This window comes from Antennarius striatus, chromosome 6 (genome assembly GCF_040054535.1).
Source record: "Antennarius striatus isolate MH-2024 chromosome 6, ASM4005453v1, whole genome shotgun sequence".
Lineage (NCBI taxonomy): Eukaryota > Metazoa > Chordata > Actinopteri > Lophiiformes > Antennariidae > Antennarius > Antennarius striatus.
This window is the reverse complement of record NC_090781.1, coordinates 20,054,116-20,198,294: the sequence shown is the minus strand read 5'-3', so window position 1 is coordinate 20,198,294 and position 144,179 is coordinate 20,054,116. Positions and strand designations below refer to the sequence as shown.

Below are 144,179 nucleotides of genomic sequence, written 5' to 3'. Positions count from 1 at the left end.
GGAATGTCTTTGTGCATGTCTTGATTTTTACACCCTTTCTGTCGAGGCAAGGAATTTCATCACAGAATCATCTCTTTTCCAGGAAACACCTCCCCTATCAGTCCTCTGTAAGACTTTTTATTCTTTTGGAAAGACAGTTTGTTCTCCTCAATGCCAGTTTCTGGTCGTTCTGGTTTTGCAGATTTGCTATTTTCTGTGCAGCATTTTGAGACAATAAAAACACTTCAACATAATGAAACAGCTGCTCTTAACAGCTCCATAAACCTGGTCCTGCTAATGTAAAAGGCATTCAAACTTTACAGGCCCATATTATTTAGCCTCATTTGCATCAAGATTTGCTCAGAACGAAGCTGTAGTCTGCATTCAGTTTATTTATTGTTAGAGATGTGAAAATGAAATTTACTAAAATGTACTTGAAACATAAAAATGACAAGATATAGATGAATCTCTATCCAGGGTTGAAGTGGACGACACTAAGGTCACAGTTATGCCTGGATGTTAGTTAAATTATGTATTTTCTCTTGACCTGCAGTTGCTTTTCTAGAATTGAGTGTTCCACCCATCCTTGAAAATAGATTTATGAAGCAATTCAATTAATTTAAAGCAAACAAAAATTAGGAGAGGTCATATTAAGGGATTTTTGCTTGTTTTAGCTTCAGAGCATGGTTTTTGCTATTTTAATATGCCTTTACATGCTCTTCATTCCCTCCTGTGGATGTATGACTTTGTGCAAAGCTCCAGGCCATAATTAGATCGACTATATAATCAAAAGAAGATGGAATTATCTTAATTTGCTATTGACGTATATGATGAGAAAAGTCGGTGTCAGATGGATTCATTTACCATCACCGCCTCTCTCCTTGATATGAATAAACAACATTAATGCCAGCACTCCAGGACCGATCCATCCATCAGAAGGTGCTGACAGTGCACGCCGGTTTGGCTCCACTCCACTTGTAACACAGTTGGTATTGATCAGGAGTACAGACAAGGCAAGACAAATTGAATCTGGTGGGGAAGGAGCTCTAAATTCACTCAGGACACCGACTCGGTGGGTTCCACTTCATTGGTTGCCATCTCTCTCAGTCAGTCATTCAGCTGGCACCTGACACGGAGAAAACCCATCATCGCTTTCCTTTGACTGGCAACATTCCCAGTAATTAGGCACAGATAGCTGTGCAGAACTCGGAACTGGAGAGCTGCACAGTTTTTCAAGGGTGAGGAAAGAGTGTGTGTCATGTGCATGTGTGTGGAGTTGCATGTGTGCACATACTATATTGCATATATTTGTTCATCTTTCTCATGTTTACTTTGGTATCTACGTTGCAGGGTTTGACAAGGAATAGACTTCCATTAAAGAAACGCTTCTTCCTCTTCGATGAGTTCTGAAGAAAAATGCTTTAAGCTTTTTGGGGAATGATTCATTATTTTATAGGCTTTCTTAGTTTGAAAATTTCACACAATGCAGTATTACTATTTTAATTCAAGCAGAGGGTTTTCAAGCCCCTTAACCACAATTTACTGGACCTGCTGATTACTGGATGCATAACAGGGAACCACTAAGCCAACAAAACAGCACAGATGAAAACATAATTTCCATTGGGAATGATAAAAAAACAACAGAATTAATTAATTGCACAGAAATTGCACTGTGTAAGAGACCATCAGGGCTTATGAACAGTAACCACATGTCTTTGGCAGATCTGGATCAGCACCAAATATGTCCTATTCTTCTGGATGTGTCCCTGTGATTGTCAGACATGTGTCACTACCACTCAGTCCCATCTGAACACTCATTGCTGGTAGTTACAGGTTTACAGTCATTTGAAAACCTCTTTATATCGAGAGGATTTTTGTTTGGATCCACACCAAACTGCAGATTCAAAGATACCCTCAAAATTCCCAAGATATGCATGATCACTTTTCAAGATCCATACTTTATTCCCAGAGAAGTCTAAATAAAATTATGAAAAATGTTTTGCATATTTAAAAAAAAGGAATTAAAATTGTTTATTCCCTTCTGTCTTCCAGGTACTAAATGTAATAGGCTCTATTCTGCCTTATTCTCCATCCAAAGTCTCATGAAAATCTGTTTAGCAGTTTCTTGTACTCCTGCTAACAAACCCACCAGCCAATGTGGTGCAGCCATGTTTTTTTTTTGTCACCTCACAAACAGCATGAATCTCATTAGCTGTACCCTCTTTGTCTTCAGTGGGCTGTGTGTTAATAGACGCTGATTGGTTTTGAGGCAGCCAGCGCCCAGCCGCCAGTGCTTATTATAAAAATGGTTCTGCACAGCCTGATGGAAATGAGTGCTTCACCAATGAGAGACAGAACCATGGTGAACCAGACTCTTCCAGGCATCATGGGTATGGATAGTTATTAGGCATCTGACGGCATTCAGGAGCCCCACAGAGAAAGGGGACATGAAGAGAAAAGAAATGGTAGAAGAGAGAGACGCCAACAATAGTCGTATGATGAAGTGAAGCATTCAGGCAGGCAGAGCTGCCAGGTTTTCTTTGTGTGAGATTTCATTATGGGCCCGTCTCTGGGCGTCATAGTCATGGCAGCGTTCACAGCATTAGATTAGGCTGCCAGCCTCAGACAGAAAATCAAGGAGGAGCACTTGGGGATCTGGTGACAGTGTTTGTTTGGGGAAGAGCTGCATGTATACACTCAAAAGGTGATCACATGTTAAAGACATTGAATCAATTAAAATGTGTAGAAGTGGAAATAATGGTGAAAAGACTTGGAGGTGTGACATTTGAAGACCCATAAGTGTCTTCCCCCTTTTGTCTGTGGTGAAACCAGTCTAGCCTTTTCACTGATGTACTGTATAGGGGTTCCAACTTGCCCCATATTTAGTTGTTTTCTTTTCATGATTATCAGTCTATTATTTTCTAATTTATCTGAGACATTTTCATCATTCTAATCACTATTATGATTTTATGCTACAACATATACAGTATATGGTTATTCCTGGTTACAGTCATGACTATTTAATTTAGCTGCTCCACATTGTCAGTATTCATTGTTTTACACTGAGCCTTGCCTCCTTTTACACTTAGCCAAACATACTACTATCACCCACTGTCAATTAACCCCTTCACCTTTGGAGTAAATGACACAGCTAATGATAAAACACATTTGTTTTTTCAATTGGACTGAAATGTATGAAGTTGATGTGTTTGAAAAGAATGTTTATTGATCTATAGTATATTATAGTTGCATTTATCCCTCCGTTAGTTAGTATGCACGCCTGTAACAAAGGACGTAGATCAAAGCACAAGCTGTATGACAAACAAAGGACTGTTGAATCTGCAACCAATAGTACAGTTGGTACGATCAAAGGGAGAGTAGATCAAATTTTAGTCTGGCTTTGGCCTGCCCATGTAATTAACACAGGCCCCGCTAATTTTCAGTTAATAAAAAAAAAAGCTCAACCTGAAGCAATTTGAAGAAAAAAAGCATTTCATTGTAAACTGACAGTTTAGCAGCATTTGCATTTTCCCTTTTTCCAAAGTGGTTATTGTGGTCCTGATTGGTATTAGTGGATGTATTGGTTTTATTAACCATAAAAATGTAATCATTACCAACTGATGATAGACTCTCCTTGCAAACAGTAGAATTCCTGTCCTGTTAGTGATGTTTACATAGGAAAAAGAACACGTGGTGTTCGATTGAAGTGACTGATCGAGCTGACGTGTGAGGATATTGTGTACTGCTTCCAGGCAAAGCAAACCGCAATGTGTGTGTGTGTGATTGAAAGCTTGTCTTTGTTGTAGCTTCTTCACGCTCAGCTTCTGCTTTCAACAAACTGCAAGTGTAGCTCAGTTTTCTCCTCTCAAACAGCTTGATGATAAAGATAAATCTCTTCCTTCTGCAGATACAATCACATTGTCTGGAACAAAGCATGGGAGGACATACTTCTCTGTAACGCCTCGGGTGAATGCCTACATGAGGACTGATTTGTGCTGTGTGCTCAACAGACTGCATTGCATGTCTGTCCATGTCCCCGGCAGAACACAGAGACTGTGAGTTATGCTTTACACTTAGCTACTGCTGTTCAAAATATGTGCACTCTTAAAGCCAGGTAGCTGACATTGGGTCTGCAGCAGCGTCTGCAGCAGAAATCTGTTGAATTCAAGGACCGTGAATTCCCTCTACAGGAGGATAAAACAAGTTCTGAAGCTTGAGAACACACGAATCCAAGGCGAAGCTATTGGAAACAATTTGTGAGTCAATATCCAAGATAACAGGATGTAATGAAAAACAACTTCTGCCTGGCTTTAACCTTCTGGAGGGCACATGGAAGGACTTCTTGCAGTCCGGACAAGGTTAGAGGTCAATCTAACTCACCCAGCAATCAGTCTCTTTCTGTGTGAAACCATTTTAAACAAATATAACTCAGCAAGATCGACCAAACTAATTAAAAGGAACTTTATTAATTTCAAGAGGGAAATTATTTTTCCACTCTGGCACACAGTTAGTGTGCTAGAGCGCTATACTGTACTGTATATTACTAGTGCTGTCGCATCACAGCAAGACTGTTCTGGGTTTGAGTCCTGTTCTGAGCAGAGTTTGTCTTCTCGTTTCTATGTGGATTTTCTCCGGGTTGTCTGGCTTTCTCCAAACTCCAAAAACATGCACATTAGGTGAAGTGATCATTTCAAATTGCCTGTAGGTGTGACCGTGTGCCTGAGAGGTTGTTTGTCTTCCATGTGACTCTGCAGTACGCTGGTGTTGTGCTCGGAGTGTCCCCTGCCTCTCATCCACATGTCAGCTGGGATAGCCTCATGCAATACCCGTGACCCGCAAGCGGTAGGAAATGAATGAATGTATGAATGAATAATTCACTATATAAACTATATCATTTTCAGAAGGCAAATTATGGGAAGCAAATAAGGCATTCAAAAAAAGTTTTTTTGTGACCATTTCAAAGATTTACGTGTCCTCATGGAAATGATGCACTGAGGGCTTTGAAGTGAATAATCTGTCAGTACATAAATAACAACAAAGGAAACATTGAAGAAAGTGTGAAATGTGTAACTTCTAAAGATGTGTAACAGTTTTAATGTTTATATACATGTATATATATATATACATGTATATACATGTATATATATATACACACACGTGTATGTATGTATGTATGTATATATTTATATAAACATATATATAAACATATATATATAAAAATATATTTATATGAATATATATATATATTTATATATGTACTGTATGTTTCCTTTGTTTTTTATGTATTGACAGATTATTGTTTTTTTATGTTATGTTATTCGTCCTTTGAAGTGTTTGAAGTTCAAGTGGTTGGTTCATGAAGTCTGAGATGTAATCTGAGATTAAAAGTTTGGAGATACATATATACATATATATTGCTTTTCTGTTCAGTTTCAGTTCCACTCTCTGGCCGAGAAGTCAAGGATAAATAAACAATAAGTAATTTAGAAGCTCCAAGCAGAAAAATGGCCAAAGAGCTGACAGCCAAAGTAGCTTCCCTCCAAAAGGAACTGGAGGCAGTGAGAAAGGAGAAGGAGAACCTCCAGCTGGAGAAAGCCAACATCCGCGCTTACTGGGAAATCACCAAGAGGAATGTAGAGGAGAAAAGATCCAAGTTGAGGGATCGCAAATTTCTAGAAGAAGAGTTAAAGGAAAGGCACCGGCAGGAAATCAATAAGTTTAAACATCAGTTGGAGCATCTTCTATCTGAACAAAACAATAAAAGATGTAGTGTGCTGATGGAAAGCATGGCTGCGTCCTCATTGGCTGAGAACGAGTTCCTTCAGTCAGAGCTCATCCGTCAAGAAGAAATTCAAGGCCTGGAATTTTGCCTCAGAAAAATGAACCTCCAGAGCAAAATATTCAAAGAGCAGTTGGACCAAACAGTAGAGATGAAATCACTTGAATTGGCAAAGACCTATGAAAGTTTCATCAAAGAACACGAGGAAATATATCGCCAAAAAATGCAGTATTTGATCAACGCTAAAAAAGAAAAGACCAACGCTGAACTTCAGAAAATCGAAAAAAATATGAAAGAACACATGACGAACATGAAAGAAGAACAAAAAACGTCTCTCGCAAAGATGGAGGAGGCTCTCGTTCAGCAAACGATAGCAGTGATGTTGGAGCAGAAGAAGCTGTATGATAAACGTGGGAATTTAAGGCTAACACAGTGGGAATTGGACAAAGAGCTTACAGAAGCTCTTAACAACAAAGCTCTACATGACTCAGTGAAGGATTCACTACGGACACTGACAGAGCTCCAAAAAGACAAGGAAGACTATGTTAAAAGCAAAAAAGTGAGAGTGTCGACCAAAACTCGATTGAAGGAAAACATGATTGAACACACGTTGAGAGATTTGACGGTGGAGTATGAGTGTTTGCTGCATGACTGTGAAGAGATTGAGAGAAAGCGTGATGAGATACTGAAGGCACAACAGCAGACCATCCAGAACTTAAAGCAGGAAAAGGACATGAGGAAGTTGTTGCATGAGGTTAAGGTTGCAGACATAAAAGAAGAGACATTGATGGTAGAGGCTCGGCTCCAACAACTCTCACAACCCTAAACATAAGTGAGTTCTCTACGGTTCTCTGGCTTCCTTCCATCTCTGAAAACATGCATAGAGGTGGAATGCAGGTGGGATGTTTTTTATTGCGATGAGCTGGTGTGTATCCCTCCTTTCGCCTGTAGACAGCTGTGATAGGCTCCAATATCTTCCCATATATTGAACAAGCAGCTGAAGACAAGACGATCATAATCATTTCGACTTCAAGAAGGTGAATGAATGAAAGAAATTCAGGCAGTTTGTGGCCATAATCATGCATGTAGGCTTAGATGGACGTAATTGCTGTCTGACTGCTGTGTATTTTTGGTTATATTATTTTTTGGGGTTGAGTGACGACACCAAATCCAAATTAGAACCAAGCCGGTCAGAGACTGCAACACCGCGCGACACCCCTGAATTCAAAATATTACCCTGACCTATTTTCATAGATCAAAGCACTAGCTGTGCTCTATGGCAGGGGTGTCCAAACTCATTTTCACAGAGGGCCGCATCAGCTTAATGGCTGTTCATATGTAACTAATGAATGTAACAAAATCTAAGTCAATATAATGTAAAATAAATGTAACTACTTCTTAATGTTAAATAACTCCATCAATCAAGTATCAAACTATCCAAGTGAATAAAGAAAAATGACCTCAAATACATGTTAGGACATTAACTTTGTTCAAAACTTTTTTCAATGTTAAAACGGGCTTAATTACTGCATTGTGGGAAATGTAGTTTTGCTCAAAGCACACTTTTGACCTATTTATTTTTACACACTGAACTTTTATGCTTTCCCAAAAAATGATGTGACGGGCTACATGTGGCCCCCGGGCCTTGAGCGTGACGCATGTGATCAATGGTCTTACTCATACTGGCCTTCTCCCTCTTCTTTCTTTCTTATCCGGTTCCTGAGTATACAAAAGTTGAAATTTGACCTTGACATAGTAATCTCAAGGTCAAGGTCATCATCTCATTTTCATCCCCTTTGCTGCCTGAGTAATGTGCTTTGTGTTTGGGCCGTCAGGGCTGCAAAGAATCCGAAATCAAGAAACTGCGTCTGCAGCTAGAAAGTTCTTTTTTACTGCTACCAAAAAGAGCGAATGTTGGCCCACAGGTCAATAAATTGTTTCAACACTTTCCCCAGACTTAACCAATGGACCTCAGCAAGCAAGCGCTAATCTAACCAAACAAAGCATCAACATCATTTTAATCATGGAGAAATGTATGTAAATTCTACAAATTTGCCTTATATTTCTGAGCGCGTCCCATTGTGACACCTCTATAAACATGCATAGGATAAAAATAGATTCCATGCAACTCTCTGAGGAAAACGCATCCCCTCACAACAAAGCAGAATTAAGGCCTGTATTCAGAATAATTCATGGGTCAGAACAAATACAACAGAGAAGCTCACAGAGTGGATGGGACTGCAGAGAAAAGAGACTTAATGAGAAGTTTGAATAAAGAGTGAAAGGATTCTGTTTTAACTTTCTGACATTTTGGTGCAGAAGTGGGCAAAAGGGGAGTTGTGTTTTGTATTTTTAAAAAAAAATTAATTATGTACCTGGATATTTCCTTTAATTTCTCAGGGTTAATGCATCACAATAATCACAACATGAGGGTTAGGCAGTTTGGTGTGAAACCAAATAAAAAGAGCCACTACATTTGATTTTTCCAATGTTAATTTATGGTGATGTTGATATGTGTGTGTGATCTGTTGGACCTTGGCAGAAGTACTTGCTCTCTGAGTGCTGTGCCATTTTTAATACCAGTATATCACTTTCTTGAGACTGAATGGAGACTACACAGAATCCAGTTCCCTGGTCTGAAATGGCCTTCATCAAAACGTTAACAGTCACCATCTCCTGTGTTCTGTGGTTGACCTCTGATGCCTTAGACTCCTAGGCAGACAATTACGGAACATTTTGCTTTGGGATGTTTGCTGTTTGATGTCACATACTGTATAAATATATAAAAAATATTCCAATGAATCAGAATCAGAATCAAAAGGTTTTATTGCCAAGTACAGTAAAAATTACTATCGAGGAATTTTACGCGGTGTTGGTGCATTGAAAGGTGGAAGAGAATAATAGTGAATGAGGAATAGGAATAGAAAAACTATTTACAATTCACATTACGGTGAGTTGAGCGAAGAAAAGAAGTCCAAACAGTAAACTGTCTTTGCTGAGTGTTGAGGGACGGATGGTTACCTGGGGGGGGGGGCATTGTTCATGAGGCTGACTGCAGTGGGGAAGAAGCTGTTTTTATGGCGTGAGGTCCTGGTTCGGATGGACTGTAGCCTCTTGCCAGAGGGGAGGGTCTGGAAGAGGTTGTGGCTGGGATGAGAGGGGTCAGCGGCAATCCTGGCTGCACGACTGCTGGTCCTTGTGTCGAACAGTTCCCGGAGATGTGGGAGGCTGCAGCTGATCACCTTCTTCGCAGAACGGATGACACGCTGCAGCTTGGCCTTGTCCATTAACAAAGTTAAGTGAGATGTGAAAGAAACAGGAGAATGTGGCGTCTTTACGTGTGTATTCACTCTGTCTTTTTTTGCTTTTTTGTATACGTGCGTCTTCACTTTAGGTTAGCGACGGTTACAGTTGCGTTCGGTAGTTTGTAGGGCTTTTGCGGAGATTAGAAGGCACTATGGTAGCCCTGACATGGGAGGTGTGTCTAGTGCAAGCTAACGGCAGTCTGCAGTGGGAACCTCGGAGTAACATCCAGCCCCGTATGTCAACATAAAGCAGAGCAATCACCACCTCTGATTTTTGGTTAATTAATCGGCAATTGTGGAAATCCAAATAAAAACATCCACAATAATTGAATTCCTGGTTTTCATGATCCCATAATAAGAAGTTATAAAAGACTGTAGGGCTTTGACGGAGGTACTTACTCTTAAGTGCAGTGTATTTTGAATGGGGTTGAATGGAAAGTGCACAGAATCCAAATGAAATCCTCTGAGCTGAAGTGGCCTTGGAGAGAGGACTTCTGTTGGTTGCAGATTGGGAAAGGCACCTTTGAAGGATGTTAGGGCTGCCACTGTTAGCTTCATGAGCTTACATGAAAACCTTTGTATGTATCTGCTGCTTTGGAAGACTGCAATACCCCACGGCAAAGCATTTTCCAGGAACTACTTCAGAGATACACGGGTCAGGTCACGGCACCAGAGATCTCAGGCTTCATTTATAATCGGTTTTGTCTTCTTCCATCTATCAAGACTCCATTGGGACTTGACTAGAGCTCCAGTGACAGACCATAACCAATCTGACCAGCCGTCATGATATTGAGTCCTGTGAATGTTCCTGTTTCTCTTGGTTCTCAAATGCAGATCCAAGTTGACCTTTGGATTTCTTACAAACAGTGAAGCTGCTTTTTGTTAATTAAATGCTTACTTTGAAGAATGCTGCTTGTATTGAATTCTTTCAATTGGATGTGTATCGGTACATTTAGGACAAATGGAAATCAGCTAACCTCAATATGTGAAATTGATGTTGATGATTGAAACGGAGGGAATGAATAGAGGCTGGATGCAGTTAGATTAATGCAAACAATTGTACAACCATTTTATAGGTGCTGGTTTTTTTTATAACTCACCAGCACTTTGTCCATTAAAAGAAGTTTAATAAAGTTAAAGTCTCTTCTATGCAATAAATTTAATATGCTGCTCTTTGGGAATCCAGCAGAGAAAGTCTAACTGGCTTATTAGGCTACATCACTAAACTTTTACTATATGTGACGGGAATGCACCATAAACATCACTTATAACAAAATAAAAGGATATGTAGAAATAGGATTTATAGATTACGAGGACACCGTGGAGAGAAAAAGACCTTGCAAAGAATTAATCCCTGTTTGTTGAAAAAGATTTAAAAAAGGCACAAAAGTAATTTTAGAGCTTTTGTTGTGAATCTCATCCAACTGGAAGAGACAAGGGTACATGTGCTGTTATAAAATATTCTATGATGACATAATGGCTGCTGGAAAGCTCTGCTTGGCTGATTAAAAAGGCTTTTATACGCGGCGAATGAATATTTGAAGCTGCTGGGTGGTGACTCCGGAGACACACCGGCCCGCGGCATTCCTATTGGTTTGTTGGCGACGTGATGACACCGGAGGAGTTGAGTATCACACTTTATAAAGCTGACCCTGTCCGCGGCGAGTCATTCTTTTGGAAACCGTTGTTGCTGAAACTTCTCATTCTGCATCTCACGTACTGGAAGCCGCAGAGAAACCTCGACACCCTCATCCATCATGAGCGAGGTAGGAATATTTCATCTTTTAAAACACAGGGAACACAATTACGCACGGTTCGTGCGTAAAAAGCGCAGGTGGAAATTGAAGTTGACGGCCAAGCTATGTGGCTCTGTCTTAAGTGATGAGTGTTCTCACCCGATGTGTAGTGTTCCAGCGCTGATTTCATTGTGAGTGTGATGCCGTGCGCTGAGCGGCGTCAGAGTGGGGGACACCGGGCGAGTCGTCGTTGCGCGGAATACCCCCCCCCCCACACACACACACACACCCTCCCCCAGCCGAAGCGTCAAGCACGGCGGGTTTACTACAGATAATCATGATTCACTCCAGTGGATGAAACCTGCTCCACTATCAGGCAAGACTTGAATTAAATGGTGTGGTTTGACGACAGCTATGAGAAACATAAGGCGGCGAGAACCGAGCGTAATTGGGCATTGGTCGATGTGTGTGTGCGTGTGTGTGTGTGTGTATGCGTGTGTGTGTGTGATCAGTTTGGACTTTGCGACTTATGAGTTGCAATGATTAATTTAAAAGACAATAAGCGTGTAGAGAGATCCCCCCCCCCCCCCAGTTGCGCGTGGATTAGTCTGCCTCGGAAGGAGATTGACACTTCACGCTGCTGTTGGTTCATCCTTTGGAGAAATGAACTGCAGGTCTGCAGGTTTGTCACAGCTTGAGATGGCAACGGCTTTATTTTGCCAGCAGTCGCAGATGTTCCAGCTCTGTTCGTTTGAGGAGGAATAGTAATATCTTTACTCTTTACAAACTTTCAAGTTTATTACCGACAGCACTGTTAATGTGTGAAGTGTTTTAAATCTTGGCAGTCAATAAAATATAATCACCATCAAACACAGTTTAGACACAGAGCCTCCACTGTTATTATTTTTTTGCATCACTTGACTGATTTTGTCAGATGCATTTTCATCCACATAACACCTATTATAAACACCTGCATCCGTTAGCACCTGTGTGCAATGTCGTATGTTGAGTAAACAACATCTTACTGAGATGTAAACTCATATCTTAAAGTATAAAGAATGAGACAAATAAAAATCTGTGCTTAAAGGTTTCTTTTAACGGTCACTGTTTGGTGCAAAATTTAAAGAGAATCATATTTGCCTCACAGTTCAGCTCAAACTGTTTTGACACTTAAAGAAATAATTTATGTTACATTCTGCTCCATGTTAGCACAGCAGAAGAGAAAGCAGACCGATAAGCGAGTCAAGTTTTCTAGAACATTTAAATTGCAGTTAGTTACGGGAGCATTCCTGTTTTTACATGATTTGTCTTTTTAAAACTATGTGTGTACATCATCCGCCTGTGAGCACTGTGAGTTTGGTTGCAGGGAGGGAACAACGGCAGCTGTAAACCCCAGAAACTCTGACAGCAGCATTCAGGTTACCGATGCATCCCTATTCGAGTCCGGTCCTGCAGCCCAGTCTCCCCGTTTCCAGTCTGTCATTCCTACAAATAGACCAGTGGCAGATGTGGGCAGTACTTCACATGCCACTTAAGTGTGATTCAGGGTGGAAGCTCACAACAGGAGCATCTTTTGAATAATTAAATTCTTTGCTGGCAGTGAAATAAATCACCTGAGCCTCTTGTTTGGTCATCATGTACAAAGTAAAGACAAGCTGGTGTCTCTTGTTGATTTAAAACAACTGTTTTAGTGAGAATGTGGCCCTGGTGCCTTTGTGAGGATTAGATGTGAAAGGATTTTTTTTTTAGTGCAGTGTGGATTTATTCTCAAAGTATTCAGTCTCTTGCATTCGAAGCAGGGCAGCTCAGCACGTTCTGGATGGATGAGTCTCGCCGTGGTCAGCAATGCAGAGCTCCATCTCCAACACACACTGCTTCTCCCCAACGCCCCTCCACCACACACACACACACACACACACACACACACACACACACACACACACCGCCCACCTACCAGCACAGAACAAGTGCAATACTGTAAGGTAATACAAATACTTTAACACAGTTCTGCTCCTACAAATGCATTTCAGAATACTTTCTCCTCCCGTCTCTTTGTCTTTTGGAAAAATCTACAGCCTAAAAGCTTAAAGAATGCAAAAGAACAGTCGAAATCCCCGAAGCTTTTGACTTCTGTCAGAGTGTTCATGCCAAAGAGAAATGAACAAGCTGACAAAAGGGACTGCGAAACTGCAAGGTGCTCCAGACAGTGGAAAATGGCTGACTGAAACGTTCATATATTGTTTTTTCTAGCATTCAGAGCATAGTTTAAGCTGTTCTCCAGCTATTATTAAACATAACAGTCAGTATTTAACTTTGTCAGGTCTTAAACTAGATTTTACCGTGGTGCTGCGTTCATCTGTCGGACATTCTGATGAAGGAACGAGTCAGGATTTAAATAAAATTCACCCACCATGCAGTAACCTCTTGGGGACCAGAGGATGGCCAGTTGAAGTCCAACATGGACCAAAATCTGGAATCTGAACTGGGAGGTTGTGGGCTCACCTCCTGAATAGTGTGAAACTGCCCTTGAGCAAGGCACCAAACCCCACAAGCTGCTCCTAGGGTGCTGCTTCACGGCTGCCCATGACCATCTCTTCTTTATGTTCATTTTATATATCGAGTGTTAAAAGAATTTCCCCACTGGGATCAATGAAGTCCCATAAGTCATGTCTTAAATTCTAATGATGGTTGCTAGGTTATCAGTTACTCCACATCCTCAGAAACATTCAGAGCCACCCGTAGGTGTTTCTGTAGGCTAAGCAGCTTTGCACTGAAAGAAACCACTAAAGTTATTTCACATTTACATTAAAAAGTTTTTCTGACGGTGCTTGAACTCCTATTGACTCAGGTTTGTGGGATATGAAATGGCGCTCTGTCGTTGCTCATAAATGAGCTGGCTTTAAGCTAGAAAGCTCCTAAATTAGATTTTTTTTCTTTTTGTTTTGTGTGCTACATCTGCTCTATGAAATAAACTTGAAGATGTGTCAAAATCGAGTCAAATATATATTTTTAAATCTTGATCTCACATTAGCAAAGAGCAGAATACAAGTGGGAGGTGCCAATCATCTGCTGCAGCTTAATGTTCCAGCACAGATGTGTTGGGTGTTGGGTGTGTGTATGTACAGTAAACTTGTGTGTGTTTCTGCACTTAAGCAGGCTCACTGATAATTTTAATGACTTACCACATTTTCAAAAGAGTTTTCCCATCTGGGAATGGAAAAAAATACTATTAGCTTCATTAGCAATTAACATAAAGTCGTCTTTGATTGGCTGCTGTATCATATAGCAAATACAAGCTCCTTTTGTGTTCTTCATTGAAGGAAAATTCTGACTGCAGTGAAATACTCAGTGTATTCAGATTACTCAGAAACAGCCCCACCTCTTGGATTCAGCTTTGTTCAACATCAGATGGGCAGAAATATTTGACAGTAAAGCTGTTTAATCCACTTTAAGCAGACATCGGTATTTCTCTAAGTACTTTGACTGAAATTACCCCAGACTGGGGATATAACTGAGGTCATCACATTAGTAGTCAGCACAAGAGAGCTCCAGTTGTACAAGACCTTTGCCTGCTAAGCAAAGTGAGCGTTTTTATATGGTACTTAATGGGGAGGCAAAGGACACCTTTTATTTTTTTACTTCTGTCTTAATATCAAGCATCAACCCTGCATCCAATTCAAGTCAGAAGGTCAAGCTGTGAATATGGAAGGTGGGCGATGCGTTTAAATGCAGGAGAGCTTAGAAATGGGTGAATTTGAGACCCATAGATGTCAATTTGCATCAACAATTTGTTTTTGTAAGTTATTCTTTATGCGAGTTCACATATTAGCCAAAGTCATTTATGTTTGTATTCCTTTCAGCTCATCTCTTTCTGTTATCATGGACTGTCTACACCAGCAAAGACAGATTTCTGATAGAATTTAGTGGACATGGTATACCTGCTGCTGCTGCTGATTTTGCTGAAAGCACAGAGCACTTATTACCTCCAAATCTCATTCCAGCAAAAGTTGAACAATCAAATCCACCCAGAAAACAATGTGAATTTACATAAAAGCATTTAAGTGATTTTTTTCATCATTAACATGCAGCATTAACATGCAACATGATTAAAAAAAACCTTGTTTCTGCAAATTAAAATAAATCAAACTGAATATATCATGTGTAAATCACGTCGTCAATCTCGTATAATTAGTTTTCATTACATTGTCGTTGACTCTCATCGGGTTGAGTCTCCCCTTTGAGTCCAATCAAAAACGGCTCAATCAACGAAAGCAATCTTCATTGGCAGCAGAGAAGATATGAAGGGAAATTTACTCGGTATCACAAATCACTCGGATCAGTGCTAAACTCACAGCGAAGCTATTACACGCTGGGTGGTTAAGTGACTGGGATGCAAACAGTTTTTGTAAAGCACGTGTGGTTGTTGTCTTGATTATGCAGTCATAAATTTCCCAGCTGTGTACACAAGCCTGATGGGCCTCGCCTCTTCGTCCTGATGAATTGCAATGCGATGTGAATGAATAAAATTGACATCTTTATTAAGGATGCTGCACTGGTGAAGAGCTTTGGAATGTGTTTACTGAACCCTCTTCTTCTCGTGGCTGATGGATGAAGTCCCATTAGAATAAACTCCACGCATGAGATGTAAATAAACTTGATAGAAAAATGAAAAACGCCAAACATTTTACATTCAAATCGTAACACAACAGCTTGTGAAGGAACATTTTGACAACCATAAAACCTGTTAATGTATGATAATCAGCGTCATTGTCGTCCGTGTGCGCCGTGGTGCAAGTCGCACATTTCAGCAATTTCAGCACTTGTGCTCCATGTGTGCATTTAAATCATTCACCTTTTCGAGTTGAGTGGGTGGGGAATGGCTGAATTAGCAGCGGCATTACGTTACTGCTGCATGCTGCAAATTTACCTCCCACAAAATCATTACGGCAACACAGTCCGCTAGTTTGAAGCTGAAAATATCACCTGTGGGACTGCAGGGGGTCAGCAGGGCAATCTAATAAGAAAGGAGGTTATAGAAACTGGTTTGTCACTGCAGGGCTCCCTTGTTAAATATCTGGGTAAATGGTAAGTCTTGGCAGAGGTGCAGGAGTGTCAATGAAACGTTAAGTTCTGTATACATTCGTGATGCGGGGGTATCGGATGGTGCTACAGCCGTGTCAACCTGTGAGCGCTTAGAGTAAAATCATACATGGACGTTATCGTTCTGCTGCATTATCGTCTGCACTTGTAGTAGATGTCACCAAAAGCCTGATGAGACCTGATGGAAGCAGATGGGTGTGACTTGGTGCTGCACATAATATTGGATATATCTTACGGTGACTTTCATCAACAAGGGATACCAATCAATTGTTATATCTGATTGTTGGCAGGATTGCTAGAAACTAATGGATGGATTTTGATCCAACAGTTTTTAGGTTGTGTATGTGGCCACAAAGAAGAGAGAAGCAGGAACTGTTTTCTTAATGGAGAATTTCGAAAAGCAATGATGTCAAATTAAACTGAGGTTTCCTTGTGTTGAGATTTAAGCTGAGGAGACAGTTTGGTCTTTGTTTTGGGATGAATTGACGTCCACAACCTGACAGTTTGAGAGGAGAACAGCTGTTGAGTTTTCACAAACCAGCCTGAACTAATGAACCATGAACAAGTTTTTCAGACTGAACTTGTCATTTTAGGACATTAAATAATAGCTGGCCATACAGGAAAGATTTTATTTTTTTAACCCAAGGTGAGCAAAGTCATATCGACATAAGGTGTGGGATTTCTAATCTTACTTGGCTTGTGTGTATTCTTTTCTATAATTTGTGAAATGAAGTCATGCTGATCCTTCGTTAAATTGGTATCATGAGATGGGCGAAAACACTTGACTGAACAAAACTATGAAGTTGATTGTAAGGCATTCCTTTCGGGGGTATGTGACCGTTTCTACAAACACTTTAAGGTCAAGATGGTTGCTTCATCTTTCTGCAGCACTGAGCTGAACTTTTTAGAGTTTTAAAAAGCTGAAATAATTGTGTGCATTTGCCTCTAAGTCAAGCAGACATTAATCAGGACTGGACAGTGACCCTTTATTACAAATCAACAGCTAATTGACTTTGGACTGACTTGCCTGCTGAATTCCCTGTAGATCCTTACGCCTTTTATACTGTGGGATATTACTGCTGAAACACGGAAACAGCTAAGAGTGGAATTTTATTTTATTCATATTATTTATCTGTCTTCGATACTTGCACCAAAAACAAGGACAGAGGCGTTTGGTCTTATGTTCTTTCTGCCTGAATTGTCTGTGGCCTACTTCTGCTTTTTTAAATTCTTAATGACCATTGAGTGTGGCAGGGAACTCTTTGACTCTGTGTACGGCCAAGTCCTGAAATAACCCATGAAGTAAATGAACAGATGAAGTTCTTCACTGCTCACTATTTGTCCACCGCTTGTTTGTTGATTCTAGATGCTATACTTTAAATTATGAAATTCTGGGATGAGAATTCTTTCATACCCAAGCCATGAGATCAGATCAGATCTCCTTCTTAGAAGTTTGCTCTGATGTTTCCACCCAACAATCATGCCTAATCATAGGGGGTTTAATTTGACCACCTAGCTCTTCAGTTCATTTCCAGAGCTACGCTCCTGCTGATTGGTCCACAAAGGCAGACTGGAGAGTTATCTATGTCACGCTCTCACAGCTGATGGGCGCTGATCAACAGAGTCATCTCCGACGAGAGGGCCGGCCTGCAGACAAGTCCTTCTGGGTCTTAGCTTTTCTGTCAAAGGGCCAGAGCTGCTGATCCAGATGACATAGCGGAAGCCAAAAGGTCAATCATCGCATTACGTCAGCCATGCTTATGGCTCTGTTATTACAGATTAACAAAGTAAGAAGGTTTTGGGAATCATAATATTGATTTTATTCTCAGTCGCTGCAAAATAAGCTGATATCTCATGCAACTGGAAACACCGGAAACTACGGCCTGTTAATAGCAGTGCAGGATGACAATAAACCTTAATGGCCGATTGGCCAATGAATTTATTCATGTAGTCTTTTTTAGTTTTCTCCTCAAGCTTTTGACCAAGTCATCAGCAGATTTGCTCAGGCTTTAGAAATTCCTACTTTATTATTCTGAGCACCGACTGCTCCTCTGTGGTCGACGGATCATTCTTTATGTTTAAGACAGCCGTTAACAAACTTGTTAGAAGCTTCCCTGAAGCCCCGTAAGGAAGCAGAACTTTGGGTTTGATTTGCAAACTTTTGTTTCCAAATGGGTTCTCCCTCATTTAGATTTTAGAATTCTCCCACCCCCATATCACTGCTGTTCAATCGTGCTTCTATATTTGCACTAAATGACCATCTAGCGCTAAGAATATATGTCCAATCTATAAATAATTCATGTTTAATGAATTAGCAGTTTTCCCCAGATGTTGGTACCATACCACGAAAAGAACCTGCTGTGGAAGTAAGAGCAGCTCTCTCACATCGTAGATATGATACGATGATATTATTTCAGTTGAAAAATCAAGTCACACTTGCGGTGTGATTAAACCTGGTACTTAAAATGTCTACACGGCTCCTGTAAATCAGCCGGCTGATTGAACCGAAGCCCTTTGCTGATCACAGGGAACTTCCCTCTGCTTACTGGCCTGTTGAGGGTTCTGATGATTCCAAAGCGAGGGAACAACCCTCTGAAGTGGTTGACGCTCGCAAAGAAAGTGAAAGAAACGCTGAAGAATTTAATCTTGCCAATTTCAAGGCTCATTAAGTTTAGCAACAGATGGGAGTTTGAAAGGATAATTTAAAGAGGAGCTGCAATGTGTCTCTTCCTCTTTCCACACTCTTTCTCTCCTAATTTGTTTTCTCCGTGACAATTTCAGTGAATCAGTATTTACAGCACCAGCTGCAGATGGAAACAAATGATTTTTTAATTCTAGTGGTCATTCGTACTTTATTTCAGGCTCCTCTGCAGCATGGAGGCTCATTTACTTCAGTTTAGTGTGATCTTACTGCTGTATTGCAAATATGGCTCAAAACCAGATTGGATTCTAATAAAAGAGAAGTTGTTAGTGTTTTGATCACAGCTTTTCTTGGATTGGAGGCTTGATTGCCTGACAGCTGGCCTCCTTTTTCCGCAGACAGCTCCTCCTTGTTTTCCTTCTCCTCCCCAGCCTCATAAAGAGGAGGAAAAAAAAGAACTGAACACATGTCTCGCGTCGTATGGAGGAAGATTGACAAGGTGGCTGCAGCCATGTGTAATAAGTTAATATGAAAACAGTACGAAACTGAACGACCGTATACATCACAGCACAAGCGTTCACCTCAGGAGAGTCTCCTCGTGAGTCCCTGCGGCTAGGAAAGAAATGAGCATTTCTGTACCTTGTGGGTGGCTTGGCGGAGGTCACGGTATCGCCTGCCGCCAGGAAACACCTGATAAACACGTAAGCAAGCGTATTGTTCAGTCAACGCCAAAACCTGCAGGAGTGTAACCCTGCATGATACGATGTAATCGGTGAGGTCGAGTCCGGAGGTTTCATGTCATTACGTACATCTGTGCTGCTGTGCAACACAAAGAGCCGACCTCCATCCTCCTCACTTTCCAGCAGATGTGAACTGGCGGCCCAACAAAGAACCAAAATCCAAAAAAAGTCTGCAGCTGGGGCTTATTGACCCAGCACTGATTTGGCAGCGCCTCAGTATGCCCTGTAGCCTGTATGACAGTATGGTTTATGTAACTACCAACGAAGCTCGTACAGATGTGTGGCGTGGATCACAAACACACACACAGACTCACTTGTAACAAGTGCGCAGATACTCTTATGCTGCACACTTGCACAGGGAGGATGAGCTGATATCTAAAGAGGAAGGAGGAGAGTGAGGTTAGAGGATCAAAAGCAAACCGGTGTTATTGTGCGCTCTGCAGGTTTTCTGCAGATCAGCTTCCTCTATGTGCTACAAGCTGCTTTGAATGATGCAAATGTGTCACTGGAAGCATCTCTAATCCTGCATTTCTCTCTCCATGTCAATGTTGAATCCAAGTATTGATGTGTCGCTAGTGCAACCAAAACATCCAGTCAACACCTGGGTGGATTACATGAGACAAAAGTACTGTTTTTTTATAATTTTTTTTTGTCTTTTTGGTATCGCCTCCCTTGATGTTTCAAAATAGCTGAGTAGGCACCAAAAGGTGATGTGAAACACTGCAGGGAGAGTCGTCCCCATCCTGACACTGCATTAACAACAAAGCTACTTCAGCTGCCACAACTTTTTTTTTTTTTTTTGGATAGCGTTTTATCTTTGATAGCCGGTGAGAGGATCACGGGGTCGACGAGCGGTGTGCGTCACGCTGAAGAGCACGCCGTGGTGTTGCTATGGTGACCAGTAGTACTAATCCTCAAAGGGGAAAACAAACCCCTGGAAAAGTTTGAGTCTGTTAGCACAGATTGGAACCGCTGCCGTGAAAGCAGTGTTAACATAATTTGTCCTTGTTGAGCTGGCTAATTTGATTAATACTGTTCATGGAGGTGGGGGGCGGGGTGTGGGGGGTGTGGCATAGTGTTATGTGATGGGCTCCAGCCCCACTACGGCCCTACATAAGCAGTTATAGATTACTATACTGAAAAAATTAGATATTTTGACAAAATCTTTTTATGTTGGACTTATTTTTTTTAAACCACAATTCATTATTCATGTTTATATAAAAACACCCGAGGTCTATAAAATGACTATTAGTCATTTTTACATATAAGAGGCTACTTACCTTCATTCTGGAGCTCAATAAATGACTTAGGAGCGATAAAGGCTTTCACTCAGCAGAGTGAATGAGGGATGTTTTCAAGGATTCTCTGAAAAGCTTTCACCCCCCCCACCACCAACAACCCCCAGTTCTTCTGCTGCCATTCTGCTGATGTTGCCCAATCAGTGATAAAAACATATTTACATTTCTTTGATTTGCAAATGTCCTCACAGTACATGCACATCAAATCCGACGTCGTGCTTGACTCACCCTGTGTGCCCATTTTCTTGCCTGTACAGTATTTGTGTGTTTTTTGTGTGTGTGTGTGTGTGTGTGTGTGTGTGTGTGTGTGTGTGTGTGTGTGTGTGTGTATGTTTTCCCCTTGAAGTATCCTAATTGAAATCCTTGAGGCACAAATTCTGATAAAGCCACTGCGGAGTTTGCAGGCGGGAGCTCTGTGTGTGTGTGTTGAATTTGACCTAAAGGCACACAAAAACACACACACATCAAAACAGTGTGTGTGTTGACCTGGAGCTCCTCTGAGACCCTTCATGATTAATGAGAGGCACGATGTGTCTCTACTCATCTTCCTCATCAACCTCATGTAATGAGTGCCTGATTGGTTACTCCTCTCTCGCCTCGTCCACAGGTGCAACAATCCCTTGACCAGCGATGTGTGTTTTCATCTGCATGCTGACTGCAGAGCGGAGAGCCCTTTCCCCTCCAGCAATATCGCTGGCTTGCTGCTATTGCAATTTACACTTGGCTCCAGCCCAGAGCTGCTCAGCCGTAATAGTTCCTACTATTTCCACTGCCCCCGAGGAGCATTAGTTGTTCATCACCCCCCACCCCCCACCCTCCGCTCACGCCGAGCTGAGCGGCCCATAAACAAAATGATTCCGAGGCGCATTTTGTATTTAAGCCACGTTCCAACCTGTTAAACCCTGCAGAATCCATTCGGGGTGTAATACCACGGTCATTATGGCCGAGCAGTGCTACCATCCAGAGTTATCTCAGAGGAGAGATTATAAATGTGTCAGACCACTGATGCCATGTTAAGACCCCATAGCTTTCATTTCCTTCTCATTGTCCACCTGTACTAAAGACTAGAGCATACAAATGATTCTTAAATGCACACTTTGAGCCCCACAACTCATCCTTAATGTTGTTGCTTCCTGAAATATTGGGTGGAAATGTCTTCAGCTGAAATCTGCAAATGATTTTATCCATTTATGATTTAATACCAAACACTGAGAATCTGTGCTTCTTTGTTCAGAATATTAAACTAAATCTATTGAGGTTTTAGAGTGTTATTTGGGCATAAGACGCAACTGTGTGTGGATTACTCGCCTGCAGCTGTACTGCAATATTCAGCACGTTTTTGCCTCAGTGCTGCAACTCTACATCAATGTTAGATCTCCTAAAGCAAAGACGAGTCAAGTTTTACTTGCAGGGGTTATTGTCTGTGGACTGGCGGGTCTCTACCACCTCGTTCATTTGTAGCTGGTTTCTGGGAACCACATTGATTCTGAAGGAGCGCCGCCAGACCTCTGACACTAGTTCATAATTAGACGGATAGACTTTTCCCTTTGAACTTGGAGTAACGGGAAAAATAAAACTGCTTCTACTGTGGTTCTGATACTCATTCGTAGCTGCAGGGTGCTGTAGAAAAATCAGAAGCATAACTCCAGTTTGTTTCATGACATATGAAAAGGGGAAAAAAGGTTGGTTCAGGTTCTGATGAGCCTGATGTAACCCTTAGTGCTCATCTTTTTATGAAGTATTTTCATTTAACAAAATCGAGAATAGTATCAAAGGCGTTTCTTTCCAAGATGTATCTACACGCTGTGGTCTGAGATCCAAACCGGCCGACTCCACCAACACCCGTCCTTCTCCACAGCATCAAAGAAAAGCTCATGCCGTTTGAAATTCATTGAAAGCATTGGATTAATAATGCAGGATGAGAAGCTCAGAAAAGAGGACACACAGCACGATGGTTTCTTGACTCCTCTGCTATTAAAGTACGGAAAGCCTTCTGAGATGACCAAACGGACGACCTGTGCGTGAGTCGGGGCATAGCCGTGAAAAGGTTGCGGTGAAAGTAGCCGAAGCTAAATCCCCCAGGAGGCAGCCGGATAACGCTACCTAAATGAAACTATTTCCTTAGATCTGTTTTGTTGCCATGCCGACTCCCCTGTGCTTTCGCTCAGGATTGTTCAATGTTTTACAAAAGTATGAATCCATAAGAAATCCATATTTTATTTATAGCACTTTTTTTCAGATTTCTTGGACATTGAAAGGTTCTTTTTAAAATCCTTAAGCCCATTGGATCATAGCTGATGTCTGTGCCACACTGGCTTTGATGCAAAGCAAACTGAAAGGAGTGACACAGCCTCCCAAATCATGAGAATGGTGCTGAACAAAACTTTTTTTTCCCATGTAAGAAGTGCGATTACATTTTTGCAGAGTAAATGGATACAGTAGTTTTTCATGTAGCTTTATAGCAAATAGGATATGAGACTAGATTGCTGATTATGTGGTCATATACCAAGTGTCATCACGTGCAGAGGGGCAGTGTAGCCCAATAGCAGTTTGTTACTGTCGCCACCTGGTGGTGAGGGTGAAGTACTGAAGGATAGGAGGCGCATTAGTGTGAATGCTTAATCTGGAAATATTTGGTCGGCGTCCATCAGGAATGAGGACACATCCTGCAGCCAATCAGGATAAACACTGAGAAAACAAGTATTTGTTTTTGTTCACATATTTTTTTGTTGTTGTTGTCCCTAGATATTTATTTGCTTGAAAATACTGGACTATTAATTCCTCCAGTCTCAACTGTTTTGTTTTTCGTCAGACAAGAGGAGGCAGTCATGCGAGCTGAGTCAGGACATTGCCTGTGTTTGTGTAAGTACATCTTCACTGCAGAAGAGGGCATTGATTATGTGTTCTCCTCCTCACTTCAGGAAGAAAAATCCCATCACAGCCAGACAGTGCTTATGACAACACAATAAGACAATCCGTCTGCCAGCCGACATAAACTTCAAATTGATAAGGAGAGCGACCTGTAATGATTTCACTTATTTTTACACAAACATAAAACATGACTGGTTTCAAACTGAGTTATTGATTGCCCCCCCAAAATGAAATTAATCTAAATATGACATAACGTCAGTTTCAATTCATACATCTTTTGCAGATTCATGGATTAAGCATTTCCTCAATAGTGTCGCGCTTTACATTTGTAGGTACGTAATGCTGTCATGAAGTTTGTGGTAATGACGGAGCCGGAGTTGACGTTCCTGGTCTCCAGAAGACTGCTGCCTCTTTTGGTTGCAGCTGTAAAGATAAATGGGCCACCAAGGTAGCTTCAAACACAATCCTGAGGATATCAATTATAACAAGGGTGGATTAGGATGGATTAATTTACATAGGCTGATCAGGAAATATGCATGTTTGATGATAACATTGATAACTGTCACTGAATGTACTGTAAATATGAAGCTATAGCCTGGAGTTAAGCTTAGCTCAAAGTAAATACAATCTGTTTGTGATTGGTTTAAAGAAATGTGATGACGCATCTTTGTGATCTTGAGGCTTTATTTTTCATGATAGCCATCGCAAATGAGGAACCACTGTTTTTTATTTTTTATTTCAAGATAAAGTCACAGTTCCCACAGGAGGGGTAGGTGATTGGGGTCGGTCACATGACCTACCATTGTGAAACCTAGACATGTAAATGGTACTATAACACACACAGCATATAAATGTCTGATAAAATGTTAGTGCAGTGAGATCATCACGCATCTTATTACTAATGAACCAATTAAAATGCATTTTTTCTTTAATGGAGCGTGTCCCTGCTCTGCCACCTCAACAGTGTGATTAATAAGACGCTCATGATTCGTCTTCTCTCTCGGGTCCTTCCTCCTTACTTCCTTTCCTCAATCCATCCTATTTCCATCTATACCTTCTCTGGCTCCTTCATCATTCCTTGTGATCCCCCTGTCTCCTCCTGTCTTGCTCCACTGGGTCTTAAAAGGAGGACTATGATACGTTTCTAAGAATAGCTTTGACTAATCTGCTCATTTTGATGGGGTGTCACTCCCCTTTTCCTTGGATGTGATGTCTATTTTACCTCATTGTGCTTTAAAGCTGAAGCTGTATCCCTCGGTGAAGGGATAGAGGTTTTATTATCTGTTGGATTTTTAAAATTTCCTTCCGTCAGTCTGAAAAGAAAAAAAACTTGAACTTGACAACAAATGAATGTATGTCAACACAGCCACTCTGTGTTTGCATGTGTGTGGAATACAGATGTAGCATGGTGCAAATGGGCTTTAGAATAATGAAAGTTGACATTTAGATAAATGTTCCTGTATTAGTATGCAAGAGTGAAATTATTCTTCTATAATAGTGTGGCTGTATGTGTTGATTTGGAGAGACTCAGGCATAAGGCTAAATGGAGAAAATGTCTGGTTATTCTCATTTCTATCCCATTTTGTGTCAATATGAATTCCCATAGTGGTTCCCTTTGAATGGCTTTTTTTTTTAGATGACAGAGTTCAAATAAGCAGAATTTAAAATTAGATTTTAGTGTCATATTTTAAACCATTGGTTACATTGAAGCCAGAAAGCTTTAAAGAGCTCTTATATTTTGTATTCTGTTAAAAGAAATGCATGATGATGTAACTGATGGTAAACAGTGTTTTTGGAAATCTTCTATGCCCAAAACTCACCAACGTAAGCACAATTAAACATTAATTCAGTAGGAATTAGGTCATCTTGGTTTTTCTTGCTTCTGTGCCAAACTGGACAAAACACCGACACCCCAGGCATTATTCTCCACTGATTGTACTTGATATTGTCTCTTGTTGGGTTCTGAACCTGCAGCATATCCCGATCAGGGCAAAGAGAACCGAATTGAGGCCTTTTGACGGCATGCTTGGCTACCAGTAGATATCAGAATAATCACAAACACGAGACTTAAAATCTTAGACACAAAAATGAAATTTCATTCAATGTGGATTGAGATTCTTATTCTTTTTTGCAGAGACAAGGATCTGGAGCAATGGCTGGCAACAAGAAGACTTCTGGGGCCCAAGGTAAAGAAAAGTTTGTATTTTAAATTTCAGCAACCTTAAACCTGGAAGCATCTTAGACGTTTCAAAACCAGAAGGTTATCCTTAAATAATAGGGAACTTGACAGCAGCAAACGTGTTCTTCCGCTCATTCACCCAGCTGTGGGTGTAGCATTCTGATGCTGAAGGAGCTGCTCTGTCCTGCGTGAGGTGGCATTCTCCAACAGAGATGCCGGGCCTATCGTATCATCATTCTGTCACACATCATCACCGCATGAGTCGGGAAAATAGACAGGAAATGATTGACGGGATGAAAGGGACGAGTATTTTTACAGTAACTGATTTCTTAGACCAAAGATGGGCTTTAAAAAAAGCACACCGTCACTAATGTTGACGCCTGTAGTTTTGTCGGTGTCACGTCATTTAACTAAAATTCTACTTGGCTTGCTTCTCATTTTTATCATTTGATGCTCTGAAGTCATGAAAACTGAGCTATAGAGAACAAACAAACCATTTTTAACATGGGTCGTCTTACCTTATTAATTTGCTGACAGAAGTTATTTTCTGTACAACTTTGCAGATGTATAAATCCCTGACATGAAAGCCGGTAGCCTTTATGTCCTGACTCAGCTGTGTAAAATAATACAGTCACCAGGAGACAAACTGGAGATGACCGTCAGCTTGTGTAAATCCTGCTCTCCGATGACTGCTTCTCTGAACAGAGATGGACGGCCGCTATCCGGTCCGTCCTAGGGGAAATTAACTTGAGCTCCGAGCAGCAAGTGCATTACAAATCATGTTTATTGTAGAGCTTTCTGTCATTAAGCCTATGGCAGCAAAGCAAATACAGGCCTCAGTGAGAACCAATGCACTCCCTGCTTTCACATGCTCTAAATCAGGCTGCTGATTTGATGCGTTGCCCTGATTCTGCACTGGGAAAAAAGTGAGTGGTCCGTTTTTTCGCCCAATGGGAGGGGCAACCTGGTGTGCCACGGTTTTTACTCAACATTTCTAACTATTTCACTTTTGTTTGTTGATGTAGATAATAAACCCGAAAGTTTGAGAAATGCAACGTTTCACTTATATGAAAACATCACAATATTAAGCAACAAGACAGTCACAGACTGCAACATCCCGCAACACCCTGACTGACTGAATATTTTACCCTGACCTACTCACATAGATCAAAGCACTAGCTTTGATCTATGGTCTTACTCACACTGGCCTTCTCCCTTGTCTTTCTATTTTCCTGAGTGTACAAAAGTTGAAATTTGACCTTCATCTAGTTTTTCTCAAGGTCAAAGTCATCATCTCATTTTCATCCCCTTTGCCGCCCGAGTAATGTGCTTTTTGTTTCATTTTTCTATCTGCAACAGTTGCAGATATTTGGTGTACTAACGGACAGACGAATACTGACAATAACAATACATCACCGCTTTGAAGTGGGACGTAATAATGATATGAACACGGCAACTCATATTTCATCACAAAAGCATCAATGAACCTCTATATATAATGCAATAAACACAAGAATTAAATTCAAATATATCATTATAATGAAAATCCATTATAATTTAAGAAATCTCTTTCATGAAATCTAAATATAAATAGTAATTCATCAAGTTAAGCATGTCGTCAACCTCTAACTTTATCAGCCATTAAACTGTTAGAAATGCACCAAAGTCATCACCTCATCTACAATTTGCACACAAGCTAGAAACCGATAAAATCACATTGAAGTAATAGATAGGTGACAACATTCAACATTTAACATAAAGCAGACAAAAACAATGAATTGAAGGACTCACTAATTGGCTGCATACCAGGTTGAAACTGAGTTTGGTGAATCCACTTCCTTATAAAAGGTCACAGTGGTCACATGACTCACAGCACACCTCACCCTTAAAGAGACAGTACTGACCACGTTTAAAATACAGGGGACGTTTTCCTGTAACACGAGTTACACTAAATGTTTTTTATTGTCGTCATGCCTCTAAGGGAGTGGTAACCATGGTTACTCCCATTTGGAATTGCATTTAGTTTGAACTTCCTTTCAGTCTCAACCTGAGAGTCCAAGAAGTCACCACTGATGCTTTTAGGAAGGAATACAAAATGTGTTTAATGCAGCAAATAAAGTTAGAACTTTACATGACAAAAGAATTCAAATAAACCTGTGTGAGACATTTTAATTACTCAGAGGCCACTGACCCTGATTGAAATAAAAATAATCACTTCATTCTTATTCATCAATCATTATACAACAGCAACTAATGGGATCCACTGAAATGCTGCGAGCGGGACTCAAATTTACCCTTTTAAAATTCATTTCTTGAGAGGAAGTTGAGGAAAGCCTGCAAGACGCTTTCGCTCAAAGCGCTCCTTTGTTGTCTGACCTTGACAATTAATTTGATGACTGGAAAAACTGCCTACCCAGCGTGTCTGAAGTGGGCTTCTCAATGTGGAGGGAGTGGGTGAGGAGGAAGTAATGCTGCCATTAACTCTCACCCACTCCTCACACCATCTTCAGACAATCACTTGAAGGCTCATGGACGGCCACACGGAGGTGTTGTTATCGGCCGAATCTCATTTTGAACTTGGTACGAACACGTAAACCAACACCGGAAGGCTGTTTACCTGATAATGTAAAGAAGTAGAATGGAGGAGTTTATGGTAAAACTACACAAAATACAGATTGCAGACGGGTCGGTGTTACGTTTGCCATGGAGGTCGTTTCTCACTTTTACCTCAACAAGATTAAAGATGAAGATTAAATCAATTTTATAATCCCCAAAGGGGAATAATATGTCCACTCTAGTGGACTCCAGTCAAATCTTTATATCACAAGCATTAAGCATTAATTTGTGTATCACAAGCGTTAAGCTCTTCTCATGTTTATACCCAAGGATGAGGTGCAATAAAGACTCAACAGTCCCACACTGCAACAGGCTGTGTGAGAGGAGATGCAAACCAGTAGCTATAGATAGCAGAAGTATAGTTCAGTGCAATATTTACTTCTGACATAAGTCAGAAGCCGGAGCAGGCGTCACCCCAGTCATCATCATTAGTGGCGTCCAGATGTTGTGTATGTAACCCATATGTTCACATGTGTTCTCTAACCTTTGAGTCCAAGTACGTCAGACTGCAGCAGCTGTGGCGGCGTAGGCTTACCCCAGCTTTACCCTCTACTGTATATACAGTCAAGGTTAACACTCCATAATCCTTTGGTGTGATGCTACAACAATCATCTGTTTATTTGTGCAGGAGGATCTGTTTAATTGATTTATGTAAATTCTAGAATGTAATTTAAGAGCAATGTTGAATCTGCTCTGCCGACAGCAACCCCCTCTTGTTTCAGATCACCTTCGAGATCAAAACCAGCCTTCTATAATTAGCTCGCAACAACCCCTCATAGAGAATGTGACCCATTTTCAACATGCTGCTTGATTAGCTTTATTTAGTGAATTATGAGAAGAGTAATTTTGTCTTAGATTTGTAAGTAAATCTATATCAGAGTTGCTGAAAAAGGGACATTTCCTCTGGAGGACTTTTAATATCCTACAAGACCATTCCTCCCTTGAGAAAAATAAAAATTGACAAACACGAAAAAAATAAACATGAGGATGCAATCAATACGGAACCAATTCTTTACGTGCATTCGTGAATTGATATGGCTTTGCTTCCCTGCTGGTATTTCAAGGTTAACCAACAACTTCAAGAATAAACATACAGATAATTGGTAGCAGTAAAATACCAGTAGGGATAGGGGATAGGGGAACACCATGCCCAGGTCAAGACTTCATTACAGCATTCAGCTGCAAAATCTGCAGGACTTATTAAATGCATTTGTTTTTGCAAATAAAGTGGTAACACAATTCTCTAAATGTGGAACAAGTTAGAAATTGCTGTAAATGGACGACTCCCATGATGATGGATCTCTGTAGTAAAATATCTAAATACAAAAGTCTATCAGGTGAGGTCCCCTGAGTAAAACTCCTCAAATTGGGGCTCCATTTGTCTGCTTACGGGCCCTTGATGTAGAAAAGTTTGTGCAACGCCACCTTAGAGGGTAGTTGGAGATGCTTTATGCAGAGGAAGGGCACCCTGGAGGGCACTTCATCACATCTGCCTTATTGGAGAGGCTCCCTGGTGGGCGCTTTATCTTTGCTTTATTCACCATGGAGGCATGAGGGACACTTTATGGGGGGCGGGGGGGGGATGTATATGTCTGACACCTGAAAAAAATCTGTATCTTTAAAATAGCTTAAATTATGGTAACATCAGGTGCATGATTTAAAATAAAGATATACGATTCCACTTCATCCTTTTAAACTGGAAAATCTTCCACACCGTCCTCATTATCAGATGAAATGGAAGGTACTTCCTGCACACATCAAAGGAACCTAAGCACTAGTCAGTTTGTGATGTATAAAATGTGCATTGACTTGGTTTTTTGTATAGATTAATTTTAGTCGCTCTTCCAACATGAATAAGTGAATTAAATATTGAACGTAATGTCCATCACCGGGAACAGGATTGACGTTTTAAACATGCTTTATACAGCACCCAAAGGTACTAAATTCATTACATTGAATATCGAAAAGCAAAAAATCATCCCATTCGAGCAGCAAATGTTTGATAATCATGAATTTTATTAATCGTATCATTTATATTCCAGCTAATCCTTTCAGTTTAGGAAGTCATATTTTTACGGCTGCTGAATATAACCTGTCAATACATCATAATTTCCTAAAATAACCCAGACATTATGAAAAACACTGCCAGCGAATATTTTACATTTATATGCTCTATCGTCTTAAGGTCTAAAAGTCGTTCTTCAGTGCGCCTTGTCGTCACAAATCTTTCTAATGGCTCCATTGGTTTTAAGCAGTGAAATCATTAAAATGACCTAGAGCGGCTTCTCAAACCAAGCTGACAGTTTCGGTGAAGGCCAACAGACGATGGTGTCATCATGTCTCATCGGTTATGAACACATTTAATCCACGCTACGGATGAGGTCGACAAAGACGTGTCTTAAAGTCTAAGAAGATTCATACCCAGTAGCATGTAGACTTCTACCCCAGCTAATGAATAAATGCATTTACTTTCTGCTCGAGGATGAAAGGCAGCGGCGTGATTCAGAACGGCGCTCTGACAGCAGGTTTTATATTCCCATTAGGTGCAGAAAGGGATATGGAACCCGCTGCCAGAGGTAATAGGTTTGATAATCCGTTGTCTGCGTGTGGAGACGGATTGAAGGACCGATGAGAACGATCCTTCATCGTCACATTCAACTGCTGACTTCTGTCCTAGAAGGAAAGCTGCTTCCCACACTCAAATCCTTGCAGCCAGTTTCTCTAAAATATTAAGCTGGACATACTTTTTTTTTTTAAAGAAAAATCCTGCTTAAAACACAAACTAATACAGAACAGGGTAAATGCAGCCGGACAGGGATAATTAATTCATCTCGTTGAAGACGAGACGACCGTAATCCCTCATCAAGTCACGGGTCAAGGATCTGCTGGAGCCTATCCCAGCTGGCTACAGGCAAGAGATGGGGTACACCCCAGATGACATGCCAACCCATTGCAGGACCACTTAGATAAATTAAAAAGGAACAAACCCCTGTCAAGGACAGTGTCATTCAAAACTTGAGCAATCAGGAAATGGTTTGCTAACCAAGCCCCAACAAAAGCTTGAAACTTTCATTGACTTTAAATAGGCCATTCTAGTTTTTTCAGTTTAATGCAGAAAAATGTGGTTTCACCTCAAAAATCCATACTGATATGCATCTGAATACATTCTGAAGGTTGACCAAGACAAGTCCATTTGATTCCATTGAGATCCATTTCAAAGCTTTTGAGACATCCTGACCAGAAAGCAGAATATTCTAAAGACGACATGAATGACTTTGTTAGAAGAAGAGTGTTTTGGCCTTTAATGCAGCAGGAAGCTGGTAATTCACTCCAGATATGTGAGGCATGCAGCAAAAACATTATGGTTGCACAAATCGTTCAGACGTTTACTGGGTGATCTGATGCCGTGGGTCGACGCTTACTGCTTTCTTAACTGTGCCACCATTTGGTTTAAATTACTGAGTCCTTTTCAAATGGTTCATTGATTAAAATTAAGCGAACCCGAGAGAGAATATTAATTCCTTTTCTGCGCCTGAAGGCGGCATCATCTAAACAGCTTAAACCGCCTTGTGGTACAAAGATTACCAACATGTCTGTCGTTGGAATGGCGGACGGCTCGATAACTATTGCTGCAGGCATTGGAGCATTGGAAAATCCAATATCAATTAATGTAGGATTGGGAGTTTGGCTTGACAAGGCAGTTAGCGGTCCTCCCTAGATGGCCAGACAGAGGTACTCAAGCTGTGGCCCAAGGGAATGGATGGATTAGCTGCAGCGCTAACAGTAGTCGCGTCTACTTTACTGCCTGTCCTCTCTCTCCCATCAACCTCTACCTCGCTCTATCGCTGTTTATCTACAGTTACCTCTGATTAAACTTTAACCCCGTCCTGGATTAGTTACTATTGGATTGAAACTGACCCATCGAGTACTTTTTCAGTCTATAAAGGCTTAGAAATCCATTAAAAAATCCATTTACTTTTAAAAATGCTTGGATATATGCTGCAAAAGGTTGGTTGACATTATATCCCAGTATCTCCCAGGCTGAAAAGTAACCACACACCTGCTTCTATCAGTCTGTGGGTAAATGTCTTCATTATATTGGTGCAGTGGACTTTTATAGTCTTTGTTTTATGGGTTTGTTGACTAGGAAATAAACGGTGTAATTCTTTCTAATTCTTTCTGAAACCAGCTCAGTTTTACTGGGATTACAGTTGTGTCCTCTTAGTCAATGTCGGCTGAGCTCCAGAAAGTATTAGGAACTGGGGATCAGTCCATGACCTTTGACCTGAGAATCAACTGAGGCTACCCTGTAAGAATCGTTTAACTGATATAAAGGAGAGGTAGAGGAAAAGGACCTCGACATGACGACGTCAGGCAGTGTTGCCACTAGTGCAGGCAAAGTAACGCACCTTCTGCTTTCTGATTGGACGAAAAAAACAAAAACCAGTGCGTCTGTGTGCATATCATCCTTCATTTCCTGTCCTTCCAGATGCATCCAAGGCAGACGTCCCGGAGGACTTCGACATCGACATGGAAGACCCCGAGACTGAAAAGGCAGCGGTCGCCATCCAGTCCCAGTTCAGGAAGTTCCAGAAGAAGAAGAACCGCGACGAGAAGTCCTAGTTAGCACCGTGCTGCTCTGCCACCGCGTGAAGAGATGGCACAGCAATGATGGTGTGACATTTGCATGTAAACAAATTCATACCTGTTGGGACTCCAGGGGTTGTGATGCAATTGGGGGATGGAATGCAATAGCCTGATTATCACAACATGTCTGTGAATTTCCATGATTCTCTTCTAGTTACTATTTATTTATTTTTGACTGCTGTATCGATAAATAAACCTGTCATATTTCTATCCTCCATATATCACGAAAAGTCTAGCTGGTGTATCTGTTAGAAAATTTTTTGTACTTTTTCCCAGACTCATACTCATACTATACACCCACATTTCCCAATACTTTTATTTTTGCAGGTAAATAAAACAAAAGCTAACATTAGGCGCTTTTTTTTTTTTTGGGAATCTGCACCTCCATCCTAACAGAATACTTCACCGAAAGGCATTTTTTTTCTTACCTGCATGATTATGTCAACCTGTATCAATGTGCATTGAATAAATAAAGACTCATGTGTGAAACTTGTGTAGTGTGCATGTAAATAAATACTGAAGGCAAATTAAGTCGCTGCTTAATGGCTGCAGAAGATCTAATATATTGTACCAGTCCCAGGAGCAGCAGGGGGACTTATATCTTGATGACGGCCTATAAATGGAGATCTCTTAATACTGCAGCTGAATATATTCCCTTCTCAACTTTATATCCTCCATGTAAAGCCAGGCTGACTGACAGATTCTCAGTGAGCTGTGCAGCTGCAGGCAGTTTAAACAACATTCACCTGTATAAATACTTTATATTTCAGTTTCAGGGTCGAGGGTTGCTGTTGCATCGTGGCTCACGCAATGATTTCCAAAGTCATTTTCATCCTTGAGTTCACAAGAAAAGTTTTGGTTAAAAACAAATGCCAGCATCTGATTCTAGTCTTAATCGCCCTGATGCTGCCATTCACTTGCTTTGACTCCTGCTCTGTGTCAGGAAATGAGATGCCAACATTTTGGCTGAGGCAGCTGTCGCAAACAAAGCTTTTAATGTGTCTCACAGAGCTGCTAATCATTATAATACGTAATGATCACACTCATCGTATGGCCTTTCTCATTAAAAATCAGCGCCGCAGCTGAAGAGTCAAGGCTACAAGGAGTAGCACAACAAAACGTACAGTAGCAACATTAGCATTTCATTTTCTACAGTTCACGTTTGATTAGATTTTCAGACCCTGATCCAATGGAAGCTACTAATCAACACATCATCTAGAAAATAAGTTATTTTTGTCCTCAATGACAGTAAGGAGTGTCGAGCTTTTCAGGAGTTTAAATTGTCAAGGGTTAAGAACGAGAGCACAAAGCTGAGCCACTGACCTGCATTATATCAGTGTCAGGGTTGACCTCTACCCCCGAGGGAATTGATCCTCGCATCAGATCAGCTTTGTAATCCTGAGAGAATTACACTGCACCTGATTCCATAAGACGCAGCCAGATGTTTTACAGTTCAGTCAAATGAAATCCATCCATTGTATGTTAATACTGTATACAACCGCACTGTAGGCAACGACGCCGCAACCTTTCCAGTGAAGGTCACCGCCTTGTGGACATAGAATTCCCTCTGCTGCTCCGTGTTTGTTTGCCAGGTTGTTATATTTTCCACCCTGATGACTCTCGAAAAGGATCCTGCCAGTCAACCAAAGGCCCACAGAGAAAAGAAATCATCCCAAGGTTCAGCCAGCGTCTTTCCTGTGTGACTATGAGGTAATAGAATTGAAATCGCATTATTAGCATATGGAAAATTTCTTGTTCCTCTAGCAGCGCTGCACCACTGACAGGTGCAAGTTTCCCACCTAGAAATAGAAGATAGATGTCCTTACTGCAAAGCTACACTGTTAGTATTTGGAGTATATCGAGAATAAAATGTATTATTGTCATTTTAAAACAAACTATGATGTAAAATAATAATGAAAGAACCTTTAACTTTTTCAGTATAATTAGTGATGGAGCCAAAGAGTTACAGAAAGAAATGTAGCATCCCTATGCTACATTTATCCATGTATGTAAACACATCAAAGAGGGCTAGAAGCTGTCTGATAAGAAGCTGTCTGACAAGCACAATCTGCAAAATAGAACAAGTTATGTCCCAAGTTAAAGACCCAATGGCAAACACGGAATGAAATTTAAGTAGACTTAAATGAATAAGGACATGTACATGGGACCTTGTAGGCCCCTGTGTTGGAAAAATCCCAGATCTGCCCCTGGATTCAGTTAAAATAATCACAAAAAGTTCATAAGGAAAAAAATTACAGGTCATTATTTTCATGACAAATTCTACACTGTAGAGTTCAGCTCATTGGATTATTTCTTACTGGAGGTGAAGATGTTTCCTTTGCATTGCTGTACAGTTACTTTAATCTATTTCCCTCTCACTGGTTATTGATAAATCTGCTTCATCAGTCCACAGACTGAGATTTCACCCACGACTGCATGAAACTGTTTATTTTATTATGAAAGACATTTCTTCAGACTGTGATTCTTTTCCACATCATGAAGGACGCCAGACACTTCCTGCGTCCTTCTTGTCTTATTTAATTTACTGGTTCAGTCGAAGGTAATTCTGCAGCGGTGTGGACCGCAGTCCCAGTAGATCGGGAGATGGATGATTCCTCTACGTTTGATTCATTAAAGTTACAGTAGGCATTAGTAGCCTGCCACACTCTCAGCAGCTTGAATCTGATCTAATCGCCGTGGGAGCACCGCTCATGAGGAAATACTGAACCAGCCCACTGTGTGTACAACCGGAGTTGGGTAAAATATCTTCCCTTCATCAAACACCGCGGGGAAAATTATTTCTATTACAGTTCTACAGCATATCCGCTCACAGCTGGTTGTAGTGTTCTCCAAATTTAATTTCTTATACTTTTTCCAATACATCTCCCAACAGATGAACCACTGATGATGGATTGGAGGAATATTTGTGTCTTGAGGCGCAGAACAAAGAAATAATTCTGCCGTCAGTCAAAAAGCTGATTAAAACTTATTTGCTTCCACGTAGACAGAAAGACAGACGGCCACCTGAGGAGTTTAAATGTTTCATCCAGGGCTTTGAACCGGTTCATGGAACGAAAATGAAAACCGGAAACTTTTGGTATTTTGGCTGGAACAAAAACAAAAACAGTCTGATTTTTAAAAATCAGACTGACTATTACGAGGTCAGGAGGTCAGGACCAACATGCAGAACACCAGGGGAGGAGTCCACATTCATAGCTAATCAACCAAAATTCCTACGACAGGTTTCAGATCAACAGGTAAGGAACAGAAAAACAGGGAAAATTCAGGAAACTAACAAAAGTCACAAGCAAAAATCCAGGAAACAATCAAAATCCCAAAAAGACCCCAGAAACCTGAAGAGTTGGTCACAATCTGGCAGCAAACTGAGATCTCAGCCGAGTTTAAGTAGGCGGAGCCTGATTGGAGGATGGGAAGCAGGTGGTTTTAGTGACGCAGGTGACCGCAATGAGTGGATTGAGTGGGGGCGAACTCAGGATACAAAGGACAGGAGGGAAAACTGGACCATCACAACTAACACATGAATAATCACAAAACAAAGTGCTTCTAAAAGCTGCTCTTGTCAGCGACACAGACACGAATCATTCAGGACGACACAATATATTAATACTGTTTCAGAATGAAATCTCATATTAATTATGACATATCTTTACTATCTTTACTATCAATAATTAACAATACGTATTAACATTTTACCATGTGATACATCAACATTTCCGATTACTGCCACAGTTCCAGCTGCAGTATAGACCTGTAATGTCCAGAGACTGAGTGGTATGGGGAATTATTTCAAGCCTATGTGTGCATATACTGTATAAATTGGCAGGAATTACATGATACATATGCAACATTATTTATCATCACAAGCCAAACGATTTTAATTACTAACAATGGAATAATCTAATGCTTTAAATACTGTTTTGGGATTAATAATAATCCTACAAATGACATTTTCATCAGAATGGATTTCTTGAGCTTCAGGGCAAAGGTAACACAGCTGATAACCGCTGACCCGTGGTTTAAACAAATTCAGGGGTGACAGTTGCTGCAGCCGCTCCAGTTCGTAATGAGCGAGCAGTGTAAGGTCTCTAAGCCTGCGGGACTGGCAGATGACATGGAGGGGGAGGAAATGACTGTCGCCGGGTTTGTGGCACAAAGATTTGAAGTTTTATGACATTAGGGTCAGTAGTTTTTGCATATCAAGGAAAATGCAGAATTAAATAGTCCTGATGCATCACTTTAGACAGATCTGCATTGAAATTTCCTTTTGAACCTGAGGAAATAATGGGTTAAAGCACAACTTTAGCTGCAACTGGGCTAAAAATCAACAATAAAGAAATTTTAGGGAATCAAAACCTGGTCTGCGGTTATAAATTAAGTTTCCTCACTTTCAGAAATGAGTAGACACATCTCCACTCCCTTTCAATCTACCCTATTTTTATTTTACCAGGGTAATAATCCATGTCATCTTCTCAAGATGGTTCCAGGACCATGTGACTGCAGATTGCCCCAAAGGCCTGCAGAGATAATAACAAACATAACACCCTTGGATAAAAAAATGCAATATCTGTATGATGCTGCAGTCGCTCTGACCACACAACACACTGCTGATGTTGCAGAAGGTGGTGTAGTTCATGCAAATAATTATTTGTAATAATGTCATGGAATATATTTAAATAATTTTCTGAAGGTACAGTCTATCATAGGAAATCTGTCAGAGACTGTGTGGCTATCCTAAAGGTTTCAGGATATAATTTGGAAATAAAGGCCCATTTTTACTCCATCGTTGGAATATAGACGGTTATGGACAGAACAGTTTCTTCTGTCTCAATACAAAGGTGGGACATGCTGGTTAAAATAAGTTTAGAAACAGTAAAACCTCATACATCAAACTGATCTTTATGTATTTACTTATTAAGATGGAGGGAGGGTAGATTTCTCGCAGTGATGTAGGCTAATACATGACTTGCAGATAGCACAAGTACAGAGTTTAAAATTAATGGTATCAAGAGTGATTCAAGCAGACAGGAAGTGCACACCCAGATCACTGAACAGACAGCAAGCTTCACTTTCAATCCATCACATGAAATGATGAATTATGACCCAGTAATCTGGAAGATTGATTTAGCTTGTCAGTTTAGCTGCTTTACTAAAAAGTAGACTGGATTTTGGTTTTGAGACATCACCCAAAGTTAAAACAGAGACGAACATTAGAAGTGCTAACAAAATGCTAGTCCATGTGATGCAGTTAATTTAACATGGTTGGTATCTCTCTATCCAGTTACAAGAATAACTAAAAAAGTTGAATATCAATCTATTAAACTATTTCAATGTGGTTTTTTTTGACATGACCTCTGACATTTAATAGTCACTTAAGCTCATCAGAAAAGCTTTTTGAACACACATGATGTATTTTGCTTTTATCGTACAATAATTACATTTTGTGTGAAATTATTGAGATTATATCAACAGATGACTTGTTGACGACTTGTTGATTTTTCTGTGTTAAACATAAAGCAGGATGCTTTATGTTTAAAGTGCCATAACCATCACAGCCAGTGTAATGCAAAGGTTTTATTTCAATATATACACATATATAATGAACTTCTATTTGATATGAATTAGCTAAACAACAGGTGAGGCGGTGTAGCAACCAGTTGAACGTCTCACAAAAGAAACTGAAGGGAAACCATTTTCTTGTGAGGAGCAAGCCGTGTCCTTCACTGCGGACCAGAGGGCGAGCGAGCATCTGGATCAATAGCGCAACCTGAGAGAGAGAGAGAGAGAGAGAGAGAGAGAGAGAGAGAGAGAGAGAGAGAGAGAGACAGAGAGAGAGAGAGAGAGAGAGAGAGAGAGAGAGAGAGAGAGAGAGAGAGAGAGAGAGAGAGAGGAGAGAGAGAGAGAGAGAGAGAGAGAGAGAGAGAAGAGAGAGAGAGGAGAGAGAGAGAGAGAGAGAGAGAGAGAGAGAGAGAGAGAGAGAGAGAGAGAGAGAGAGAGAGAGAGAGAGAGAGAGAGAGAGAGAGAGAGAGAGAGAGAGAGAGAGAGAGAGAGAGAGAGAGAGACAGGAGCGAGGTCAAAACCCAGCAGAGAACACTAATAATGGCCGTGGAGGAGAGCCAGTGTGTGTTTTTGTGGGCCTGCAGAGAGAAGCGAGGCAGCGGCTGATTTAGAGTGTGTTGTGTGAACACAGATGAAAGTCCTTCCGTTTCACCCCCTCTAATTTAACCCCCTGTCTCCTGTCAATTCTTCAGGCGCCTCATTATACAACTCAGCTGGGAGGTTGCTGGTGTATTCCTGCCTCTGCTTGCTGACATTGAGTGTTATGCTATGGTGTCCTTGGTGGACAATTAAAAGAGAAATCCTAATAAAAATGTGTAATAGTTATATAGCAGGCGTAATTAGCAGTCATCCTATTCTAATGATTCCTGGAGGAACGTGAGAAAAAGGGGTCTTCAATTAGTAAAATACAGATAAAAAAATAAAAATGAGGATTTCTGTGGTGCAGGAAGCAGGTGTGTCTGTCTTTTTCCAGAATTGCTTCCATACTGTAAAGTTTGAGGTCAGTTTGGTTCTCAGTGTGTCAGATACACACCGGTGAGACAATCTGAACAAGTGTGTTAGATCATAAACACAACTCTTACTCACCGTGATCGGACTTCACCTCCAGCGTGAAACCAACAGCCTGGCTCTGATCTTTCTCTGAACTTCTCCGTGTTTTAGAAAGACTGGTGAAGAAAGAGTAGAAGATGTAAAATTGTGCCAGCCTGCTTTTTCAACCTATTGTAAATCAATTGTGTGATCGTTGCATCACCATTTATTCATGATGATTACAGCTGATGGATGCCGAACTTAAGTGAACAGAGTTGGAAAATAGGAGGGACTGTTACGAGCTACAAGTGTGTATATACATGGTGACAAAGATCACAGGTAAACAGCTGAAATATGAATAAATAAATGAAACAGATGAAATTATGATACTCCATTCAGTGTTAAAGTTTGCTTCTTTGCCAGGAACTAATGTCATCACACATGAAGGATGGATTAAACTTTACAAATGGTTTTGATATTGAAACCTCCTCTTCCCTATATTTCCCCCCTTGGACCAGGGAGTCTGGTGGGAGGCAGTAATAACACCCCGCACCCAGGAGGGGAGTCACCCACTAACAATTAATCCAACCGCCCTGTAATAAATGAGGACGACTACATTATGAAGTATTTCTGTGTCAGCAGGAGCATCATCTATCTTCATTACACCACCTCACACCAGTGAGGAGGCCACAAGTTTAAAGGAATGGAAATACTCCCATTAAATCACACAATGGTGGGTTTTTGTTGGGAATCATTGTTATCTATGAGACCCAGTGGGAGGAGCTGTGTGTGTGTGTGTGTGTGTGTGTGTGTGTGTGTGTGTGTGTGTGTGTGTGTGTGTGTGTGTGTGTGTGTGTGTGTGTGTGTGTGTGTGTTGTATAGGAGTCCTGATCTGATCTTCAGTCTCTAGGATCTCAATACCTTAACGAGAAAAATTGGCACAACATTTTTGCTAATTTTTCTCGCACCTCATGTCATTGAGGTACAAAGATTCTTTCTAATTAGTGAGTAAATTTTTTAGAACTGTGCTGCCAATGCTTGACCAAACCTGGATACACACATTTTTTATGGCAACTTAATCTCTCGCTTGGCTCTGCTGTAGACCGTATGATGATGATATTTCTTCAATGAAGTTCTTCATGAGAAATGACATCATCATGCCCGGCCAATCAGAAGCAGAGCAGGCTCAGGTCATGGTATCGCCAGAGTGGGATTCTTACGTCTGCTTTATGAAGTGTCAAATGTCACTAGTTCATAGCTGTGTCAGGTTTTCCAGATGGATCAGCAGTTTTGAGGAACTATTAATATTTTTAATTTTCTGGTTAGCAGCATAAATCCTGCTCTGTTCCTGTAGATGCCTCTACAGGTTATTACAGAGAATGTGTGCCTATCTAACTGTGCCTCTTCCTGCCTCTGCTGTACGATCCACACTCTTGCACTCCATGGGATCGTCGTGACAGCACAAACCTGATCTCAGCTGTAATGTCAGCTCTGGCATGAATTATTCATCCGTTCAGGGCGACATGCTCTTGAAATGGCAGCGACACGCTGGAGCAGACTGTCAGCTGCCCTCCTTCCCCTCTCCAGGTTGTCACACACAGCTTTTGGTGGTGGACCGTCTCTCTTCACCTGCTCCAGCTCCACAAGCTTCATTCCTTGGAGGCAACAGATGGACTAATATCAGAGGACGGTGACTGGACAGTGCCATCTGTTGATCAAAGCCGAGTCAAAGCACAAAAACACAAATCTGTGTTTTCTTTTTTTGGATCTTGCTGTTTCTCCTCTTTGGTTTTGGATGGATGTTGGAAGCAGCTGAGAAAGATGGAGAAATTGCCTCTAACAAAACTGCTTTTTAATTATTCAATTAAAAAACATAGTGTATTAATAATATTACATTTAGATGCTCTACGTTGTATAAGAATTTACATCTAATTTATATTATAACCAGGTGAAATTAGGACTTTTATTCTGCTGCATTTTCCACAATTAACTTGATGTCATCTTTCACTCAAGGCTTCATTATAATTCTGGTTTGAATTAATGCTGATGACATCATCAGGTCCAGACAGCATGATCCAGTGGTTGTTCAGGCCTGGAAGCACAGGTAGTACTCCTGATCATTTAAACTGACATTGATCAATGAAGCAATACTTCAGCTGAACTTAAAGAAGTCTGTCACAAATTAAAAACACCTGAGATCATTAATCAGACATCAAGATAGACGATCAATAACTGTCTGCCAGGTCATACTAAAGGGAGCTTTGTGACTACTAGCACTAATGGGTGAAACTTTAGTTATTGATTCGATCAATCATGTTTTGTTAAATGTACACGTACAAGCTGGCGGTAAAATAAAATAAGGGGAAACTATTAGTTGATGGAAAACAAAAGAGAAAACATTCTGAGAGGAAAAAGTTTGCAAGTTATTGCAAAATCCCAAAACACTAAAAATTAATCATCACTCTTTCCCAAATAAATCAAATATGAAATCTGAGGGAGCAGGATTTATAATATGTAATATAATATATTCTTTGACACTTTTCCTTTCGAAACGGTTTTACCCTTGAGGTCTCCAAAAAGTATTCCTGAGATTTAATAACCTGAGAGGGGAAACACTCATATACCGTCTGCGCACCCCATTTAAGCCGTGCAGATATTGCTTTTATTTCCAGTGGACGAAGACAAAAAAAGCACTGAAATTTATCTTATATTGCTGAAAAATATGGAAGTTCACCTGAGCACCTGAGCACATTCGATGACATTTGATGTTATCTAAATGCTGCTTTTCACTAAATTATAAGACACTAAATTATAACACAAGAATGACGGCAAAACCACAAAGATAAGAAGAAAGAGAAGAAAACTTCAAAGGATGAATCCAAGTCAGCTGTGTGCAAACATGACTAAGGACTTTATTAACCAAATCATTTTCCCCATAATATCCACAAATAAAAGTGATCTCTTTATATATATTCACATTGTATAATTTCATAGTGTGACAAAAAAATTATCTTTTTTTTTTTTTTTTTTGGATTTCCAGCCATTCCTATAATTGTCATTTGATCAGTCGCCATGCAGTCATCAGAAAGGTTGAAAAACATTATGATTGGTCAGCATTGGCGGTCGTGTCCGGTGTCGCTCTTCTATAACCCCCTATTGGCTCTTCATGGTGCTAAAAGCCCCCCTCACTTACCCAATCACAGATTTCATCACACTACCACAATAAACTGAAATATTTTTTTTTTAAAAAAAGCAACATTCTCCAGCAGAGAGCTCCAATACTCCTTTTACTTTCTTTTTTTGTAGATATTTTATGTTTTTATATAATAATATTAATAATAGCAATAATAATAATAATAATAATAATGAATATAATTGTCCTCGATATAAATTTTATACTATTTTTTTCTCTTTCTCAAATTTTAAATAAATCATTTTGGCAATCCTCATATGTCGTCACTTTAGAATAAAAGAATACTCGAGTAGAAAATAAAGACTGTGAGAAAAATCAGAATGAAAAGTGTGAAAGCAACAGAGAAGAAGAGCGAGGGAGGGGGTAAGGGGGGGGTTAAGAGAGGGAAAAGAGTGAAAGAAAGAAAGACAGACTGAAAGAAAAGCATCCACTGGGGACGCACGTCAGAAACGGCTCTATATACAACAATTTCTGTTGTGGAAATCTGTGTGCCTGTCGTCTGTCTCTTGTCCGTCCTCCTCCAGCGTGTCTGCGGCGGCCCTGCGGTCAGACGCAGGCCGGTGTGTGTCCCAGTGTTATACCAGAGTGTAGGACTTGGCATAGGGGTTGTTGCTCTGTTTCAGGTGTCCTCTGGAGTCCAGCAGTGACTCCTGGGAAGTGCTGAGCTTGGCAGCCTGTGCTTGGGCTAGGTCTCCTGAGGAGGAAGCCTCGGCCCGGACCTCGCCCCGGGCCTCCCCTCTCTCTCGGACATCCCTGTGGGGGAGGGTGGAGGCAGTTCCCGGCTGCCATTGCTGCACCTCCCTAGGTGAAGGTACTTCCATGGGGGTGGGCTCCATCGGAGGTGGCCTCTTCAGGGTACGGCTTCTCTGGGGCTCCAGGCAGGTCTGGCCCATCGCTCCCCCTCCACCTCCTCTTGTTTCCCCCGTAGCACCGGCACCCACTCCGCTCGCTCCCGCTCCTCCTCCACCGCCGCCTCCTCCTCCTCCCCCTCCACTGCTGCTGCTGCCACTACTGCTGCTGACTCCCCCACCTCGAGCTGAAAGCGGCACGCCACGGTTCAACAGGAAGTCCATACGGAGGTAAGGAGGCAGGTGGACCAGCTCTCCTCCTGGGAGGTGAAACGGATGGGAGACAATCCATTAAAGCATTGACTGATGTGAAATTGATACAAATGATTTGCAGGTATTGAACATCCTTTTTCTTGATTTAAAACATGAGAACTTATTCAGTACAGAACCCCAACATGAGTCACTGTCATTACTGATATAAGTCAAGAGAAACGCAGAGCGGCTCGTCTCTGATTCGCTCCTCACCCCCAGGATCCATTCCTACTATTCCATCCTCCGTGTTTAAATGAACTGCACAGAGATTTGAAAATCCATATTTAACTTGCATTCACCCCACATTTACTCACCTTAGGCCCATAACCATCAATTTAATGCCATACCCATTTTCACCAAGTGTGAGTCTATTCGATTTTTACAGCTGCCACGGTTTGAAATGTGCAGAACATAATGTGATGGGGACATTACAGCGTTATCTCCGCTATCACTGTTGGGGACTGATGCAATTATTATTGAGTTATATTTTCTCGCTGTGATGACGTTGAAGGATGGACCGTGTCGAGGCGACGCATAATTTATATACAGCACCGATATAAACCAAAAATCAAACTCCTCCTCTGTCCTTTCGTGGTGAAGAATAGTATTTTTAGGAGAAACAATAACATAGAAATAAAAAAATATTTTTCATATTTTACATTTTTTTCTCAATAAGTGTTTATAGGGAGTATTAGTTAAGTGGAAAACAAAGATAAAGACGACAATGACTTCATTCTGATGAATCTTTATGATGAGCCTTTGCTTTGGGTGGATCTGGAGGTGATCCAAACATTGGTGTTAGGTACTTTCTAATCATTTCTAATCACTGTTTGTACTCTACATGCACCAACACAAGGTCAGAGTACAAGCTGTCATTCCCCTGTAGACAAGGTCATCTCTGCAGGATCTAAATTGCAACTTTTTGAAAGATTTACTGGCAAAATACATAATTTACTGTGTTTTATAATAAGACTTATTAGTGTCAGTAAAGATTATGAATGGGCAGGAGTGGTAATTGAATTAAATATAGATTAAAGTGTTTCTGCGGGAAGCTCATTTGAAATGTAGCTTGAAAATTCATCAGCCCATTAGTTGCAGATCGTATATAATGGGACGGTGACCCAATGAATCCAGCAGTAAGAGCATTAATATCTACAGCAGGAGGCAGGAACATGACGAGACAGCGGTGAAGGAGAGGGCAACCTTCTGCCTTTGACCTTTGTGATGGACAGGTGGGGTCATGTCAGGTTGGGCTGATGTAGAAGAGACGTGGAGTTCAGACGGTTCATCAGCAGTCAATCAATCTGGCTTTTGCTTCAGAGGCAGGTTTGAAAAGTGCTTGATGGATAAAAGTACGTGTCTACGTACATTAATACTGGTGTTTCATGGTCCTGGTGAGACAGCCACAGGGCTCTCACCTCTGCAAGTCTTTCAACTTCTTCTTTCAGTTTTTGCATCCTTTAACTGGTTGAGTCGAACCGCTTCAAAGAGCAAAGAGCTTGACAAGATTCTCATGACTTTAACTTTCCCCTGAAGTAACCCACACCGCAGTCTGGCACTCGGTAATGCCTGAACGGCTAAGAGTCCAGTATTATTCTGAGTGGCCTCTGCTGTAGGGCTAAAGTGCCACTTTGTCAGAGCAACAATAGCCCCAGACGAGGTTGATGGCTCGCCTTCAGTTGCCCTCCCTCCCTGGTGAACTGGTGATATGAGCCGCCCAGCAGTCAATGAAGCCTGAAACTCAAGACGCTGACCTGATACCTCCAGCTATTATCTGGTCCATCTGAGGATCCGGTGGACCGTCCTGCGCGTAACGTAAACACTGGTTCTAATTTTTTGGACTGGCTCCATTCAACACGCTAATTATCACAGCCGTCAACCGCAGATGGGGGGGGGGGGTGATTGATGAGCTGCGTACACGTGTCAGAGGGAGGGGGGGTCTGAACGAATGCCTGTGCTTCTCTGTGTGTGGTCAGGCGAGTCGTAATCGATCTACGGGACTGCTCACAGGAGGACGGGTTCAGGTAAGGTAGGACGGCGAGAAAAGAGAGATCATCAGATACAGTGAAAGGGGTTTAAAAGCCAACTTTGCTCACACAAAGAAGTTCTCTCTTTTCTTAAAATAAAAGTCACGCCTGAGGCGCAGGAGCTCAACATCCTTGTTCGTTAAAAGATCGCTTCATGTGTCCTGTCTTCCAACGTTGGAGCTGCTCCTGCAGGAGGCTTAGATATAAAAATGTCAGTTCCCTCTGGAGTCTAACCTGCTGTTCAATGATTTAATGAAACTAGATTTCATGTTGCAGCAGTCTGAAGGTTAACACTCCGGGATTGAAAGCTGATCAAAGATGGTGCCGTTCAATATCTTCAGGAGAAAACACAAGGTCAAAAGAATTGGTCCTTCCTTACCGGGTCTGTGCGCCTTCGGCACGGCCATGTTCATGACCCGACTGACATCCTGAGGTTTGGGTGGCGAGGCGGTGAAGCGGCAGATGCCCGATTCGGACGGCGTGCTGGAGGTCAGGCTGTCGGTGTAATCGTTGGTCCCTGCCGTCATCTGCTCGGAGGAGGTGTCGGAGATGAAGCACTCGGTGATGGTGAATTTGGCATGGCGGAGCTGCTCCTCCATCTTGGCGTGCTCGTAGGCTCTGGCCAGCTCCTCGTAGGTGGAGGAGGCGCTCTCGGTGGATACCATGCTGCTCCGAGCGCGGTCTGATAAAAAAACATATAAAGATTGTGAATAGAAGCACTAAAGGTTTGGGATGGATGGTCAAACTTCACTCAGACTTCCTCTACCGGTGTCCTGTGAGGGGCTGACGCTGTAGCTGTCGCTCTCCTTGTCCACAGATCCGGTGGCGCGTGGCGTGGGGAGTCTCCAGTCGGTGGTCAGGGTGTGCGAGGAGCTGGTCGGGTGCGGCCGGTTCAGGGTCCACTGGCTGGCGTAGCGGCTCCGAGCCGCGGCAGGACCGGCTTTGGCAGTGCGTCTGGCAGTGGGATCTGGTTAAGACAACATAATAAATCCGGTGAGACTCCACCGCCAATTTTGTGGTGATAAAAGTTCCAGATTGGTGAAATTTGGATGTAAAGTGCGTCCTCGCGCACTCACGCATCAACGCTCGCGACTTCACCTCATCGCGGATTTTTGGTCGGCAGTCACGTGATACCGTACGCGCATTCTATTGGCTGAGGGTATCCGGATGTGCACTCGGTTCTGTGAGTCTCGGACTTACGTGAGACACAAAAGTGCTTTAAACAGTTGATAAGAGTGTGGGAAAAGGTAATACAGATACAAGGTGGTTTAATATCAGCATGGGGAGGGTTCATAAACGTTTAAATTACCGTTAATAATAAGATAAGTAGTTTGTCGCTCTATTGCGGAATTTGTTAATCGTGTGCGGGTCGTTAACCACGAGGAACGACGGCACACTGTATTCGTTGCTTTAAATTGCCGTAAATAATAAGTGATAATAATAGTGTGATCTCATTGGGTACAAATACACAACTGAATAACACAATAAAACTTTGTTCCATTTGTGGGATCAAACACCATGATTCAAGCCCTAATGGACAACTTGTACCCCCAGCACTGGGGTTAAAGGTCAATGAACGCAAACTGTAAGAAAAGGTCCATTTTTGTCCTGCAGCCGACCCCCTCAGTGACGACCAAACGTCCCCGTCCCATGTGACGCCGATAGAATCAATCAGAGCTCTAATTGCCTCCATGCAGGGGTATAAATAGCATCGTGTTCAGCCTGACCCAGACGGACGCTGCTGCCTTTCCGCCGGGCCGAGCCAGAAGGAGACCCTTTAGAAACAGCCTGGATTGGATTTGTGCTGAGAAGAATGGTTTTGGAAATTGTCGTGGGTCAGGCGGTAATTCTATCAGCGATCAGAGATACTTCAGCAAACTGGGTTCATGCCCCACCGGTCTGGTTAAATGGACCAATAATAATATCAGATGAGTGATATCATGTGATATTCATTGTGTGTTTATGTTTTAAAAAATGGTGCATTGATGAAGATTGCAGTTTTTTCCCTGTGAGATTTAAGAGGTAGTCCAGCTGATCATTTCTTTTTACTGGGGAGGGTGACTTCACTTTAAACTCACCAGCAGAATTTGAATCAAAACCAGTTGATCAGCATGGGAGTTTTTTTTCATTGTGTGATTGCACACAAAACATTTGCGGTGCATCATTTATCGAAGTTTGCATGCGTGTCAACACTCAGGTCCATAGATAGTCGGAAAGAGTCGTGATTTATTAATAATGAGCATTTCTGTCCTGTAATCCGGAGGCATTGACATGCAGCTACGATTATTCTAGAGAATATCGTGTAGATTCAGGAGAATTGGCTGCAGAACAAAATGATCCACACAACACCTTAATGAGCAACACAAGACAAACACAGAATTTATATTAGAATAAGGTAATAAATGTTGAGCACTGACGGTGGTGGGACTCACTGGTTCCAGGCCTGGCATCGGACACATCCACCAGTGGGCCAGTGGCCTGGGACAAGGACTGGTAGTGGACCGTGTGGGTCACCGTGGAGGATTTTTGCTTGTTCGTCTCCCCAAAGTCGTTGTCTGTCAGCAACACAGTGGACCTGTCATCTAAAAGACGGAAAGGTGATGCAGAGAGAAGGAAAGAGGGAGGAAAGACACCAAATTAAATAAAGCAGGAAACGGGAGATGGAGGTAAAATTGGCTGTCACTCTCTCACCGATTGTCTCCATGGTGTCCCGCTCCTCGATGAGGAGCTGGGCTCTGGGGATGTCGATGTGCATCCTCAAAGTCTGCTGCTGCTTGTTCACCGTGTCCGGAGTCCGGGTGTTTTTACTGGAGGGGGAGGGGGGGGTTAGCGAGGAGAATCCATGACTCTTTATCTGGTACCACAATATATCCCAGAAAAACTAATTCAATCCCATTTGAGCTGATAAGTAGCTGCAAGGAGGAGGGAGGTAGGGCATTCTAGCGTGCAGAACCTCCGTCAAGTCACTCAGGGTGACATTATGATTTATATTCACTGCTGAGAGGAAAACAGCTGGCGTAAATTAAAACAAAGCACACATACCTCATCAGCATTTCTGCCAGGCTTTTGGCGTCTGTGAAGTCAGCAAAGGGGCCGTTAATACCACGACAGCACAGTCGTTGTTGATTTTCTTAGCTTGTTTCAAATAGATTTTTATAACAGTAAAACCCACCTCTGAGTCTCTTCAACCTCTGCTCCCTCCTCCTCCTTTTCAGGACCATGAGCATAATGAAGACCAGCACCGCCACCACCAGAACAGAGGTGATGGTCACCACCATCTTCAGGCCCCCTCTGCCCGACATGTCTGTAATGGGGTCTCCTGTCTTCAGCAGGGGAGGGATGGTGCCTGGAAAACAAAAACTTTCACTTTCAAAAAGGGGTCAGTGTAGAGATGTGGTTCTGTTTTGGTCACACACATTGGCCCCTGAGGAGCCCGAATGGCGCCTGAAGAGTAAATCGCGGTTCAGTATCTTATTCAAGGACATGGTGACATTCTGACTGCAGGGCTTAGGTATCGAACCATCGAAGACCACCCCCCCCGCCACACTCATGTCTGCAGTCATGTCTCAAGTTGACACTTTTTTAAAAATTGCTTTAATGTCTTGGTTCAATCTGGATTTGCCTTAAAATGATTTTTAATTAATCTCACTGATAAAATGTGTTTTTCTGCTGTAAGTAGAAGCCGGGGCACCAGGTTGGTAGGAGACCAGACGTACGCTGTTGGTCTCCTGGGTTACCACTCCACAGCTGAGCTGTAGGCGACTGTCAGACTGACAATAGCATCCACACACACATACACACACACATACACTGCATCTTGACAGACAGCTTACGGGTCTCAGCAAAACCCTTCAAAGGACATTAATAAGTAGCGCGCCACAGAGCTCACGCCGCCTCCCGTCCGTCTTACAGCTTATACACTCCTTTGTGTGTGATTGACACAATCAGGAGCCTCCGGCCCGTGGAGAATCAGAAGAACATCCCCGTTTTCTTACTCAGCTGAGCTGTCACCGCTCAAAAGCTGACAAAACTGTCTCACTGAGTATTCATAGAGCACAGAATGCACTGCAGGGCAGAGCTGCAGGATGGAGGGTCACTGCTGCCCCTAGTGGTCATGAAAAAACTCTCAAGCTGATGTAATATCTTCAGTTGTGTAAGATTTCATCCACCGTATTGATGTTATATTGATGATTTGATCTTAAGTTCACAAAGTAGTTTTAGCCGGACTCTGCGGTCGTCCACATCAGTGGCGGTGGCGCTGAAACTCACTTCCATCTGCATTGAGAGTAGCGAAAGTCGTCCTCTTCTCCGCCGAGCCGGCGCTGTTGGTGACCTTCATCTGCAGCTCGTACCAGGTGGCCTCCTGCAGGTCGTACAGGATGTAGCTCTTGGTTAGGGATGTGCGCTGGGCGGTGGTCCAGGTGGGCGAGTCTACCGCTCTGTACTCCAGGATGAAGGAGGTGATTGGACAGCCACCGTTGTTCCAGCCGACCAGGTTGAGTCTGGCCCTGGTGGAGTTGATGCTGGTGAAGAGTTCATGTTCTTTGGCAAACTGTGGCTCTGAGGGAGTGAAAACGGTTGATGAAGAGGTGAATACGATTGATTCTGAGAATCAAAACCTCAACAGTAACCAACAAATCCACTCCCCACCTTTCCCATGGGTCTTAGCTTCGATGATCTCGCTGATGCGACCGGGTCCCACTGCATTCTGGGCCGTCAGGGTGAATTTGTACCAGGTGCCGCATTTCAGGTTCTCCAGACGGTACGAACGCTCACTGGGGCTGATGGGAAAACTGCCCCACTGCTCGCTGTTGTCCTCAGAATACTGCAGGATGTAACCTAAGGAGTGTGAGTGAAGGGAGAGGAGGACAAGTTCACAAATCAATTTTTATCTACTTTTCATTCTGTAAAAATGTTGATGAAACACTGTTCAGCTGGTTTTTATACTATTGCACTGAATTAGATTTGGTCATTATTTAGTGGCTGAAGAAGCCTGACAGTACAACAATTAAAAAAGTCCAAAACAAACATCTGTACTTTATCCCAGGGCCATCCATTGGGTTATTCTGTCAAAGCTACGAGACAAAAGCATCTCAGCGACCGTCTGAGACCAGACCAACCAACCAGCAGCAGCTTCCCCACAGCGTGCTGCAAGCTCGGCTAAAAATAGACGACTTCGAGCTGAGGTGTGTGTATTTTGGTGATGGATGATGCTGAGAACAGCGAGTAAAACAAATATCTCACAGAAGTTGTCACGGGTTGTTTTTTTTAATTATTCCAACTTGAAGACTGAAGCCACGTGATTACGAGCGATGATAAATCTCCTGAAATGCTCTGACTGTGATTGGGTTTTCTTTAGAATGGAATGTTTTAATCTCTCACGTAGAGACACCTAATCTTCCCCGCTGCTTTAATAATCTAGCTTTTAGGACTTGAGTATTCAGGTCTGGCCACCAGATAATGAGAAACAGGAGTAAAGGAGCCGGTGACATTGGTTATCATTGGTAGCTGAAGCGAGGTGATCCGTCTTAGTTAAAGGGTAATGGATGTATTTAAGTCGCATTTGTCTGGGTTTATATCACATTAGTTTGCCGTGAAATCATCAGCTGCACTTCTTGGGATTTATTCCTAGTCTCACCTCGTATGGAGCTCCCTCCGTTGTCCCCAGGTATCCAGGACAATGTGATTGATGTGGTGGTAGTCTTGGTAACGGTGAGACGTGGCTGATCAGGAGGGACTGTGGACAAATACATGTTGACAACATGGTTAGTATTCATATTACGATTTATGTCTCTATTGATATACAATTTCCATCCCGTAATGAGTAACATGGTGACGCTTGTCGGGGGAGGATGTTCTCCTGGTCAAGGTAGAGTGAATATTTCTAGAGGAGTTTGTATGAAAAGTAGGGAGCAGAAACTTTTCTACTTTAAGACCTGGTGGGAACTATTACATAAGCGAACAGCTGCCTCAGCTCAGGGCGAGTATGAGCGTTTACGTCTGTCTGACTGCTTGCCTTGGACCTGAAGGTTGAGTGTGATCTCGTCTGACCCCCAATTGTTGCCGGCCACACAGCTGTAGTTCCCAGAATCCTCTGCTTTGACTGTGCGGATGATAAAGCTGCCGTTGCCATGGACGCTGCGGCGACCATCCACCAAGACGGGTGTGGGCGTTCCATTGGTGCTGGATAGAGAACGTTAGGAAAGTCGTTACCATGAAGTGAAGCTGGTTATGTAGTAGTGGTACCAGGTGATCTCTTTTGTGTGACACTTACTTTCCTTTGAGCCACTTGATGGTAGGAGGAGGATCTCCGACAGCTTTACATGGCAGAACGATGTCCTTCATCCAGGGCGTGGTCACGGTCCCATTGAAGGTCAGGATCCTGGCCGGAGCTAAAAACAACAACACAAAATTTATTTGTGGTCAAAATGGACAAAATTTGAACTTTGTTGCAGATTTGCTTAAAAAGGAAAAGGTGTTATCAGGGAGATGGAAGTGTGGAAAATAATCAGACTTAGAGGGGAGCTTCACTTTAGAATCTTCACGAGAAAACTGAGCTGCAGTCTGGTTAATCTTTTGGCACGATAACAAAATTAATCTAAACAAAGGTTTCTAGCCGAGCTAGCTTGATGTCAGCCGTTTACCTTTGGCCAGAGGCTCCACTGTGATCTTCTCACTGTTGTTACCATGACCGGCAGCTGTCACGGCGACCACCCAGATGCTGTACTGTCTGTTTCTAGCCAGATTGGGGATTCTGTAGAAATAAGCATCCGGAGATGCTTCAAACTCACTCATCACCTGTAAAACAGAGAGACAGGAAGGATCATTGTAACACCGGTTGATGGAAGGGGGTACCAGTAAAACATTTAACCGACGTTTATGCCCTCTGGAGTGAAATGGGAGGTTCGGTCTAAAAATGCTATCACCATCGGATGCAGGTTGGAGCAGAAGACGATGTATTTTCTGATGATGCCGTTGAGTTTGATCGGAGGCAGCCAGGAGACGAACACCACGGAGCTGCTGGAGGCTGCAGCCTTCACCCCCGCCGGAGGACCTGGAACTGGAGAGGAAGACAACAGCGTATGACTCACAGAAGCCAAGATAAATATACTAAATATGCATGAGAAAAGATTATGAAGAGCAAATATCCCCAGTTTTAGCCCCGGTTTCAAAAAACGATTATTTTTAGAAGTGGGAAACTACTCGTTCAGCACACAGCATCATAAATCTTTTAGTCTGTGGCTTTTGTGCTTGAAAATGAAAATGCATTAATGTACCAACATGATTCATGAATAAAAACCTGATTAAGTATAACAGTGAAATTATGAAAACGAATGGTAACCACTAGTGGAAAGTGGAATTTCATTTATAGACACGTAAACAAAGTGTTATTCCTGCTACTGATGTTCATGTTTCGCACCATCCTCTTTCGTGCGGACGTAGATCTGTTCACTGCGGACTCCATCCCCGGCGTTGGTGAAGGCTAAAACCTGGATGCTGTAGTTGGTGTACTTCTCCAAACCATCGAGTTCCAGTGACGGTTGATTGGTCGTCACATTCCTGATTTCTCCCAGTTCTGCCACAGAGAGGAGACACATCGATTACAACAGTCCAGCCATTAAAATGTTGGTTAGAACAGTTAAAATCATGTGTAGGAAGCTTTTCAATGTTATTTTCATGATTCCAGCTCACTCCTCTTTCCACTCCTCTTCATCATGCTGTTATTACATGGTGAATTATTGATGGAGGCAGGCGGGACTGCAGGCAGGATCTTTGCTTTACAACAAAGTATACATTCAGGCGGAAAAACATCACAAACACAAACATTCTGTGTTTGCAATGCAGTATTTCTAATTCCACTGTTGATGCACATGAAAAACACAAAAATCTCACACTGTGACATCGTACAAATGATCAGACCACATGTTACACGTCAAGTGAACATGTAATGGCAGGTAGACAAAAACAGTTGGCAGACAATTACACACTAACTTTGAAAAATGTGCAAAAGCAAGAAATGGAGGTTAATTGTTGGTGAGCAGCTGTTGTCTCTTATTCAAAGAACATACAGTAGACATTAACTCAATTGCAAGTTTCTGACAGTACCACAGCTTCCCCTGGTGGGAGATGGCATTCATCACATATTAGGTGACTTTTCCAGTGAAGACAAAAAGCGTAAGTGTTGTTGGTGTTCGGGGTTTGATGCTGTGATACCTCCATCTGGCAGGTTTGCCCAGTAGATGACTCTGTATCCCTGCAGATTTCCATTGAGAGCCTCTCTGGGTAGGGGCATCCAGGAGAGAGAGATGACCTCTGGGGACTTCGCCACAGCCAGGACATTTTCAGGAGGCCGGGACGGGACTACCAAAGGCACAAAGACAAAAAAAAAGTGTCAGACTGGACAATTATTTATCGAGTAAATGTGAGAAACCTTTAAAAAATGTGACTCCCTTTTGGACTGTGCCTAAAAATAATCTTAGATTTATTCTTTTTCTTCTCAAATGAAAAACAAATCTGATAATACAATAAAAGACATTACGGAAAAGTGGCCTAATGTTCATGACCATTAAGAACTGCATCCTAAATACTCCTAGTGATTATATTGCAGTGAAAATATGTTGTGTATAAATTATATTTTCCAAACCCCCCAAAAATTTAATATTTGGTCATTTCATCACGGATATAGTTATTGCAGAAGACGTCTGAAATTAAAATATATTTAGAGTAGGGCTTTCCTGACAGTTTCACTGTTCTGCTGGTGTAATTCATATAATGTCCAGTAGAGGGGGCGTCTTTCCAGAGTCACAGCATTTATAAGGTTTAAATGTTGCAGGACAGATGTGGGATCAAATTCCAATTCATAACCTGACACACATGGAAGGTTTTACATGCACAACACACAAGACCCCTCCCCGCCCCCGCCCTCCCTTACCATCCTCCAAGGTTTTGGTGACCACCTGCTGTGAGGACGGACCGGTTCCTGCCCTGTTAGCAGCCTGCACCACCACGCTGTACTGAGTGAACTTCTTCAGGTTGTCCAGAGTGATGCTCTCCGTGGTGTCTCCTGTGGTGTCCAAGCTGATGATGGTGAACTGGTGGCTCCCCCCGGGGCTGTATTCCCTGTAGCCCACCTGGTAGCCACGGATGACGCCGTTCTGCAGGTGCTTTTGGGGAGGCTGAGACAAAACAGAAGGACTGTAACTTAAGAGGTCTGCTGACTTTTACCCAAAGTATTAATTGAGTATCTCATAATGACCTCACCTCCAGGCCCACACAACCATATCTAACCTCTACAGAGAAATTAATGTCCGATTCGTAGAGACTGAAAACAGAGTAGTGTGGTGCATGCTGGTATATTTTCCTCTGCTGCAGCTCGGTGTCATACATCAAAAATTTGGACTTTACCCTCCAAGAAACCTTGATGCTCTGCGGGGAGGTGGGCTCCAGAGTGACATCCTGTGGCGGGCCGTCGGGAGCTGCAAATGAGGCGCATCATTCAAAATTAATGAATGCTGGTGTTTAAATAAAAACGCCGATTCATAACTTCATGTTTTATCCAGTTTAATTCCACTAGATGGGGCTGTTGAGTCAAAAATAAATTCACCATCAGGCCCCTCCCTCAGCCACAATTTTCAACCTCAAAAAGACTCTTAAAATAAAATCGCAATATCACCCAACCTTTAAACCGAGAGATTAACGTTTTCACTAATTTGAAATTTACAACTTGATTTGAGTAATGAATCCAGTTTTTATTGTGCTTTAATGTGCCGGTTTGCCCATAGGGGGGTAATTACGGGCGATAGAAAATAAGTGAATGCCAACTAAAAGCAACAGTTAGCTGAGCTGTTTCCCAGATATAAAAGATGATGGCCTTCATTTAAAACAGCCATAAAATAATTATGTGAAAAATGACTCAATGGGTTTTAGAGCCAGGTAAAAATGGACATTACAGCTGAAAGATCCTTTCCCAGTAGCAACAGATTGATGGCTATAACAGAGTATTGATTCTGCAGGGAGCACAGTGAAGATTTAAGTTAATAAAAGCTAAATTAACACCTTTATATACTCAGCTGATTTCACACAAAAAAAAAACATGTTGCCAAGTAACAGAACTTCAGTAACCTGCTTCATCCGTGGTGATGGTGAGCTCGTTGCTGGGGTTGCTGTTCCCGATGATGTTCTTGGCTACCATGCGAATGTTGTAAGTGGAGGAGGGGTGGAGGTCGATGATGGTGGCCTGGTTGAGCTGCGGTGACACATCTTTGGTTACCTGAGCTGATAGCCATGACGCTAGAAGAAACAGAGGCAAATAAAATGTTCACAAACTGTTGACGCTTTCTGACACAGATCTACCATGTGAATATGCGTCCACCTGATTTGTTCTTGCACTCAATATCATATCCTGTGATTGGGCTGTTGCCATCGAAGCCCATGGTCCAGCGGAGAGCAATGGTTCGATCTTTAACCTCACGGATCTCGACCTCAGGTGGATCGGGTGGTTCTGGTGACACACAACGCACAACCCCATGAGGTTGTACACCTACCTATCTCTTTATTGTGACAGGAAGTAAACAAGTGTCCTGGATCTGACTGGAGAGGCTCACCTTGTACTGTCAGCTGGATGATACCTCGGTCCTCGCCGAAGGAGTTGATGGCGTGACAGGAGAAGAACCCTGAGTCCTCGCGAACCGTTGGCATGATCTAGACGAAATAAGACACCACATGCAGGTCATTGGCGAGGTCAGAGGTTATCGGGTATCGTACACTCTTCTTGCAACCAAATCCTCACCACCAGCGTTGAGATGACCTCGTCGGCCACCTCCTTCACGGTGACCACGTATCTGCTGGTCTCCGGGTTGATGATACGTTCTTCCTTCTCCCAGCGCACCATGATGGGTTTCTCTCCATGTGCGATGCAGCTCATCCTCTTCTCTTCGCCCTGCGTGGCCAGAGTGGTGTTGGGGTAGGAGGTGATCATGGCTGGGACTGGAAGGAGGAGAAGCGAGAAAAGAATTGATCTGTTAGTCTTTACTGGTGAGGGTGCTGGCAGGGTGAAGTTTAACATCTTTTATCTCCTTCTTCAGTGTATCTACATTTCTCCTTCTCATGTCTTACCACAAGAAAACTCTCTCCAACAATTATGACATCTTTTTAAACACTCCAGGGACCGTGGTGAACTCTCGTGCGAGTCTACCTGTTTCCGGGATTACTTTGAGATTGAAGCGGAGCCCTTCAGGTAAGCCTGCGCCAGCTTTGATAATGACAGCGAATGGTAGCACGTTGCCTTCTGAAAGCGAGGTGGAGGAGTGGAGAAGAAAGCAGTGACTCCTGAGTGAACTCCCATCGGTCTGAGCGTGGAGTCGGTCTGGCTCGGCGCCTTAACCACACACCGCGCTCATTAGCAACACATCTCGCCCCGTGTGTGTGTGTGTGTCTGTTGTGCATGCCTTCCATCCACACTCACACTTTCTTTCATCATGTCTTTTACTCCCGACTTACGTGCAGCCGTCTCCTGATTTTAACAGTCACAGAGTCTTTCAGGTGCCGTTCACAGTTCATTGATCTCTGCAACATGTGAAGCTCCCGAATTGGAATTCTCTGAATTATCTTCTGCATTTTGAACAGACTGAATGCTTATGCTGATCTCTTTCAGCGTGGCTGTCATGGACATTATCTTAATGACGGTATAAAGCAGTTAAAATAATTCAAATTACCTGATTGCTGCCAGTTGAGGGGTGGATTTTTACTTTTGGGGAGAATTCCACGGAGGCCAAAAATTAAACTAGTGAGACAAACTGGTGTGGTCCGATTCAAAGCTCAATAAATTAAACATCTTTCAAAAAATCCAGTACAGAATAAAGCGAAGTTACCATGGCTACGTTATTAATCTGGTTATAGAATATCTCCTTCATCATTTAAATTATTTTAAATGGCAGCAATATTTCTCTATAGATATTACATTCATTCTTTTATCCAACAAACTCAAGAGCTCCTCCATTCACAATGATGCGTTGGCCACTTGGAGGCAGTGGAACCAAGCTGCAGCTCCAATCACATCCTGTTGAAGTCCACCTACCAGGTCTGGTTGAGTTTCCACCAGCTCCATTTTGTTCACCAGTGAGTCACTAACAGAATAAAGTGTGTTTGATAAAACAGAAGATGAAAAAACCAGTGACAGTTATTCAAACGGCAAACTCTGGGCCCGGAAAACCAAAACAAGGTGCTGAAAGACACTTAAATGGCTCACAGCACTGAGTTGAACAGATCTATGTAGGTTTGTGAGTAAGGTGACTCTCTCATGTAGAGATCCGACCCGGTCTTTATGAAAAAAAAGTGCTGATTAGAGAAGATTTAACTTCACTAGAAGGTGATGCAGTGACAAGTCTGCAAAAAGTCTGAAGAAAAGTGAAATCAGTTTTTTGCTTGACCTGAATCTGAATTGATTTGTTTATCCTCACCCATCCTGGAGCACAACTGGAGTGAAAATGGTTTTGGTTGGACTTTTAATAAAATGGTAAGTTATAGTAAATGTACCGAACCTCTGAGATCTGCCAGCTTTTTTGAAGTACCACCCATTCATATGTGAGCCTTCGAATATACAGCACTGAGTAATAAAGAACGGACAGCAGAGGCAGCTACCTGTAGCAGACACTAAGCAGAGGTTGGCCTGAGACGAAACGGAAAATGTGGGTTCTGTATGTCTGTACTCTGCTGAATGAAGTGTGTGTGCATGGGTATGAGTGTTATCTTGCATGTGCATATGTATGAATGTGTATGCATGAGAGCGGCTGTGTCTGGGGGTGCTAAGTGGGCGAGCACAGAGAGCAGAGAAGACTTGCTGCTCATGACACATCTCAGCCACGCTACACGATGGAGGAGAGGGAGAGCATGTACCCCTGCAGCGCTAACTATGATCCCTCTCCCTCCGTCTCCCTCCCCAGGCTCCCACCAGGACAGCGATGATTTAATGATGAGAGAGGCCGCTTTGATTATTCATACGCGGCAGACAGGCCGGCCGGCTGCGCCGTTGTCTCAAACAGACACAGGCGCGTTTGTACGCATACAGATCCACATGAATAACGACAGGTGCATACTCACACACACACACACACACACACACACACACACACACACACACACACACACACACACACACACACACACACACACGCACATTCAGAAATTCACAAAAGCTAATACAGAGATACTGTCTGGCATCATTGTGCAGGATGCAAGTGGAAACATGCTGACTTAGAGATGCACATACAAAAACAGATGCAAACAAAACCAGACAGAAAGACCACACACACACACACACACACACACACACACACACACACACACACACACACACACACACACACACACACACACACACACACACACACACACCTTCCCACATACCATCACGCTAGGTCAAGGATTGATCAGGTTACTGTACTGGCTTCACAGAGACTTCAGTTTGGTGCAGCTCTGTTTATTCTAAATTAAACAAAAAGTGGATGAATTAGGTGATGGATTTCAAAAATGTAATTCTGATTGTCTTGATGTTGTTTGATAACATAGACATGAGCTTAACAATAAAAGCTTTTCTGCAACACCACAGTGCTACAAACGCCTGCATGCTAAAGTTCTTACAATGATATTAACTTAAATAAGTATAGAATAATAATTTATATGGTATTTTGTCCACATAAAAAAAAAAACATCAATAAAAATGTTGAACAACTGTACGATGTTCGGCTGTTTTCACAATGAATTCTGATTATGAATGAACTGAATTTCAGTGTAGTACTTCCAGCAGTTGTCTAAAATGGTGCTTAAAACCACAAATGTAAACCTCAAGGTGGTGCTAGAGGAGACAACAGTTTAACCAGGTTCACATTACCAAGCTGAGGTGACTCAATTCCACTGTTCTTGTCTTCACATGTGAGAAATCTGCATTTTTTCAGGACTGTGTGAACAAATCTGGTGTGTTCATGTTCTGCTCGTGTTTGGTGTCCTCCAGATAAAACATCCTGAGTGCATTCGAGCCTAGCGCCTCCATTTTGGATGTTTTTTTGTTGTTGATGCAGAATAACGTGAACATTGCTTTGGATTCTTTGTGGGTCAACAATGACATTGAGTGGGTGAATATTTCACAAAGTGGATACAAGTTTGATTTCATGGAAAGCAGCAGACTAACCCTAATCCAAAGTGTGTCTATGCATCATTAGGAAATCTCTGATTTATATTTGCATGGAATTCTAAGTAAGTCCTATTAAAACGGTCTTCTCCACCCCTCCTCTAAATGTTATTGCTCCCTAACCGGGGGGGGCTACTTTCTCCAGCTCTGACGCTCAGTCTCTGGCGAAGCTTTAATTTTCTGATGGAGATTAGTTTTTCTAAACTGCATTAGAATATTTCTCATAATGTTTGCATGTATTAGCATGTGCTTGTATGCATTTGGTGCGTTCCTGCAGATAATCATGCAGTTAAGAATAGATCTGTGCACATTTGGAGACGTTTCAGTTGATGTTTGACCTTGTGTGAGAATGAAACATGATGAATGTTCATATATTCAAGATGGCTACCTCAGTCAGTATCTAAAGTGCTCCACAATCTCTACCGATCTTGGCTGTGCTTCAGCGACCCGAGCTGAGGTGAGTCGACTCGCTCGCCTCCTCATCTCATCTCCATGCATCTACCGTGCAGCGCTCGCAGGGCCCTGGGCTAAACCTATTCTTTTTGATAGCCCATAATTGCTCAGTTGATGTATATTTTTTAATATCCAGCGATATTACAGGGGCCGGGTAATAAAACACAGGCGGGTAGAAGAGAAAGTGTGAGTGGGAAGAAGAGAGACAAGGGAGATCGCTGAAGGGGTAGAGAGTGAGAAGAGAGGGTGTGTGTGTGTGTGTGTGGGGGGGGGGGTAATACAGGGAAGAAAGGTGGACGAAGGTGGCTCCTCTCTGGTCTGTGGTGACGGATTCTAAGGTTTCCTTCATCATCTCCAATCTAAAGTCTGAAAGCTTGGATTCTAAAGACTGATCAGTTCCACTTCAAACTTTATACTCGAACACATTTAGACGTGACAATAAAATCAGGCCAATTAGGTTGGGGGGGCAGAGGGTGTTATCAATAGTGTTACATTAAAGGCATTTTGACATATTAAGGCCTACATTAATAAAGCACTGCATGGAGAAACAGTGAAGACTGATTTATGATGTTTAAATGATGAATTAATCTAATATCTATCGGTTTAATCTTTTTTTTAAGCAGTACCATTAAATTGAGCCAAAATTAATCCGCAAATGGTAAATAAATTATTTGTTTTTGGCAACGGCAGATATGGACACTTGGAGGACAAAGCTGCCAGCAAATGAACAAGGTTATGAAATGACATAACGTGTTATTTGTCTTCTTTTTTTAAATTTCTCTTATTGCTTGAAATGTGAGCAATAAAGACGGACACAGAGGGAAAATAAAGATGAGAAACACGGGGACAGCTCTTTCCTTAAGCCCCTCCGCTGGCTTCTAATTGAAGTATTGACAGATTTAAATTAGGCTGAAATGCTCTCAAAGACTTCCAGCATCTCATAAGGTTTGCAGACACGCAGACACACCCACTCACCCACCCACCCACACAAACAGACAAAATTGCACACTCGACATGCAAGCAGATAGAATGCATTGCTAGCTAGAAGAATAAGCCCAATGGATGTAAACACAAGAATACACTCGCAGAATCCATGACGGTGTTGGTGACTACCAGTATGAGTTCGGTTTGTCAGATGAAATGTGATCTGCTGATGAGCAACAAGCATGTGGTTGACCCCGTATCTGATGACGGAGCAGCCAATGGCAGCAGAGAAAGGCCGACGCCAAGCGTCGCTATAAGCCCGGAGAAGTTCGAGCCGTTTCCTGTGATGTGAATTCTTCCAGCTGTGAAGATATCAGTGTCAATGCTAATTGAGTCACGAATGACTTACAGGTTTTAAATGACACTGAGTAATGTGTTTAAGGGCTAAATGGACAGAGTGTAAAAAGAGAACATGTGTTAAATCCATATTGGATGCACTGATGATGAAATACTGTGGTGATGTCATGGAGGCTTTGTTAGCATGACGTTCGCTGCTTTGCTGATTAAAATACAGACATTTGCATTAATCTTGTCAAAATGAACCAAATCATTATGCAAGCAATGACGACTGGAAAATTTGTGATTGTTCAGGAAAAAGTAATAGATTTTCCTGCAGTAGATCAACTGAGATCAACAACAGAAAGTGTGTTCATTGGGTCAACCCTCACACACTCTTTCCACGATCACTGCAGATGATACGACAAAAACAGCACCCATACATAAACCGCTGCTTGCTCTGCTTTGTCCTACATACTGTACATACTCAGTGTTCATCTCCTCCAGTGGACGGGTTTCAGCATGGTGGAGCAGCGTGATTAATTTTAAGAACAGAAAAGAGTTGAGAAAATACACTCGAAAATAAATCATATTTTTATGTGTGTGTGTGTGTGTGTGTGTGTGTGTGTGTATGCAAACACCAGCAGAAAGTAGGCCACAATACCAGTAAACTAATGCATGACGCATGTACTGTACTGCGCTCTGCCACTTTGGTTAATAAGCCGTCTCAGTGTTTCTCGAGGATGTGGATGGCTGTTTGTGGAGGGAAAAGACTCGTATTCTCTTTTTCTGTTCCTTGTATTTTCTCTTATTTTTAATTTTTTGTCAGAGAAAGATTCCCTGGTAAAAAAAAACAAAAACAAAAAAACCCAAGAGTTTCTAGGCTGAGAAAAGGTCAGAACGGGGGGAGAAAATAAGAAAATACTTCCCAAAGTTCAGAGCAGGGATAGTTCTGATTAGATTACTGGAGTGCATCATCTAACTGTAACCCGTTTATGCTTTGACTCTGAAGGACTCACATGGAGTCCAGTAAATATACAATTTGAGCGCATCGTGACTGAATGTGGTTTCTTTAGCAAAAATCATCACCACCTGACGTTTGTGCGAGCGAGTTGTGACTCTGCTGTAGCTGCAGTGTTTGCGCTCCATTTGCTAGAATACAGGAGAAGAAAGGTTAGCACAGTCATAGGTCAATTTGCTGCATAGCAACGGGTGCTACAGTCAGCAAACTGACCTATGAAAGCACAGCGAGCGTGCCGACAGCTTCCTCCCAAACTCTTGGAGGACTCGGAGGCTTAATTACGGCGACACGTGCAGATCCACAGCATGCAAGCAGATATTAATCACAAGGAGCACCGATTTCTCCCGTAAGAGGAGGTTCTACACGGATTATCGTCTGCTGCTAAAAGGTTTTCCCCTTCTTGGAGTCAGTTGCAGCTTCCATTCAGCAAAGTTTGATGAATGTCCATTTTAGCTGCTGACATTTATTTTCTCTTTCCGGATGTTGTGCTGAAGGAAGGAGAAATCTAGACAAGCAGAAGATGAATGAGGGATCAGCTGGAGGCCTTGTGCTCCAGTTTGATAAGATTAGCACAAGTGAAAAAAGCCACACACACCTAAACAATATGAAAATGTATGAAAACACAATCCTACTACGTGCTAGTACTGTTGGACTGTCAGCATGAGCATCAGCCTGTTTTGGTTCCATCGTCTTCCACACTGAAGGTGCTTTGCTGCAAGGCTGTTAATTTTTGTGAAGCGTATAAAGTGTTTATTATTTAGCTGAAGCACCATTTGCACAGCTTGTCAATCAAATCTCTTCTTAAGCATCCCCACTCCTGGCTCTGGCCAATCAGTTTTAAGAGGAGCTACCTATAAAACCCCTGCAGCTGGGATTCCTTTTATAATGGCCGCTCAAAGCTGCACCCGCCCAGACATTAAAATACACAGCAATTACCGCCCATCAGGTGTTATTGATCACGCATCAGACGCAGGCTCTTACTTTTAACGGTGAGGTACATGGACTTGCTGACATCAGCTCCCACGTCGTTGCTGACTTTACACAGGTAGAAGCCGCTGTCGTCCTCCAGCACGTGTTTGATGAGCAGCGAACCGTTGCTCAGCAGCTGGACGCGGGAGCCGCTGTTCAGAGGGATGGGCTGAAACTGCGGGACACCAGCACCTGATAGAGGAAAGGTAGATAGAAGAGGTTACAGGGATCTCACCGAATCTGAGATTGCATACAGATGATTATTAATTTTTCTGCAAGAAGTAGAAAAAAAAAAGAATTCATACGACCTAAAATACTTAATAAGTTGACCTAAGTGTGTGTGTGTGTGTGTGTGTGTGTGTGTGTGTGTGTGTGTGTGTGTGTGTGTGTGTGTGCATCTGTGTGTGTGCCTCCATTTGACCACATCTCTGTGTTTACAGATTTGGTGACAAAGCCCGTCAGATGCGGGAGCAGATTGTCAACATGTTTCTTAACACCGGGCCTAAATCCTTAAACCGGCAGACAGCTGCTGAGCGCGGAGAAGCTGGCCGAGCTGCTGGCGTGATGCAATCGCTACAGACATAATGCTCGTGTTTAACAAGACAGCAGATTGGCGCAGACTAACAACAGGCGGAGCAGAGAGAAGGCAGGGGGAGGCTTTGCTCCGCTGCCGGCCTTCAAACACCAGATGAGGACGACGCCAGACGAGGATCCTTCACTAACTATTCATTCCTCTTTTGCTTTGTACTTATCAGGTGACTTAAAATATATATAAAAAATAAAAGAAACGGCCTTAACATTAACATTCTGATGTAATCTCAGTCAAGGACGGACTAATCCTCAAAGCGTCGACTTTGTCTGCTTCGTGAATATGTAGAATAAATCCTTTTCTCTTTTCTCAACAGTCCAATACGACTGACGTTTGATATCCATTACTGGAACATCTTTTAAATAATTGCTCTTGGCATCTTTGATAAAACTCTGGCTTGCTGCCTGCCTTGTAATAAATACCTATCCTTTTTTTAAATAGAAAATGATGTAATCGGTCTTGTTCTGCTGTCAAACAATATATCATCTCATTCCACAGCAACATGTCTTAAATCTATGGCTCGTCAGTAACGCTATATTATGGAACTCATAGCGGAGAAAGCATCTCATTTCAACTCATCAAGGATTTAACATGTGTAGTGCATTAGCTTGTGTTAGCATGTGGACATTTGGCTATTTATTGAGCTGTGGGTTTTTGCTTTTTAATTAAAATGCAGTCAAGTGGCCGTGGCCAGCGGAGGGTCAAGTAGTGACTTTGTCTTTGGTCCCTTGGCTCCGGGAGAGGAGGAGAGAGGAAAGGGGGATGCGTTCTCCCTTGAATTATGGATTTTGCATATCCAAATGGCGTTAGTCGTTATGCTAATAGCGGTTGACCTTTACTTACTGTTCCAGATCTCCTGGAGGCACTCGTCTGGCTCTTAGCTACTTCTGTCGCAGTTACAGCACGCCAGACAGCCATTCTCTGGACAAACTGCCCTCTGGCCGGCAACAGATTCAGACCACAGCTTCCCAAGTTACCTACCCCGGACGCATCTTTCTCTGAGGGAAGTGATTTGGTCTGTTTGGTGTGATATATTACAGAACAAAAAAAAAACCCTATCTGGACAACGTCCTGCTAGACAGGTAGACCTTACCCGACACACACACAATCCAATCAAAGGGTGAAAAACAGATTTTGATTCTTTTATTCGTTTGATCGTGGACACACACACACACACACACACACACACACACACACACACACACACACACACACACACACACACACACACACACACACACACACACACACACACACACACACACACACAATTCCTCTTTAGTTTTTGTCTTTCATCCCAGGTTATATGAATGATGGAACAAACACCTGGTCCCCTCTTCATTTGCTCAAGAGGCTGAACTCAACTGTTGCCACCATGCCTGTGTGTGTCTGTATGCATTCACACACACACATACACACACGCACGCACGCACACACACACACACACACACACTATGTACCTTTGGAGTGTTCCCATACGATGGTGGGTGGAGGGTAGCCTTCAGCTGAACAGTTCAGAGTCACAGTTTTCCCATAGATCCCGTCTTGATCCTCAGGCTGGACCACGAACTGCGGAGGAACTACACATGGACACAGACAGGACAACGATGAGCAACATGTTTTGGTGTCATTTCTTTTTTTTTTAATGTTTCTGGAGGATGAACTAATGAGTAAAGTGTTGATGCTGCGGGGGAGACTTCAGATATAACCCTGTGCACGTGCTGAAGATCAACTGCTCCCCCCGGTGCCGTTACATCCATCATCTCTCCTCTCAGTTCCTTCACGATTCCTCACCTCTCACGATGAGTTGACTCTGGTGCTCCACGGCGGCCGCCTCGTTGCGGGCGATGCAGGTGTAGTTGCCATTGTGGTCGGGCGTCAGGTTGGATATGCGCAGCGAGCTGGTGAAGTCAATGTTGTCCACTGTCACGCCTAGGCTGGCAGGGATCGGGCGTCCGTCTTTCTGCCAGGTGATGTCCAGCGGTCGGTCGCCCGACATGACCACGCAGGGGATGAAGACGCGCTGGCCGATGGTGAAACGCTGGAACTCGAAAGGCTGAATGTAGGGAGGGACTGCAGAGACATGATGTCAGTCATAAGTCTGAATCTTAACCGTTAATCCTATGACACCTCGACTATCTAAAGAGGTCGCTGAAGATACGAACATAAAAGACCTGAATAGCGATGCCATCATTCTCAGTCTGGAACATTTTGTCCTTTCATGTGTGAAGAAGCTACAGGAGCACAGAGAAGCTGAACAAAACATCAAGATAACTCATTGAGGTTGTTGGAAAAAGAGACGCCAGCAAAGTAGAACTGTTCCTTGCAGAATATCAACAATCGGGAGTTGACTTCCTGACCTTTGCATTAAAAAAAACACTAGTTCAAAGTCAGTCTGGCACAGTTATAATAAGATCTCTTCTGTGTTTCTGTTCTCTGGGAAATCTCCAGCTAACGCGAGTCATCTGTGTTTGAGTGTCCAGTGAGTTCAAATAACAGCGAAATAAGCAGCACTTTAGCATCTTATTTAATTCACAACAAAGTGGAGATAATGGACTCCACGGATCCCCAAAGACACTTTCGCATTTTAAGCGTGAGCAGAGTAAATTAACAAATGCACTCGCTCACTATGGCACCACTGGGAAGTGTTGCTTTATATGATCAGTCTCTCTTCAGTTCCCACCCTCTCTCTCTCTCTGGTTCTCTCGCTCCGTTGGAAAGCGTAATATAGCGGTGGCAGCCTGGCAAACTGTACGGGGGGAAGGAAATAAGGCTTAATGGGGAAACCCTTTTTAGTATTACCTATTACAGCTGTAAGATCTCAGCGGAGATCAGTCACGCAGCTGATAGCTGATAGATAATGAGTTTTCATTAGATACACTGATGTACTGAGGAGTATCAGGTAGATTAATTTAGAAGTCTGCGGAGATCACTGCTATATGATATTACCATCTGCCTTTCTGTGTGAGCGGGGCTTTTTTATTTTCCAGTGAGGTAATTTTAAGAAGCACAATTAGACGGGTGTGAAAAAAAAAAAAGGAAAAAAAAAAAGAATGTGTGCTTCAGAATGTGTTGATGTGAATATGAATGATTTCAAGAGTTAAATTGATTAAATTGATTTTTATTAGATTACAAAATCCAAGACTTTGATGGAAAACATTTGGAGTTGATGAGTCGCAGTTTAAAGCAATAGGTATTGTTCTTCTTTAATTTTTTTGTCCAAAAATACCTTAAACTACATGTTTTGTTATTTTTGCATGAATCTGAATGAATCCAAGAATTCAATTGATTAAATGAGTTTTTATTGAAGGGAAAATCCAAGACTTTGATCGGAACCAAGTTAACTAGAACCCAGGCAGTCAGACTGCAACATCTCGCGACACCCCTGAATTCAAAATTTTACCCTGATCTACTTGCATAGGTAAAGATCAAAGCTAGTGCTCTGACCTACTTTCATAGATCAAAGCAGTAGCTTTGATCTATGGTCTTACTCACACTGGCCTTCTCCCCATTCTTTCTAACTTATCCAGTTCCTGAGTGTACAAACGTTGAAATTTGATCTTCACCTAGTTTTCTCAAGGTCAAAGTCATCATCTCATTTTCACCCCCTTTGCCGCCTGAGTAATGTGCTTTTTGTTTCATCTTTCTATCTGTAACGGTTGTGAAGATATTTGGTGGACTAACGGACGGACTAACGGACGAACGCACGAACACTGACAATTACAATACATCACTGCTTTGAAGCGAGATGTAATAATAGGTCACAGTTTAAAGCAATAGGTATTGTTCTTTAATTTCTTGTCTAAAAATAGCTTAAAAGGACAATATCACAATTCAATTTAGTTAGCTTAGCAAGAGCTAGCTGTTTTGTTAAATTTGCATTCAATTTTTTTTCTTCTGAATTTGAACAACATTTATTATTATCTTAGTATTTATCTTCCCCAAACTTTGCCTGGCTAAACTCAGAGTGTCTCACCTCTCACTCGGAGATGGACGCTCTGGGAGTCCATCTTGTTGGGCTGGACCATCACCTTGCAGTTATACTCGCCGGCGTCTACCTGCTGCACGTTGGTCAACTTCAGCGTGCCATTGTTCTCGAATGCTCGCTGCCGGTGGTTGAACGGCAGGAGCGCCGAGTTTTTGTACCACTTTATGGAGTAGTAGGGGTAGCCAATCACCCGGCAGTGAATGAAAGCGTCCCGTCCGACAATAGCTGTGATGTTTTTCATGGGACGGATGCTGGCCCGACCTGAAGAAGGACAGAGAATCAGAGATTCTATAAAGACATTCAATGGATAGAACTGACATCAAGTGACATATGTTGTGAAGTTTTTCTTTATTTTGCTTCATTAATCTTATTTCATTTCCAGATATGTTTGCTATTTGAACAAAGCGAGGTTAATACTAGTAAAAAAAAAGCTTCTCATGTGGTTCCTACCACCAAAAAACTAAGATATTCAAATAAACTGTTGTTTAAAGATTGTTTTACTTTGTGATTTTTGGCTTAACTTGGCAAAGGGAGCAGAGATTTATGATTGCTAATCATCTCAACTGTGGATCATTTAAATAGCAGCACATTACTGATAGAACTTCGCTATTGCTGCCCACTCACATAACGGTAAAACTTTCTACGTCTCCTAAAATTAAAAACTGGCTACAGACACAGGAACACAGACACACATGAACACTTACACAAACACACATACAAATATAACCACAAGTAAATTTGTTCATGCAAACAGAATAATTTTTTTTCTATTTACAAACCAGCCCGTTTTTGGAACCCAGTATCCAGATTTTTGTACAGCAAACCAGGAAAGTTCATTAGACCTAAAAATACTTGCATGTGGGGAAAAACAGGAATAATTTGGAGATGAGAAAAGGTGACGCTACAGAATAAGAAAATTTAACAAAAAAATACAAAAACTTGTGAAGCAAACAAAAAATTTCCTCAGGGAGAAAAACCTAAAAAGTGCACGTCATGTACGATTAAAGGTTTATTACTAGAACTAAACAAACACACCAAAGAAACAACAAATCAAAGAATTTCAAATCAAAATAGCATTCATCGTTCATGTTCCCTAGATGCCAGACAGCCACTCAGAGAGACAGACACACAGAAAGACAGACAGGTATGTGTATTGTTGTTCTTGGAGGAGCTGATTTGACAAGCACCTCTTACGTTTATTCGAGCCTGGTGGTACACGACCCCGGCCGAGTTGCTGCACGTGCACCGGTACAGCCCGCCGTCCTGCACCTGGGTGTGGGTGACGTTGAGCTGGCTGACCATATGCCCGTCGTGGGTCTCGTAGTGGCCCAGGTGGTGGTGGCTGTCTTTGATGACGGGGTCGTCGTCCAGAGACCAGGTGCACCTGGGAGGGGGCGTGCCCTTCACGTTACATATGAGGAAGACGGGTTCGCTGGGATTCACCACCTTCTCGCTGAAGGAGGACATGATCTTTGGAGTCCCATCTGTAGGAAGGAAATACATTTAATGTGAGGTGTTAATTAACTAGGTGATGTACTGAATGGCAGACTTTCCAAACTGAGAGTGATCATGTTAAAAATAGTCTGAATTTGCAAATTAATTAAGGTTGATGAAGGTTAATGAATTGCTGCAGGTGAGAAAATAGAGAAAAGCTGTAGTTTCTAACCTGTAGATGACAAAGAATGGTGTCATTCTTTGGTGTTTTCACCCAAGAGTTTGATTGAAAAAAAATGGCATTCATTTAATCTCACATCATAAAAGTAGAGGGTTGTTCTATTCTGACCTAAAAACCAGAAGAACTTCTGTTTTCTTCTGAATTTCAATTTGTTGAGGAGTTTCTTTTACATTTTAGTCGACAACAGTTTCTGAGTTTGCCAGCGTTCAAGAGAAGATGTCTTATTGTCTGCCACAGAAAATCTTCAACATGAAAAAACTTCTTTTTTTGGACAATAACAAGAAAATTAAAGAGAAACGAGGCTTCACACCTGGTGTCTTTCATTATGAACGCTGATCCAGGAGATTTCCTCCGAGACTGGATGACTTTTGAAAGAAATGCCTGCTGCCTGCTCTCTGACAATCTAGATCTGTTCCACATGATTATAGATGATCAATATCTTCTTTTTACAGCTCCCTGGCCACAGGAGACGGCTGCCCAAGTAAAGGCTGCCAAGGTAAGCTATTGGATTCAGGAGTGTGTGTGCATGTGGTTTTGTATGTGTTTGTGAAGTCTGGGGTGATCATACTGATGGAGGCGCAGAGCTGAGAGCCTCATGACATTAACGCAGTATTGATCTCCCAGGCCCAAATCTGTTTCTGCTAACTCACTGATTATGCATGAGGCGGGTGCGGAAACAGTGCATCATGGTGTGTGTGTGTGTGTGTGTGTGTGTGTGTGTGTGTGTGTGTGTGTGTGCATGTACCTTCAAGGATGACTTGCACAAAGTCCTGCGCAGACATCTTCCCCTTCCTGGCGAAGCACTGGTAGGCCCCGCCGTCGCTCTTCGACATCCCCTCCATGATGAGGTTCTCCCGGTTGAGTCCGGTGAATCGCACGTTGTTGCCGGGGTAGATGATCTCGCCGTTTCGGTACCACGACAGCTCGTACTCGTCCGAGCCGCTCACGCTACAGGACAGGGACACCTTGCTACCCACGCTGCCTTTCACCTTCCGAGGGCTGACCACCGCCTTCAGGGGCTCTGACCACAAAAAGAGACTTTTAAAAGGAGTATTCAGTTTCTTTTAATTAATGCTAATAAAACTGACAAAACAATGGAGTAAAAATTGCAATAAATATGCTTAAGTAACTAATACAGTGGATTAATCAATGATCACTTCAATGTTAAGACATAAAACTTGTCAATTTTCTTTTTTCTAAATTTATTTATCTTATAGAAAGTCATTTAAAGACACCTAACACTTATCTAGATGATGGTCAACCAATAATTGATTAACTGTTGAATTTTCATTTTACTATTGAACACTTGGGTTCTTGTTTTCTTCCATTTTCCATCCATCCTCTCACATCACCATGTTTTAGAAGTTGGCTGTTTTTTGTTTCTGCAAAACTAAGTTATTGATCATTTTGTATTGATCATACTGTGTGATGTAATAAGACTAACACATATACAGCATATGCATGTATTGAGAGTGAGAAGAGAATTTCCCCTCTGGGGAAAGTGTGAATTATTATTTTGTCTGAGAAATACCCGAAAATATTGACCAAATTTAAATTTGGCAGATCCTGATTAGAGAAGCAGCGAATCAGCAAAACAACTGGCTGATAATCAGGTAGTTTTATCAGTGATCTAATCAATAAATTGAATTATTGTCTTAGGGCTGTTTTACATAGCTACAACTGACTACAGCAATACACGGGTGACAAGAGAAGCTGCAGCTTCCTTTTATCGATGACTTACGTTTGACATACAGGCGACCCATGACCTCGGCGTTACCATAACTGTTCCACACTTCACAAACGTACGTCCCGGAGTCGCTGGGCTGTGCCCCCTCTATCAGCAGCCCCGTGGTCGTCTGGCGGAAGCGACTGTCCGGCTCCAAAGGGCTGTTGTCCTTCAGCCAGCGGTACTTGGGCATGGGGTAGCCCGAGGCCTTACACGGCAGCTCCACCCGGTGATTAATCATCACCTCTCGGTGGTCAAAGCCGTCCAAGATGCCTGGCTCAGCATTGGTGGGGTCTGGACGGAGGAGAGGAGTTAGCATTAATTAGTGGTGAGTGATGCCAGGGGCCTGAAGGAATAATCTAATATTGATTCTTGGGGGCAAAATTCAGTCCAATCCACTGTATATTTTGTTAAGTGAGAGAAAACAGAAGCCTTTCCTAAATTTTCAGGGGCACGTTTACTGCCCCCCACATTCCGTCCACCTATTATCCACATTCACAAGACTAAGATAAAGAACACGGTCATTGCAGTTCCTGTCTGAATGGGCGCCAACCTGACACGATGAGACGTGCGCTGTTGCTCTGCCGGGTTTCGCCGGTATATCGGTGCCGTGTGGTGCAGCGGTAGTTATTCAGCCCATCCTCAGGCAGGACGTCCAGAATGTACAAGGCTCCCGTGGATGTGATGAGATATCTTTGTCCTGAAAAAGATGAAAAGTCTCAGCTAAACTCAGCCAGTAAATACAAAACAAAATACCGAGATGAATTTCAAAAAATGCACAAGTTGGTTTTCGTGACATTAGATCTGTCCGTCACCTCTTTGACCCTCAACACTGACTCCAATCTTTGACTCCTGGCTGTTACGGTAACAGGTAACCTCGTCTGTTTCAATGTCTGGTAGCCAATCCCTCTTTGGTTGTCACTGCCGGTCGAGTGTGTGCAGTAATATTATGCAAATTCTGCAGATCAAACCAAGCTGAGTGAGGCTGTCAACATCCATAAGGAGAGAAGCCTTCCTCTCCGCCATCACATGAACGTTCACGTCCTCATGGGAGCGGATTGATGTCAAAACTGATCGAAAAAGCAATTTACAGGAGATTGTCTTTGCTGCAGTGGTGTGTATGTTCAAATAGAGGCATCTGTGGAAGCCTTTAAGGCCCAAACAGAGACAGCTACAGGTGATGTTGACAGAATCCAGAGGAAAGATATTGATTAGAGATGTTAAAGAGTCCAGGAAAATACTGCAGTCCTGTTCGAACTGTTTAATTGACAGCTATATTTCCTTATTTCATATTGCAGGTTGTGTCCAAAGCCACAAATATGGCACAAATAACTTTGCATGCCACTACAAATAATTTGCCGGCTTTGAATTCCCCCTGCCGAGCTAATAAAAGATATAAAAACCGAGGAAGCTTCAGCGTGACAAGATAGGTTCTAAATCGGCAGGTTTCAGGAGGGATTATTTCCCGTCTATTTCTTCCTGTGTGTCATTTGTTTGACAGTAAGCAGGGCGTAACATAATGTTCACATTAATACCAAATAACGATTAGCGGGGAAACTTAGAGGAAAATAAATTAAGGCTTTGCCTTTCCTGTGAGGGATTTTTCATGCTCGGATAATTCGTGTCTTGAGAAAGTTGTTTTTCATAAATGGACAAAAACGGGCAACAGCAAAAAGTCTTGTTGTGTAACAAAAATACCTGTGCATCCAACCGCTTGGGCTGAGTGAATATTAACATTTCGAGAACTCTGGACTGCTCGGATTTGCAAAAAATTCTCTGCACGTTTGATTTTGATGAATATCTGAAGGCGGTTGTATCAGCGATTCATACGAAAAGTGAGGGAGCCTGCTGAGCCAGATTAGCGGTGGGTAATTCATTTTTAGGAGGAACAAGAACAGCTTTGGGATTCAGTGTGATTTTTCTCTCGAAAAGATAATTGACATGTATGATGAGATTTTTTTTTCTAGATTCGGTATTTAAAAAAAAGGTAAGGGTCCAAATATTAGAAAAACTTCTAAAGCAATGACATTCAGATTATTTATGCTTTCTGGTGCCGTTTTAATATTTATTGCGCTTGCGGTCAAAGCGGGCCTTTCAAATAGACGTTTCAAGACGCTATGAAAAATGCATGGATGAGCAGGTGTGGAGGTTTCTCTTTTCTCTGTGGGCTAGCAAATTAGATGCCACCTCCTTGAGGTCACGTAACATTACCCCCCCCCCCACACACACACACATACACCTAGATAATAGATCAGATGGAGATCGGCCTTTGTCGCAGTTTATCTACGTCGCTTCTGCTGTGACTTGTAAGAAGAGCAGTTTGAAAAATGACGCCATTCAAACCAATCAGCTGATCAAACATTTAGAAATAACCTAAATCTAAGTTTCTTACAACAATAAAATCTACGCTAATGTTAGCATCAAAGCTGCTACATGCTTCAGTATTCGACATTAGACAAATGTGTGTGTGAACGTAAAGCGTGCTTAATATGCTTCTATTTTAGATGCATTTTTGATGTTTACACAGGCAAAGGAAAATCAGCCTTGTGGGGTTAAGGCAAAAGGGGTAGGGGAGGGCTTGTGTGTGTGTGTGTGTGTGTTTGTGGGGGGGGGGTATATAGGGAGGTGGGAGAAGAAAAATATCGCACAGCTATTGTAAGTGTTGACCTAGATAGAACCAACAACAGATTCCACGGATCTGATGTCCTGAAGGGGTTTTACTGGTTTACATGCAGGGCTGTTAAATGGGCGACCAGCAAGTGGAATCTATAGAGAGAAGGAGGGTGTGTGTGTGTGTGTGTATGTGTGTATGTCTGTGAGACGATTGGTGGGAGGAAGGAGGTTGAGTAGGCCAGATGCAGAGAAAAAGCCATTACTGTTTCCAATCATAGATTTTGAACTGTATTTTCATCGTTTCTACAAACAGACCAATCAAACAGATCATTTTAACTTCCTTTAAAGATTCTTCTTGTACCGTAACTGTTTTATTCTTGGAGGTGGTAAGAGACTCTAAGATAGGGATAAAAAGCCCCACAGTAACTAACATTTCCTATTATCAACCACAAACAAGGACACATCTCGACGTCTCCTCCTAAGCTGTCCACTCCACACACACACACACACACACACACACACACACACACACACACACACACACACACACACACACACACACAGCCTCCTTTCCTTTTTTTTGTCTCCACCCTTCAGGCTTCTCCATTTTGATTCTGTGGCTGGTTCTCTGAAATCTCACTGTGGAATCCATCTTGAGTGAGACAAAATGCTATTTCACTGCCGCCTCTGTGAGATGCTGCAATTTTCTCTTCAAGCACCTCTATGCTCCTGCAATGCCTTTTAAGACGTCAGAGCCCAGTTATTGTGTTAAGACAGAATGAAGTGCAGGCGAAAGGGACTGTACAGCTGGGGCTGGCTTGAATTTTCTATGGCTTTGTCTGCAATACTGGTAGAAAAAGGACGCAAAACATCCTTTAAATATTAAAACCTGTAAACCAGTAGTCGACCGCAAACTGCTATGGATTAATTAAGGCAGTAATTGGAGTCTCAGGTCCCAGATGCATTATATATCCCCTGGACAGAGATCTTACTCTTATTGTCGGAGAGTTGAAACCTTCCCTGTGTTCATTCTCAGGCACCACTACTGTAAAGTGAAAAAGTGCTTCACTCCACCAGACGCACTTTATCTAATCATCCCCACTTTGCCAGAGACAGAATCTAATACGAGCGGCGGGCTCTCTCTCTCAGCGGTCTAAATAAGCCTCGACGTACCGATGAGCTAGTGTCACAGCACGCTCGGATTTCAAGCTATAGGCGGACGATTCACTGCTAAGAATCTGAAATGAATTAGATATCAACAGCCGGTGTGTTTGTTCCGATCACTTCGGTAAAATCAACATCTGTTATTGGCCCCCACCGAGTCAGACGGTGAAGAGGGACCCAGGTCCAGTCGGGTCAGCAGAGGCACGGATGACAAATGGGCTTGTGGATGTTCTGCGTCTGTGTGGTGACTCATCTAGCTTAGCTCAGACATTAAATTTAATTTAAAAACAGACAGCTGTCCATCAGAGCTGTGTCCACAGAAAAATAAGAAAAGCCCATCGTTATTTACCCTCGTTAACTTGTGCCCTCAAAGAATAATCATTTATGTGAGGCGATGCTGTAAAAACCTCACAGTGAAAACACTGCTTTGACTCCAAGGAGGTATTATAAGATAATTTCTGCCTTTTCAGAGTCAGAGGTGCAGCCGTCCGATCACGGTTTTAATCCGATCTGATTGAGGTCAGATCGTAGGCCTGAACTCTCTGCCGCAGAGCTCCTTGGGGCTGCAAGGCTACATGCAGAGAAACCGAAATGAGTGCTACGATTTTTCTGCACAGCAAATCAAGAAATATCTATTCTCAAACTATCCATAGACAGATGTGATCAATAGCTGTACATAATCTCTCTTTAGGGCTGCTGAAGACATTTGATGCGGAACAAAATGTGCTGCAAGTGTTGCTGTAACTCTTACACTGAGCTGCTGCAGACAGGAGATGACACGGGTCCATGTGATTAGCATGATGGCTCTGAGATCGATAGAGGACATGCAGAATCAAGCAAGAATCATGTGGACATGCTTGTGTCTTCTGATAGACGTTAAAAGACGCTGATGAGTGAATGTGTTTCCATCCAGTCATATGGAGTCATTCAGTCATATTTCACATCATATTTCATGGACATATTTCATCATATTTCATGGACAAAAATGTTTTAACATCTTATGAATCCTTTTGGAAGTCCGGAGACGAGGCTGGTGTTATCTTTGGATCTAATTTATTATCAGAAAACAAAAGAGTATATTTTTATTTCTGGAACTATAGTTTTAGCACATTTAGGCACAATCAGTCTATTTATATTTCTGTAGTTTGGATTAATAATTAGAAGTGATCCAAGGTGTGAGAAGTGCGAGGTTTGTTTTTTTTCTGTGTCACGAAAGTAACGTTAAATATGTTGTTTATTAAGTCTAAAAACATCAAGGTTATTCTCCTTATTTAAATCAAATTTTCTGAAGTTCATTATGAACAGAGCAAGCAGTGGAATTGTCTCTAATTTTTAAATCCCGCAATTTATGAAACAGGCTTTTTAAAACGTTTTACATTATAGCTACAATCATTGTTTCCAGGGAGGGAAAGAAAACAGGGTGCAGACTGTGGAAAAAAAATCCAGATTGTTTTACGAATCCTTAAACTAATAAAACCAGGTCAAACGAAGAACCCGTCTGCACGTGTAAAAGTCACCTATAAAAATCTCTTTCTCCCGAGGCACCTGCTGTGTGAATGGATTTTAAGAATACAAGTAAATGACAGAGCTGCCATTGAAGCCGCGGTGAAGAAGGCATCCTTGGTTTAGTGAAATTTTTGGCATCAGAGCTGGAATGCTAAAAGATTCTCTGTCTTTTATTCAGCCTCAAAAAAACCTCTGTGTTCCTGTTTGGCTCATTCAACTTCCTCTGCTGCTTCTCCTCCCTCCACTGCTCCTTCTCTCTCCTTCTCCCCCCTTTCTGCCTCTCCCTCTGTGGCCTGAATGCTAAAACAGTGGTTGGCTGTGTCAGAGCACCGCAATGAAATCCTGCGGAATCAAACGCCCACGCCGAGTAAACACCTACCTTTTACTCAAACGCTGACCCCGAACTATATTTCACTTTCGTTACACGTTTAGTCGAATGCATAAAAACCATAATAAATCGCCAAATGTCCCATAATGCATTCATTTTCAAAGGAGGTAGGAGAAAACAACAAATTAATCTTGCAGTGTCAAGTAAAGCGCTTACCACAATAAGATGTTTCATCATATGTGATGTTAAAAGGGCACCTTCTTTATATTAGGTTATGGTGTGACTTGTATTTTAATTCTGAATATTTCAGGCTATTTGTATCAGTAATTGAAAATAAGACACTTCTATTTTTGGAACCTAGTTTTATTCTGAGCTTTTAATTAAAACGTGAGACTCACCTACCTGTTTAATTATCTAATGACAAAGAGACACAAGAGCATCACTCACTATAGCGTCACAACTACGCCATTATTTAAGGCCATAAGTCTGGATTCATCACTCAGACAAGATCTGATCTATAATTTTGGTATTTAATTTTTATTTTTTTTGACAGAAACTGTCAAATGTTGACTGTTTTTTTTCTCTCCACTGTTTTAAATTAAAAATGAGTTTTCATTTGCCATAAATAATTTGTGTATTGTAATCCATGCAAAAAATGTCCAGCTGTCATCGGATGACGTTGATTCATATTTCATAAGAAACCTAACAAGTGAAAGATGATGGTTTCATAAATCATGCAACACCACATAATCTCGGAATATTTGTTCAGTCCTGGACAGATCATTATTCTCTTTTGAAATATCCAAGCAGATCACACAGTGATAATATAAAAATAAAGATCTGTATTTTGATCCATTTTTATATTAATCTATTTGTCACTTTATTTGTAAAATATTATAAATATGTAGATAAAATATAGATAAATAAATCTGGAGCTGTATCAAACTGAATCAATCCTTGTCTGAGATCAGTGCCTCTTTCAAATCAATCAATGGCTTTTTGATTCATCTGGCAAACAACAGACAAACACGGATGATCACACAGTAATTAAGTCAAAGTACGAAACAAATTATTTTAAATAATTTTGATATTCGATCACTCATTATAAAATGTTAAACTTTTAGATTCGTGCTGTCCACAGATTGAGCAACAGCAGCTTAAGCAAATGGAAGCGTTGAACTCCAGCGAAGAGGAGGTTTATGTTGTAACGGAGAACACCCTCGGACAAGGAGAGGGGATTAATTTTAGATTAATGTATACTCGCTCGCTGAGCTCGGCTGCAGACACACACATCACAAAAAAAGTGCTGAAAAGGAAAGTCAGGTCTCCAAGGTTAAAGAGTCTGGGGGTGGTTGATGTCTTTGATGAGGTTAGCAATCCGCTAATCTCTGCTGAAGCCTGGAGTCATTAAACAGCATGTTGCTAAGCAAATTTGTACATTGGAGAATGTCACAACAGCAGCAGCAAACAACAACAACAACACAAACAAGTTCACTGAGAACGCTGGAGTCAGACAGGTGAGACTCAACGCTATCATGAGACGGCAACTGTTACTCCCATCTTATTTATTTGTGTTTCAGTTTCCCATAAAATGAACAGCATGCTATTCATTTTGCAAGTCAACACTGGGGTGGAGGTAGTTGTTATTACATTTTAAATACAACGTGGACATCGGCATCGGGGATTCATTTAATGTTATTGACATTTAAACAGCGGTTATGCAACCACCACCGAGTGAATTTAGTGATAAAGAAACGAGTGAAATAAATAAAGACGAAACTTGTGTAGATCATTTCTTAAGCAGAGCTGAAATCTACTTTGTCTGTGATATACCTTTTCATCTCTAGATAAACCTGTAATGGAGCTTGCCGCTGTAGGAGAACCACAGGAGCTCCTTACTTGTGTCCCTGAGGAACACGTTCAGCAAGAGGAAAACAGTGGATGGTTGAATCATTACCAAAATCTAATGGGCCATACCCTACCACTCCAAAAGACGTAAATCTATTTTGATATATGATGCTAATGCAACCAGACATATCAACAACAGTGATTAGACAAAGACTCAGTCTTCAACGCAATCTTCAAGGTAAAACAGAAGATACAATAAGCTACCATGTTTATCTCCACCAAAATCTCTTCATCCAATTCCATTTTCATCAATGTTTTTTGTGTCTACATGAGCCTGAAGATGCTGAAGGTTGTCACTCCTCCAATGTGTCTATGTGTGGCTCTGCGATGCGCTGGCGGCGAGTCTGGGGTTTACCCCACCTCTCACCCTTAGTAAGCTGGAATAGGCTCCAGTGTAACTTGTGATCCGTAATGGAGATAGACAAGTGGATTACTATTGTCTACAAGAAGATGGTTGGATGTTAGTTTTAATATCTTGTCAGTTGCAGCGACAACACATTTAAATTAGTGCTGTCAGGCGATTAAGAAAATTGATCTAATAACAGGATTTGTAATTAATTAATCTAATTAATCGCATTTTTTCTCATACCTGCTAAAGGCCCCTAAATAAAGAATTTGAACTCTAGGACATTACAAAATTGTAGTGCATGACTAATCAATAGAATGCACCAAGAAGAGAAGATTTTTATTAGTTAAGTGTGATTTATAAATGAAATTCAAAAGAAAAAAGGCCAAGCACATCAGCAAACCAACTAGGCCAGATGCATTTCTCAAAAATGCAATACGAATACAGTTAAATAAAATAAATAAAATTCAGAAATAAAATAAGGCTGAGCCTCAAATAGGCACATGAGCAGTCTCAATCAAAATGAATACTAAAGCTGACTCAATACAGCAATTAAAATGAATAGTATAACATGCCTCTAAATAAGGCAACTAAATAGCAAGATGCCAACAGCCTACGGGTCACTCAGTGGGCCAAATTTAAAATGCTTGCGCATTGACTTGCCACTCACGATTAATTGCGTTAATTTTTATAGCGCATTTGCAGCGTAATTAATTAATCTAACTAAAGCGTTAAACTGACAGCCCTAATTTAAATACTGAAGGTCCTGAAAATCAGCTGGTATGCTCCCATCCTGCTTTGTCGTCTTCCAACAAGGATACTACCTGAGTCAATGACTGCTAAATAATCTAATCGTCAGCCTAACCAAATTACAGTCGACTACTGTAATTTAGAAGAACAACATTCGCTAACCCACAACACGAGAAAATGTTGTCAACTGTTGATCCCTGCGTTCAACTCTATGTAGAGAAAATTACGCTCACAGATGGATAGTAAAATTAGTAATTAAGTCTGGGATTCTATTTCAACCATACTGGAAAGAGGATGCCGGCTTCGGCCCCCTTAGTGTACGTTTGTGTGTTTGCTCGTGCGTATGCGTGCAACATGTTTAACAGTCTGCCATCATAACCTAATTATTGCAGCAGCTTAACAACAGCAATTAGCACATTTCCATCAGTCAACACTAATTTGTGAATTCCATTCCAGCACCATTCAGGACCAACACACTGAGAGACGGAGAGTGAGAGAGACCTAATTCACTGTTTCAGATACTGGCAATGCTAAATCCATATCTATGGAGCTGTGAAAATTGCTTATGGTAATTACAGTTATCGTAAAACTGGGCTAAAGCTTTAATGAAATTTCAAATTTTAATCATTTGTTTTTTTGTATAGTCTACATTTGCGGACTTCTCTCCCAAGGGACTTCATGTTTCTTCATCTCACTTCCCAAATAAAAAAAACTCTCTCGGGCGGATAAATGAAATTGTTTCATCAAACAATGATTTCCTCTTCACTCTGGGGGCAATGAGAATCCCATTTATGCCTCTCTGTGTTTAGCTTTCTAGTAGTAATGGTTGCAACCTTCAAAAACATTGACACATAATCCTTTTAAGTTGGTATAACCAACTGATTTGAAAGTATTGTCATATTTTACATGTCTGGCATTTCTTCCTCTCATTTTAGCTCAGTTTTTGGTCTCCACCACCCAGTAATAGAAATGTTTACCTCTTTAGCTGCTAAATGCTCCAAGTTTCCTCCAGCTGGTTGCTGATATTGTCTTTGTGGTAATAGAAAGTTTGCATTCAATCGAAATTTAGATCCATTTTTACTGGTAAACTTAGTTTTTTTAGATCTGTTTTTGATCACCATCCTGTAAAGGAAATTTTTTTCTCTTCAGAAACTAAATGTTTTCATCTGCCAGTTGTCAATTTCGTCTTTCTTGTATGAGAAACGTAGCATACAGGTCAATATTCAGTGCCTCTTTTTGGAAAAAAATAATTGATGCTTGACCAAAACAATAGAATTTGAGACGTAAAACCAAAACATGAGCTGAAAGACACTAAAATGCTGTTTACCATGGAGGAGGGCTCATTCTCAGTGATTTAATCTAAACTAGAAATGACTTCCTGATGAGGTAGCATTGCTGGTCTACAAAAATATGATGTGGGTACTTAAAAGAACCTCAGCAGAGTCTGTGCGTACAACCGCCTCAGAATGGCATTCTGTCTGCCACCCTCCTCATCCCTCTAATTTTCCCATCTCCCAGCCTTCCTCTAACCTCTAGCTCTGCCCTCCCTCAACAGTCTCCCGCCTCCCTCCCTCCCTACTTCCTACGCAGGGATGCATGTTGAGTGATAGGCCTGTGCATGAGTCTGGACAGTACGTCTGAGGCCCTGGTTTTTAATAGGGTTCTGTTCCCAGTAATTATGCTGACACAATTTGATCAGCGCGGGGCTAAGTATCTTCATCTGAGGGAGATCGGGGGGAATTAACGCTGATGTAATAAGTACAATTTGTCACTATTAAGACGGAGGTGTTGACAGGCACTGGTGTTGTCAGGGCAACTGATGGCACTCCCCTGCTACAGTATGTATTCTCCTGCATTCAGAGAGTGGAGCTGTCAGGCCCCCTCAATAATCGATTCCTCGGGTTGCTCTGTGCTGGCTAAAGCACACACACTATGACATAGTGATGTACAAATACAGTGTAATAAAGACTGCACCTGGATGTGCTGCAGAGACATCGACATGCACAAACACCCAAAACACACAGTATACAAACAAACGTGAACCGCAAGGAAAAATGTGTTTCGTCCGGCAGCAGCTGTATAATAATACCCTGAGATCTGCTGCCAAATGCCTGCAGCTCCAAATCCGAGATGTGGACTAGTGGACGCTACCAAACCTCCATCTTATAAGACACAACTTAAGTGCTCAGCGTCATTATATCATCTGCGAGGGTGGATGGTGGCAGGGGTGAAAAACGCACTAATGAGACAACCAACGCCAAGCTCCTGACCCTCTATCCATCACGGGGGAACATTTTGTTAAAAGGAATCCACATTAGCGATTCGAAGTTGTAGCGGTGTGGAGTAAACTACTCCTCTGCTGTATCCTCCTGCTCAATCGCAGAAAGTTAAATCACGGATGTCAGACCTGGTTGGATTTGCCAAACCTTTTGGATGTCCATTGCTTACATGTAGTTAAAACCACACAGCAATAGTAATGAGCCAGAAACCATAACTAACATCATCCATGGATTCTTTTCTTTTTCCAATAGTATCCTTAAGTATGGACCATTTTATATTGAGGATGTTCTGCTCGTCACAGTGAAAAATATTAAATTTCTCAAATAATTCATATTTAAATCTTACATTTATTCAATGCAATTTTATAATAGATCATGTTATTTTTCAGCATTACTCTTCCCACTTTCTGCTCAACAAGTCTGCTAAGCCCACCTGTCTGCATGCGGATATTGCAGACACACACTCCTAACCAAATCATACCCAGCACCTGGGCCCTGAGCTGCAGTGGTACCATAATAAAATCGATCACTCCTCACACTGCTCAAATATCTCCAGGATCAGGCTGTGAGTCGATCTCCTGAAATACGCAACAAAATGTCAGCCACAATCACCATAAGTAAAGCTATTAACAAAATATAGTCACGTTTTAGGAACTGCTTTTCAGACAGTCTTGCGCAGCTTAAAGAGGTAAACACATTGCGAGTTACTTCTTTCCCTCAGTGCCATAGACAATGATAAAGAGCAGGATATAAATAAATCCATTGATTTTTTTCACTGAAAAAGTCATTCTATCAAGAGTATTTGTCATAAATTAAACTGAGATTGGAGAATAGAGCATTATTAATGGATAACCTTTTAAGAGCTTCTGGTAAAAGGTCAGCATACATGCAATTGCGTTGAGCTCTAGCTGTGATGCAAAGCTGTGCAATTATTTTACACAGCCAATAAACGATTTAAATCAGGTATCGTCCCTGTTAATTAAAATGTGCCAAATGCAATTTAAAAATTCCTCTTTATACTATGACATGCTGCACTCATGGTATTAAGATGTACAGGTAGTCCTCAAGATACGAACATTTGGAGATACGAACAAATGCGTGCCGCCATAACTACTGACATGCTGTTCCCCTCTCTGCCAAAACCCCCGCTGAACATTAAATGGCGATTATAGATTGAAATTTAAATAATACCGACTTGCGAACAATTCAACTTACAAACAACCTCTTGGAACCAATTGTGTTTGCATGTAATAATAATATTAATAATAATAATCCTTTATTGTCCCACAGTGGGGAAATTTGTGAGGGAAATGTTGAGGACTACCTGTATTTGCTTTCCATAGAACTACAGATGAACTGATATCAACAAGTTGTACATAGTGTATAATAAGCTACTAACAGCTAAAGTTCACCAAATACCTGCAACAACTGAGCTAACTTAATGTCAGGGAACCTCCTTTGTGCTTTCAGAATTTTTTTTTTATCTTCCAGACTTTGTCAAAGAGATAATAACCAGAAAAAAATGAAAGAAAACTAAGATCTCTGACATCTTTAAAGTTCATACTAAGTATGTGTGTCTGTCAGCGGCGATGAAATCACACTTGGTATCTTCCCTGTCCTTGGTCACCCATCTCTCTAGCCTGCAGGGTCACACACATGCAAACATGCATAAACACAGTCACTGCTGCTTCTGTACAACTGCCCTTCTTCCATATAGATCTCGCACCAGAATGATTACAGTCGCCACACTGCTTCAAAATATACTTAATGAGATCCTGTTTTCCAGTGTGACGGAGAACACACACACACACACACACACGGGAAAAAGTCACTAAAGATTCCTGTCATGTCACGTTGTCAACTGGGGTGACATAAAAGTCTGTGACGTCTGACATTAACCAAAGGTCGCATGTGGACTCCTTCTGCAGCAGCCATGGCTCCAAGCCTCAAAGGGGATTCATCCAATTGCACGGGTGGAATGCAGGCGGGAGTGTGGATGGGGAGGGGTGGGGGTGCAGGAAGTGATACACAACGTGCAGAGTGGAACTGTTTCTCGACCGGACAGTGTTATGACATGAACACCTCTGGCAGCTCAAATCTGGATTTAGATCCTGAGGAGTCATGATGATGAGAAAATGTGAGCTTGTTTCAGTTGACTGGGGCGCGGGGGGGGGGGGGGTGTAGTGTGTCCTGTATAGCAGTCAGAACCACACTAATCTGGGAGCAATGATAGAGAACAGGAACTATGTGATCTGGTTCTGGGATCTGATTGGGCGACATGATATTTAACCTACTACAACCGTGAACAGACGCATGCATGCATGTGTGTGTGTGTGTGTGTGTGTGTGTGTGTGTGTGTCTGTGTGTGTGTCTGTGTGTGTGTGTGTGTGTGTGTGTGTGTGTGTGTGTGTGTGTGTGTGTGTGTGTGTCTGTCTGTCTGTGTGTGTGTCTGTCTGTGTGTGTCTATCTGTCTGTGTGTGTCTGTCTGTCTGTCTGTCTGTCTGTCTGTCTGTCTGTCTGTCTGTCTGTCTGTCTGTCTGTCTGTCTGTCTCTGTCAGTCTGTCTGTCTCTGTCTGTCTGTCTGTCTGTCTGTCTGTCTGTCTGTCTGTCTGTCAGTCTGTGTGTGTCTGTCTGTCTCTGTCAGTCTGTCTGTCTGTCTCTGTCTGTCTGTCTGTGTCTGTCTGTCTGTCTGTCTGTCTGTCTGTCTGTCTGTCTGTCTGTCTGTCTCTGTCAGTCTGTCTGTCTGTCTCTGTCTGTCTGTCTGTCTGTCTGTCTGTCTGTCTGTCTGTCAGTCTGTGTGTGTCTGTCTGTCTGTGTCTGTCTGTCTGTCTGTCTGTCTGTCTGTCTGTCTGTCTGTCTGTCTGTCTGTCTGTCTGTCTGTCTGTCTGTCTGTCTGTCTCTGTCAGTCTGTCTGTCTGTCTCTGTCTGTCTGTCTGTCTGTCTCTGTCTGTCTGTCTAGGGCTCAGTCAGTGCCTCCACAGTGTGTTGTCAGGAGGGCAGAAGCTACTGTCCCGACCCAATCCACCACCCGGTGCCTCCTCCACGTGCTCCCGTTTCAGCCATCGTCCCCGTTTCTTCTCAGACTCCTCCTCTTTTCCTCATCATCACTTTTTTCTTGAGATACTTGTCATTCTTCTCGGACCCTCGTCTTCAGCCTCTTGTCATTCTCCCCCCACTTCCTCCTCCTTCTTCTCTCTCCCCGTATCTCTCTCCATCTGCCTCCATCCCCAGCTCCTGCCTCCCTGTGCACGCATCCCTTTCACTCTCCTTCCTCTCCTTCTCAAAGCGAACACTGTCCCTCCTTGTCCACCATCAAAGATGGTCCTCTGTCCTCTATCCACCGCTCTGGAGGCCTGCCACTGCAGGCCTGCCTCTCAGTATGCACGGGGTCCACGTGGCCCCACAATAGCTCATTTCAACCTCAATTTCCCCTGAAATGAATGGGAGCCCACCCCAGTGCACGCAGCATGCCTTTTAATTGGCCCAAGTTAGATTCAAACCATTAAACCAGTGATGTCGACACATTTCTGCCGCACCCGTACCCCCACCACCCCCATTTATACACACAGACACAAACACACACATACCCTCTTTTCCTCTCCGGCTGCCAGAACATAAACGTCTTATCTCTGAGCCTCAACCAAGCACAGGCATCATGAATATTCAGCAGCCTCCATCTCCGACCACAGCAGGCACATGCACGTAATTACTTGCATCCACACGCGTGCAGATAAACACACACAAACACGTCAACACACACCTACATGGATTGAAGACGAGGCCTTTCCATCCCGGACTCATTCTTTCAAAACGTTGTTTTTTAACGCTCTTTTGTTTTTTCCCCCTCATTTGCTGCAGCATTAGCCGCGTACATCTGAGAGCTATTGATTAACAGCTAAAGGAAAACCGCCAGAGCTGTTCTCACAATGTGCAGACATTTGTTTCATTCTGTGGACACCAAATCAACATTTTTCACCCTGGGATATCAATAAGACTTACCTGTGTCCCAGAGATAGAAGAGGAGAGCATGAAAGAGAGAGAGAAGAAAAAGGATTATATTAGTGTTGTACATCATCAAATTTATATTTTTTACGGGAGTGTGGATCAAACTCCACATACACCAACCCCAACAGATATAAATCAAAAAGTTGCAACCTTCAGAAAATCACATTCAAATGTTTCCTTATTGCTTCTGCAAACAGGTAATAATGAATGAATATGAAAGGATTAAGTGATTTAAAAAGACACAAAAGGTCTGCCTTTGTCGGCTTCACCAGATACAAACACACCGCGGAATATTATCTGTTGCTATCATTAAATAAAGACCAGATTAATCAGCGAGCGCCCGTGGCATCAGCTACAAAACCCCGTCTAATCAGAGGGAAGGCTGGGAACCAGGTGTTTCATCTCTGTGAAACACGGCCTGAACCCGGCCAAGAAGCCCGGCCCCAGCTCTACTCCAGCAGCCCTTTGAAATATTTCACTCCAAATTCACAATAGTCCAATCCCCCCATGGATGTTGTCAAAGATGAAAGAGGCAGCATGCACTGGTGCTCTGTCCACACTGCTCTCTTTCTCTCTCCCTCTCTTTGCTCATTCTCTCCAGAGAAGAGAGAAAGAGAGAGAAAAAAGAAAGTGAATACTCAAGCAGCTCCTGCACTCTTCAACCATTTTACACTACCTGCTTTGATCTCCTGACAGCACGCCGCCATCATAACAACAGAATTCAGATTTTCTCATTGTCTTTTCATCCCAAGATCTCCTCCGTCTTTTACCTCGGTTTGACTCACATGCATTTATTTGCACGTCTGAATCGTTCCTCTGCTCTCTCCCTCTCTCTCGTCCTTCCCTGTGTCTCTCTCTCCAGTTGCTAGGAGGGTTTTCCTCTTCGTTTAGCTCGTTAGTGTGTGGCCATAGCCCCGAGGATCAATTACGGGGAATGTGAGCTTGCATCTCGGTATCATTACCCAGCAAAAACTATATTAGTTCAGTCTGAGGGGAACACACGGGCAAAAGACTGGGATGGTTATTATACCGGCCTGCCAGCCAGTTAGCTACTGCTCCTGCTCTTTGGCAGCATCTGCCATTGATCTCCAGCAGGTATTGACCTCTCGTACTCCTCCATAATGTTCTGAGCTAGAGAGGATATTATGTTCACTTTGATCAGAATCAAAATCTTAACTGGCAATAAAGATGCGGGATATTTTTCTGGTGACAGGGCAGAGAGTAATATTTAGGATCAGGCTTCACAAAGCAGGCCAGTGTTTCAGTGAGTGGATGACATGTGGCATTAAAATAAACCATAACCTTTGTGTGTTGGACAAGGAGTCAGACACTATTACACATATTTATCTGCAGGAGAAACAAAGGAAGTCTGAGCACACAGTTTTATTAATCTATTTACCTACGTTGACTCTTTGCCATGTGATCAGCTGCGGGTTGGACCCAGTTTTAATTAACCACTGTTCCCAGTCCATCACGGGATGATGGGTTTTCACAGCGCTGGGGGAAAAAAAAGATGGAAATCTGCTCCATCTGCTGAGCGACATTGGGCAATACAATTAAAGCCTCCAGAATAGATTCTAATGGACTTTATAAATGAGGTTCCATTCTGGAATGCATGAGTCAGTGTGTTATACTGAAGTCACCAGAAATATGTGGAGCAAAAAAGAAGCTCATCAAAGCTGTTATGCTGATGTTATCCTGGTTTAACTTAATAGCACTATCCTGCTGTTATCCTGGTGTTATATCAGTGTAAATGCTAAAACACTGATAGCAAGTGGCACAACTTCTAAGACCTCACAAAATTTAAATGCAGAAAGATAAAAGTCAGCCTGGTTTGATTTGATAAGTTTCGATATTGTCTCTGTCTTCTCTTTTATCTCGGATGATCTCTCCCATAATTCTTCATTTCTCAAGTGTCGCTGTCTCTTTTCCTCTATCTGGAGAACTTACATCTGTTTATCTTTTGTTCTGTACTGCTGTCCTCATCTTTGCCTGCCCAAATCTCCTTTGTTTCACAGTCTTCATCCTTCTCCTTCTCTGTCCCCGTTTCAGTCTTTGTCTCTATTTCGCCTCCTCCTCTCCTTTTCCATCTCCCTCTTGCCTCTCCCCTCCGAGGGCAGACTTTAGGGAGTAATCCAGCCTCCTAGACAGCTGCACATCACCAGCTGTCTGAGAAAGCTACACGCTCTCCCTCTCTCCCTCTCCGTCTCTCCTCTTCCTCTGTCTGCCTTCCTTCCTCCTTCCTTGTCCACCCTCCCCGAGCTCATCTGAATACACGGAGTGGGTGCAGCCAGATGCAGCCCATCACCGCTGTCAGATTGTGACGCAAATTACCTCTATTTGATCATTGATGGAGCCATTTAGTGTCAACCAGAACAACGCTACTACAGACGGGAGAAGGGTTTTTTTTTTTCATCAGTATGCGCTAAATTCACATATAGAGATAGAATTAGATTTAATACACAGGCTGCTGGTGATTATTCCATCACCATGTCTTTACTACTGATTATTATCATGTTTGTTGTAATGAAAGTTAAAACAAAAAACCTTGAGAGGATGAGCATGATGGCATGATGCATATATTCATGAAACGCTTACATATTAAGTACACTTTAAGAAATATCCATGTCAATTCTGAATACATCAATTCCAATGAGTGGTTTACTAACCATATTAAAGTTTTTCGTCCAAATGGCAGCTCTAAGCTATTCAATACATATTATTTGTGCGTATGTCTAATAAATGGACAAATGAAACAGAAACTGCAAATAAGTTTATCTTGTATGTTTATATGTTAAAGTTGTTGAAATATAGTTCTCATAAATTCTTTCATAGGCACTGTTTTATCGAGTGAATGTTGGTATTCGTGTCAGGTTTAGTTGATTTGTTTTACATTGTCATTTAGTGTTTATTTTCATGCACACACTGCATTATTATTATCTGGTTGTGTGTCCTGCACAGACAAGCTGCCAACCCCCTGCGGTGTTTTCTACTGCTGGCCTCCTGGTGAATTATTTAATATTTCCGGATCATCCAGGTTACCGGTGAACAACGTCCATTTGTTTCACGGAACGGGATTATAGAGGATAACAACAACACAAAAAAATCCTCTTGTTAATGCAGAGCACGTGTGGTAGATTAATGCTTCATACATGACGACTACATTTACAAATCCTTTGCATGACGTACAATAATTTAATCCTGATGTACAGCAAAGGAAATCTGGAATAATAACTGAACAGAAGCTACAAGAATCAGAATGAGAGTCAGAATCAGTTTAAGACTACCATCTATGATGCCATCTTGATGTACATCTTATATAGACTATGTTTCCTTATAGTGTTTGGATTTATAGTCCACTTCTTTAAACTGTGTGAAAACAATCCTTACATATTTGGCCAAAATCACATGGCATGCAGGAAGTAGGAAGAATCAATCAGAGAAACTCAAAACAGTCATGAGCAACACCGTCATGAAATTTTTTTTAGAGAATTTGAGTTCTGATAAGTTAATAAAATATCTGTTAAAGTTTCATCCTCAGCTCAACCTGTCTGTGTCATTTGTGATGAACAATCCCCATAGCAACAACTCTTCTCCTTCTGAATGCACTTGTATTCTCCCATATCTGTCAAGCAAGACAGTGCGTGTGCATGTGTGTGTGTGCATGTGTGTGTGTGTTTGTGTGTGTGCATGGTTTATGCATGTCCCATGTGTAGGGGGGGGGCAGGACAGAGGAATATGAAGGGTGAGCGAGGGCTGCGGAGAGGAAGCGCCGGGGCTCATGAGGTAGAACGAAGACCCTGGCTGGAATTTTGATGATGGAGTGGGTGGGACTGGCAAGAGAAATCTGCACGCCACAAGGTCACAGTTCCCATTCGCCAAGACGTATTAACTAAGGGATGATTTCTGGGGATGGCGCACATGAAGAAAAGGTCATATTTGACTGGTTGCTGCAGCCGCAATTTCACTCTTATTTCACAGTTCTGTGACAGATTCAGGACACGGCTGGAGCTTTAGTCCATCAGGGAAACTTGTTGAAGGGTGAATTACAGCATTAAAAAGTTCTGCAGGGCACTGGCTCTTTATCTGCAGGTCCGACTGGTGCTTCATGAAACAAGTGTGTATGTACAGATACAGTATGCACAACAGGGATCATAGAATATTTAAAGCTTATACACACTTAGATATACAGTACAGCACTTTTGTATCTCACGTAAGTCCGACACACATGGAACAGAACGCACTTCCGGATGCCGTAAGCCAATAGAAGGTGCGTACGGTATCACGTTACTACCTACCAAAAATCCGAGATGAGGTGAAGTCGTGAGCTTTGATGCGTGAATGCGCGAGGGTGCTTAATGTAGCCGCAAGAGGACACAAGCCAGTGTCTCATGGTCCCAAGCCGGCACAATAAGATGGTTTAATAATAATAAGAAGAAGAAGATTAAATACCATTTATTCCTATTTTTCAACGATGAGCACAATTATTTTACTATGCATGTCTCAAAAAATCAAGTCTCTCCCTCTGTCTGTTTTTTTTAGTTTGATTAATGTTAAATGGTTCGATGTTTCTTTGTTCAGGAAACGTACAGTATTAATTGAAAGTCCTCTTAACCTCTTAACGTGAATCTCTTTTGGACACACACACACACACACACACACACACACACACACACACACACACACACCTGTGTAATAGGGGTGATTTCCAGTGTAACATTTCATTTAGCCGCTGATGACAAGCATCACGTCACTCCTTCAAACAGAAATGCGGGCGATAAAGACATTGTTGCCACAGAGACTGGGAATGAGACACTTCAGGATTTGCATAGGGCTTAATTTGATCTACTTGAGATTGCAACTTCCTTCCTCTTGATGTAATTAAACCGAGAGATGTGACTAATTAAGTTGACGGTGTGAAACGAGAGCACAGCAAAGGCAGCTGATGAAAAGGCAGAGGCTGCCGATAGTAAATATTGACAAGGGAAGTTGACTGGAAGCGAAAAGCACGTGGTTGAGGACTGTACCGGCTGGAGCGATGTCATCATTCACCAGGCAGACGATGAGCATATGTGCGTTGTAAGTGCAGATCACCTCACAAAATCAAAGTAGGGGTTAAGCAAATGTTTTAAACTCCGTACAACCGTGAGTCTGTGGGATGAGCTAGCAATTAGCTTTCTAACAGAACATACAGTAGATGCCAAAAGGGACTTTGTGCATGTGGGTAAGATGTTATAAAGTGAAAACTACCATTGGGTCACCGGCTCCAGAATAAGGCCCCATTGCAGTCCCAGATGCAATGATGCAGAATGAGGCTGATGTTAAACTGGAGACCATCTGAGTGCTTTAGAAACGCCGTTAATGAGCGTCCCACTGAGATTCTGGTTAATGACACAAACAATTAGCACTTCACGTAAATGGGCTTTGATTGAAGCTGTGCTAAACGCCAACAACAACCATTAACACCAATAAAAATGTACAGATACTGCCAAGTCAGCCCTCAAACATCAAACGCATGCGTGCACGCAAGTTTGCATCCTTATTCAGCAGATATTTGCTGCCTGATAACACACACACACACACACACACGCACTGCACACACACTCTGGCGAGAGCCTCTTAACCTGTTGTGCACACTCATGATCAGATCCAAGAGGCCTGCTTATTAACATTTGGCAGATGTGTTTCCCAAATGAAATACTCATGTCTGAACCACTAAAGGTCTCCTGAAATGTTGACATGTATAATTGCCAATCTGTGCCGAGCCCTGGGGTCTTGTTCACTCCGTTTAGGCCTTTTATGATGCCATGGCAGATGGAAAGACTTTAAAAGTGCATTAAGGAACAGATGTTCACATCACACCGCTGATCTGCTCCACATTGTTCTCTCTCTATTCGTTTATCAACCTTAATGTTGAGCTGGGATTACCTACATATAATAGTATCATAATAAAACTGTGTTTCTCTCTAATTTGTCTTCCATCAACTGAATGCACGGTTTCCCCCCTGTGACGTACATCAACATTATGTATAATCACTCAGTCAGACTTACTTGGTTTATGGAGCCACTCAGCAAAGCCGAACGAGCAGCTCTCGCACACAATTTCACCTTTAATTAAATTTTAATCTGTGTTTGCCGTCACAAATCATGCAGTGGGTGTGCGGGGGTAATTATCTATTAACGATAACGTTATTGGATTTATATGGAAATGCCCAGGCAAACTGCACCCGTAACGTAATCATCCGATGTTCCCACCGTGATGGGACGGTGGCTTTTTGTCTCCTGTAGGATTCTGATCGGGCGTCGGAGAGGGTTTCTGCATGTAGAGAGCAGAAACGAGACAATGGCAGGTTTGCTTCCACGCTGCCTATCCTCCCTGTGATATATCTCTGCTTTTCTGTGTGTCTGCTTCTCCCATCCACCCCCTTGCTACTCTGTCCTCCTGTGGTCTCATTAGGGCGGGACTGTGAAGGGAAGGTGAGATGGTTACTGTGACAACAGCAGAGAATGACGGGCAGAGTGGCAAGGAGCCATTTGAACATTATTCATCATGTGTGTTTTGTGCGGGATCTGTCCCTGAATGTGGGCATTTTATTCAGCTTTCCAATACAAAATTAAGTGTAGCTGGCTGCTGCTCAAGAGTGCATATAACTTATTTTATCAGAAGAGAAGAGAAGAGAAGAGAAGAGAAGAGAAGAGAAGAGAAGAGAAGAGAACCAAAAACATGGTACAAGACAATAAAAGCATCTGTGCATAACTGAGGAGGCCGTCCATTAAGGTTCTTATCTATTTCAGGGGAATTAGACACACAGAATCTGCTTGCCTGTCCAAAGTGCCAGGAAATGATGGGCAGCACTGTGGGGCAGAGCTAAGATTAGACCGGAGTGATTGACAGCTTGATAGAGCCAACTGGAAGCCTGCCATTCCTGCGTTAAGATAGTTTCCTTACAGTAATGAAGCAGAGGCAGCCAGCCCTACGTGAGGGCATAAGGAGCCGAGGAGATAATGAGAAGGTTGAGGACATTCTGTGCAATCTTTCTCCTGTGTCTGTCTTAGTCACTGTCTGTCTTGGCTCTTGGAAATAAAAAAAATGTATCACTGCAACCTGGAGACAGTGACAATGACCTCCGACCTGCAGAGAACGCCCTCCTTAAATAGCAAAAGACTCATTACAGTCATTTCCCTGAAGGTTACCACAAACCTCTTTTCAAAAACAATTTTGAAACTGTTTTAGTTTCCTCTGTGGGCCGGTTCCAGTTCGTTTTCCCAGGTGTGCTCCAGAGGCCCATGAGAAACTGAAGAGCTGGCGCAAAAAGCGCTTTGGGGAGTCTGCGGTGTGGACGCTGCCTCCTGTGGCTTGGATGGCCTTTCCAACACCACAGAGCTCTGCAAGACTCTGATAAGACCAGCTGTGAGGAGACAAAATGCCCTCGCAGTGGACAGAATGCCCACACCGGAGGGAAACACAGGGGCAAACAGCTGGCCTAGGGATATAGTGTGACTGACGTCCCTGTTTCAGGTTTGGATTCTGACTGGAGATGTATTCCAGGTCAGGTAACTAGCGTCAGATTCGCAACAACTCTGGGATTGGAAGAGGAAGAAAGATACTGAGATCCTAATAATAAATAAACGCATGCGGCCAGAAGAAAAAGTAATCTTCTGCTGCACATGTAGGTAAGTGATTTCAGCCCTGCGCAAATTCAATTACACGTGGGGGGAGGGGGGTACAGTAAGTCTGGATGTAACTCCATCAAACTCAGCAGTAAAATAAGAAATTATATTTCTGAAAGAAAAAAAACCTACCTTAATGCATTAAAAATGAGAATCTGGATTGATAAGAAGCCCTGAGGAAGAGCCAAAAAACATTCTGAGGACTGTACTAAAAAAAAAAGAAAAAAAAGAAAGTCCTTTTCAGCAATAATTAGCTTCAGAGAATTCCGAGCTGGAAAATGAGAGGAGGAATGTCAAAAATGGAGATAAAAGGGAAAGATGAGAAGACGAGTGCTGCGCATTAAATGGAGCAGAATGTGTAAAAGCGCAGCTTGTGTGACACACTGACACGCTGTGCTTCCTTTTAAGCTCTGCTGCTCTGCTTCAGATACCTCCTGTGAACCAGCCTGCACCTTAAAACATGTAGCGTTTGCATATGTGTGCTGCACACGCACACGCACACACACACACACACACACGCACACGCACACACACACACACACACACACACACACACACACACACACACACACACACACGGACATACACAAATCAAAGTGGTTGTAATCTGATTATGTTGCAGCTGTCACATCGGCTTCCATTGGTTCATGAGTCACCACACATGGTTGTAGTCACACACAGCCATGCAGCATATGTATACAAATGGGTAATATTTACTAACATACAACACTCAGTTTTAAATATAATCAACATCAGAAAGTTGAAATCAAACATATATATTACCTGCCAGCATTTCCTGCCTGTTAATATCTGTGTAAATGTTAACTTGTCATTTCCTATGATAGAGAGGCGCTTTTTAAATGACTAAAACTAGAATATGTAAGCTATATCAGATCCAAACTCCCTCTGGCAAGTTCTGGGTCTCCTTTGGGATCTTCTCCCAGCTGGATGGGCCCAGACAAGCTCCACATGGAGGCACCTGGGAGGCGTCTTAACCTCACCTTTGGACGTGAGAAGCAGCGGCTCTATGCAGAGCTCCTCTGAAGCTTGCAGGTAAAAGATGCAAAATAGTTGCTTGTGGGTGCAAAAATGCCTTTACAGCCACAATATACAGACGTGTAAGTGAGGTGAACTGGAAACTTGAAATGTCTGTTCCCAGTGCCTGCTGGGATTGTTGTATACCCTTTCAAATCTGAGTACAAATTATAGACAAATGTAAAAAGATAGATAAAACTTAGTCGATAAGGATGAAACAGTAGCTGGTTGATGTGTTTAACTGAGAACAGACACACACACACACACACACACACACACACACACACACACACACACGTACATTCTACCACCTGACTGTTCATATCTCTTCGTTCCTTCCCATTTCCATGTCAGGACTAATAGAAAAAAAATGGAAATTCGCCCGTCAGTCAGACAGTCATCGTGTCGGTGTCAGGACTCGCTTTCTGGTCGTGAAACTAAATCCGGCAGCAGATGAGTCAGAGCGGCCGTCAGTTGGTCAGTCTGCAGACACCGAGTCAATCAGTCAGTCAGAGTCGGAAATTTAGTGGGTCAGTCAGTTAATTAGTGAGCCGGTGAAGCGGCCGTGTGGTTGTGTTAGTAAGCCAGTCAGCCAGCCAGTCGGTAAGGCTCCGCTTAAGTCGGTCATTTAGATGGCCAGCCAGACAGTGAATTAGAGTCAATATGTTAATCAGCGACTGCTGTCAGTCAGCCATTCAGAGTGATAATGATGAGCCACCAGCTCATGGAGAATAATGAGTCAGCCAGCCAAATATTATGTAATGATGTCTTTAACCTTAAAAAGGTTTATCCTGATGAACACAGCTCAAAAAGGACTTAAAAGGGTTTTGTTTTTAAATTCAAGATGAAAAATCCCTCCGTTTGATAGCAGAAGGTAAAGTCACCAAAAGCCTCCAAATGAAAGGGAAAACAGATCAAGAATTAGCAAATAGCTAGAAATTGTTTGCTTTTTTCTCGTGTGTTCCCTGACTGCATAATGCTGAGAAAATGAAGCAACACAGAGAAAGACGAGAGTGTGAGGCCTCTCTGATCACAACCACGCCGCACATCAGGAATCAGAAGCCGAAAACGTTTCACTTTCATCATCTGAGAATCGTTTGCTTAAGGGAATTGCGCTGCGTCGTCATTGTTGACTACAATGGGAGAAATAGCGTTTGTAGTGTGTGCTCGTGTGCGCATGGGTGTTGATTGGATTTAGGTGTGTGCGTTGGTGTGTGAATCTTCCTGCGCACACATGTGGGCGTATTTAAGATGACACGGGGGGTGGGGGGGTAGCACTTGGGAAGAGAAAAGCATATGGTGCTTTGCTTTTTGCCAATCACAAGTGAGAAGTGAAGCGGGGGAATCAACAGTGAACACACGGTTTTGAGGGGTTGGGGGTAGCGATGGAAGGGCTTTTGCTTAATGATCTCAACTGGGCGTGCACACAAACACACACACACACGTGTGTCTATTTCCACCCTTAGGCAGTATAGTACTGCTTTATGTAGAAGAATGTGGAACGGGTCTCGCCGTTTAGCGGTGTTACATAAATATATTCCAACAATGCTAAGCAGGAGAGACTGTGAAGGCAACGTCAACTGTTGCCTCAAGGCAAGTTTTCCTTTCTTCCTGCATTCACATTGATAGATTTAAATGTTTCAGTCAATCACTCCATCCCTCACCACCCTCCACCTAGCACACAAACACCCCCCTCCCTACGAAAGATGTTATCCCCAAGAGGAAATGGGACGGGACCAAGAGTTGTCCAATTTGTTGTCTAGTTGACTGACAAGCTCCTCATTGGGTTGTGTTTTAATCCATATCCTCGATGGATGGTATCTCCAAGGATTTGAAGCATTTCCTGTTCATAAAACGTCTTCTTTTCTGTCTAAATGTGATCCTGAATGTGTTTCCTGTTTCATGCGTGTGATCCAACAAGTCTTACAGATGCAAACTACTTGCTTTCTCTATGTCGGGCATTGCTTTGCCTTGAGCCAAGACCAAAGGTAGGAGTCCGGTCCCACAAAGTACCTGGTCCAGGTTTGGCCATGTGTGAAAAAATATGCTAATGATCATGTCGAGCCACTCTCAGGCAGACCAGACATCCTCAATGGAGATTCATCAATTTGCTTGGCAGGTTGTCAGGTGCCTGCAACCGATAATTCTTCCCAGCAACTGATATATTATTCGAATTGGACTTCATTGATCCAAAATTTCATCATTCAAACTTTTTAGTGTTGCTGAGCATCTGCTAACCTCAGGAGAAAGATAACTTTGATACTCATTCAGTTTTCACTTTGCTCCATTCCAGGAAGATGTGCCGTTGCCCATAAACCTCTGCCTAAGTAAGTTCCCAAGGATATCTGTAGGTCAGAAGGATTAAGTGGTGCTCCCCAGCTAATCCTTACCACATACAGTATACACTGCATCTAAACCCCCAAACATGTGGAGCCTTACTGTAGGAGGAACTGCAGAACGCTGCACAGGCCTCTGGATAGGAAGTGTAGCGAGCGATGGCACATCTGCATTTAAAGAGACAGGTACTGAAAGCGTCTTTTACGTAGGAGAGACAAAAGGACTAGACAGGGACTAAAAATGGTGCATTTGAGAGCTATTCTCTGCCTAACACTTCAAGAGACTCTTTCAGACCTCAGGGAATTGTACTAGTTGAAAAAAAGGGACGTTTGATTCAGATTATCCCAGAATATAACCCTGCTCTGAGTCCAGCAGGGCTCTAAGTAATGTAGACAGAATTATATTACCTCGCAGAATGACATCTATTGTGAGTCTCCCTGTGCATGGCCGCCATGCTGATTGCTGCCTCACTGTACATGGCCCTGGCCTCATGGATAATAGGAGTCTATTTTTAGAACCGCAGAGAAAGGGGGGTGAGATTGAGAGAAATGGCTGAGAAGAATAGGGATGAAGCGGAGAGGGGGGAGGCAAGGGTGAGAGAGAAAAGGAGATTGCATTGACGATCGTGCAACACCGGCGTAGCAGAGGGAAGACAGGAAATGTTATGGGCAACCAAGCAACTAATAAGCTTGAACCTCAGCACTCTGCATAATGCGACAGCTCATTACCGCCCAATTAGGCATTACAATGCCTTGCTTACTGAGGTTTATTGATGCAAATCAACTAGGAAAAGATACCCCAGTGCCAAAAAACAGGAGGTGAAATTGGATGAGAGTTTGTTGAAAGTACTGCCTCTGTGGCAGTTCAATCAATTTACAGAGTATCTGTAGAGGAGGTGATCCAAATTATGTGATTCTGACGGTATGGAGCAGATTTTTTTTTCCAATCCTATCTTTATCAAGCAATTGATGATATTATGATGAGCTTTTTTACAGCTTAAAGACTTATGGTCTATGTTCACTGCTGCCATTAATTGCACCATCTGTCTAATGCTTATTTATTTGTATGTGGCACCTCTTCCTATTGTGATCTTTGCATGCATACAGAAAAGGCACCAAATGATTCTTCAATCCACACATGTTTGTCCAACCCTAATAAGCATGCATAAGCCGAACACCCTCAGGCGTGTCGTAGAGAAGCCTGTTGTTGCGTCCTGCAGACATGCAGACGGCCACCAGGACACTTTAATTTCTTTATTTTCTTCTGGACATCTAATTCAATCCCTCCCATATGTTGCCTGTGTGGATTATCACATGCTACTAAACTCTGTCTGGATCAGGCCTGAGGTAATTACTTTAAATACATAATACCATGTGCATGTGGGCGTGCGTGCGTAAGTGCGTGCGCATGTGTGTGTGTGTGTGTGTGTGATCTATTGCATTGATGTTTAAGTGAGAGGATGTCTTGATGCAGGCCTTATGTGAATTGCTTTGCAAGCAGAGGTCACAATTATATATTATATATAATATATTATATGTTATGTCAGTAAAATGATAAATATTTACAGCACACAAAAAGTATTTGAATCGACTTTGTGCATCCTGTTATTTAGCAATTATTCCATAATGCGAAAAGTAAACCAAAAAACAGACCCACACAGCATCTTTCTGGTCTGAAGAAGACAAAGTTTTACACTTAATCTCATTTAATTACAACCATGCTTGATAAAATAAATGGAAACAACCCGATCATCGATTGTAAATTGCTGAAAATGATTATTACTCCATTCATAACTGATGCTGTTAGCATTTGGTGGCTTAAATGGTGCATAATTTTTTTAAAAACTAGCCGGAGCTATGCTGTAAACATTACATTTCTCCATAGAGTACTGTGAAACAGTAATGCACACTGAGGACATAAATGTCAACCTTAGAAAAATCTTTTGCATTAAATGGGACTGCGCCTTTTACATTATAATAGTTAGGAGATGCTTTATAATATATGATAAATAAAAGCAATAATATGTTATCACCGCATCGTGCCGTCATTGATTCTTATTCCCACTGAAGGTCAGCGATGAATTTCTGCATTTCCTGACAGGGTGGTAACACCAGTGGAGAGCAAGCTTATAATTTCAGTTTTCATTCTCATTTTTGTTGTTTTTCCAGTATTTATTCTCATTATAGCTTTACAAGCTGAACAGCTTGTAAAAGTGAGAAAACACTGTTTTCTGTGAACGATGCAACATTCACAATCAGAGCTACAACATAGTTTTATGCACATCAGTGGGGAAAACACTACAAGATCATTTATTTTAATTACATTTTGATGGTCGCACACCACGACTTCCTTCTCACTTCAACAGCGTGTGAACCTGCGTAGTAACACTGCGGCTGAATAAAGCTATCGGTCAACATGTGTTTTGGTCTTGATAGCTTTAATATTGCTGACAATAATTGCCACATCCAACAATGAGGTGTCTGTAACAGCTCCTACTTAAATTAAAAAACTGTGCATCAGGTAAGGACTGTAAAAGTTATTCCTTTCTGATGTGTGGCCTCAATACCAACGGCAGCTGTTTGAATTTAAATAATTCAGCAGACAATTACTATAGTACATATATCTGGAATGTAATACAGTTGTTTAAAATGATGGATCAAATAGCTCTCATAATAGCGGCTGTGTGTGTGTGTGTGGGGGGGCGGTCTCCATTTTGTTTCTTTTTTCCAAGGACACAGAGAAAGGCACAGAAAATCTCCCTAAATAAACCAAAGTCAGTGAAAAATGCATCCGATCAATCACACATCCACATTCACACATTGGCAGTAAAAAACACTCAATACACCCTGAAAATACACACACACACATACACACACACACACACATCATCAACCTGGGTCGAACTAAAATCCACGTGTGTGAAGTGGAACAGTCCACCCGAGGTGAGGACAGAGGGGTGCTCACGGGTCCAGTGTGGTCGCTTTTGATGGAGCAGTGGTGTAGTCCAATAAAGGGCAGCCATCTATCTGCACCCACCCAGTCAACTCTGACACTGTTTCCAAGGAAACGCCACTTGCGGGAGCCAGAAAGGGAGGGTGGGACCTTGAGGGAACATATTCTCCTGTGCTGTCAAAGTGCCAGGAGGAAGGAGAACACGGATGGAGTGATAGAAGGGTGGAGGGGTGGAGGGAGAGGGGAAGGCGAGGCGCACGGGGGGGGGGGTCCTACGTTGGAGGGGTGTACCAGACGCCTCACAGGGGTTAACTTTAATCAGACATGACACGCACACACCCGAGGAAAGGGGAGTGACAAATGCAACTAGACTCACACACTCGCATAGATATATTGTACTTTCACACACAGACTGTACATACACACCACATGCAACAGAGACACACATGCAGGCGTCATTTTCCTGCAGATGGGCATCACGGGACCCAAAATGTGCAGCAAATACAAAAAAATGACACGTCATATTTCATTTTCAGATCGTTCTCTTTCTCGTCTCTGCAGATTGAGGGAGATGGAGAAAAGCCACTGAAACAAACGTGCGGGATAGAGATGCCTCCCTATCGCCGGGCCCACTGCATCATCATCCGCAGACCGGATCACACTGTCGCCTCCAATAATGTCACACATTAACAACTTCATCAGTCATCATATGGGTTGAGTCAGCTATTTGTTCAGCTTGATTCATTCACATGCATATATGAGTACGCTAATCCTGAAGCTACAATTTAGCAGGAATATTTCCATTTGTAAAACGCTGAATCAAACTTCAAGATCTTCAAAAAAAATCAAAGTAGGTTGATGGATTCAGAAAGCTGTTTAAATACAGTAATTCCACACGCATTCGCGCATCAACATGCGCGACTTTACCTCATCGCAGATTTTTTGTAGGTAGTCACGTGATACCGTACGTCCATTCTATAGGCTGACGGCATCCGGAAATGCGCTAAAGATCTGGAAGTTCCGTGAGTCTTGGAGCGCAACGCACTTCCATGAAACACAAATGTGCCTTAAACAGCCAACAACAAAAGGTAATACAGATAGGAGGTGGTTTTAATAACAGAATGGAGAGGGTCATAAACGTTGAAATTACTGTAAATGTTAAGATAAGTAGTTCGTCGCTTTATCGCGGAATTCATTTTTCGCGTGTGGTTCCTGGAACGCATTAACCGTGAGGAACGAGGGTGCACTGTATTGTATTTACAAGTGTTTGTGATGAGTCAGCATTTCAGATTGAGGAACATGCTAATTAAAAGATATCTTTAAAACCTATACGTTCAAAAGCAGAAGTTCTGTGCATAGCATTAATCAACCAAAAACCCATTGATCAACCAAAAACCCTTGAAAACCCTTGAAAATTGACATACTGGAAGATTTGTTATGTTAAGATTGTTTTGTAAATTGGTATCAGGTCATAAATCCTAATCTTAAATCTTAATCTGTATTATATTCTGTTTAATGCATATAAGAACAGTATCATAACAGTGTAATAAAAATGTAGCTATTCAGGAGCTGTAGGAGAATAACTTTTAAATGATAATTTAATGATAATTAAACTTCATGATAATTATTTGTCAAATAATTCTAAATATTAATGCTGTGTGTGCTTCTGTTCAGTAGTCTCAGGTACACGCATTTTTTCCCCAACCTTCTACAGATAATGTAAAAAAAAAGAAACAAGGTTAGTCCAATAACAATCAGTCCGGATTCATAGATAAGTAATGACTACAGAAAATGATGGTTCATTTCTGACGTGCTTCAAACCATGACACAAACAGGTCCATCTACACAGCACTAAATGACATGGAGCTACGCCGAGCCACCAACACCAGGAACAATTAGAAGGTGCCATTTCCGTGCATCTATCAGCCAGGAGGCCTGAGCACAAACAAGGAGCAGAGGGAGAGGGAGGAGGAGAAAATAACCATTATTACTTGCAGACAGCGATGTCTGCACTGGAGGCCTGATCACTTTCTTTACGCAAACACGCTCAGAGTTTTTTGGGCTTTGTGCAATCAGATGACACACACCTCCTACTCTGCCTTGTAATTTTGACTTTACATGTAGAGCCAGGAACATTGCAGCTTTTATTGTGCAGTCTGTCGTCATATTGTGATTGGGGGAAGTTGTAAAACGCAGGATTTCTTGTCCATCGATGTCTTAATGCTGTCATCCTCCTCCTGACTGGATGCTGATTACAGGCTGTGTACTGTCTAGCTGTAGAACACTGACTTACACTAATGTTATTTTGCTCGAGCAGAGTCGTTGCAGCCACCCAGATGTCCATATATTATAATTCAATCTAAAAGGATTCCCGGTTTTGGATTGGCTAATCCAACCCTACTTGTCTTAATCTGACGTCTAATAGATGACATCTGGACAAAATGACACACAAAAAAGCCCAGAGACAATCTGATTGACTTGTTTGGGAACGTTAATCTTCTCTCTACAGTAACTTTATTCATGTACATAAAAATTAAATAACAAGTTTACCAGTAAATAACACGGACAAACGTTATCCTACAACATAATAGAGGACTCAGCGATGTTTAGTGACAAAATCAACTGAATCACAATCTGGTTGTTTTAGAAGATACAGATTTACCAAGTTGCTTTAATTTGAAATTTCAGGAAAATTATTAAATAGTAAATAAAAAAATAGTTCAAACAAATGCATCTCTTTTTTATTCTCACTGCATCCACACTCTTTCGCTTGAAGAGAAAAGAATACTCTATTTCTGCAGGTGTCAACATGTTCCTTTTAGAGTATAATGGATTGACTCATCAATAATCAATTGAATGTGTCACCTAGCGGAGGTGGCTCTTGCTCCTTCCACTGCTCCTTTTTCACGTGTCCATTCCTGAGGTGTGACGCGACCCCTGAGTGGATGCGCCCCGTCTTTTTAGAGCGGCAGGAAACCTTCTGAAAGAGCATAGCAACAGACCTGTCTTCCCAGTAAAAATAGGATTGGTTTCTCTAAAGCCGACTCGACGCCACAGATACAACACACACTTCACTTCATTGATTATGCGCCCAGGCCCCTCAGAGCCCAGCTTTACAAGCAACGTCTTCTCTTTTTTGCCATGCTCGCTAGCCTCATAGCTCTCATTTTCAACCCTCTTGCACAGATTTAGAACCATTTGCCTCACAATCACATCAATATTTTAGCTCTTCTGGATGTAGAGGCTTCAGCCCCTTTTTTTGTCCATTTCTATTGTTTCCCAGGGTTAATGAAATGTTAATGTTATCTGAGCATAACAGCAAAATGTAGACACAAACCAAAGACTGGCATCTTCCAAAAATCGAGACATCTAAGGTCATTTGAACGATGGGCAAAAGAACAAAATGTTACTTTAATGCTAAGAATTAGAAAAAAATCTCTGAAACAAGTGTAGAATAAATCATACTTGTTTATTTTTAAGGCCTTTTCCAGTTTAGATGAGTCGAATTATGCCGATCTGCTGTAGATTGGTTTAATCTTAGGCACAATACATCAAATTATTTCCACAAACAATCAAATAAAGGCAGGTGTGGACGCGGGAGCACTTTGTATTGTGCGGCATAGCGCTTGATGGTATTTCATGCTAGCTTTCAGCAGCTGTCTATTACTGTCTGATAACACATGGAGAGAGGTGGAAGAAGAAGGCGCCGGGGCAGAGGAGCCTGAGAAAATAGATGCTGAGAGGTGGAGAGAGAAAGGACAGATGGATTGAAAGCTGTTGAGTGATGTGTTTTTTCTTTATTGCTGTGTACGGTGTTGACTGAGAGAGAGGAGAAGGATATGCAGCACAGAGAGAGAGAGAGGTGGGCTTCAATAAGAATAAAATCCTTTCATATGGGTGTTAAACAATACAAGGCCAGACTGCACCACACATATGGAAATGTGGCACACAAAGAATGGCCATGAGAATACCTATAACACATTTATCTTTTCTGGGAAATTAAATTCTCCATCAGTCATCCAGCAGCATATCAAACTGTCAACATATATATATGTACATATACATATATATATGTGTGTGTGTGTGTGTGTGTGTGTGTGTGTGTGTGTGTGTGTGTGTGTGTGTGTGTTTGTGCGTGTGTGTATATGATATATATAAAGATATATCATATATACTGTATATATACAGTATATACACACACACGCACATAAAAAAAAGCTGATTTCAGAGTAGCTTTAATATTCAGGTTATTTCTGGACGCACCAAATTTCCCAAACAGTATACGCTCTCATTAATGTCTTCACACCATGTCTATTTAGGCCTGATTTTAAGAACTCAGATTATGGGTTATCCTGGATTATGCAAAGGACCCTGTGCACAAACACTTATCAGTTTCATTTCTTTGTCCTCCCAATGATATTCAAACCAAATCCCACAGCGCCATATCTTTGCTCACAGCTGGCAAGTGTAACTAAAGGATTATGCAAGCAGCTTCTACGAGCAAATAGATTTCTCCCTACTTCAGAGGAAACCGCTAGTTATGCGGTGCCTATCTGTCCGCCAGGCATGCACAAAACATGCCTCCCATTTTCTTTCTTTTTTTGACTTATGTTAACATTTCGGAGTGAGGTGGAGCGGAGAGACGAGGGCGCGAAACTGTGGGGTAAACAAAACAAGCACGAAACCAATGTGTGTGTGTGTGTGTGTGTGTGTGTGTGTGTGTGTGTGTGTGTGTGTGTGTGTGTGTGTGTGTGTGTGTGTGTGTGTGTGTGTGATGAGGGTGTGTCTTACACACCTTTGCCATAGTCAGTGTAGGGCACCAGCTAATCATGAGGTGGCATTTCCATCATTCCTTGCATGCGATAAATTTTCTTAATTTAGGACACAGGACTACATTTCCATTTTACATTTTAGATGGATAACGGAAAGCTGCATCCAGAAAAATGCTCTCGGAGGGGGATTTTAGAATATAGAAAGGCTCTTTTAGCTAATTTTTCCAAATATGCCTGTGAAAATTTCAACAGGTACATTTTAAGGGCATTGAATAAGTTCTGTCTTCTCCTCAGTTCTTTGCTCTAACGTTGGGTCATACTGCTGATCCAGACTCCTTCACCTGGACCCATCTGACCACTTTTCTTCTGTAATGACCTGAAAGCCATAAGGTAAATTTTTCCAGATCAGCAATCCTAATCACAGACCCAAGATGCATCCCGTCTCTTCTTGCTGAGCAGGCAAGGCCTCTATCAGCCATTAGTCTCCAAACAGCTGTGTTATGTGCACAGCGGTGTATCATTGGATGGTAATATCATATCCAGGCTTTAAAGCCGAGGTCCCACCGAAGTCTTTGCAAGGGCTGCAAACTCAATTTAGGACACTCCCTCCTCTCTCTCTCTCTCTCTCTCTCTCTCTCTGCATCACAGCCAGGAGGGCCTTAATTAAAATCTCCACACACATTCTGTGCTTACCTTCAAATTCCTCCAAAAGTTGTGACACAGCAGTTTTGATTGATTATCTCCAAACTTTTGCAGTGGAGTTTCACAATGAAACAAGGCTGATTTCGGACGACACTGTTATCATCGATCCAGTATCAACCGTCTGGTCAGCTGGTCGAGAAAATTTGAACTTAATCATTTACAGTCAGGATGCGGACGTCACTGTGTGAGGGCGTGGCAGGGGAGACAGCAGTATTTTAGCACTTAGCATGTAGCAACACATGACCAATCCTGTGATGTAGCGATTAGCAAGGCAGGTACAAATTATAACAATCTTAAATTACAAAACCATGCAGTCAGAGACTGTAACATACCACGACACTCCTGAATTCAAAATGTTATCCCGACATACACATTTTTGTGCCTCTGGCTTCCTGACAATGTTGCTTTTTGTTTTGTGATGATATCTCATCAGGTGTCTGAAATGCGTACCTAAAAAGGTATTAAAGTGAAAATTTGACCTTGACCTAGGTTTTTCAAGGTCAAGGTTGTGATCTAATTTTCATCCCCTTGCCTCCCTGCATATAAAGTCTTTTGTTTCGTCTTATCCGGTTCCTGAGATATGTGAATAAAACTGTACAAAATTTGAAATTGACCTTGACCTAGTTTTCTCAAGGTCAAGGTCATCATCTAATTTTCATCCCCTTTGCTGCCAGAGTAATGTGCTTTTTCTTTCATCTTTGTATCTGCAACGGTTGTGAAGATATTTGGTGGACGGACTGACTGATGGTTGAACACACAAACACTGATAATTACAATACATCACCGCTTCGCGGGATGTAATGAATTGATATTTCAAAAGGTCATTCTCTTAATCCAGCTCACATATGAGGATTTGTCACTTCAATTTCTAGTAAAATAAATCGACTACAGTTCTTTTTTTGGTTTTGTGGGTCAATATTAAATATAGAGTTATAACAGATATTTGAAAATGGGGTACATTTATTTATTATAGTATTAATTAACATGACATTGGAAATGAGATTAAGTTTGATTTGACTAGCCTAATTAAAATATTAAGGTAAATTATATTTTAGACACGTGAATACATACTGTATGAATATTAACAATAAATTTGTAATACTTTACTTATAACTCTTCCCACACGGGAATAAATACAGGAAAACACTTAGTTAAGGTGAGCGGGTTATAAAATGAAAATGCTCGTCACCGTGTGACACAAGTGTCACACCACCGCTTGTGGTTAATAAGCATAAAGGCCATCTGCAGAAAAGTCCTAGAAGAATCTCATATGTGCACAATTTCCATTGTTGAGAAAAAATCGACGGGAAGAAAATGAAAGACGAGAAAGAGAGAAATTTAGAGTTTGGCTAGGAGAAACAGACAATTACACTTGCCCTAGGAGGCCGAGGGAACCTGACCACGTTGCTATGGAAACTCAAGTACAGCAGAAAGTAACAGGAAAATCAATTCAGATTGAGCTTATCTCTCCTCTCTCTCACACACCTTCTCATTACACAGGGGCTACAAAGCACGTTTCCTCTCTGAATCACATTTTAACTGTTACCATGCTGATGCAGCACGAATCATAAAAAATCCCAATCGTATATTTTTTTTCCCCTTTATTCCCCCTTAAACAACAAATGTGAATCACAGCAACCAAGAAACAATGCCTTCAGAAACAGCGCCTCTGATACAAAATAAAGATGCAGGCGTGGACGTGCGTCGTCTCAGACACGCTTTCTCGCTCTCTCTCCCCCTCTTCCCTCGCTCCCTCCGAGGGGCGACGGCAGCTGCATGCAGGTGATAAGCATGTGCAGCGATGGGCGCACAGCTCTGATTGGCTGGCTCAATTCCTACGCTGATGTGAAGATTACTGCATCTGTCAAAAGGGCCGCTCTGCTCGCGCTTGTTTCCTTGTGACATCACAATTGACAGCTCAGCCGGCACAAGCCTTTAAATCATCCCCTCTTTAATGTTTCTGCAGAATGCATCCTCTTAAGACTGTGATAGAATTAAATATAATAATATATAATAATGTTAAATCCAACAGATTAGATAATTTGCTAGATAGTCAGGGATTGGTCGGCCATCCAGCCGCCTCCGTTTTCACCACAGCCACTTAGCAGCAGCCTACAGGGGGTTTAGAGTTTGTTTCGATCTTAGTCATTGAGTCTAAAATGGCAAGGTGAGGTCAAAGACAGGCCGCAAGTATAGCCATTGTGTATGTGTGTGAGTGTGTGTGTGAGTGAATGAGTTTGTGTGTGTCAGTTCTCAAGGTTCATGCCAAAGAAGAGGCAAGATGGGAGAAAACAAGCCTTGAAGAAAAAATAATGATGCTTGATGCCTCATACATCAAGAAAAAGATGGAGGGTCACCTTGCAGTGAAGTCAGCTGGTCGTTAGCTACAGAGGACGTCAGAGCGGAGAGCCAATTTATCGAAATCACAGGAGTCATCCGACACCTATATGATGCAGCATGACTGCGTAGCGTTATTTGGAGTGTAATTTATCAGTATTTGATCGATTTGTATAGTAAGTTATCGTTTTGTTGCACTGAAAAAGGTTCCCAGTTCTTGAAAGACATCCATACTTTTTCAACTGTCCATTAAGAACACAGGCAGGTAATGGTTATACAAAAAGTCAATGTGATTAGTTATAATAATAATAATAAAATACCTTTATTGTCCCACAGTGGGGAAATTTCTGTATGATATAAAGCAATGTTGTCACAACAGTGGATTGTTATGTTGGTGTGGATTCCCATTCATCCGGGTCTTGATGGCTCTTGAAAATTAGATCTGAAGGACCTGGACTTTTATTCAGGGTGTGACGACATTTTCACTTCTAATCCAAAAGTTCTCTTCAGTTTCAGCAATTTGAAATTCTAAATAAAAGTCCAGCTGCTTCAGATTATATTATATATATATATATATATATATATATATATATATATATATATATATATATATATATATACACACACACACACACATACTGTATATATATATGTATGTATAATTTTAATTACAAAGGAAACTTTTTTTTTCTTTTTAGATTGCCCAATTTAAAGGGGGGCTTTAAAAATAAACACAATGAATGAGTCATTACAACAGATGAACTGAAAACATTAATAGATTCCCCATTTTGAAATAACAAGCTAAGTAATGTATAATCCATTGATCCATGGTGTGTTTTGAGATGAAAGAACTGAATCACATTTCCTGATTGGAGTCCAGCAGGCGCTCAAAAACCGTGATCATGTCTAATCAGTGTTAGAGATGCCCACTAGGAGGGCGGAGGCACCAGGATCAGGGCTCGTGTGAAAGTTTAAAGAGGCTCAACGTGATTTAGTGTATTTCTCCAGATCCACCACCCTCGGAGCAGAATAAGACCACGTTTTAATCCTTGATTGGATGGAAAATGGGATAAAAAAATGGAAGGAAAATCCCCATTAAGTCCACAGAGTGATTTAAGTGCCTTTTTTTTCTTAAATCAGTCACTTTTAAGATGGGATCAGACAGTTTTTTGGATGCATTATAGGAAGTGATTGAGCACACCAGTTTGTCTCCGTTTCCCCCTGCCCAGTGCTTCTGCTGGGAGCATATGGGGAAATTCCCCCCGGGTCGCCCACCTGTCACCGACACACGCCTGAACAGAGGGAGCTCGCACCTCCGAAAGCTGCAGTCATCCGACAGCCCGCATCCAGGAGACTTTATAACCAGAAATTAATTGCTTGTTCCGGCTGTAATTAACTCACGCCATGCTTATTACTAATCTGTGTCTTGGCCCGACTCCAGGCCAGTTCTGGAACGGCTCCAGTCCATTTCCAGCAGCGTTGCTCTAATGTAATCCATAAGCCCTGGCAGGATGGACCTGCTCCACGGACTGGCCTATACTCCACTGTCAACAGAAGCTGCCCCGAGAATGAGTCACCATCGCATCTGACCACCATTACTGGATTTAAGCCCAGTGATTTGATGATTTCCAGAATACATCTGGATTTCAACACATCAGGACCCTTCAAATTTTAAGACAAATGTACAATACCTGCAGCACACTCATAAGAACGCTTCTTTATCAAGAAAACGTGCAACTTTACTCCCAATGGCAAACGGCGCTGTCAGCTTGCTTCTTCAGATTTCTTCCTGTTTTCCTCAAAATGGCAATTCGGACAAAAAAAGCATAATTTAATTCCTTCATTTAATCAATAATGAAGACAAGAAGACAGATGGAGACTCTGCCCGCCTGCCAGCCAAACTCCATTGCCAGGCACCCTTCATTTCCCCGAGAGACTTCATGCCCAGTGGTGGAGAAAAATTACATAACGAAAGAAAGGGTTTATAGGGAACAAATCTCAACAAGCATGTTGTTATTTTTCCATAAGCCATTACATTACACAATTAACATTTACTTCATAATGAAATGTTAAAGCAGCAAAAAAAAAAAAAAACTGCCATTTTAAGCTCCTGTCTTCAATCCAAGCTGAAAACAAAGGGGCTTTCCCATCACAGAAAACTAAATTGCCTATTAAGGATGAGAGCATGTTCGGTCTCCCAGCGCGCCCAGCCATCACCACCCTAATCATTCGCTGCCTAAACAGCCTAATGGCTGCCATATTGCTACTGTTTATTAGTAAACACTGATGGAGGAGTGCCCGCTTCAACAGTTGTTGATTTTGTCTATCCGTATGGAGTATCAGCTGGGAATCGCAGCCACCGTGCCAGAATGCCGTCTGCTGTTCAGTCTCCCATCACTAAACAGATTGCTTTATTGTTTTATGTGCATAGTGATTAGGGCGTCAGTAGATGGCATAATAAACAACATAAACCTTAGATAGAACATTAAGCAAATTTGAGAGCGTAGAGCCATCCTTCCTCGACTGTTTAAACTCGACTAGATCGCTCTGCTGATGCACAGCTGCTGAATAAATGGGAATATGAAAACAAGGAAGAATTAAAATGTGAATTTTGGCACGTAATTACACGTCCGAGCCAGAAAAATGCTCCGAATATTACCTCAGGTTTAAGATACTTTTGTGGGAGCCCAGGCTGAGATCGATTTCCCTCCATCTCTGTCTCAGTAACGCTTCTATCGATCCTTATCAAATATGTATCACGTCCTCCAGCCCTCAAACACGTAAGACGGAGACTTCAAACAGTTCAAAGAGAAAGCTAGAGTAGATTTACTTCTCTTTATTTGCAAATGGCAAAAAAAAAAAGGCAAAGCAGGAAGAGGCTGCAGGAAGACTGTAATGAAACGCTAAAAATATGAACAATTCCATCAAAAAAAAAAAAAGAACACAAAATGTCACGAATCCGTGTGTAAATAAAAATGCAATTTAGGGTATTTCAAAAGCAGTGGCATCAAAGCTTTTGAAACAACAGCGAACAAATGTGATCCCGGAGCAAAGACAGCGGTTTGTTCTTTTACAAAAGGCACACAATGCATGAAAAACAAACACCCCCAACAATCTCTGTTCCAACCTCACTTCTTACTAAAAGGGTCTCGTCTCGTCCTCTTCCAATTCCCCAAACTCCCCTCTATGCTTGCACTCACATGTTGCAAATGCGCAAAATGCATCCTTCAGCTCATGTTCCCATAATTCTCAGTGGCAGCAGCATGATTAATGCACACAACTATTGATTTTTTTTTCTTAGCCCTGTTTTTTATTATTATTTCTGGCCCCTTCCCCATGCCCACCAACTCCAAACACCTTCCACTTGACGGTATCAGACTTAACCTGCAGTCGCTGAAGCAGACAGACAATGAATGCATTTTGAGTGAGAATAAATGTGCAATTACAGCACCTTTACGAACACACAAGGCGTAAAAACAGCGCGAGCCCCCGTCTCGCATAGCTTTCAGGCAGCTGAGTGCTAGTGGACTGGGAAAAGGGGTGCAGTGAAAGACAAGGGTCAGCATTTCACTAACTGCTGATCTGTGTGGGAGGAGAACAGAGAGGAGGAGGTGGTGGTGGTGGGGTGGGGGTGGGGGTCAAAATGATAGGCTGTTTTGTTTTCCTAGGGTTCCGCTGCAGGATGGGTGGAGTAGTGTGCAAAAATAACACACATCTATACATCCACGTAGGCACAATTGCACACATATGCATGTATTGTAGGTCTGCACGCGTGCACAGATACATATTAATACCTACATCTTCACTCTGGATTGCTTTGTGGCTTCAACATCCCCTGAACAACAGGATCAACAAACCATTTATGTGCAAGGAGAGAATAGAAACCTGGTGAGGGATGGAGGGAGAGGAGACGGAAGCGGAGACGGAGCAAAAGAGGAAGGAAAGAGGGAAGGGGAAGACGGAGGGAAAGGATCATGTGGCTGATGTGACGCAGTCTGTTGTTTACCAAACACAAAAGCCTCACCCATTCTCCTCCTCTCTACCTTTTCCCATCCCCTCCTTCTCCTCCTGGGTTCTCCTGCTCCCTCCTCACTTCCTTTCCTCTAATCTGCCCTCTCTTCCTCTACATTACCTTGCGGAGCTCACTTCTACCATCGTGCCCTCCTTTCAAGGTTGACCTGACTTTGGGCGTGTTGAATTTACAGCCCTGTCTCCGCCTGCCTCTTGGTGCCCTCGCTGTCAATCTCGATGAAAAATGGAGGCGGTAGCACATCACTGGCATGATAAATTCCTGCTGAGTAGTGATCATGTGAACCGAACACCTACAGAAGCCCCTTTGAAGATGTCCTTAAGATTCCAGCGACCGAGCTAGTGGCTGGTTAAGACTGTGATTCTATTAGCAAGCAAACTGTTTAATTAGCCTCTATAAGCACTCACAAAAACCCATGAGACCGGAGTGAGCAGAATGCAGGAGTGCAGAAGTACTTTCGACGCTAAACGCACAGCTGGGAAGCAACCGATGTGGCTGGAAACTAGCCGGAGATTTTTTTTTAATCTTTTTTTTTTACACAAGCGCCAAGCATCCAAGGGCCTCATTTGCATAAAGCAAATAAAAAAGCTGATTTTTCCATGGCATGGGAAATTGACTGTGGCGCTGTGCCAAGCAGGTTATGCAATGAGCTGCGAGGAGAGGAGAGGAGGTCGATAGTCAAGGCCGGCGGAGGAGGATGGAAAATGAACGGAGGATGGAGAAGCGAGGAGAGGGGAAGAGTAAATAAAAGCAAACGAAGGATGAAAAAGCAAAAGGTGAGAGGAGGGAAAAAGATGCGCTGGGTGATCTCTCTGTATTGTTTTCAATGTGAATGCAGTAAAAACAACGTCAGAGAGTAAAACATACATTATAAAGCAGAAATCCTATGTGCATAGTACGCAAACTATTACACACATAGGGGGAGTTTATGGTAAGGTAGTTTCACATCAAAATATATACAACTCTATGTAAAAAAGCATTATACTTCCCAACAAACAAAAAGAGAGGAGGAATTAGACGGATCCAATTTAAACGTTAGCTGAAGATCCACCTTGCCTTAAGAATGGATTAAAAAATACTGAAACTTTTTTGAAGTTGTGTGTGATGGCTAACAAATATTTGTTGCCTCATAGTAAAGAGCGATAAATAAACAGCGACTTTTAGGTGGTGGAAGGAATAGCAGGATGGAAACATGCAGGAATGGAGGTAGCGTATGGAGACTGGTCTAAGCATCTCCTCCGTGTCCGATCTCACCTCCAACTTTAAAACGTGAAAAGCTTCCTTGTTTGCTCTAAGGAGGGAACCCTTTCTTCCTGTCTCACCCCTCCTGTCTGACCTGCACCTCATCGATGACAGTCCAATATTCTCCATTCCATTCATTTTAAGCATTTATTTGTTCAAATTTGGGAAAATCTAGATTTTGATCCGCAGTTTTAATCTTTATTCACATTCTATTGCCTGTCACACAGTCACACTTGTGTTGTTGCTCCATTCATTTAAATTGGATTGTTACTGCTGTCCAATGTTTGATGATCCTACAGTCACAGGACCAGATTTTAATGAATGAAAATGTTGACATAAATAAAATTCGGTCTGGCACAGCAAGAATTATTCGCTTCAGTATCTGAGTCGACAGGAAACTGTTTCAGGTTAAATTTGACCTGTGTGTTTTCTGACCTGAGATTAAAAGTAATACTCCAGAAAGGGACGACTCAAACCGATCAAACGCTCCTGCAATTAGATGCAGAATTCAAACTGAGCAGGTCTGCTTGACATGTTTCCAACTCATTCAGTTCACTCTAAGCTCTGGTTTTTGTTGAATCCCGTCTTTGCCACTAAGGCCACCCGGCTCATCACGCCACCTCGAATCATAAAAGACAAGAGACAAAAGTAAGGAGATGGAAAACAACAAAAACTCACAGCAACCCGGCTCCATCCCCTTTTTTTTTCAAAAGCAGGGCCACTTGGCAAGCAGACACACAGGTGTATGAAATTAAAATAACCCCAACACAAACACAAGCAGCGATACACACACGCATTAAAATGAAGGTCTGCCATTAAAATCATCCCCTCCCATCTCTGGTCCACTTTCTTTGTCTTTTCCGTCGCCTTTCATCTCACTATTAGCTGTGTCAATTGTTTATCAAAAGCTGTTGGGAGGCGATTGGAGCCGGGCGATTGAAAAGCTCCCGCTGCTGGATCCATTTTAAAATTCATGACAGGTTAATGGTATGTTAGTGGCAACATTAGGGCCCGGCGAGCTTGCGTCACGCTCATTCACATTGAAAACAGACCGCTTCAAATGACTACTAAGCAGTCCTCATTCTGAGAGGTAATTCATATTGTAATTAACTTTTCAATCACAGCTGATTAATTAAGACAGGCTCCTGGTCTGTAATTATGCATCTATTTTTGACCAAAATGCGAATCGCTGGATTGTAAAGATTTTTGCAGCTGTGATTTTGAGTCGGTCTCCTCTCCACATTTGTGATACTAAAAAGCGAGCTGAACTTGATGACATTAAACAAACTGCGGATGGATGTTTTCAGTTATGGAAATTGTGGCTTTACTGTCATCATTTCTTGGAAGGTATCGTCCTTATTATTCTTCTCAGCGAATAGAAAGTATCGACGGATTTTCCCCACATCGTGATGCGCACAGCGAGGGAAGGAAAGTGTGCTTGATGTTACCATTCCCAACAAAAAAAACCCTGAGATTAATAATTCAGCGTGGCTGTGGTATATAGCTTTATTTTGTGTCCACTGAGACCAAGTCTTCTTATATGAAAAATTAAAAAAGAGAAGAAAGAGAAGAAGAACAAGAAGAATGAGAAGAAGAAGGAGAACAAGAAGAACAAGAACAAGACGAAGAGGTAGAAGCAAGGAGGGTCAGTAAATTGGGTTCGATCAAATGGCCACTGATATCCTTATGGTTTTCCTGACGTACTCACCATTGCGTATAACACACACACACACACACACACACACACACACACACGCACACACACACACACACACACACACACACACACACACACACACACACACACACACACACACACACACACACACACTCCTGGAGTAAACATACCCTCTCCATAACAGTGAGAGGTGAATCCGCTCATGCATCAGAATTGACCATCAAATATTTATCAGTGAGCAGCAGTGATTTTGACGGTGCGCTCATGCTTTTGACAGCACCCGCCTGCTGCAATACTTATCGGAGTAAACATGGACAACCCGGTATCGTTGCCTTGTTGAATGCTTGGATAAAAAACTTAAAAAAACACAGACCATACATTAAGGAAAGAACGCTGGATATCCCATAGACAGAAGAAGTCAATCTACTTAAATTTGCTTAAAAGAGGCAATGCTTTGAAAATGTTTTACAGGAATGGAAACTTTGTCAATACACCTCAAATACTCACAATGGGTTTCGTTGAGGAAGTTAATTTTTACACCATTGACAGAAAAAACAGTCTAAAACATTAGATGATTGGGTTTTTCAAATTAAAAGCATGACACACTTGCAAAATTTGCAGTTTACACATGAAAAACTGTTTTTTTACAGCTGAACTTTGCTTTTAAACAAGAAGTATTAGAGACACATGAAAGCTTTTCTCCTCAATTCTTCACCTCAGTCAGGTCAAACATCTCTGAACCTCTACACATTATCATCTCCTGCTCCACCCGACATCAGGCGACATCTTCAACCGGCGACTTGCAGCGAGTGACTGGAGCAACCTCGAGTAAATAAGTCGCCCGCATGGATCAAAAGACACATCTTCATGCTTGAGCGGACGCATTTAAAATGCCACCAAAACACCGTCCCAGTTTCTGCCCTCAGTCAAATGACTTCAAGTGCTCACTTACAGGTCCCTGAACGCCACAGTTTGAAGCAAAATCAGCCAGCGGGCCGTACACGGAGCAATCAAGAGATAAGCATCCCATTTTACTTGAGTAAAAATCCAGCTCGCAGAATGTTCTGGTGTTTTGCGTTATCACGCTGTGCCAGCGGATTCAAGCAAAGAGGGTAACTAGGTCAATGATGCTATGTAAACGGCTCCACTCTACCCCTTGCTGGACTCAAAATGGAGTTGGCTGAGGCAGAGTGTGTGCAGGAGAGAGGAAGTCGGTGATTCGGTGTGACAGTTATCAACATCCTCTGGCTAAAGAGTCGACAGGGCTGTGCAGAGTTGCAGAGACCTGATAATGTCAGACTATGACGGTAAACAGGTAAGAGGATTGCTCACATTAACACAGAACACAGTTTCTAAAGGGAGAAGAGCAGAGTGGGAGGAAAGCTGCAGCTATAACTCCAAATTTCTTTCTTCAAGAGAAAAAACAATTCTATTTTACCTTCAGATCAACTTGATTTTTTAATTGATTGCATCGCTGGGTTTAGCTAAAAACTGCCAGCTTGTCACCGAAGTCCAGTTTCGCACTATGTGCAGGACTGAAGTTTGGAAGTGGTCTTACCTGAGCTGAGTGAAACTGTGTCTTTCTCCCATGATACAACAGAGACGTAGGCCTCAACAGAAGCGGGTATAATGCACTTGAAGACGGCAACGCTGCCTCTCATTGCCTTCTGGTCAGCCACTCTGACTGTGTAGGGTTCCCGTGAGACTGCACAACAAGAAAGTACCGTGTAAATACATGACAAGCCTCAATAAGAGATCATACTGGCTCATTGTAGAGTAATTCAAATAGGATGGTTAGGATGGGATAGGATAGCTAACCAGATATGGACCCAGCAGTAGCCTTCTACTCTAGTACAACAATACTACTCTTGTATTTTTGGTGCCGTACTACTACCTCATTGTCCAATACTCTTTCTCCTCTTCCTTGGTGGACTCACCAGCTTTGATGTGGACATCCTGACTCCTTATCTTGCCAGAGGGGTTCTCGGCAGTGCAGTAGTAGGTGTTGTCATGGATCAGCTTGCTGAAGCTGGATGGCAGGAAGTTAAAAATCTGGAGGGTTCCATTGGGGTGGACGTGGCGGATGCCCGGGACATCGTAGATCTCCTCGCCGGTCGCCAGATACCAGCGCAGCGAGGCAGGCGGCGCTCCCCCGGCAGGACAGGGCACCGAGGTCCCTGTGGTGCTGGCAAATACTACCTCTTGCAAAGATGCATTGACAAAGTATAAACTGGAATGTAGGTCCTCACTGAAAACTGAAAGAGAAGGAACAAAGGAAGTTTTCCGTTAAGGTGTTGTATTTTATTTCATTCAGTACTTTGCTTTTAGAGGTCGGATCAATTTTCATGCAAATAAATAGTTGTCAGAAAGTCAGTTGTGATTGTTTGGTGTAAAATTAAAACCAAATATCGTGAATTCTCCAAAGCCATTTGCCAGAAGTTCTATTTATTAAAATTGATAGGTAATTTAGAATTCATCCATCTATTCCCATTCCTGGGACTGGAGAACTCCCCATTAGCATAAACTACCATCAATTATGAAAGAAGGTCAGTTGCCTCAGTCATGTTCGAGCTTAAATTCAAACCAAAATCACAGGAAGAAGGACTTTAAATGGAGCATTCTCTAGAAGAGTTTAACAAATGTCACCTTCGGTCCAAAATGTGTCTACATCAGGTTTAAAAGCGTTGAAACCACTCTGTGTTTGCAATCTGAGATCAGTTTTGGGATTCTTGTGTTTTCATATTCCACACAGATATTTGTATGGATGGTATTCGTGTGTGCGCATCTGACTTGGCATCTCAGGCCGGTGACGAGCCCAGAGGCTTTGCACTAAGTGGCTTACAGTGGCACTGGCAGCTGGCTCGGACCCTCTCTGGGGAATAAACATTTTAGCACTTCATAAATTCCTAACAAGGTTTCAAATTGCAGACATTTCTATCCTTTTCTCTGCTCCAGCAGTTCACCACCGGCAACAAGACACTGCGATGACCCAGTTGCATACACACAAACGTCCACACAACATTCATTGTTGGTACAAATTAGGAATACTAATTCAGAATAATTCAGCACACTAAAAGATCAATACTGTGGCATTTGCACAGCAATTATTTGTTGACATATTGGAGATTGCATTGGTTCTAAAATGCATACAACCCTGCAAACACTGAAATATTCATATTAATGTTGACTATGTGGAAAACAGAAAAGACTGTGGAAACATGTCCACTAATTGTCGTCTGACCACATGCATTAAATCTCAATTAAATTATTTATTTACACTGATCCCTTCATAATCACAGAGTTCTGTGTGTCTAAATATTAACTGTTACATATTACTAGTTTGATCCAAGTCCATATGAAATTCTGCTTAATGATAATAACAATAAATTTATATAGCAACAAACATAGTATATAAAGGGTTTATGAAAAAAACATCACTTTTCCTAAATACTCAGGTATATACTAGATATAATAATTTATTGATAATACTGTATATTAAGTACTTTTATTTATTCCAGTAATTTTTTAATGAACTTAATTTAGTTATACCTATATTTACATGAGTTACACTTAAGTAAGACGGTATCACCTTTGTGGTTAGCTAGCTGTAGTTTAATGTATAACATGCAAATTGCATTATTTTCAGGTATGGATAAATTAACTAGCTAACATAAAACATTTAGATTGACACACATTGTGGACTTCATCATTTCATGCCATGTTAGTTTGATAAGTCTCAGCAGAGTCATGAGCCACCGTCACCAGTGTGCGGAACCCATCAGGGGATTCATTCTGCTGCTCAGGACAGACTTCAGAGTTTACGCACCAAAACTTTGTGCAGTCGACGATTACCTTTACCTCATTCTGAACTACAATTGAATTTAGAGCTTAGTTATGAGGTAAAAATAAAATGCTAAGAATTTCCAAATGGAAGATAAAATGATTAGATTGTTCTCATGTTTTCCTGTTGTCCGTCTGCATCTGAATGTGTGCTAACCTCGTTTAAAGTGCTTACGATACTTAAAACTTCTCCCTTTACACAAATATTCATTCCTTCTATGTTTGTAACCTGTCTATTGTGAATACCAGCAATGTGCCTATTGTCATGAACAGCTTAAAGTGTTCGTCAGAAAGTCATTATTACGCCACTATAACCAGGACATGCAATATGAGTCAGTCAGTCTAAATAGAGGCATACTTCAGAAGTACAGCATCCATACTTATATATACTTAAAATACAGTGGAACAAGGCTGCAGGGTTGCATGCAGCCATGATGAAAATAATACATCGAAGTCACATTAAAATGTGATTCATTCCCTTTCTTCCATCTGGCTTGAGGATCTCGATCTTCCCTGTACTGTGTTGATAATTCAGACTGAAGCCATGAGAGACCTGTTCATGGATGGAGCTCAAGGTTAGCGAGAAAAATAAAACGCTTTGAAATTACACGTGTCAATATATTCCGACACACACCCTACAGAGATTTTCTTTGTGAAATATGCTGGTAATAATACAGAAGACTCTGTAAAAGCGGTGTTGCAGTATCTCTGATCATACCCATTTTTAACGATACGATGGCATGGAGCAGATTTTAGGAGGTGAGTGGATTGTAAGACAGTTTTGGGAGACTAATTTGCAAATATGTAAAGGTCACATTATCTGCAGTTGAAACAAACAAGACAGATGTCTCTGGCAGCCATCAAAGTTTTCAGCAAATACAATTCAGGCACTTCTTAATTTGACACTTTGAACATTACGGCTCCACAATAGCAAATGGCTAGGGAGACGCAGATCAAAGAGTGCTGTTTCTCGGCAAGTTTCTATTCTGTACAAGCATCGGAGAAATTGGATTAGGATTTATGTCATGGCTGTTTTGATATGCGTCTATTTCGCATATTAAAAGTACATGAGAGCAACTCAATTTGGACTGGCTGAGTGATACCAGGACTGATTTGATTAAAAAAAAAAAAAAAAAAGACGAAAGAAATGGACTGTGGAAGTGTGCACATAATTGACTGTGTTCAGGATCCAGACCACAAATGGTCTGGTGACGCAGATACCCCACCCCACCGCCCTCCAGACCTCACAAAAAGCCCCATGTCATCGCCCAACAAACGGCCTCGGGGCCTGAACACTTACCACATTGCCCGAGAGGAAAACAGTAATTGGCATAATTTTTCATGAGTTCAACCGTAAAGGCGAAATAAATGACACTGTTCAATAATGTATTATATACATCTATAATTGACTATGATTTCTTTCTCAGATGAGGGTCTTACAGGAGAGGGAAAAGAGGAAAATGCTGTTTCATGAACGTCTTCCTGGATCAAAGGTTGAGACGGCGTGATCAAAATAAAATAAATCACCAAACATGACAAAACTAGAGGGCATGTCACATGATTCAGGGTCAACAAGTGACTCATGAATGCTTAATTGCTTCAGCAGCTTAATCTGTTCCTTATTATATCTGTCATAGATGTTATACTGTATTTTTATCCGTGTCCCTTTGTTAGCTCCTAATGGAAAGGTGTGCTAGCTGCTAACAGAGAATTCCTTGCATACTGCAGGTTTCTGGGTGACGAAAACTACCTGAATCTAAAGGGTTCAGAAAGGTTGTAGAAAGATTTTTTTATTGCTTGGATTTTAACCCACAGAAAGGTTTTTTATTGCTTTGATTTTAACCCACAGAAAGGTTTTTTATTGCTTTGATTTTAACCCACAAAAAGTTTATTTGGAATGCAACACGTAAAAAAAAGAGAAAAACAACAATGTACCAATAATTTTACTTCCACATACAAGGGAAAAAAAGGTTGTTGTTTTTTCCTCATAAACAGGGCATATTAAGCCATTTACATTCAGTTTCTAATCCTGGCCTCCCCTAACCACAAACGTAAGATAATGAAAGTTCGGAGACCAGAAAACTAAAAAAAAAAAAAAACTTACTAAAAACAAATCAGGTAATAACTCTCTGAATGAATTGAATGAATTCTTTCACTTTTCATATTTATGTCAAATACAAATATTGATAAATGCAGGTCTTTTAACATGTTTTAATAGTGATGTATAATCTGCCTTCCTATGTACATTACAAGTTAATACAAGCTGTTTGAACCAAGTGTCTTCCACCAAAAAAAAACGTTTTACCAGCAATGCATTCACAAATTTATAATTTTTTTTAAACACAAAACCTGAAAAACTTCGTTTACCAGAATGATCGAATTTCCTGCATCCTGTGTCTATTTTAGATATTTTCCTCCAGCAATTGCTGGACTATTGTTACCACACACTTAGACTACAAACTGCCAAACGACACCTTTGGCTCAGCACCATCACAGGACTGTGATCATCGCCATATCAGAGCTGATTGGTTGACAGGGAGTAACCAACCATGACAGTGAGCTTTCAGAGCCACTGGGGCGATTTCACTTAAGCAAACGTGCAATTAGTGCAGATGAGAACAAAGAAGAGGTGAAAATAAATTCACCAACTGGTTGTTTGCCGAATCTCAAGTTACCAAGAGATCTCATTTTCAATCTCAAATGACGCAAAGATCAAACCAATGAAAAGCCACATACGGTTAGTCTCATCTCCTCTGCCTTGCAGTGGTAAGCGAATGGTCTGGCACCACAAGGGAAACTGGTGACAACCTATTAACTCTCACTCTGTTGCTGCATATACTTTCTTTCACGCTTCTGTTCTTCTCTGACTTGGGACAAAGATAGACCAGCAGAACGCAAACAAAAAGATGCAAAGAGGGAATCAGGGGAAGCGTGGGATTGATTTAGCTTCTCACAGGGCATTCGGTTCTTTTTGCATCTGTGCAGCAAGCAGAGCCATTGTCTGAGTTGTCATCGTTGCCCTGGTAGGGGGACTCGGCGTCTTGCGGCAGCGTGGCACCGGGTGCTTCGCAGTGACATTGTGACAGCAGGAACCCTGGGTAATTAAAGTGACTCTCTGCTCCGTGTCCTCCGGGCAGGTCTGCCTGAGACGTAGAGATCATACCTGGATACATACCTGGATACAGTCAGGACTCACAATAAACAGAGCAAACTCCCATTTTAACATGTCCCCATTCCCATTCTTGGGATTTACATGTGGCAGCAGTGGTATGACGTATGCAGCGCTAAAAGCATGTGATCAAGCTGTGTTCACAGCCGCTAGAAAATAAAACGGATCATAAACATAGGATCCAATTATTCCCATTTATATTAACTTGATGAAAAGACTTAAAGCACATTCAGCCATTAATCTATTAAGAACACACAGCAGCCCTCAGAGAGGCAGACAACAACCATTCAGGGGCAGGCGGTCCGGCATGAGTAAGCATTCCCACTGATCTGATCTGCCCAGAGGCGATACACCGTGCACGGAAGTTAAATGACTGTCTTCCAATTTGCTCTCATGAATATTAAGCAGTGCAGTGACAGTAGAAAGGGTTGGCTCTTTGCATGCTGCTGATCCACACCGACAGATCTGTCCTCTGATGTCTAGTAGGGGCGGGAATCAGTAAAACGAGGCCCCCACAGCAAATGAGCCTCCTGCTCCCCCGATCTATTTTCATATTCTAAACGGGCCGAAGAGGCTGCCTGTCTCATCAAGGGGAAAGCGGCAGCCGCGGACTGTTTCTCACTTTAGTAAACCTGAGCGATAAAGACAGCGATGTCTAGATTATGCTGCCGCTGATGATGATGAGTGCATGAGAGAGGATCTGATGAGGGATTATACTGTAGCTGGCAAACTATAGCAGCTCCCTCTGCTGCTGCTGATGATGAATAAAGACGTCCACTGGTAGGAATCTAATATTGCTAAGTGATGTAAGAATGGCGCTACAAAGTGGAGGGAAACCCATGTCTGAAGAAAAGTAAATAGATTATATTCAGAGTGCCATGTAGATTTGATTCATGTTGACAATGAGTTGGTTTAAAGCAAAAAATGGTGCCGATCCACAGCAGCTTTTGCAATTAAACTGAACGTAGTACATATTTAAAATGTCTACACCTGCAGTCGCAACTATTAATTAAAATAATTTTCTAATTTTACACAGAACTGAAGGAGAACAGCGCTGCGGCATTGCTTCCCCTTCAGTCTCATTAACAGGAATAGAAATATTTATAGAAAGCTAATGCTAATCCCTCTGACAAACGGCATTCAGGGAATATATTTAGAGATATTTTTCATGGTTGATTTATTCTTGTGAGGTTCATCATTGGTGGTTTGCCACCTTAAATAACAGAGTCTGCCAAACCAACAAGCGGTGGATTATAAATACAGTACGTATGATGGAGATCAGCCATAAAGATTACCTTTCCTGTGCCGTTATCGGTAGCCAATAAGCCACATTAAACTACCTCAACATAAAAACTGAATGTTGTGGATTAAAATTTGGAAAGTTTATGTGTATTTGATGAATAAAATGTGGATCTGCACCAACTTGAACACCACTCAGCGTCTCTTGAGGAAAAGGGAAACATAATATACTGTGTCGCTGTAAAGCTTGCATCTCCCTGTTCCAGCGCTGCACTGGATATAAATGCTAAAATCCATAAAAAATATACTTTTACAATAAATGGAGAAGTCTTTCACATGTTTCCCTGTAGTTTACCCAAACACATTCAATATCTTTAGTGACCTTAAATGTAATTGAAGATGAGAAGGTAAACAGTGAAGACGATATACTGGACAAAGTCATTGCTTAGCTCACGCTTGGGATATCCACCAATAGTTGATCATCGGTAACAATAAATTTAACCAATAACGGTCACAATATTTTGAAACACAAATGCTCAATCAATAATTTTAGGATGATTTTGACCAACTTTTCGCATTCAAAATACAAAGTAAAGAGAAAATCTGAATACTGATAATCAAAAGACTTGATATGTGTGGAGGATTTGTTGCTCAATTATATCAATGCTTAACTTAAATTACCAGCATTCTAAATATTGTTATACAACAAGATCCCCTAATTCAGTGAATACAATTGTTGGTTCTCACTCCTCTGACTTGGCTGAATGAGGATACATTAGCCTCAGCTAAGCAGTACATGACTTTGCTCCATATCACATCAGTATATTCTCTCCATTATTCCATGAAGGGTTTCTTTGATACAGATAAAAGACTATGGTGGACATTTTTCTCGTGCGTCCACCCTTGGACGATGATATCAGAAACATCCATGCTTTATGATTCTCTCTGTAATTTACTACTGTGCTTAAACATGTCTGATTGAGACTTGAGTGGATATAATCAAATTGTCTCCAAACTAATCTAATGGTCAGCATACACGGCCTCTCCTGATAACGCGATTAAGCAGCAGCGTCCTGGTCGCACAGATGCCTGCTGGCAGAGGCCATACCTCCGTTGAACAAGAAGATACTGTATATACCGGACAACCAACCTTATTATGTCACCAAACATTAGGGTTAAGGGCCTTCATGAGACTGACCGCTGTCCACCTGCATGCCAGCTAAGGCAAAGCTACGTCCATCCATGGTTTCCCACACAGCATCAAGGCTCAACCTGAAAAGAATGACTCAACACCAATCTCATTTCACGAATCTGGTGGCTAGGATTTAATGAAATAGTACAAAACATAATGAAATAGTACAAAACATCCATTCTTAGTCTTGCTTCATTTTAAAGTCCGTGTTAAATGTAATTAAGCAATAAAATCAAGGTTCTTTAGATGGTTTTAAAATCCAAACGGCAAAGATATTGGAGGTTGAGCCACTAGCTCCGCCATGATGACATACGGTAAACAGCAACACTGCACACATATTGTTGAGGTGGATGGTGTGTGTGTGTAAAATGGACGTTGACGTATAATTTTAAAGGGAAAAGGCTTAAGAACCAGAATAAAATCATATCAAACAATAATAAAGCTCATGTCAGGATGGCCACACTATGCATGGTGGGAGGTATGTGGTAGGTAAACAGATAAAATATCAGGGGACTTTCCTGATGCACATATCACACCCGATTCTATGATCATGTTTTTCTCATAGTTCTGAGATACACGTAGAAGTACCACAACCACCACCGGAGACTGCTGCCAGAATAAAGCAGTGGATTGTTGGGTTTTTCTACCTTTTTCCGAAGCCTTTTTCAAATTCATTTTATTCTAACGTCATAACGCAGTCATCATGAGGCCGTGGTGGCTCTTTGAAGATATTCCACCGTTCCTGTTTTATCCTGGAGACGTCTGTGACCAGCAGCTGGTGGACTGTGTTAATGTTGATGTCACAGCAGCTGGCTGCTCTCATCCTGTTAGCCATGCCTGCTATTATCAACCCTCCTTCACCTCCTCCTCCTCCTCTTCTACAGCGGCTGCTACTGCTGCTGCGTGCCACGCTCATTTTAATACTCCAGACTCATTTGACCGTCTTTATGGACTTATCATATTAAACATTTATCGCAGTCATTTCCCTAAACCAAGCATGTTTATTCAACACTTAGGGGACCACAGCACGGCTCCTTTCAGCCAACCTCCCTCCCTTTTTGCTGCAGACACACATCCTTATTTTCTCTTTTTCCTCATTTCTCTCTCCTTCAGCCACTCGTCTTGCTTTATTACAAACCTCCTGCCCCCGCCTGGAATAAAAAGAGAGAGGTATTTTTGTCCTCTCGGTCATCCGTTTATTTCCTCCAGCGGCCAAGACACCGGTGGGACTCCAGGAAGCTGGACAGCCAAGCAGACACAAATGTATGCTGAGCATTTAGCAGTGAGGATAAATTAAGTTTTAATTTAATCATCTGATCAAATACTAATTAGCATAATTACTTGTAGGGATGAATGGTCCAGGTAGAGAGACACAGAGCAACATATAATAGGCCACATCCTAGCAACAGTCTATGGGGACACTTAGCAACATGCAAACAGCTACATGCTTCTATGGGGACCCACGCAGGGCTCTGTCCAAAGTGCCTCCCTTTGTGCAAACAGTGCGTCCAATTCTCCATTGCCCTCAACAACGTCTGCAGAATAATCCATCCCCAGTCCGACTACAATCAGAAGCGTCGCCGCCAGGCCCCGTGCCCTCCGGTTTGATCTTGAGAGATGCCTTATATCTCCATCACGACTTGGCCTGACCAATCTGGGAATTCTAGGAATACAACAAAGTGCCAAGATTATTGACAATGCACTCAGTCTCACACCAGGCTGGGGGGCCGGGGGTGGGGGGGATCGATGAGTGGCTAGAAGGACATAAATCAGACTCCTGTGGCTCCACTCCACGTCACGCCCAAACCCACCCATCCAGCTCCCCAATTAAACGCACACAAGTGAGTACGTATGCGCACACTGTGTAAATCTCCCTGCCTCCACACAAACACACACACACACACACACACACACACACGAGCGCTCGCACATTAACACCCGCAAATACCTAATAAAGCCACCACTTTACACATTTCAGACTCGCACTCGCTCACACCCTTACCTCAACTCCAAGATGACAGTGCTTTAAAAATGGCCATCTAAAAATAACCAACACTAACTTGGTCTTAAATCTTAGCATCTGTGCCAGGTTTAAAAATAAAGAGCAGTGTCAAGAAACCAAGCTGGACTCATTTGTCTTTCTGTCACTCCATCTATCCAGCTTTACCTCCTCCGTTATCCCATAGCCTACATTAATATTCAGGCCGTGGCGTATCAGAAACACGGGCAGACTTGTGGGTGAAATATCACCTGGAAATACTGTCTTGAGCAATCTGATTGAGATGTGGATGTGGAATATAAGGTTGGAAATCCTCAGAGAGGTTTTGAGACACATGTGGTGTGATTTTTTTTTTTTCTTCCAAGAGCAAGATATAGAAAAGAAGTCCGTGAAATATGGGGGGGGGAGCAAAGCTCAAAGGCAACAACAAAGAGAAAGAGAAAGTGTTGGACGTGTTGGTCCACCGCGATCCGTCAGGCGAATGCATCACGCCCGGCACCAGAGTCGGGGGGGATCAATTCAGCCTTGGGCCTCGCAGTATTTCGAGTTCAAAGCCTGGCCCGGGTGCAGGGAGCACTGGATTAAGAGGCAGTATTTATGAGGCCCGTCCTGAATGTTTGTCTTGGTCGGTGATGGATAGTAAACTCAACACACCTCCACCACCTGTCCTCTGCAGTGAAGGCTGGAGGGACGTTGACTGCAACAACCATGAGGCGAGTGTATGCACAAACAACTTACACGCAAACATACACAAACACACACAGGAGGGTGTGTAGAGGTTTGTGTGTGTACACTCTATATAGAAGATCCAGGTAAGATAATCATACACGGATGTGTCCGAATCATAATTTGTCGCATAATTTGCGAGCAGGGCGGCACGGTGGCGCAGTGGTTAGCGCTGCTGCCTCACAACACGGCGGACCCGGGTTCGAGTCCCGCTCTGTGCGGAGTTCGCATGCTCTCCCCGTGTCTGCATGGGTTCTCTCCGGGTTCTCCGGCTTCCTCCCACCTCCAAAAGCATGCGCTTCAGGTTGATTGGCCGGTCCCAAATTGACCGTAGGAGTGTGTGTGTGTGTGAATGGTTGTTTGTTTGTTTCTATGTGGCTCCGCGGTACACTGGCGTCGTGCCCGGAGTGTCCCCCGCCTCGCGCCCTGAGACTGCCAGGATAGGCACTGGCTACCCCGCGACCTGCGTTAGCGGATTAAGCGGGTTGGAAAAGGGAGGGGAGGGGGAGGGAGGGAATTTGCGAGCAAATGACTTACAGATATTTGGAGTACAAAGAACGTTTAATTCTTGAACTGATGAATTTGTTATTCATCAGATTTTTCCTCGTGTCGCTATTTCGTCTTTTTGCAATTAAAAGCATGTAAATGCTAATTCTAAGAGACGGGGTCAGCATCATAGTTTGAAAATACACAGTTATTATAAAGCATTTCTTCATGCAGAGCCTGAGTCACTGCAAACAGCTGCTCTAAGCAAAAATACGAATGTATTCTGTGTATATTCCATGTGTTTCAGCCATACCCCTGCTGGTTGAGCGACTGACGGCTGACAAACTGGCCTTAAGTCACTTGGTTTAGCTGTTGATGTGCTGCTTGTGTCATATTCCTTTAAAAATTCACAAACCAAAGTTGTTTTCAAGACCTCTTCGACCCATCGTTGGACCATTATATTAAATATAATATTAAATTATAGACCTTCTGCTTTTTGATGCAAAGGAACTTACGTCTTCAACACCTCTCATGTAGTTAAGATTAAATGTTAATAATAGGAGTGCCATTCTTGAGTTGAGGCGCCACTACAGTATTCTGTTAAATAACGCTTTTATACCCAGTCCTCCACTACAGTACCTGTGCATTGCAGCACAGTAATATAAGATGTCACTTTGACAGGTGCTGAGTGAATTAAAAACATCCTCTCCGCTGAGAAATCCAGTCTGAGAGGGAAACCCCCGCCAGATGTACTACAACCTCACTTTGCACGCATGATCAAACACCTACATCTGGGCGCTGAGGGCTTTTCTGCTCTTCCCTACAGATGCTAAATGATATCGTTAACATTTTAATGCAAGAGACATTTACACTCCGGCTTGCACAATTACACTTCTGATTCGGTGGAATCCAGACAGACACAGTGTGATCGGTAATTAGATTTTACATTAGGTGAAATGTAACACACACACACACACACACACACACACAAGTCACCAAAGCAGACTCCTAATTAGAGAGCTAGCTCAAGGAGGTAGAGTAGCCCTCATTATGCAGTTGAATGTATGAACTAAGGGGTGTCTATTACCACACAGGTTATCCATTATCCTACATTAGTGGCCCTTTCAACTGGAATCGCACACGAATGCAACCCAACACACCCTCTTATAACTCACCCACGTCACCCAACACTTACAGTTCATATCAGAGTAAGACGATCTCTCTACGTACCCCACATGTTCCTCAGGAGGTGATTTCATTTTGTGAGGTTCTACAAACCAAACCATAATTGGTAACCGGTAAACAGACTAATGTCTGTGAGTGTGGCGTGAGACTAATCGGGTTTCGCGGTCAACTTTCTTCCCGGAGGCAACTCTTTGGACATCTGCACGAAGAATTGATTATCATCTCACGCCATTGCGCTTTCCTTCATCGTTTCCATGCAGATTTATTGCCACTCAAGCACCCCGGTTCACTCAGGGTTCTCTCAACCCTCTGCAGCGGCTCCATCCACCGTTTCAGGTGGGGTCATTTAAAACTGGTGTGCTAACGGATGTCGGCAGCAAGTTGTTTGACTATAAGCTTTGCCATGCTGGAAGCTTTGGAGGAGATTCCTTGTTTTATCTCAGTTCCAGATCTGCCTTCACCCCGAGCAACGTCACGGCTAATTGAGATCAGAATTTGATTGCGCAATCCTCCAACCTCGGCGTAAATGTTCATTTATTGATGACGTACGATATGTACTGATAAGATATTTTAAGTCATTGGGTTAAGCCACGTTAATGTCTCGAAATTATTCTTGGCGGAGACTGAAGGACGAGAGATGGTTTACCTTTGCAAAGACAATTTGTATATAGGCCAGTTTAGCTTGTGGTTTTCCTAAAAACAGTTTTTATTCATTTAATTCATACTTTCTTGCCTTTACTTATGAATTTATAGATTCTGCTTTAATATGACCAGAAAAAAGAAAAAGCATGAATTTTTAATGGATTTCCAAACATACGTACATGCAGCCGTTGGTTCAAGAACACATTGGATTTTTATGGACTGCAGTTGTTTTTTTCTTCAGTATGAATTTCTAACGATCATTTGAAGTCCAAGTTTGCTGACTTCATTAAGGAGATATAAATACAGTGAAATGTGAAAACTCTAAAAAAAAAACCCTAAGGCAGTGAGGTGCTTGGTTGCCGTTTGGCCACTTATCACCTACGGACACACTGATCTAACAGGAAGAGATTAGCTCCTAATCAAGCTCTTCTGGGTCAACTCAATTTGTGACAAGAGCAAAAACCTAATTCCAAGTCCTGAATCATTCACTATGGTCTGTTCTTCCTGTCTGCCATTTTGTTGTGGTGTCTTATGTTTGCTTTTTTTTCCCGTCATACCCGCCAAAATAATCCTTCAAAAAAATAGTGAACTCACACCAGACTGTAATTAACAATCGTCATAATCAGATGTTTCACCACCATGAAACAACCAACCGTATAGTGTTCTACCCAAATATGGTGAAGAATGAATGGTGGTGGTGGTGGTGGTGGTGGTAGTGGGGGGTTTCGGACGCAGCCCCCGACACCCATTTGGGAGGTTACCATAGAGACAGGCCAGTGAGCATGTGATAGGCCTAACTCTGAAACAGTGAGAACTGTCTGGAATCCAATCACTGTGCTTGCTTCCATCCACAAGGTCATTCATTCATTCTGACAACGCCTGCTCAGCCGATGAACACCTCATTTTCATGATAATCAACACAACGTTCAACCGCAGAGGACAAAGTCATATAGCCAGACGCCGGCGCGGTGATGGAGAAATCAAATAAAATGACAACGCAAACAGCGAGTGATGAAAGCTCCATGATTGCAGCACGAATGACAGAAACAAAAAGTGTAATATCTGCATTCAACGCCGTCTGCTGCTTAATCCCTATCAGTTGTTTTTCCACAGGCCTCCTCAATAATCCCTTATGCAATAAACGGACACAATCTTGCATGGCAGTTGATCTGATGTCAGACTCAGATGATTATGATTAATGAGGATTCCTTATTGTTTCTTTATGAGTTTCGGCGCAAGCTGGGCTGGGGAGATACCGTTTTATACGGTGTCTGTGTCAATAAACGGTAGCGACTCAGGGTCTCTTCAGCACTGAAATAAGCGACACACAAATAAAATCCATTCCGAAGCTTTACGCTATCAGCCCAGCCGAGAAGGAGAATCCATTTGGAGGGCACACCGTATCGCATCACAGCCTCTCGCTGTGGTTAAATGTGTTCATACCTGTGAATCCCCGTTTCACTATTTATTTTCTATTGAAAATTCTGCTTTTCTTTGTCCTTTGATATAAATGCAGCCAAAAACCGGGGGCTTGGTTTTCGTGTCAATACACTAACAATCCCCATCTGACATGTTTTCTTACTGACATGTTTCCATTTTCCTTCCTTATCCCTCTCCTTCTTCGACTCTCCCTTTTTCTCCCCATGTTTTTGTACACACCCAGTCAGCCATAATCCCTCCCTGTATAAGAGACTTTGACCAATAAATGAATCTAATAAACCGTTGCAATTTTATTCCATTGATTATAGATGGAATAAACAAATGCACATACATGATGTCAGCTGAATTGTGCAGGAGCACACCTGAACTCAGACAATTGAGTGTCGCAAATTAAAAAGACAGAGACGTGAGACAAAACCTGATCTATAGGTGTCTAACATTTAAAAGGGATATTCATTCATTTTTGTGCGTCAGTGAAACACTATTATATTTTATGACCTATGTGAAACATGCCTAGTTAAAAATGCAATACCTTTTAATTTTCTATTCAAAAACAAAGAATTTGCACTACTGGTGCTAATTTTTCTTTACAAAAACTGCTTTAAAAGATTAATAACACAAAGATCTGTTAAAATCTGTCCTAAAAATGGATGAAACCTTCAGGTAAAGACAAAAACACAACTGATGGTTTTACTTTGCATGTGCAAAAAATTAAGATATGAATTAGTGATTCTTTAAAAGATGATAAATTGACCAATTGTAATACATTATATTCATTCACCAGTTTGAACTTGAAAATGTGCTCACAGTGGGGGGAGGGGAAGGGGTTTTAAACCCCAATATTCAATATATCAAATACGTCACTTATTACTAGGGGCCACAGTGGAATGTGCTTGCGACAGAATAAACATCACAGCGTGAAATTAAAGGAGACAAAATTATTTTGATTTTTTTTTTTTAAAAGAAAAAGAAAAACTTTAACACAGAGAAAAAAGCAGGAAAATTAAAGAAACCGAGGCCCAAACTAACATCAATTATGCTTTTGGTTTCAGGTGGATCAGGGTGTCTATCTGAGGGCCAGAGGTGTGTCTGCCGGTTTGTAGGGGAGCTTGACGGATTTGAAACGCAATCCGTGCCTCGACCGTGTATCTCGTTCCGTCTATCTGGGGTGTCAGACGTTTGACAATCATGTAAAATCCAATTCATGCGGGTCACAGGTGACCTCCATCCTCCCCCTACCAGCCACACCAGCTATCTCACATCGATTTACCTTCTGCAGTAGGTAATGAGGACTAAAATGGAAGAGAAAAAAAAAAGACGCGTGAAACTTACCATTCAAGATGCTCTGGAAAAAGATAAAAGCCAATATCCACATGCCCTGCTCCGTTCAATCCCCCCCAAGCTATGCTTTCTCTTCTTCCTCCGACCGGTGCCTCCCTGGGTCTCTCGTCTGTGCGCTTGGGGTAAGGTTAAACATTTGCCACCGTCTTGAAGCAAACCGGTCCAAGTCTCTATACTTTTAAGATCCCTTTCCTACTTTTTCAATGCACTGGGAATGTTTTTCCCCGAGAACCTCTTTGCGCTCTCTGTGCGCCGGGAACATAAATGCGCCTCTGTGATTGTCTTAGGGAGAGCTGAGCTCAGACTCCCCTGCTCTGCTCCGCGTCTTCTCCCTGCTATTCAAAGGGATGCTGAAGGGGTGAAGCCCAGGTGTGTGTGTGTGTGTGTGTGTGTGTGTGTGTGTGTGTGTGTGTGTGTGTGTGTGTGTGTGTGTGTGTGTGTGTGTGTGTGTGTGTGTGTGTGTGTGTGTGTGTGTGTGTGTGTGTGTGTGTGTGTGTGTGTGTGTGTGTGTGTGATGCTGAGTCAGAGCTGGGTACGAGCGGATGTCGGAACAAAAAAAAAGGCGAACGAAAAAGAAAACCTGAAGTAAATCTTTACAAACTGGCTTAATCTCAAATTTCTTTAAAAACCAAAAAAACACTGACGGATCATCATGGGGGATAATTAGAATTTCAGAATTTTTAAAGAACTAAAAGAGCAAAGAAGCAAGAGAAGATTGTGGCATAAGAAAGAAAAAATGTTTTTTTTTTCTGGGACTCCAAAGTCAGATCATCTTCATCGCCTCTGTGCGTCCAGCAAGAGGCGAGTAAGCGCATCTTCCCCCGCTGCCGCTCTCTAATCGCACCACACTGACTCTCTGAGCATTACACAGAATAACCCTCTCCCTGCCCCTGCAGACGCTTTAATTCCTCATTGCCTTAAAGGAGCAGAGGAGCTACCGCTCGGTCCTGAGGGCAAGGTGCTACTGGAGGAACACGCAGTGAGCGGTGCATTTGCATTAAGGAAATGAGCTGCACCTGACACAGCGAGGCGCATAGCAGGATAACATTTTTACGCACGGCTCAAATAGTAAAAGCTGTCTGCCGGCGAGCAGGTGCGCCAGGATACAGAGTTACACACCGATCGGGCTTCAGTGGAGCCAGTGGGATATTTATTCTTAGAACTATAAGAGGAGAGTTTCTTTATTGTGGGGCTGAGGATGGGAACGTCCAAAGATTTTGTTTTTATTTAAGTGCGTAATTGAGGAACTGGTTAATTAGATCACATTGTTAAAATGAGTGGATTTGGAATTTTGTGGGAGACAAAAACCAGATGCATAAAATTTATTCAGTGGTTGCAGAAAATACAGGGTTAAACCAAAGCATCCCCCACCCCATAGGCTGTGCGCATACACACACACACACACACACACACACACACACACACACACACACACGCACACACACAGACACACACGCACACACACAGACACACACACACACACACACACACACACACACGCACACACACAGACACACACGCACACACACAGACACACACACACACACAGAGACACACACACACACACACGCACACACACACAGACACACACGCACACACACCATACTGGCCCCCCTTTCAACCCTATAATCCACCCACCAGCACCACCACTCCATTTCAATGCCTGCCTGGAAGTCAAGGGTGTCGCTGCAGCAGGCAGAGGGAGCCTGTGGGCCTGTCCACAGAGCCGGCTTACACCAAATGTTCAGGGCAGTCTGCATCTCATTCTCCTTTCCACATGACAGAATGCGCTGAAAGTGACATCTTGTTTGTTTACCCCGGGATAATCACTTTCTGTGCTTCTATGAGGACACATTCTGGATATGTAGAAATAAAAACAATCGGAAAATAATCTCGCACATGCCTTTCCTCATTTCTTTATGAGGTGCATGTAGATGCCCGGCTGGGGCGTTTTATCTGTGTTTGGGTGTTTATGTTGACCTAAAGGAAGCAATTAATTGAATCTTTGTGTTAAATTTGACGCTATTTCTTTCTGTCCGTTTGTCCAGCTTAAGGTGTTCACACCAACGCAGCAGACAAACATGAGCACACTGTTCTAGCTCTCCTCTTCTGTTTGTTGCAACAAGCAAACAACCAAAATTTACTTCCAGAATGCCATTTATCCAGCGATTGGTTCGTTCTCCTTACATTTTTCCATTGACTCTGAGATGAAACCACACGTTGTAGCAGCGGGGAGAAAACACGGGTGAATCAGGGCAGTGGGTCAGACATCCTGCCTGTCAGTTACTGTGGATTAGGAGTGCTGTGCTTGTGTTTCAGTGCTGAGATTCTTGGCATGGATGGACAAGTAAGTTCATTAGCAGCAACAGACTGGGAGATATGGTTATTTAAGAGGGAGGATGCAACACTGAGCTGCAAATGCTTCAAATCTTTGTCCTCAAATGATGCATATTCTCTATGATGGCGGCTCTTTTCGCCCTTATATGGGCATAAGCTTCAGGTCCAGTCCCAATTTCCTCCCTCAGTCCTACGACTTGGCCCTAATGCTTCATTTTGTACATTCTCTGTAGGGCAGTGTGTCCCAATTATTTATGGGATGGAGGGGTAATGGTCATCTGGTCCTCCAGATGGTCCTCCAAAAGAAGAGTTTATTCCAGAAGAAAATACCCAGAATGCTATGCAAACAGAGGAAGCTTAAATGAAAGATGGGTACCGTTTCAGTAAAAGAAGTGTGTAAATGTTGTGTATCTTCATGAATAACTTTGCAAAGATGTTAAAACTTCATAGGAATTTCTGATTAATGTTGATGCAAATTAATATGTAATTGGATCATTGTAATATGCACTATTTACAAGCTACTAACTACTGAGATCATGCCGTTTGGAGCAAGAAACACATATTTTCTGCATGCAGTTTGTAGTTTTTTCACATTTTCTTTTGCTATTAGGTCATATTTGTCACTAGTCGATAACAGCAGCACCGCCAGGCTTGAACAGAACTAGAATACTATGGAGTTTTATAGGGACTCCTAAATAAAACCAGGAATCTGATCCCATTTCCAGCAGGAAATAAATCTGCTGGCAAACCATAGAGTTAGTGAATGATTTGAGATTTGTTTTTGTTTGCCAATATATAAATGATTTCATATATGAATTTTTTTTTTTAAAATTCATTCTGAAAACATTTTGAAAAAGAAATGGAGTGATGAGGAAAAGGCACATGAAGAAGAATGTATGTAGAAATGAATGCTGACATAGACTGAATAATCGAACCTGGTCGTATGACCAGAGAAGAGGAGTGGTGACACATTTAGCAATCAGGCCAGAGTTACATTAGTGGTGTGTGCGTGGGGGGGGACATTGTGTGTACAGTAATCACAAACTGCCACCAGTGTACACACACTCTATAAGTGGGAGTTGCCGACTATAAGCACAGATGCACAATGTGTGTTTTACCGCAAACAAACAGAGAAGCATCAACACCGACCAGATGACCTTAAAACGACCAGATGGAGGTGAGTGCAGGTGTGTGTGTGTGTGTGTGTGTGTGTGTGTGTGTGTGTGTGTGTGTGTGTGTGTGTGTGTGTGTGTGTGTGTGTGTGTGTGTGTGTGTGTGTGTGTGTGTGTGTGTGTGTGTGTGTGTGTGTGTGTGTGTGTGCTTCCACCACTCTTAAATTAGTGACATTAAAAGTCATTAGTGCAACACAAAAAAACCATCGAAAAAGATCACATACAGTATCCTCACACACACTGTGTGTGTGTGTATGTGTGTGTTTGTGTGTGTGTGTGTGTGTGTGTGTGTGTGTGTGTGTGTGTGTGTGTGTGTGTGTGTGTGTGTGTGTGTGTGTGTGTGTGTGTGTGTGTGTGTGTGTGTGTGTGTCTGTGTGTGGATGTCCAATCCATATGGAAAACAGGTGGCAGTGCTTACGCCCGGCAGACAGCTGTACAACTGAAGAGGTTACTTATGATCTGAAAGACAATACCTTTATTTTCACTCCGGAGACGAGAGCCCTGACCTTGTGACCGGCGGGACGACGTATCCGATGGTAACCCTGAACAGTTTCCATCCAAGAGCGCCAAGGAGGCAAATATTTCTGACTGCAGAACAAATGTTTATGTCCTTTATGCAGATAGATTTATAGATGGAAGGAAGGATGCATTGATTTATAGAGGTTTTAAATATGAAAAAATTTGACTTTTTGGTAGAATTTGGCTTTACTGAGTAGGCGGATGGGTGGTGGGTAGTTCATCTCGACCCCCCCCCAGCATGACGCCTAAACAGTGGTAAGAGAATGTGACAATGAGCCCCCCCCCAGGGCGGCTGCCAACCGTCTTGGCCTTGCTGTGTGGTCATGCATGTGTATGTGTCTGTGTGTTCTTTTGCATCAGCCTCCATGTCTTTGTGTGCAATGGCGACAGGAAACACACATGAAGGTCTGGACTGCCATGAATGTCACACCAGCTTCACTTTAATGCCGACATTTATGATCAAGATAAGATGAAAAAGATGATAAAAGTATGACTAATATAATTATGTTAGTCCTTGTGGAATTTTAATTCATCCCACTGAACCGTGTAAGAACTATATATGCATCTTGTTGTCTTGACTGTATGGATGCACCTCAGATTCATGGTGGTCTAGGTCACATGTGGAACCCCTCCCTGAAACTCCCTGCAAACATTTTGCAGTTGAGTGAGTTGCTAATCTTATTAAATGGCTTCTTTTTTATATTCTGTATTATTTTATTGTAAATTTGGGTTGTCATTCATTCAAAAAGTATACTTTAGAAGTCATACTTATTATAGGCTAAATAAAAAGCTTCTAGTACCTGATTAAAACATACTCAGTGTGGTCAAGTCCACACTTCACCACTGTAATGAAGATTGTTGTTGCAAAGTATTAATAATAGGAAGATAAGATTACTATGTCTGCTCTATACGACACCTTCTTTTTGACGGGCAGTCACACTCAACTCATGTTTACACACGCACACACACACAGTCCCCATCACCACTCCCTGTCCCCGTGGTTGACCGTGTCCCAGGCGTGTGCACAGAGGGTGGGGTAATCCCTCAGGATGGGGCCTCTTGTTTTGACAACTCCTGTGAAGCCCGGTGTCTCTTACAACAAAACCCAGACTGGCCTCTCATCAGTGAAATGTCAGCCCTCGGCTCGCTCCTTCATCACCCGTAGGGGATCAGGTTGCCTTTACACTATGTGACCCATTATCTGAGAATAGAAACATTCTGTGCGCCGGTATAATGATCCCCTTTGTTTGCTAAGACAATGACATTGATAAGAGACGAGCAGCACTTGTGGCTCCTGGTAGGAGTCACATGTTGCCACGGCAGGAGCGATGTGCCTCCCAAACAGGGTTCAGGATGGAGAACTTTTACCCTCTACTGGTCCCAGAGGGATGAAAAGACACCTGCAGGTCAATCAGCATTGTGACACAAGTGCGGAGGTTTGATTGGGACCACCACCCACATCAAGAATGCACTCAGAAGCCTGCAGTCACAACATCCAACATGAAGAGAAGATTTGATATGTTTTAAAAAAAAATTTAGTTTTAAATGTGTCTCTTGAGGCATTTTCTTTCTGAGCACTAGATGACATGATACCTCTCTCTACCTTCATATCTGTACACCAAATATGAAGCTCTGCCACCAGCAGCTGCAAAGTTTGGATGAGTTGAATGAGAAAATGATGGATAGCAGGTGTCCAAAATTGGGAAAAGTCAATTTTTTGAAATAGCTAATTTTTTCAGTTTTAGCTTGGATCAAACAAACAAAATATAGTACATTAATTAGTGAGCTCTACCGTTATGCAGGTATTTCTTTGACGGGTTAACCTTTTCCCCTTGTTTCCTGTTCTTATGCTACACTTAGCCCACTGGCTACCAGTTGTAGACTCAATTAGAAGATGCAATCTATCAAACAAGATGCTTTTGTGCATTGGCTGATATGAATTTTGGGTTTTCAGCACTCACCATAAGTGAGTCATGCAATCAGTTTACGAGAAGCGTCTTCCCATTTAACTCCCAGAAATATATTAGGTAAGCATATTCCCCAAAATGTTAACGTATATACAGTATTTAACGGCGTTCTCTAATTTGTGATATTTTAGATAATGATCAAAAATTCTGCGTCAAAGAATGTGACAGAATTTCAACCATAAATTTCAGTGTAGCCTCATGATTCTTGAACACTGCAGCTACAAGAATACAATTCCACATCACAGAACGGGCCACAGCCCCTGCACTACAATAACCTTTTACCGCCTCCCTCTCCATGCATGATACCAGCACCCCAGCCTGCTACAGCAACCCCAGCCAGTTTCCCATTGGTTAGCCCCAAGGCACAGAGGAGCATATCTGTAGCCAACCTTGACGTGCTAAACTAGGACGCTGAAGGGGACAGAAAGGGGAGGAGAGGAGATGCAGGGGAGCGAGTGAAAGAAGGGGTGTGTGTGTGGGGGGGGGGGGGTAATGGAAGCTGCTGGAGGAGTGTCAGAAATCCAGAAGTGTGGATGTAGAACTGAGGGTTGATGGAGGAGAGTCTAAGTAAAGGGAGTGAAAGAATAGGGTGAGTTTTGGTGATTTGTACTCTGGCTGCATGAGCGCCCGGCCTCCATCTCCCACACTCCGTGCTTGAAAACTGGAAAAATCAATACCACCACAGTCTAGGAGTATCCCCACATGAACTAGATCATTAAAAATATATAATCTTAACACCACACCTTCATTTTTCATCACAATCACCATCAACACGTATGTGATCACGCACAGATATACGTATATCCTGAAAATGGGTGTAATAACCCAATCAATGGCCTCCTAATTAATTCAGTGCCTCGGTTAATTGTGGAGTTAAAACCGTCTTCCAGCCTTGACTCTCAGACTGCTGCGCAGAGACAGGCTGCTTGTTAACAAATGCCCACAGCAGAACGGAAGCAGGGCTGTTGTAACAAGAATATCTGACTTCTCAGCTTCACAACTCAATCCAACTCAGGGTCGCAGTGTTGCCTAGTAACGATGGCACACTACTGACCTTATCTATGTGGTCATAAAAATGTATGAAGAAACCCCCCTGCTCGCCTTCCAACCTCCTCCCCGCCTTTGTTCAGTCCTTCCTGCATCCACACTACCAAGTCTTGCATCCCTTATCTCCCCTTCTCTGAGAATCTTCTTGCCAGGGGGCAAGCACCCTCAACGCTCCCCCTACCCCTGCCAGGACCGCTCAGCGGTGGGTGTTATCTGCCTGGGAGCTCCCCTCTCTTTTATTACAGAGGGTGCCAGAAAACATGTACACACTTGAGCCTCTTGCAGAAACACAATGTGCTTGTGTGTGCTGTATATACACACTGAACACAGCAGATACAGCACTGGTGGGTGGGTAGTGGGAGGCTGGAAAGATGCAGATTGCATGCTATGAAACTGATAGATAGCTGTAAGAACAGAGGGACAGAACAGAGGGACACAGTCAAGCGCAAAGGAGACTGGATTTCATGCAGCAAGGTGATGCGGTGCACCAGCCTTCATGAGAATATTACAGAGTGGAATATCTGCTCCGACTGATGTGAAGGAAACATGAGAAAATATGCTTGCAAGTGTGCAAAAAATAAAATCCAGACAATGAGCATCACAAAAATGCTGCATTTGTTGACAGCAATTCATTGTGAGGGAGGAGAAGCACCTGATCTCCATCCGCTCCCGAGTACCGGGAGTCAGGTATCATCTCTTCTAATTGGCTGGATCACCTTGGAGATGCTCATCCTAATGAGGAAGCAAACTCCAGGTGATGCACCTGATACAACCTCTGGGAGTCACAGAGGGATTGTGGCATGTACTACTATACACACACACACACACACACACACACACACACACACACACACACACACACACACACACTCACACACACACACCTCCACTATCTGCTTGATGAAGCTCTAGTGAACGAAGACTATCTCAGTGATGAAGACTATCCCTTTATACACTTTATGTCTCAAGTCGTCTTGTCATTCTCACCTCTCGTGCATCAGCTGATCCAATAGTGATCATTGTAGTCGATCCAACATCTGTCCAATAGTGCAGTGACACACCTCTATTGTCAGCCAATCATCTTGCTGCTTTCTCTCTAAACATGACTGTTTCTCTCTGCGCCTCTACTTCTTCCTCCACATCAACACCCAGCCTTCACAGATTCACCAACTTCATCATTTCATCAGTCTCAGCAGAGTCATCGGCCACCACCACCACCAGCAGCGGTAGATGGATGTCTAGCTGCTACCGTTCTGTCACAACCTCCCTGAAAAGTGTAAACATGGTGTCATGTTGTCATCTATAATCGTCTTTACTTTATTGACTTGTTTCTCCTACTTAAAGAAAGACATTAATTTCCTATTTATAATTTAGCGAAGTCTGATTTTCCTCACCACTAAGCATGACTACGGTTGGTAATAGTAGTAATAGATGTCAGCAATGAGGCCACAGTAATGAGGAAAGCCACAGCTCTCCTGCCCACTACTAGAGCTACATCTGTTATGTGTTACCAGACACATCAGGTGGGATCTGTGGTATTTGATCAAACACAGGCGGCATATGTGTGCATGGAAGTGTTAGAGTAACTAGGGAGACTGGTGAGGGCATGAGTAGTGCCTCCAGGCGAGGAGCAGAAGGGTGGCGGGGTCTCTGACTCCCACTGCGGCCTGTTAGGCGGTAGCCTCTGTGACTCATCTACGTGTCACTAATGCTTTTCCTATGAATGAACAAACAGACACAGATACACAGCAGAGAGGCGACGGCGCCACCACAGGGGAGAGAGTTAGCGCCAATAGCCTGCGAGACAACCTTAGTCATAGCGGTGCCTGTCTGAGAGGCGATGGTCTCCACGCAGTTACAAGTAATTGATCTAAAAAAAATAAAATAAATCAAACCCAGTTGTCTTTGAGACATCTGGGAACATGCAGTGTGGGAGCCACACACACCCACACACACACACACACACATACACACCTGTTGTCTTCCTCATCCCTCTCATCTCATACAGGCTCCCCTCATTTGCGATGCTCTCCTGCAGCAGCAGCTGTGAATATTGTGCACCTTGTTAGGAGGTTGACAGTCCTGGCAGAGGCAGAGACAGGGAAGTATCTTGTTATGAAGAACAGACTAACTATATGTCAATCCCTGAGCAGAGACGGGAGACAAACAAGAAGCGTTCTTTATAACGCCGGAGGACAAAAAAAAAAAAATCATCTTTTTATCTGTGTGATTAATTCATAAAGCAAGGTACATTACACCAATTTAAATATTTGAATGCTCTGAACTAAAAGCTAATTGACCCCAGCCACTGTGCTAATAAAACACTATGGTAGGCTGGCTATCAAAATGAGATTTGCCTCAGTAGCATGTGGCTGCCCTGATCATTATGACCTGCCCCTATATAATCCCCATTTGCTGCTCATCCAGCCTGTGCTGTAATTACACCGCATCTGATATTGTCGAGAAATGCTAACAGCTTCAGCGACTCCGATCACAGACTACAGACAGCGGGGGGGGGGGCATCTAAAAGCAGACAGCTGACTAACTAATGTTTCACTGAACTATAATGACACAAATCTAGTGCTGCTGCATTGTGGAGATGTGAAGGGAATTAATAGATGAAGTTAAGGTAATCATATTGCATGTTTTTATCATGCTACCTGTGTTTAAGTTCCCAATTCTTCTTCATATGTCGTGTTTCATATGCGTTTGCCAGTTTATTTATCTGTCTACAGGATTTTTGGTTTTGCCACCTGGATTTAATTAATTTTGGATTATTTGCTTTGGATTTGAACAACTGATTACCAAATTTATTGTGGCTCCATGAACTCTGTTTTCTGCCTTTCTTTGGATAGACACTGACTGACTGTAAATGTTTATGATTTGAGGTGAAACCCCTGAAGTGTTTCTTTGTCTCAGGAGGCACCGGAAGCAGTGAGACACAGGTGAAACTAGATGATATCAGAGCGAGGACAACAGAACAAAAGCAGGAAACATAAAGCACAACACAACTAGGGGAAATAAACCTTAAAACTACAAGAAACAACAAATCTAATGGATGGTATTCTGTAGCTTCAGTGGTGAAGCATTTCAGCGAGTCTGATGGTTGATAGAAGATGCAGCCCTACTGGTGTGCCAGCAGGAAATTCACCAGAAATATATATAAAAAGAGATTAATTGGCCGGTTATGCTCCATCAGCTGTGTGTGAACTCATTGGGCAACAGCATGAGGCAAACTGGTGTTGATTCATACATAAATCCACTTTGTATGTCTTATTTTGCTGTTTTGGATCAGCCTTAGATTTTAGATGACTGGTCAACGAATCAATTAGTTTGATTCAGATTACCTTTGAATGAGTAACTTCCAGTTATTAAAATTTAATTATTTGCTATGTCCTGTTATTTTTAATCATTGTAAACTTAATATGTTTGAACATGAGTAAGGCAATTAAAAGATTCCTTTTGGATTTTCAACAATGACTGATATTTACCAATTAGTTGTGTGAAAGATGTGGTGTAGTTTTTACTGCTATCTATTACCGACAGATGCACTGGGGTGCAATATAGGATTATTAAATCTAATCAATTTATTCAGAGACACTCACTTATGTTTCATTGAAACAAAAACAGATGCTGCTGATGGTAAACGTCATAAAGCCGAGCATAAAGAAGTGCAGTTTGAAGCTGCGATCGGGTGGTCATGGGTTTATAATAGGAGATCATGTGGAGCGTCTCCTTCTCCCCCCTCAGCTGCAGTGATCAGAGTTATGAGGATTAAGTACCAATGTACCCGTAAAGGAGCTTTGCACTTCCAAATGTAGGACCACTGGCTCCTCTAATCTGCCTAATTTGCTCTCATGAAGACTCTACGGCGTCAACGGATTGGATTGATGCATGGGAATGGTTAGGAGCGCCCTCCTGTATTTAGTAATGGAACTGCAGGTGGAAGCTGCATGAACGCGTTCTATTCTAATGAGACAGTGGATACAACGCGTGCATATTAAAATAAACGCAACTGAGTAAATGAAAATGTGACCCTCTTATTTCTTTGTAAAATTATAATGTTAATTATTTATTTCATAAAAATGATCATAACAAATTGAGTGTCGCCTTCAATATACCCTCCACTTTTTCAAGATATTCATGAAAATGTTATAATAATCGTCTGATTTTGCAGGGGAAAAGGATATTAACTGGAGATAATCACCTCACACATTAAAAAGTTTGAGAATAATTTATGTCAAATATTTTTCTTCAACAAGTTACAACATCTGAACACAAGATGTCTCCTGTTTCACTGAGGACTTCAAATTTCCTGTTGCACTTGTAAAAGTTACATTTTGGCCCAGGATCCACGTCAAAATTATTTGTCTTGTCACAAATTATCTGTAAATTATCTGTGATGATCTTGAAATTTAATTTTCAATAATCAAAGAGAAAATTCACACTACAGATATAAATGTGGAAAAAACACTGATTTTGTCAGCTCACAAAGGACACATTCATCACTCTACACAATGAACAAGAGAGGAAACGCATT

The 144,179-nt window shown here is 42.1% G+C and overlaps 1 protein-coding gene across 4 annotated transcripts; it reads right to left on the bottom strand.

Moving 5' to 3' along the window:
* Positions 1 to 42,917: 42,917 nt before the first annotated feature.
* Positions 42,918 to 132,917, bottom strand: dscamb (Down syndrome cell adhesion molecule b). 4 transcript variants are annotated; one of them, XM_068316952.1, is made up of 33 exons: positions 132,589 to 132,917; positions 117,276 to 117,593; positions 116,897 to 117,043; positions 72,237 to 72,383; positions 71,699 to 71,977; positions 70,703 to 70,978; positions 69,470 to 69,766; positions 68,271 to 68,543; positions 66,089 to 66,367; positions 65,755 to 65,874; positions 63,718 to 63,897; positions 56,607 to 56,803; positions 56,422 to 56,518; positions 56,190 to 56,318; positions 55,940 to 56,107; positions 55,223 to 55,293; positions 54,750 to 54,993; positions 54,032 to 54,178; positions 53,238 to 53,393; positions 52,744 to 52,877; positions 52,462 to 52,615; positions 52,092 to 52,209; positions 51,834 to 52,000; positions 51,456 to 51,554; positions 50,468 to 50,656; positions 50,087 to 50,377; positions 48,990 to 49,163; positions 48,860 to 48,890; positions 48,509 to 48,624; positions 48,235 to 48,399; positions 46,584 to 46,784; positions 46,197 to 46,499; positions 42,918 to 43,798 (listed from the first exon to the last, which is right to left on the bottom strand). In XM_068316952.1, the coding sequence occupies exons 1-33, from the start codon at positions 132,629 to 132,631 to the stop codon at positions 43,266 to 43,268; spliced, it is 6,243 nt and encodes a 2,080-aa protein (XP_068173053.1). In that variant the 5' UTR covers positions 132,632 to 132,917; the 3' UTR covers positions 42,918 to 43,265. The 4 variants fall into 4 exon arrangements, 3 of the variants coding, with proteins under 3 accessions (XP_068173053.1, XP_068173054.1, XP_068173055.1); XM_068316953.1 differs by having other exon boundaries at positions 48,250 to 48,399; XM_068316954.1 differs by lacking the exons at positions 116,897 to 117,043; positions 117,276 to 117,593; positions 132,589 to 132,917 and adding an exon at positions 94,386 to 94,514.
* Between the last annotated feature and the right edge of the window lie 11,262 nt (positions 132,918 to 144,179).

Coding starts and splice junctions, on each gene's coding strand:
- dscamb (XM_068316952.1), bottom strand. CDS start 132,631: ATGTGGATATTGGCTTTTATCTTTTTCCAGAGCATCTTGAATG. Junction 65,875..66,088: donor GAGTCAACTCATCGTGAGAG/GTGAGGAATCGT, acceptor GTCCATGTGTAG/TTCCTCCGCAGTTCGTGGTC. Junction 52,616..52,743: donor GCTCCAACCTGCATCCGATG/GTGATAGCATTT, acceptor TCTGTTTTACAG/GTGATGAGTGAGTTTGAAGC.